This window comes from Aulonocara sp. 'chitande type north' Nkhata Bay, linkage group LG14 (genome assembly GCF_057382095.1).
Source record: "Aulonocara sp. 'chitande type north' Nkhata Bay isolate Kocher_YH1m ecotype deep benthic linkage group LG14, A_spYH_male_GT1.1, whole genome shotgun sequence".
Taxonomy (NCBI): Eukaryota; Metazoa; Chordata; class Actinopteri; order Cichliformes; family Cichlidae; genus Aulonocara; species Aulonocara sp. 'chitande type north' Nkhata Bay.
In genome coordinates, this window is record NC_141357.1 from 28,213,937 (window position 1) to 28,357,439 (window position 143,503).

Sequence of the window (143,503 nt, forward strand, 5' to 3'; positions counted from 1 at the left end):
CACATTTGAAAACATCAGCGACAGCATTCCTCAGTTGATTGATGGTGGTCTGTCGGAGATTTTTAAAGTAACACTTTGACTTCAGATATCTCCTGATACCCTAAACTAGTCTACCAAGAGCTTGAGAAAAAGACAGTAAACTGGGAAGCATTGTCATCTGACTTTCTCGGTCCTGTTAACTCACTTGACAGTTTTTAGTTGTCAAAAATAAAATTTTGCTGTTATCTTCCTCCATGCTAGGGTAGCTTCTCCTGCTAGCAGCTGGTAGCAATATGTGAAGAAATAAACACAGAACTGAATATATTAAATTTGCTCCAAAGATCCAGCCACTGTCACAGATAACAAGCCCACCTTTATGAATTAAGACTGGATGTACAATCACAATAATAGAAAAATACATGCATTGGTACCCCCATCCATCCACACAAATATGGAACTATTTCAGCTTCCTAACTACAGGATATTCAAAGGTTTCCTGGTAGTTACCAGTGGCTTGCACAGTGTGCTGACTTTGCTTTAATTTTGCTCTTGAGGGCAGGATTTCCAACATATGTGCAGCAGAGTATCATTCAGTCTTTTATGATTGGGTCTTGCCATGGTTGAGTAGAGCATGCAAATGAATTTCTAGTCTTCTCAGCAGGTAAACCATTTTTCAGACCAATTTATATTTGAATATATTTCAATATGGATTTTCATAAGCAGACAATGGGCACATTTGCTCTCAGCATGCCACTGGGCAGGCAACACCTTGTTCACTGATCTCTCTCATGTCTCCATTTCATTTCAAACAGAACTGTTGTTAAACTAACTTATAGTGAACTAATATTTATCACTTAAGTAAATGGCCTAAATGCTGATACACTGCCCTACTTTTAGATACAACTGACTGCTGTGAGGAAAAATCCTTTGATGCAGTTGCTCTGCAATTGTTAGAAAGGCAATTCAATGTGCAAAAATAATGCTATAATGGACAAAAGATGAAGTCATGGACCACATAAAGCTGCATGTTACATATTATCTAATCAGCATGGGTATAACAGAAACATACGCTACAAGTGTGCACACACCAGACACCTTATTAGGTATTCCTTGCTACACTGCGTTGAATACTCTTTTGCCTTCACAACTGCTTTAATTCTTTATGGCACAGATTCAACAAGGTGCTGGAAACATTCCTCTGAGATTTTGGTCCATGATGCAACTCTCCTTTTCCACCACATCCCAAAGGTGCTTTTTTGGACTCAGATCTGGTGACTGTTGATGCCATTTGAGCACACTGAACTCACTGTCATGTTCAAGAAACCAGTGTGAGATCATTTAAGTTTTGTGACACGGCACATTATCCTGCTGGCAGCAGCCATACAAAGACAGGTACACTGTGGCCATGACAGGATAGACATGGTCAGCAGCTATTCTAAGGTAGGTTATGGCTTTTAAATGATGGTCAGTCGGTACAAAAAGGGTCCAAATTTTGCCAACAAAATATCCCCTACACCTGTTACAGCACCACCTGCCTGAACCATGGATCCAAGACAGGATGGATGGATCTGTGGTGTTTATGCCAAAAATCTGAGGTTATCCTCCGAACACCACAGGAGAACTCAAGACTCATCAGACAAGGCAATGCTTTTCTGATCTTCTATTGTCCAGTATTGTTTAGTTCATGCAAACTGTAACCTCAGTTTCCCGTTCTTAGCTGACAGGAGTTGCAGCATATGTGGTCGTCTAAAGTTGTACCCTATTTGCTTCAAGGTTCAATATGTTGCACGTTCAGAAATTGACTTCTGCATACCTTGGTTTTAACAAGTAGTTATTTGAGTTACTGTTACCTGCTCAAAGCAGTGTGATCTATCTGATATCAAAAGTTATTTTCACCCACAGAACTGCCTTTCACTGGATATTTTCTCTTTTTCAGACTATTCTCTGTAAACCCTAGTAATCCCACCAGTTACTGAGATACTCAGTCTATCTATCACCAACAACCAGACCACGTTTAAAGTTACTTAAATCACCTTTCTTCCACATTCTGATGCTCAATTTGAATTTATCAAGCATCAGGTTATCTTGACCATGTCTACATGATCGAATGCACTGAACCGCTGTCATTTTATTGGCCGAGTGTAAATGCCAAGTGAGTGTAGAGGATGATTGTTCCCTCACTGACAAAAAAAAAATCAAAACCTTCTCTTTAGCTGAATGCTGTCAGGTCAACTCAAGTTACAAGTGGCAGCTGAGGAATTAGTTTAAATAATTTAAAATAGATCATAAAGTAATTACAGTCATTCAAATGTTCTTACTGAAGATGAGGCATGAGTTCCTCAAACTTGGAAACCACTTTTGGGAGACAAAGAGCAAAACCTCTTAATCTTGAATACCAGGAAACAGGGGGCTAAGTTATTAATGTGTAAAGCCAACTTCTTAAATCAGCAGACATACTGACCTATGTCTGACCCAAAAATTTCTACAGTACAGTGCACTTTTGGACTCCTAGACTTTTTAAATACAGGCTGTCAACTCCCAAGTCTGCCAACATCATCATTTTGAAAACTAGACAGGCTCACATTTCTAATAGAGGATAAAATGCAGATTTCAACTTGTCACTTCATATTTACTGCTATCTTTTACGTGATCTTGCACAGTCTGGATGTGGTGTTTGTAAAAGCTGTAGGGTAAATTGCAGTTTCCTCCTGATACTCTGATATTAAAGTCAATGCCTTGAGATAGAGTTGATATTTTCTACATTCCTGATACAGCCTCAACTCAACAATAGCTTTCCTACAACATACAATCTCCAGCACATGGCAAACCTTCAGGCACATGGCCACATCTTGCCATACATAAGATGTAGAAATGCAGTGAAAATTTAAGAAACTGTTTTTATTTCGGCCCGCTGTATAAGCCTGCTGATCCAAAATCTATGTTTAAACAGGTGACGATAACAAGGCAAGCTGTGACAGCAATTCTATACTACAATAGTAATATCAACAAAAAATGCACAGTTTTCATCGTTGTGCACATAACTGTGCAAACATAATAAATGTTTTGTGCAAGGAAAATTTGTTCCCACTGGTTATGTCTGACCACAGAAGCATGTAGCCCGCGCGCCCCTCCCTCCGCACACAGAACAAGAAAAGGCAGCTGGACTGGACACATGGCGTGCCAGATGTGCTATCATGCCAAGCAACAATATGATCAGATCTGCCTTCCTTTGCTTGCACACCTACTCCACGTGAAGCACTGCACCACCCATCTCCATCAGTCTTGGCCATTCGTAATAACAGTTGCCTATTTTAATTTTTAGTCCAAGTAATCACAAAATGTTGCAATCCTGGGCGTCACAAATAAATCAGCCGCTTTCTAATTCTTGCAAAGTAGGCTGTAATCTAAAATGGAAAACTACTATTAAACAACAAAGGTAGACAGCCTTGGATGCACTTAAGGCAAATGTGAGGGGAGCCATTATTTTCCATCGTACAGCCAGGAAAAAAGGAGCCACTTAAGGAACAACCTCATTTCGGAGTGGGTAAATGTATAGTCAGCAATTTTTTTTCTCTAAAATACTCTGAGAGAAACTTTAGTAGAAATGATGAACAGACCTCTATGAACATTTACCTTAAACATGAACTCTAGAGAAAGCTTTTTTGTAAAGTCTAATTGTTCCATCAGTTGGTGGACTAAAAACTCTTGTGAGCAGAGATCATAGGAGCAACAATCTACCTACAGAGAGAAAACACTCTTTGACCTTTGTTATGTATTTAAGTTTTATTTGATCAGGTATTAAAAATGTCCCCCTCATTGCCTTAATCGAAATCAAAATATCCGTACTCCTTAAATCACAAACAGTTAACAACCATGGGTCCATATGGCTATCTGGAATAGCTTAAGCAACATGAGCACATGGTTAAATAATGTAGCATATCCCTGCAAATACATCTTACTGAGGCTATTTCTTAACCTACATTTACACAGAGCTGGTTATACCAATTCAGAAATGTGGTGTTTCTATCGCAACATGGGAAGGAGAACCTGCAACATGATACAGTGAATTTCTGTGTCATGGATTTGATCTTGGTGTTATCAGTAAGTAACTGACCCATATTACTAATAATATTGACCCTGGGATAAAGTAATGGCAACCATTTAAACAATGACATCTGCATGAAAATTAACAAATTCAGTTGACCACCTGTCAAAAACAAAGAAAGACAAATAAATTATTTTTAATCAATTAATCAAGCATAACATTTAACCAGTAAAACTAATTTTCCAATCGGGAATTCAAGCAAATGATATTTAGATGATATATTTAGATGAAATAGGAATTTATTTGGCATCTTAATCAAAAAATAATATTGTGCTTAACTGTTTTTTCAGCTTTTTTTTGTAAGAAATTACATTTGAAAATTCACAGAAAACAACAATAATTATATTTTAGCATAGCAATCAGATTTTGATTAAAAGGCGTGTGCATAGACTGGTAGATTAACTTTAACAGAAACATAAAAAACTAATTTAGCAATTACCAATATTGTTTATTTAGTGTTAATTTACAGTAGCTGTGGGATAAGACTTACATTGGTTGGTAAAATTGTTAAGCACTGCGTATATAGCAGCCTTTGATTTGTATCTAATGTAATGTACTCACATGCTTTTTCCCATTTTACTGACCACTTAAAGATGGGAGATGATGAATTTATTTTCATTTTCATATTCCTTTTCCAGATGTTAACTTGTCATACTTTAGTAATACATGAACAACAGATATAGTTACATGTTTTGAGATAATATATAACATCCGTTTGTTTTAAGTGTTTTTCTTCTGCGTTGTCTGGAATATAACATGTTATGTTGATAATGCACAATGAAAGGTGCCGCACAGTTAAGTGGCAAGATTCATTATTGAAAAATCTCATAAACAGTTTAAAGCGGTTTTCTTATCAGTTTTTGACATTTTCCATTAAGCGGTTTTCAAAATTAACTTAACATTTGTATGTTTCTTAGTTTTAGACTAGTTGGTTAGTCTAGTTTTTTCTCCCTCTCATTTGGTCAACTAAGAAATGAATTGCCAGGAACATCCTTACTGTGCAGATGTTTTAGGCAGTGCTAGTAAGAAGGGTTAATGTTACCAACACCAGTTTCGGCTGAGGTTTGTTTTTCTTCTTGTCATTGAGAAACTGATACTGCGAACCTGAGCCACCCCTAGGCAGAGGTGGGAAGTAACAAAGTACAAATACTCCATTACAGTGCTTAAGTAGAAATTTCAGGTATTTAAGTATTAATTTTTCTGAAAACTTTTAACTTTTACTTACATTCTCAAAATGGGCTTGTTACTTTTGCTTTTAAGGCATTTGAGGGAAGTTATTATTTCGTCACTGTGGGCCATTTAACATCAAACCAATTAGACCGTAGACAGTAACACAGGAAAGGCAGTCCTGTTCGCCTATTAATCACCACGTGATGTCACATGAAAATATATGAAAGAGCCAAAACAGTGTGCCATAGTCAGAGGTTAAAGTGGGCCAGTGTTTTTATTTTATTTAATTTTTTTCCCCACAACATTGGAATGGCTGCAGGTCGTGGTTGCAATACTTCAGCATTTAGCTAGCCCTACACAAGATGAGCGAGCATATAGTGAGTAATATTTTTTAACTTATCGATTGTTTCTGCCTTTTTGCTACAAGCCACATTTTAACTACATTCCCACTGTGCTTTACTCTAAATACTTCACATCACTCCTCACATCCGTGGCCATTTCATCAGTTCAATTCAATTCACCTGTCTTCGACCTGTAGAAGGAAGCCAGAGGAGGCCCATTTAAGGACAGGGGAAACATGTAAACTCCACATGGAAAGGCCACAGCCAGTGTTTGAACTGTTGCTATGATGCCACAGCATTATCCACTTCACCATCATGCCACACTTTATACAGGATGATGTTTATTTGAAAACCAGAGGAACACTTACCAGTCGTATCTGCTTTTAGTTTGCATATCCTTGCGATGATATGTAAGAAATTTAGAAAAATCAATAGATCTGCCAGTTGGATTTAATCTCCCTGACCTCCCCTTCGCTTTTCTACATAAACGTCCCCTTACTTAGAAGAAAAAATATTGGAGACCATTTAAGAAAAAGTTCTAATAATCAAAAGCACTTGACAGTGTCGAGAAGAAGAATCCTCATGATCCTCTACTTGCCAATTTTAAGGGTTGGTAGAAAAGACTTGATATCTATTAATCTAACTGCTGTATTCACAGATGTTGCCTATAAATCCAGAGTAAGACACCAAAGGAGAGTGAACAATTTTTCATTTTTTCTAATCTGGCAAGGGGAAAAAACAGATTGAGTATGAAAACCTTCCAGCTGCTCAGCTATGAACAGGTTTACTGCTGTCTAAAAGCAGAAGATGCACTTGAGTCATAGGGGTCTTTTCCCATTTGCCTAATGGGAAGCTCGCAGGCAGAAAAAAATCACACCTTAATTTGGTAAACAACTCAATACTTCATAACTGTCAAGATCTTCCCACCTGGTAGTAACAGTGCTGTTTTGTGCTTGTAAATTCAAAATTTCTTTAAAAAGAAAAAAACTTATCAAACTTGGCATTCAATGCATGCAGGATTTGGCTCTCCATGCATTTTAAACACATATTTTTTATTATTTTTGGGGGATGTTTTTTGCTGTAAAATGAATTTTTTAAAAGTCAGCACAACTAAACTGAACCCAGCGGATCACCTTTGTGTATGAGATGTAAAGTGACAGCCAAATTTCCCTTTAAAATGTGTTAATGCTTGGGAAATTCTTAATTTGTTTTTTTTTTTTTTTTTTTTTTTTTTTTTTTTTTTTTTAAATGACATCAGAAACAGCAGTATGCGACATTACGTGATGGCAGAGCTTCAGTTCATCCTTTGTCATTTTTTTTTTTTTTTTTTTTTTTTTTTTTTTTTAATAAATAGGACAGGGGGAATGAATGAGAGAGAGAGGGGGAGAGAAAGAAAGAAAACCCAAGGGGAGAAGAGACGGTGAGAAGGGGGGGGAAGAGAGACAAAAAAAAAAAAAAAAAAACTCCTGGGTCACCTGTATGGAGAAAAAACAAACAAACAAACAAACAAACAAACAGAGGAGACAGCAAACAACAAAGAGCAACATAATAATAGAGAAAACAAAGCACCATCACAATAAACTAGCTAGTCATAGATATCAGTATTTACTAAGTAATAAACGATATTGTGCAGCACGCAAGATAGACAGCGCACAGTGTGCTTTGAGGCAGCAGCCAAGAAAGCTTTAGTCCGCGTCTGTGAATACCCATGTGTGCATACCTGTGTGGATCAGCATGCTTGCATTCCAAAGGTTTCTCCATGTAATGATCTGCTAGGGAGTGTGGGGGGGCCACAGCCCCATCCTCCAGGGTGTGAAGCGGGTATGGAGGAGATCAAAACTCCAGACATCCAGAGGCCCCCAGAACACAAGAGACCATGGAAGACCAACAGAGGGGCAGCCGCGCCACTGTTCCAGTAAGAGCTGAGGAGAGTCCCAGATGAGGGCTCACTCAGCAGCCGCGGAGCAGAAGCCAGGGGGGGTTGCAGTGACGCGCCCGTGAGCTCCGCCGGCCCCCAGCTGCGCCTGAGTGACCGAGCCCTAGGCCGAGAGGCCGGGGGCACCCCACCTCCAAAGGGGCCCGAGCGAGCCCCAGGCCCCAGGCCCCGACAAGCGGCCGCCAAGGAGTGAGCCGGTGTGTACCCGGACGCCCACCCCCAGACACAAAGAACCACCAACACACCGACACCTGAGGGAGTCCGCCACCGGCAGGGGAAGTGGTGGTGGGTGGAGATAGGCCTCCAAACCTTGGAGGGCCTGAGGTGTCCCCAGAGAGGTGGCGTCTGATACCCAACCTGACATATAGACACAGACATACAGGCACACACAGACACAAACATCCATTCCCACCCTCATGCTCTCATATGCACTCACTCCACACTCAACCAACGTGGAGACAGACATAAAGAGACGCTGTACACACAATCACACTCCCCAAGCGTACTCTACAAACCGGGTCTAGGTACCGGGTCTAGGTACCCTTGCCCCTGGAGGGGGGAATTGCACCCAGATTCTTAATTCTTAATTTGTTAAAGCATCTGATGTAAAAACCAAGACAAGTACTCTAAGCTCCTGAACAAAATGGGTCTATCATAAACCTACTAAAAGAGAGTATAGGGAAACAGCTTTTTTCTTCCCAATGAAAAGACCCAGTGCTTTGTTAAAAGGAGATCATAAAAGCTCAAAGGCACCATGGAGAATTTTAAAAAGCTTTAAGGACTATTTCCTTATCACTGCCAAGAATTTACAGAATTTAATACATTTGTTTTATTCTTACCTGAAATACAATATACCCTGCACTTGCCCACCCGTGGTTAGTATTATAATTTTACCTCATGGGGGGAAAAAAACTGAATGAATGAACTTTCTCTCTAAACAGAATTCAAAGAAGCCATTACAGCTGTGGTCACGCCTGCACTCAACCCCGGTGCTTTGAATTGAGTGTAGTAGAGAACACAAAAACCAAGTAGAGGCAGTAAAAACCTCTAAAGATTTGCTCTGTCAATAAACAAAGAGCGTATTTGGTCTTCTAAACACTGCACTGAAATCCACACTAGAACTTTTTTATCAGCTGAAAATATTGAGTGATGCCTGTCTAGAAAAATGTACGAAGAAACACACCCAGTTATTACAACTTCACTGTCCTAAATTATGTGTTTGACTCTTTACTACACAATTCCAAACCTCATTTAGCTTTTATTACTACATTGGCTTGTGTCAGCGAATTATCAGTTTTTTTGGTTAAAACATGCCTAACAGAGTCTGACAAGAAATGATCATAATGAATAAATTAACTGAATTCTGTCAACTCAGAAGCAACAAAAGAATGAAAATGTTGCTGTAATGCTTAAAGAAATGAAAACAAAACAAAAAACACCTGGCAGAACATCTCACAGCTAATCAGGTTAATTAGCAACATGATTGGATGTAAAAAGAGAAGAGACGGAGAGGGAAGTAAAGATAGGGAGCGGTTCATCGTTCTGTGAAAATGCAAATTGGGTTTTTCTTAATGAAAAATAGAATTTTAGAATTTCAACATCTACTGCACATCTTATCATTACTCATAATTATATAACAACTGACAAGTCCAGTGTGCTTTGAGTCTACCATCCAGTCTGCTTTTACAAACATTTGTGGAAGAAGGGGTCTTATTAACCGCCGTTATTACAAAATGGAAGCATTTAGGAACCACAGCAATCAGTGTGAGACAATGTACAGTTACAGTGCACAGTCACTTAGTGCTGAGGTGCATAGTTCATAAAGGTTGCTGACTCAGTAACTGCAGAGTTCCAAAACTCCTCTTACATTAACATCAGCACAGAAGCTGCGCACCAGGAGCTTCATGGCATGAGTTTCCTGCAGATCTTCTGTGTTCCTGGCCCAGTACTTATATTCTATTGTCCTTATATTTCACATCATGCTATGCCCACTGAAAAAAATTATAACTGAAAGTATTCTTAGCTACATGCAGTATTCATGTCATTGTATTTGTGGAAAAACATCTGTTTAATTGTCCTTTTCCTACATGAAGTTATGTTGCTGTTTTTGGTAGGAAGTAAAAATGAGATGTTAAAGTAAATGAAAACCCAGTCTCAGTATTATGATAGGACCATCAGGTATCCATCTACAAGATTTACTGAGCAAAGCAGTTCCTGTTCATCTGCAGTGTTTTTCACTATAGTCAAACTGAAATTCATTGAGTTGGCAAATTCAGCTCTCGAATCTGTTTACTCATCACGTGGCATTTTGAACTGCGTTTTTTACAGGTCTGATTAAATGAGCTTGAGAATATATTAACTGGAACACAGAGGAACTCAGAGGTGTTAAAAAACCTCTGAGTTGCATGTGATACAAAAAAACATCAATCACCAAAATGAAAAACAACTCAAACTGTTATGTCAGCTGTTAGGATACAGTTTGGTCAAAACTGCAGTAAATAACTTTTTTGTTAACTTTCCAGCTCCCCTACAGTGGTTCAAACTCATTTCCTTACAAGTGTCACTCATTTTGACGAGGCCTCCACTGGAACTGAAGAAGCAGATAGGCAATAGAAGCATAATTTAAAAGAGCTGCTATATTTGAGATAGTCATGTCTGCTGTATGGCACCAGGGAAGCCATTAAAAGGGGTCTAATGACTTTATTATTCAGTATTTATTTATTTTTTGTAAAAATTGCTTTATGGAGAAAAGACATTTTTACATATTGGAATGAAAGTTGAGCTTTTCTGTGATAAGAGCTTAATTTTACACATTTTTGGCAGGCGTACACAGCTCAGTACACGCATAAGGCAGGTGTTTTATCAACTAAAACGGATCCCAAACAATAATCAGGCAAAGTGAACTCAAGCCGCTGTTCAGCAATCAATAACCACAACTATAATACTGAGCAACAAACTAGAACAAGTGGCTGCAGATGCTGCAGACAGCACAGTAGCACGCTGCACAGTTATTAGAGGAGAGCATCATACGGCCAAGCTAACTTTCACTCCAGCTCAGCAATGCAATATACATTATCGGAAAAAAATTACTTACTTTTGTCTGAGAATCCTGCACGCATATTACCAAAAGGAGCCCAGGCTGATCTAAGTGGGCTCCTGTTCATCTGATTTCATATAACCCACCTTCTTTAGAGTATCATTATTTTAAATTGTCCATTATTGTCCATAATGCTTTTCAGCATCGTGAGCACTTGCTTGTGCTTGTAATTTCTTTTCCTGAGAACTATAACTATATAGGTTTGACTCCTAAAGCCTGAAAATTGAATCCATTGGATGAGCAAACATGCAGGGACAAAGCTCGTGTGCGACATCTACCTGCTCCAAAGTTGGTTCTAATGCTCTTATCCTGCTTATAGCTTATTGTAACATGTGTTAAGTTTTTTTTTCCTTCAATAAAAAAAAAGGTTTAAAAAAAAATAACAAAATAAAATGTTGTTAATGCCTCTTTTTTTTTTTAGCTGCACTATTTATGCCTCTCCTGGCTTCTGCTTGAGATATTTCTGGCACTTAATGGCACAGAGCATTGAGCATCTGTTTTTCACAATGATAATTAGCAAGCTCCAATTCAAAATTTCAAAACCCCAGTAGGGGTTTGACAACAGTTAGGTTACCACTGCGTTGAACACATTTCCAGACATCTCAAACGGTCCCCTGTGGACTTTGTACAAAAACTCCCTGTGATGCATCTTATTTCTAACCAAAGAAAGATGGCAGCCGGAAGTGCCATATCAAGGCTCAGTGACCACATGTCTTGATCTGTCATTTATCAAAATCTGTCTCATTTTCGGGCCCATTTAGCAGTTAATGTGTCAAGTTCTTGTTTGATTAGCTTATGTGTCTAATTATTGGTCACAAGTCATATTTGCTACATGATTACAGTGAACAAATTCTAACTGTAAAGCCAGGCACAGTTCATCCTCTGCTCTTATAAATGCAACAGACAGAAGTGATGCATGTGGGTGAAATGGAAATATTTTTGAAGCCTTTTTCTTCTCCTTTATAATATGTGGCTGATATGTAGGCTAGATCTCTTGTGATAAATAAAACCATATTGCAGCTACAGGCAGAAGGTCACATAGTACTCAATTAAGCAAGAAAGTAGATGAACTGAATGAATACATTAACAAAGAGTAATGATCCCTGAACTGTACATAGCTGCTTTTCTTATTCTACACTGAAAAAAATATGTTGTTGGATTTACTTAATTCAATGGTGGACATTTGTTGCACACAGATGTTTTGCTTCGGCAGCAACTTAAACAATTGAGTTAAATTAACACAATTTATTCATGTTCAATAAACCTGTGCAATTTGTGTTGATAAAATGTGACTTAAACATGTTTTGATGAAGTAATTTGAGCTCTTGGAATATTTTAATCCTTCACAATTTTCTCACGTTATCCCAACACGATTCAATAACTTTTACCCAATACTACTTGGTCACTTAAATACTACATGTTATCTTCAAATTACATTTTGCTATTATATTCTAGTATCAAATACACAATTTTCAAATGGAGGCCTTATAACAGATTGTATTGTTCTCTTCCAAGATGGTTGCTGGCATCCACCAGTAACCTTTCAAAACAAAATGTCTAATTTCACTGCATTGACAGTAGGTAAAGAATTAAACTGACATTACTCCTCCACTGAATCTATATAAATCAACAGTTAAATAATGTCAGTTCTTCCGTGTTCTCTGGAATCAATCACAGTAAAGAAATTAGACTGTTTCTTTTGAAAAATGTTGGGAAAGAACAAATCAAAACATTCTATTTAAGGCCTCTAACGTCAAGATTCAGTTAAACAAAAATTATAACTAAACAATTTGAGGTAATGTTAGTTTCCATTAACATTAAATTAGGTTACTGAATTGGCAAACACCTTCCTATTAACACTACCCATTTTACCCCAATAACTAAAGAAATTAGCACTTGCAGGTCAAAACCTTTATTCAAGAGACGCAAAAATAACATTGATACAGTGACTGTCAAAAATTACAGCACTGATCATACTGTGACATCTTGGTTCAAAACAGCACACTTAGAAATATTCAACGTTCTTTACTTCAACTGAATGAAATTGAAAATACCATTTCACACGACCCATATGGGATATTTAGACTGTATAACTGTTCACGCTACATCTCTTCACTAGTAAAAGAAAGAAAAAATACAAAGAGAAATTTAAAAATGCTGCCAAACAGACAAACAGAACTTGTACAGAGCAAAAGGAAAAACAAACAACAAAAAAAACGGCTTGTCCTCATGGCAGTTGCAGAGTATATAAAAATGAACCCTGCGATCCGTTCCTGGAATTGAGCTTCAAAAATGCAGCAGAACAAGTGTGAGATTTAAATGTCCTCTCACCTAGAGCTGGTCACCTCACATGCATAACAGTGAGCTTCGTTGCAGGAGCAGTTTTGTCTTAGTTGTGAGCTTTTCTTGAGAGCTGAGTTGCATCCAACTCCATTACCACCCTTTGAATCACCTCAAAAGTGTAGCAGAGTTGTGATGGGTAACTCATGTTGAAGGAATAAAAAAGGTCCAAACAGCATGGCTACTGCAAAGGTCACGTTATCCAGATCTTGAAGAACAACATCAGAAAAGTCATTGCCTGCCGCATCCTCTGGAGACAGATGTTCATTGTGGTTTTCTCAATCTGTGCAGTGGCCTCAGTCAAGTCCTGGTTAAACACAAAACATTTCTTTAAGATTCCTTTTTAAACTCATCTCTTTTGAATCTACCAGTTCTAATGTTAGAGTAATTTAAACCAATGCAAGCAACATAGTAAATAGCTATAGCCAAAGAGTGGCCTGCCATGCTGCCATTCATGGTCTAACAGAGTTTCTAAGAGAGGGTGAAAAACATAATAATTTCAAATGCTTTACATTAGTTTTTGTTAGAAAGACACCGGCCCATCAGAAATCCAGGTTATGTCACTCAGAAGATGTTAGAATTTAGACTTTCAGCCCCACAATTTGGTTAGCTGTTGGTCAGTTGGTCTTTTTTTTTTTTTTTTCAAACAAAAGCTAATGTAAATATTGGGGGGATTTTTCTTTGTTCACTAGAATGACAAATTTAAAGTTTTTTCACACTGATGTGACCCCTAATACAGGGGTGGGGCCTCAAGGGCCGGCGGCCGAGTTCACTACCAGGCCTCATGTGAACTTCAAATTATTAAAGAGGACTACTGGTCCTAACCAGTCCAATGAGGATCAAGTGGATAACTAAATGCATTTTTAAATGTTGCAAAGCCACAATCTACTCATAAAACACTCACCATGAACTCCTGCACCAAGATGTTGCAATTGTCTTTCACACAGATGCGGAGCACTTTGATGAGGGACTCCGAGCATTAATGTCATCCTAAAGTATTATAACAAAGAAAACAGAGATTTGTGAACTTTTCAGTAGCACAGAAGAAAATGATCCCAGACAAAAACTCTTGACTTTTTAAACCAGTCAACATGCAACACCAGCATCTACAAAGCAATATCAAAAGTTCCTGTTTGACATCAACTTTATGGATATATAGTTTCCAGAACATTTATTTTTTAAAAAAGATAAATTTTTCTCAGTGGGCCAGTAAATGCATGACGAAAATTATGGCATCCTTTTAGTGGAATCAGTACTCACAGGTAATAGTTGACGGTTTCAATGGATGTAGCATAAAAATCTTTTACTGACCTAATGCAATACATATACACTTTGTAGTTAAAGAATTTTAAAGTTCTTACTGTCATAATGGCAGCTACATCCATTAGCTTTGTGCCCTGTTCCCCCGATCACTTTGCAAACACTTTCAGCAGACTGCCAGAGAGAAACTCAGCTCCGTCAGAAACCTTGACTGTATGCATGGTTGGGATGCACTGGAATGCTGCATTTTATCTGAAATGACATAAAATTATTTTGAAATAACAGCAGGCACTGTGCTTGGTTAATCAGTAATGTTTTGTTGAATAAAAACTGTGTTTCCAGATCTTATGGGATTAAAAAAATCCAAAGATGTTTGTTTCTGATTTGCAACCCAACAACCCACAAGTTACAACCTCATTTCAGTTCAAGTGTGCATTAATGCGAGTCCAGTAATCACCTTTCTGGCAATACATACAGGTATAAGATAAACCTATGGCAGATTTTGGATTTCTCAGTTGTATTAATAGGGTGAGTATGCATGCACCTAATAATTATAAAAAACCTATTATAATTAAGTTACAGAAACGAAAATAGAATATACTTTCTTACCATAACACCTTGAACCCACAATCCATCAGCTGACTCCTGGTGAAATGCAGAATAGAGGTCGTCTCTCAATGTGCAGCAAAAAAAACAAAAACAAAAAGAAAAGGACAGCAGGTGAGGGCAGGAGGGGTAGGGATGTAAGCTAGCATAATGCCGCTGATGATATTAGCTAAAGCTGTTCAATGTCCAAAATCTCACTAACACCACGGTGCAGTAAATACACAATGTAACTGAAGAGTCAGTTGGCAAATCTATTCACACAGAAAACCAAATTATGTTATGAGTGCCTCGTAATTAGGTTTAATGTGATATTACGGCTCTTGTGCCAAAGACAAATTCAAATGAAAAAGCGCCAATTCTTTGACAACAGATAAAACAGCAAATAAGCTAACGGCTCTTTTTTAGCATGTTACATGGCGACACTCTAGACGTTTAACTACATTTGGCTGAAATATGGTAAAAATTAATTCAAAAAATCAAGACATACCAAAAACGTAGAGTTGGCTGCTCGACTTGACTGAGATGGATGCCTTTTTTAAACCACGATCCAAAGCCCGCGAGATGAAATCACGCGTGGTTTCACGAGATTTAACGTTGCTATCTTATTGACTTACTTCACCTGAACATGATATGAACAATTTAATACACCCTTTCTGCATATCATGTAGTTTTTACACTATATAGTTACATTTAACTTTAAAACATGAGGCAATTGTGTTAAATACATGCAAGATGCTTACATAAATCCAAGAGATGGCCAGTCCCTTTTTTTCAGTGTAGTACTCTATGCAATGATATTAAGAGCAGAGCATGCCAGAACTCAAGGAAATTTGATTTAGTAATACTTTACCAATAGTATTGTAATACTTACAACAGATGTCTAACATACAGTGTATTTAGAGTTATGCTGGACATCAACCAAATGCAGGACAATTAAAGTCTCAATAGCCAATGAAGACATACAACAGGTGACACACCCCACTGCATTTAAAGCAGTAAAAATGGAAATATAAAAGTTATGGAATAGACAAAGGAGCACAGGGAACAGGACAGAGAAACAAGAGCCAAACGGACAAACAAAGTCAAAAGGTGGGGGAAGGGGTTGCAACAAGTAAAACCAAAACTAGAGGAACCATGACAGAGACAGTGACAAATAACTTATTCTTACAATGCATAATTAACATAAACTTACTTAGAAATGTTATATAAAATGAAGAAAGGTTCTTTAATAACTTTAGCACAGTAGTGTGGTGTTTATTAGTTTGAATGATTAGCATAAAGGCCATATACTTTAGGTTTCTGTCCTCCACAAATGTATTTTCCTGTAAATTAATCTTGTCCGTTCACTGACAGTACATTAACAGGCTGGATATCACTGGGTCCAAAAGGAGCCCGATGTGAGAAATGACTTTGAAAAAAATAAAATAACAACCAGCTACTGAGGTCTACACATTCCTTTTATCGCTTGAACTTTTTCTACTGGTCATTGCAGCCACTGTGCGACAGCATAATTAGTCACAGAGCAGGTGTTATGCAATGTAATGTATCATTTATGCAATTATAATTTTTTCTCTACGTTCTATCAATGATGCATGGGCCTTTTCACAGTGATTGTGAAGGCTTATTGTAATTAACCATCTTCTGAGAATAAACAATGCTTATCTATAATTATATTTGCCTTATCTTTGTGTCAATTACAGTTTGTACAAACACATTATGATACACATTACAACTATATTTTGATGCTAAATTAAATAATATGTTAATTTACAAGCTGTTGATTAAAACTTCGGAACATCCTTAGAACATGCCAGGGTGTTAGTTATGAGCTTCACAGGTTGGAGGCTGGGATGTAGACTGTCAGGTGTCACTTACCCTGCAATCTCATCAATCTGTGTAGTATCTCTCTGGGCTTAGTCGTGGAATGCCCTACACCCCTATTATTCCATCAACAATCTGACAGCGCAAAGGAGAATAAAAATGGCAAGAGACTGAGCAGTAAGAACACAAACAGCTCTAAATTAGAATATTGATGTTTTTCTGCAGCAAAGGCCTCACAAGAGTTCCAATACATGCATGAGAGAAGCAGGAGTGTATTTGGATTTTAAATAAGAAAATAATGTGCTGTCAAAGGTTTGCTTCCAGGGAAACAAACATCAAATGTACGCATGTCACTGTGTGACAATGTACCTCCTGAGGGGGAATTGCAAGACTTTTAAGAACTGACACTTTAATAACTCACAAATTACTTACTTGGTTTTGACAAGAATAGACAGGAATGTACTGATTCATGTTCAAGGTTGAGATTCAGCTGGATTCGTTTACTGACCAAAAATAACTCTCGCAACCGCGGTGTTTCTCAGTCACAGAAAGATATTCTTCCTCTCTGGGTGGATAAGGAGGATCATGTCTAGCTGTTTGCATCTTGCAAGAATTCCAAATCAGTTTGATACGCCCTCCCCTGAATTAATGGCGCAGATCACGCCGCATCTCATGGTAGTTGAGTTTTAAATCTATGGGTTTACATACTGCACGCTAAAACAAACACATCAAAAACAACCCCTGGAACCTAAGGTTGCTACAGGTTTTTAGCTGAATAAGCCAAGTCTGTGCCATATCAAGCTCTTTTTTGAGCTTTTGTTAGATTATGACAGGCAGATTATTTGGGAAAGTAATTGTCCCCAGGTGTTATGAACATCCCAAGCTTATTCTCCACCCTCGTGATTTTCAACTGTAGAGATTAGGCTCAGAGGAAAACGGGTCCAAACAGGCACAAACACACTAAGTATGTGTAGCCAATGAGCTTTCTGATTTGCTTGAGCATCCCATCCCTCTGGGCCTCATGATCCAGGGAAAGAAAAGTCCTCTTTTTACCCCAGGACCTGTAATACCTGCATGATGAGTGCCACCGTGCTGCCAGCTGAAAAAAAAAACTAACTCAATCCCTCTATCTCAATGCACCACACACAAATCACACGGTACTGAGGAGCCAGGGGGGAACACACTGAAGCTCTTTACAGCCACCTGCTGTGCTTGCAGTAATACAGCATTTTGAACTAACTGAAATTATCTTTGGTTTTTTTTTTTTTTCTTTAATAGCAATTATAAAATAAAATGGCAACTCTTTATTTTGCAGGTCTGTAATTTCCTAATAATCTCTACATAGAATTATTGCATTTATTGGGTAAATAAAGAGCTTGCTTAGCTGTATTTAATGACAATTAAATGGTATCGCATTGACAACTTACATATTCAAACAATGCATGCTGAATTGTATGCTTGCTTGTAAACAAATTTTAAAAATTTAGCATCTTTAGCTGATCTGCTCTGCTGGAAACTCATTGTAAATGCTGACTGAAAGGGTGCCAGCATAAGTAATAATTAGCACGCTGTTAAAAATTGCTTTCCAGGAATGCATATATGAATTTGGTTACAGTTCTTTATAGCTACGCAAATCTATGGGAATATGTTGCACAGACACAAAAAACCCATCTTATTATTGGATTATTTCTGCCATGAATACCTGATTGCAGAGTCTTGCATACTGGTGGAAGATGCACAAACCTCGAGCTGTTCAGGGACTCAAATTGCTGGTGTAGCCCACACTTGTGTATGCATGACAGGTCAAATGTCTTCCATCACTCATTTTATTGTTGAGTTTTTATGGTGACTTAATTAAGTACACAAAGGTCAAAGGCTCTGACTTTGCATTTTGAATGCAGACTTTAATGATGCATTGGAACTGCTGCTTAAATAATAGCAGCCTCATTATTGGATGAGTGCTTGTCATGGATGATTTACATTCTGCATGTCAAATGAGCCATCTCAGGGAGAAAACAACATCACAGTGGCTCAGAGGACGAACTAGGTCCCATCTCCATGGTTTCCCATTAACACTGGGATGGTTGGCTTTTGTGACTACCATTACTTAGTGCACACAACAATTAGCAGTGGGGGTGTCTCTTCTGTGTATTCATTAATACAAAATGCTGTTCACACATAGGAGTGAATAACTCCCCTGCAGGGGTAAGAATTTGGAATTACTCTCAAAATAAGTCATAAATATGTCACTGACCACATAAGTCTGACCTGCGTGAAAAGCTTCAGTCTTTCTGCGTTGCTTTGGTAATTGGAAGTTTAAACACGTAAATGTGTAAACACTTCATTTGCGAGATTTGCAGTGCTCATATGCAAACTCAGGACAGAATTATACATAAATGTGTTTATTTTAGTCAGGTAATATTAATAAAACAGATAGTACGGATTGTGTATGTTCAACTCAACACACATAAAGCAAGATTTTACAGTCTGATGAGAAGACAAGACATTTTTTGGTGATTTGTTTTTATGTTTAAACTTCAGTGTTTCTGAGCATCCAACACAGATGCATCACATAGCATTGTATTTTATTTATTACACTATAGCCTTTACGACCCTACTCTTCCCCAGCATGTAGATTTACACACTGTAAACTGTTCCCTTTTTGAGCACCTTAAGGGTTTTAGTTTAGGACTGATTTGTCTTTGCAGAGCTTTTAGAGCGTACTGATTTTTGTCTTGGTAACTGACTTCACGTCAGCCCAGAAAAAAGCTCAAATTCATTCCATCTCCCATCATTCTCCCTGTTAATTAAGATTCACCAGTGCTACTTCATTATGGTAATTTTGTCATTGAACTGCTGGAATGGAAGATTAGTGTGGAGACACCCTACCTCTTTCAAATACACCCAGCAGGAAGTATAGCAACAAGATCAATTTTCTCCCTTCACATCACAATTAGATGCATAGGGAAAAAATGTATAAAACAGATTCAACTTCCAGCCTTATGGAAATGCACAAAAGTCAGAGTTTGGGCAAAATAAGGTACATAAACCGCAGGGCTTTATAATTACATTCTGATCACAATGCGGCTGACAGGTTCATGCGAGCCACATGTAATCCTGACTAAACTAATGAAGACTGCCAGCACTGACTGCAGCAATTTAACTGTACGGGAAACCAACAGCTTAGGATTGAAGCTGAAAGGTTTAGAATCTGAGTATAAGACTTGCACACTTAAAATAAACTTGGGGAAAAAAATAAATAAATAAATATATATATATATATATATATATATATATATATATATATATATCTCACACTGTGCTAAAGAAAGGTATAAAAGAAAATGGAGTGTTTTACTTCACTCCCTGGAAGAAGGACATTTTCAAATTAGTTTCACCGCGTCCAGTGTCTCCACTAGAAGCACCGGGAGTTACACCCACCAGCGAAAGCATACTTGTACATAACTGCAGCAAAGACAGGACTGATACCACAGGATGTTAGTTAGTCTTTAATTGCAGTTAAAAGTAAAAATTAAACTCAAAACTAATGTGAGCACATTATCAAATCCAGTGAGTGACAAGCCTTTGCATCTTTAATAGGACCACGTAGCATATGCACCTAACTGTCATCCCTTATGATCAGCCCTGGGCTATGTAGGCAATTATGATTAATACCACAGACGTGCTGTACTTCAGCACCTCACTTACAAGAAAGAAACCTTGTCAGTGCGTGTTTCACCTTCTCAGCACGTGACTGATGAACAACTTGATTATAATCATCTCCTTTCACTCTAGGACTCTCCCCCCCCCCCCCCCATCGTTAGATAATTAAGCTGATTTAGTCACACTTGAAAACACAGATGATATGTGAGGATAGCCGTGAACAACACACATCTAAATAAGTCTGTTTAATTTGAGGATAAAGAACTGAATGTGCAAGAACAGTGAGATTACATATTGCCTCATCAGTGTTGTTTAGTACAATTTGTTAAGACCTGTACAGCAGGAATATAATAAATAAGTACAGTGTGGTGTAGGTTAATACAGCCAAACGGGGTGAAGAATAAGACTCACTTCTCAGTTCAGTTTAGTGAGACTTGCATTAAAAATGTATTTGGAAGTTTCTCTAAGTCAGTGTTTTGTTGTTTTTCATTCCCACCAGGTATCCATTCGCCGTACACGTACTCTTTGTTTATAGTGGTATTCTTTCAGGTGCTTTTTTAAAGCATTTGGAATGGGAAGCATATTAATGCCATCATAGGTGGTGCAGCTGCTAATGACCGCTCGACAGATGTGCTGCAAGCTGAAGGGCTGTGTGCGGTGGATGGGGTTGGACAGGAGGGGCTCGAAGAACATGCAGGAGTTGGGATCCTTGTAGTGCTCTAGCAGTCCTGTAACTGTGGGCGCGTGGAAGACACTGGGGTCATGAACATCGAAGCTAAAGTTGTGATTCCACTGTTCAATACGTGCATGTAGTGAGCGGCCATAGCGGCGGAAGCTAACTGAAAAGAGGTAGTCTTCCTGGGCAGAGTCCCGCAGTAGAAAGGTGCCTTCAGGCTTTCCCTCCAGCAATGTCTCTGCCTCGTAGCGGTCCATGACTCCCCAGTAACATGGGAGGTTTGTGATCTGCAGCAGGTCTGGAACTAAACAGTGAATGTAATCAATCTGAGTGTGAATGCGATAGCTATCGTGAGATTTGTGATGCTCAGTCTGAGGAAGAATTTCTCCAGAGGTCATGCTGGTCGCAGTTATGTCTGGGTCAACCAAAGCGTCGGAGACAGCGTCGCAGGTGTGGACGGAGGCTGATGCAGAGGCTGCAACTTCATCCAGAGTGTCCAAACAGCTCTGTAAGAGGAGTTGGTGTTGCTGCTGTCTTTGGAGAAGAAGCTGCTGTTGCTGATGGACGGAGGTTCTGTCAGTCTCAGCTAAGTCATTCATACCATGAGCCAGCTTTGGGCCGTGCTTGTAGAGAGGGTTAATTTGGGCTGTAACCTCAAATGTGTGGATCTCTGCATTGGGAGGTGGCTCAACCCCTTGTTCAATGCTGATGCGCCTGCGCTCTCGTAATCGGTCATCCACATCCTCCACTGCAACTGCCATGGTTGAAGTTGGGGCAGTGCACACTACTGTAGAATCTAGCAGGGGAGGCTGGGTAATGGGGGCCGTGTGTTGTTTAATGAGATACCATTTCTGAGCCAGCTCTGATCCTACAGGGAAAGGGCAGTCATCCAACATCAACTCACTGAGATGGATCTTGCGCCTCGAGGAGCCACAGGCACTTGATGATGAAAGAGCCTGCGGCAATGGAGCTGGTGCCGCTGCAGTGTGTGTCTTTATTGGGAAACACTGCCCCATTGCATCTTGGATTTTTTGCCTGAGAGTGCGACTGCTGCTTGACCCTCTCCCCTCACCTTCACTAGATGTGGGTAACTCTGCAGCAGAGCCAGTCGCTCCCAGAGTTGGTCTTGCTGTTACTCGTTCCTGTCCTAGTAATGAGGCAGCTACTTCAAAGCCCTGCCATCTCCAACTATCCCTCAGAGGGGAAGGGGAAGATTGGTCTCTGGTCTCCAGTTCACTCAACAGCTCACCATACTCAAAGCCATCACTGACAGGTCGCTCAGCCGCAGCGTCGTGGGAGGAAAGGCCTTTTTTCTTCCCCTTTCCACCTTTCCTTCCACCGCCTGCATCTCGTCTCTCCTCTGACCGGCTCTGTCTCACCTTGGGACGAGCCCCCCTCTCTCGATCTTTTCCTCGGTTCCCTGACTCCTTTGGTAATGACATGACGGAATATGTGGAGACAGTTTCACCAATCCAGGAAATTTCCAAGGAACAGCTAATTACAGTTATCTTTCAGCAAATGATTTCCATCCACATCCTGACATGTCACTCTCACCATCCATGTATAGTGGCCATACAGACTTTACAATGCCTGAAAAACAAAAAAGAAAACTCTGTTCAAAGCTCAGCTTCAACCTTATGGAATATTTATAGATAACATAATGTCAAAATTCTGGTGGCGCACACTTTGTTGCCAGTTTATTTCAAATGCTCATATAAAACTGATGCAATCCAACACAATAGCACTTCTCAGAATTTCACTGTGTTGAAATCTAAGGTTTATTTTTGTTTAAATTGTTTTAGAAAGGTGTTGACCCTAGAGCCGAGACTGACATTTTCATTATTGATTAATCTACAGTTCTTTTTTTTTCCTTTTCTTTTTTTTTTTTAACTCAGACTTGAATCTTAGGTAGAGAAAAGAGGAGGAAAAAAACTATACAGGCCAAATGTTGGTTTATGGTATTGTTAGACTGCACAAGAGAGTCTTTTTAACATTAAGAAATCTTGAGTTTCTATGACATCAGATGAGTACACAGAGTTGTCCGTACTGGGAGTAGAATACATATTACAAAACTTTATTACAAAAGAATATACAAATAACACATAACAACACATGATTTAGGAACTAAAGGAGAAGTACTAACAACAAATTTTGAAGAGCTAAACTGCTTTCTAAGTTTTGTGACCTCTGATTTTTCTGTAAAAATGTTATGTCCAGAGTGAATTTTAGCATATCACAGCTTTCAGCAGAACTGATATCAGAGATCATCTAAATAGAGCCAATGAATCGGTTGGCTGATAATGGACTGTTGTCGAACAAGTGCAGTCCCTTTGCAGAACATAGTGGAGAAAGAGATGCCTGAAGGTAAACTAGAAATTATGTTGTTATGCAGTTTGTACAGCAACACAAGGCAAAATCCATTGCATTGTTTCCAATAACAGAGTTGCGGCAATTCTTAAGACTTTGAGTGGTCAACAAGGTGAAAAATATCACACAAACCTAAAGTTATTTAATTATTTATTTGTTGCTCACAGCTTCGAGCAAAATTCAAAGTGGCTCCCTTTTTTGCTAGAAATCCAAAAGGTAATAATAATATACTTCTTTTTTTTTTTTTTTTAATTACAGGGCTTGCGATATTAAGATTGTTTTGACATCTGAAGTGGTGCAGAAAAAGTTCGTTTGTTGGCCACGGTTAGCAATGCTTTCCAGGGGCTTTGTGAATGTACTTCTGTGGCTGTCCCGCTATGTACAGCATAGACAAGATAAATTAAACAAAGAATGACAGATAAATCATTTTAATAATATTAGTGATTATTTCGGATTGTAATTCATGCTTTCATTTTTACACCCATGTTTAGATTTTCTTATGTTTAATTCAATTAGGCTCCAGCTGTTGCCCCCATGTCTTATGTCCTGTCTTGTTAGAGGAGCTGGCTTTTAGAAACATTTAGATATTAAACTTCACATGAAGGTTGACAAATGGTAAAAACACCCACTTTTTCTTCCCTGCGTTAGGCTTCCTTTTATTTGATTAGGTGTCTTGAAAAGCACTCTGTGACACAACTTCTGAAAATGTTTTATGAACAAAGCTTTATACCATTCTTAAACAGCAATAAACTTTTTTTTAACGTTAGTGTCTCGGCAACTTATAGAAATGTTAAAACTGTTTCAGTTTTAACAAACCGACCAGGGGCAGCAGTATTATCTGGGATCGAGCTCTGTCCTCACAAATCACACCACCCGCTATTATCGAGACACCGGGGATGATCGACTTAAAAGTAAAGATTTACGAACTTGTAACTCTACAACTGAGCCGACCTCAATCGTCGTTAAATATGTAAATTTACCAGCCAAATTAAGTACTTAATCATTTATGCAGCGTGAAATACACTAAGCAAGAACTAACAAGCTAACATTGTTAGCCGACAGCTGTTCAGTGTTGATACATGCTAAGCACAGCTAGCCATCCGCTAACTCTACTTTTCTGCGGTAGGAAGGTCTTTGCCTTGCCTACAGACATTTACATCGGGCTTATACGGCCACAACACACATGTTGAACATACCTAAGAAGTTGTAATCAAGTTCCCAGACCAAACAGACGTTGTTTCTTCTTATTTAAACTAAAGCCGTTATTAACAGCGAGATGACTAGTTCGCATTAGCTTGATGAACTGCGAGAACCGCGCAACCCGGAAGTAAAAACGTACTCTGCGGTATCAATGCGGCGACTCTTTCAACACAAGAGCATCTTAAAAGCGACTCACGAGTTTCCCGAAGCCTCATATAAAAAAAAATAAATAAAAAAAACCAGACACAAACACAGACCACAAGTTAATTTGCAAAAGAACTGAACCTCTTTATTTGGACTGTCAATGATCCGACGGATGTTGCATTTCAGACCATTCACATATGAGTGACAGTAAAAAAGTAGAGTGTAAGCATGTGATGCAAAAAGGTTCATAAAACATTAGAAAAAGTTGGGGGAGAGTTTTAGAATTAAATATAACTGGTACAAGATAGATATATGCAGCTGGTGGGCTACATTAATTCAATAATAAAGCCATGCTGGGACATGAACATGGTCTCAGGACCACTTGGTAGACGTCTCCATGCGACACAGGCTCTGTACCTCCGTAGTGGGTGCGTGGCATGTTAAAATACACCAGCCTGAAACTAATACATGCACTTCTCAACTAATATCACGCATCTTGGAATGTAAACATGGAGTAAACATATTCCTTGGCCAGTTATTAGTGTTCAGTTTACTCATAATCACATCATGATTATGTGGCTCAGAAAAGCATTGTCACCCCCCTGCTGCATCATCTTTATAAACACACACGCACACACACTCTTGTAGAAATCTGCCGCACTGTACCTCTGTGTCTATTTGAAGTAACAAGTAGGCTGTCCAAAGCAACAGAGGCCATGAGAAGGATAATCTGAGCCATCTGCAACAACATAGTTGGTATACAGGATAGTGAAGAGTTAAAAATAAAAGAAAGAAGTCTTAAAGCCACCATTGCTAACTCACTAAAGTCCTTTGCGGGCATGAGTGTGATGCTTTTAACAAGTCAGATAATCCCAAGAGCCTGCTCTGAAGAAATCTATGACTAGAATGCTTCTCATGACCATTATTAAAACAAAAGCTGAGGATGCTGGAGCGAGAATTTCAGGCACCACATAAACAGTTTATGAGAACATGACAGCTAAACAGTTTAATCACAAGGTTTGAGAAACAATTCTTTCTCACCACCACATGACCAAAAAACAAAAAAACAAACAAAAACAAAAAAAGAGCTGTTAAGTGCCTCACATAGTTATACCTTTGAAAACAAACAAACAAACAAACAAACAAACAAACAAACAAAAAACCCACTACTGCAACTCATATGGAGTCCATGGATTGGGGGGTAGAAGACTTGCTTTTGGGATCTACCCAGCCTGCTCAGGTGTGAGAAGGCTTCAGTTCTTTAATGTGTTAGATTGTGAGACAATGGATTATGCATGACATCACAGAACATGAATCTGGCATCATCCCAGAGAGATGTAAACAGTGACATTTAGGCGATATAAACATACAACATTAGTTGCAAGATTTCTGTTCTCCGGTGACACTGGGCACCATCAACCACCATGCCCTCTATCTACAACAGTGCGGTATTAGTGTGGCAAAACATGCGATTATAGAAAATAAGCATAAGTTATCAATATCAAGGGAGAGTAAAAAATACAATTGAAAAAAAGATATCTGTAAATAACCATCTTTACTAGACAGACCTCCTATTTTTGATGAAATAATAATTTGAATGGTTATCCCTGTCTTATGTTGCAACCAAAAGTGATCCAAAAGTTAAGACCATATTACACATACATGCACCTCCGGCTCTGCCACATTCACAGACAGAGGCTGTATAAGACAGTTTTTGATTCAACACTGATACCACATGATAATGTTAGGGTTCTGAGACTGAAACACATTGAGACACAAACAGAAAAAAGATGGACATCGTCAAGCACCTTGAAAAGTATGATTCATCAAATCATCACATTGGCCATTTGAGGAAGAGGGCACTGCGAGGGTGAGGCGCTGTGCTCCATAGCATTTATTATGAGATCAAGCTTCATTTTCCAAAGCCAATTATAAGGGGGCCAGAGGGTTGAGATGGGTTTCATTTAGTTTTCTCGCCTGGCATTAGACTGTAAATTGAAAACACTCTGCGCTCCTTGCTTTTATCAATTCAATATCAAATCAGCTCTCACAGTACAAACCTCACAGCCCTTACTCACCCCTCTGGGGATTCCTCGGCACAAAATGAGATTCATCATCATTTATGTAGTAGGGCATAAAATAACAGAGACAAATTGCAGCTGGTATAAATTCTTTAAACCGCTGTTCTTTTTTAAAAAATAGTATACCATTTCACTATAAATGTCTTTCTCAAATTGACAGTCACACAACCCTTCTCTTTGGCTTGGTAGAAGTTTAGAGGAGGAGAGTCACTTCTATTTTGACTACATGTTCAGGGGAAAAACAACCAAGAGAAAGGATAAACCTGTGGTTGAATTACAAGCTGTTCTTCAAGCCTTTTTGTCATCTCTCTCCTTCCTTTGACACAAAAACATGCTCGTTAGAGATGACAAAAAGAACCAAGGAAAGCTGACCAAGTTTCAACCAACAAAAGCCCCAGCTATCACAGGTTAAAGAATGATTACGGTGGCTAGAAAGCATACTGGTGTCTGTATATCAGCACCTGACTACAAGGGGAACCTCAGTAAGTGTGTAATTGAGCCAAATACCATTTAGTGCCTAATATCAAAGTTCATTTATTAAAAGTGCCTTAACTCTGGCTGGAAATCTTCAGAATCTACACATTATATGGTGCAGAGGCTGTTGCTGTCAGTGTGTTTTGGATAGAAAGCCTTATTCCAAGGCAGAAGGAAAAGAAGAGTAACTCATAGGGCGGAACCCCTTTATGAAAGCACCAATCTACTGTTTTTCTCTCACAACGGCAAACTGAGCCTCTGCAGATCATGCCACAGTCCTGCAGGTGACATGGAGCAGTTTGCACAGTTAACCTTTTTTTTCTCTGTCCTGCAATATAATAATCATCTGTATTCCATTTTTAATAAACTTAGTTGTATATAATAACGTACAAAAATATTAGAGAACATATACACAGTTTTTTTGTCATTTTGTAGTGACTGCTTTGCCTGGTTTTCTGAAGCATACGTTTATCTTTGTGCTGGGTGATGAGGAACTGAATAGGCCTCAAATGAAGTGTATTTTTCCTTTCTTCTTTTCATATTGTTGAAGTCCGGTCTGTTCCATCTGAGGGGTAGAACAGAGACACGTTAAGGTACATTACATTTATAATCACAATGTGATAAGCATGGCATCGCTGAAGGGGCATGTCACTGTCCTGCTGCTAAACTTACTGTTAGATACATATATTAGTAACATTAAGAAAATTAAAAACACTAAATCCTATGAAATTTAAATTGGCTTCTGTCTTGCAGTATCACTGATTTAACACATACTATCCAGTATACAGACAATCTGCAGATTTCTATTAAGATTTATGCTGCTTCTGGCCCTCAGGCCCTTTATGCATCCTTGTTTTAAGATATACAAAGCCAAAACAGAACATAACTTTAGCCGCATCAGTTAAAGGAATGAAAATATAAAATTTTCCAAAAGTCATGCATCTCATAAATTATTTACAACCACAATACTGGACAATTATACAGAGCTACTGATGTTGAAACACAGGTGCAACCTCCAGAGCTTAAAAATTAAGCCAACATAGAAGTGGCAGTGCAGTTCCTCTAATTGCTACTCGAGTTTCTCTTCCAAATAGAGCACTGCACAGACCCCCCCGTGTTAAAATGTCAAACAGAATTAATAACCATAAAACAATCTGGCTTTGATCCCACTCTAAATGGGGTGAATTCTTTTGTAACTCATCCACTTGAATAACTGAGTCAGGGGTGTGGCCACTCTGACAGACAGGTGTCCTGCCACAGGCAGCTGGAGCTGATCAAGTCTGCTAGGCCTCATCCACTACTGTTCATTGTGTCTATGCTGTTGGAGCCTTTTCAGTGGATTATCTGACTAATGTTATGGCTTCTTTTATTTCAGTTTTGGTGAGTGAAATTCTAGTTTTTATTAGTCTTACTTGGCACTAATTACCTCAAATGAGATGCACCCATACAGTTTATAGATGCAACATTCTAATCAAGCCTGCTAGCATTAGCGGATAAAGTAAAATTTGACCCTGTGAAGCATGTAAGGTAGCTTGTGGCTGAAAAAACAATAGTAAAAACTTCTCTGGGTATATCCATTTTTTTACACTGTCTTTTGTTTAAAGGGCTCTTTTTCTCCCATTTGACTAGTTCTTGGGTCAGCAACCTTCAATATCAAAAGATCTATTTAAGCTCTTCCTACCAAACAATAAAAGAAAAAAAGCTGCAGATTAAGAAGGATTACAGGATTACATCTTTTTTGTTTTATTTTGTTTTTTAAAGCTTGCAGGAGTGACAGTTAAGGGGATCGTGGGCTGTCCACCCCTGCTCTTCTGCTCTAACTGAAAGCTGTGTACACGTTTGCCAACCAGTGTCCCATTTAAAGTTGCTGACACTTACCCCCTAAGGCATGCTCTGTCATACTGAGGCACAGTGATTCCAGCGTAGGGTTGATCTCCAGGTCAGCACCTGGAACTTGGCATTCTGAGGAAATGAATAAAACTATTAGTCCACAGGAATGTTAGGAAATGACATACTGTCACTACACTAAATTTAGAAAACAAACAAACAAACAAAAAAAACATTTATATATAAAATCTGCATTAACGCAGATTAATCTGCCTGACTCACATTTAGATTACATTATTGAAACACAATGTGCAAAAACACAGTGTGCAAAAGAATCATCATCACAAGGTTGCTTATGCTCAGCTCACCTTGGTGCTGTAATCTAAAATTGAAGTGAGTAACACTAATAAAGGGAGTAGTTCTGTTTTCTAAACAAACAACATAAGGCATATCTACAGATAGTGTTTAATTCGGTTGAAACGACTATGAACATTACGAAAAATGGAGGTAACTGGCACAAGAATTTGTATAAATGGTGTAAAAGTCTAAGGTTTAACATCATTTTACTGTATTTTTAAAAGTGTTTAATGAAATGTAATTTATACTTACAAACAGTTGGGGGGGGGGGGTTTAACTCAAGAGTGAGATATAGGTCTGCCTTTGCAATCCTCTTTTCTTTCTTACATCAGTTAGCATTTCACTTACTTAAAAAAGCAGACTGTGACTGCAAAGCTTTAGATGTATTCTGATGTAAGTTCTGATGTAAATTTCAATCGGTTTCAAGAGAATAAAGACATGATCGATAGTACAACACTGGTCTGAGAAGCAGAAGTAAAACGGAGCTTGAAAGTTGAACTTCCACAAAGGCATTTAGGTGTTTGGCTGACAGTGATGTCTAGACAGCTTTATAAGGAATCCTCTGGGATACTCAAAGAACATATTATGCTACAATAGTTTTGTTTTGTCTCTGTACTGAGGAACAAAACTTCCAAAATAATAAAAAGGTTTATATCTGAGAGTCCTACATCATGCTGTATAATTCTGGCTGCTGTCACACACCCTTTTTACTTGCATATATGTTTTAACACCTTATTTTGCTTTGACTGGTTATAAGATAAGATAAGATAACCTTTATTAGTCCCACACGTGGGAAATTTGTTGTTGAAATTTCTATGCTAAAGCTAGAAATGAAAAATAAGGTGTATGATGTATGGATGCAGGCATGTTGTTACACTAAATGAAGTGTAGGAAGAGCGTGCAACAAAAACAACATGCTATAAGAGGAAAGTCAGAGGCAGATCACTGTAGATGCCACTATATTGAAAATACAGATTTAAGCATTGAATCACAAACATAACAAGGTCAGCAGTTCAGGAACGCTTCTGTTCATAAGCAGTAAGCTGCCTGAAGTGCAGTAAATTAGGAAACATGGTCTGTTGTGCAGGACCAAGCTTTAGTTTGCAATTAAATATTTCCAACATTTATTCAATCGATCGTTTAAAAAATGCAACACAATCTTAAAGCAGATTCAGATTTGGACTCAGTCAATTAGAAATGCTGTATTTTTCAGGTTTTTGTTTCTTGTGTAGTGTAGACACTGAAACTATAACCATACTGAGTTCATGTCTGTGGAACTATACATTTCTGGCTTTCACACACTCCTTTATGGAAATATCCGAAGCTGACTCTGCTAAAACACGACAGATCCATTACAGGTAAATTTGCAATGCTCACGTCTGGCATCTGGCACACAAAACAAGGCAACCAAAGGTTATGTATACTATACAAGGCGACAGATTGTTTTCTGCAACATGCTGCTAAGCCGTCTTGTTAGTTTGTCCTTGGCACAGAGGGAGAGACACTCTCCATTCTGGCATCTGACCAATTCATAGCTTTTTTTTTTTTTTGCTTTTTTTTTTTTTTTCACAGAGGTTGTGTAGCTTGTTCTACTTGCAAAACTCAGACTGAGATCCAGAACTTTCAAATATTCCAATAGCCATTTCCAGTTAGGCATTAAAAAAAAATACTTTCAGAACATGTAGGTAAAACTAGGTGTTATAAAGTGTAAACAGGAATCCCAAGATGTCAAGAAGGTTGTGTTTACATGTTGGCACAGAATGTGGTACATTAAACAAGCACTATGACAGTTTGTGGGTTAGTGCATATATATATATATATATACCTTGCTGCTGGAACATGAGCATGGTTTGTGGGGAAGTGTGGACAGGGAGCGAGTGGGTCCGCTGTACAGAGCTGCGACTCTGACTTGGCATGCTGTTACTGCCTCCAGGGTTGGCAAACCACAGGCTCTATATATTGGAAAACACAAGTTCTCCTTACACAAACATCACTTATCCAGGAAAACTGGCAAAGTTTCTTAAACCTTCAGCTAGGTTCTCAAATAAAAACACTCAAATTATATAAAACTATGAAACCAGTTTTACTGTCAAATCTGTACTGATTAAACCTCTTTTTGGGGGCAGTTTTTTTGCTTTCAGAACAAAGATGTATTATGACTGTTTTAACGTGCTTCATACTGACCAATACCTTCTCACAAAACTATTCAAATTTACCCTACACAGAGTTCATATTAATTGAACTTTGTTCCACTATTTTTTTCTGGGTCATTTCTACACCACTTAGCTCACCATTTGTCACCAGCGGGGTTTACAGTTTGAGAACAACTGGTTTTAAGTCATTAAATCTTTTAATATTTGATTTTTTCGTAGGCTATCTAATCTGTATAGAAGTTAAAATTAGTAATGCATGTTACAACTTGATGTCATAATATAATTATAACATTTAAAATACTGACTTGTCTACCCTGTCCTGTCAGCGCAGGACTAGTGAGAGTGTGCCGTGGAGAAGCTCCCCCAATACCAGCTGGGAGACACATGCGTCCAGCTGGAAGTCCACGAGGGGTCATCTGGAACTGCCTTTGGCCGCGACGCCCTACACCTCCACTTACAGAACCTGCTGTGGGGAGGGAGTTGGACCCATAGGTCCAGCTGGAGTAGCAAAACAAACACCAGAGAAACATGCCTTAGAAATTATAAGGATTGTTGAACTATTACAGCCATTTCTTAAGAAATGACAGCAGCAATTTCAATTAGGAAAAGAGGAAACTAAAAAGAAGGGAAAGAAAATCAAGCTAACAGATAACAGAGACGAATCCAGAATCACAATAAACTGATGTGACAGCTCTTCTGCTAAAGAGGAAGATCAAAGGTAAAAGAAGGCCAGCACTCTCACCCTTTCTGACGGTACCCAGGCATGTCCAGCATAGCTTTCCGAGGGAACAGGCGGAGCAGTTTGAGGACCTGCTGCTTCCAGGAGACCAGCCTTTTCTTGTGAGTTTCTGTGAAAGCCTGTCAAAACAAGACAGCAAAAAGGAGTGAAATAATGAACAAAGTATTAGCAGGATTTCTGGAAATGCATTTGGAATCTGTATTTATTTTTCAGTTCAAGAAAGAAGCAGGCAAGCTTTTTTAAAAAGATCTTTTTAAAGGCATTATATTTGTGTTTTAAGGTTGTCACAAGTTCCATTTACAACTGCATCCACACATATGAGCAAACAGAGAAAAAGCTTCATCTTCAGTTTCTTACCTCATGTATCAGACACTTCTCAATTAGCTGAAGGTAACAGCTGATATTTTCTTCATCTGGCCTTGACACCAGCAACTGGGTGCAAACTGAGGGGGGGAAAAAGCCACAGTACCCTTCAGTATGAGTGATACCTGCTGATCTCTGTTAATGGGGGTTGGTGAAAATGGATTATTCTAAGTATTTTTGTTTTATACAATATCCTGACCTGGGTATGAAATCTAAATTCATAGCTTTTATAAGAAAGTTGTAAGAGAGATTCCAATAAGGACTTGGCCACCAATCTAATTAGCAACCTTCATCTACTCCGTAAAACCTCTACTGTATTCTTACCTTTACCCATAACACGAGTGAACTGTCCAGCAATGTCACCATCTGAGATGGGTGCACCTGAGGAATCTCCATCACAGGGAGGTGGATTGTTGGATTGGAAGCCCTCTGGGGCCGGCTCTTTATCCGTTCCTGTTTTTGTAGAATCTGAAGGTGAGGTGGTGGTGTCTGAAGCAGTCTGTGCTGCAGTGGGTGGACTGTAGGCCTTAATAGGTGTGATGATGATCTGCTGCAGCTCCTGGAGGGCATTGCGTAGGTTTCCCCCTTCCAAAATATCCTGACAAGAGATGACGACATCATTGTCATATGATAGCTTAAGTTTTACGGGTGCTGTTGTGAGCGGAAAGATTGATTTCCAAGTTGGAAATCCAGATTGAGACTGTAGCCAAGCAAACGTTTGCTCCACTGAAATGTCTTACAGGAAGACACTGAATTCCTACCAGCCCTCCTCCATGTTTCTATGCCAACAAGCAGACTGGGAATTTCCCAATGGAGCTAAATCACATGACTGTCACCAAGTACATACTCAAGTGCAATTTTGATCAGTGCAATTGAAAATTCATCAAGACAAAGCACCACTGCTATTTTTTTTTTTAGCTTGAGAAAAATATTATCCGATTTGAATTACCTTTTCTAAAGACTTGAGCACACTCTGCCTCTCTCGCAGTTTTTGGATACTCAAGGCAATCTTATGTCGTGCTCCTTTAGTGACGTTCTAAAAAGGAGAGAGAGAAAATAGCAAGATGGCATAAGAAGCAGGAAAGTCATTTCTTGAGGGAACACTGGGCAATTTATACAGTTACTAAATAACAGACCTAATCACCATCTGTTTCATTAAAGCCAAGGGGCAGAGGCAAAATCGCACCATTTGTATGTGCGACTGGGTCGATATAACTGTAGGGTGCGTTGTTTAATTTCATGCCTCATTGAGAGCTGATGTATCATCAGGTTTGAGGACAATAATGTTCACAATTGATAAGGAGTGTAGAATAATCAAAGCCTGGCGCCAGCGTATGCAAAAAGGAGGCTTAAAAACCTGTGACTCCAGGTGCTGCTCTGTGAGAATCATCATCTCCTCATAGGTCATCTGGGAGAAAAGTGATGCATATTTATGAAGGCGGAGACTCTTCAACCATGCAGGAACATCTAGAACAAAAAGGGGGGGGAAAGTTACAAAAAAAGTCACATTATATTTTGGCTTAAAATCACCCCAGCTGTTGGCTGTGCATGGCTTTTACCAGAGCTTGGAGTGCTCTTGGACTGGTTAGGTAAAGAACTCTGACCTTTCATGCCACTACCATCCTCCTGGAAGGTGTTGCGAACAGAGCCTTGTTCTTCTGTCTGCTCACTGCCTGAAGAAGCTACGCTGCTCTGGGGCGAAAGGGGTGCGTGATCTGTCGGAATAAAGTTCTGCCGGCCCACTGCGTCATCCTGGCTAACCCACTCAGACCCACAAGCCTGGGAACTGGAAGAAATAATGGACATGGACTTCTTCTGAGGGCTGGGCTGCATCTGCCCACAAAGGCCTGGAAAGGGAAACATTTCAGATATGAGCAACAACAAAAAAAAAACTGTTTGTAAAACAGTCGATATGCTTATGACTGATAACTCATGCTTTTACTAAACCACTTCTTATGTTTTCCCAAAAGATGAAAAATGAGAGTTGAATGACAAATATTACCTGTATTATTGCTGTTAATAGGTGAGGACATCCCGCCTGGGAATGACATGTGTCCGTTCTGGCCTGCTGAAGGTGTGCTGGATGAAGGAGACTTGTCGTGCCAAACAAGGCCGGGGTCCAGAGACTCTGCAGAACTGGGCCACTCATCTGAGCCTTGGCGTGGGTGGTAGGGGCTGGATGGAGCACGTGGTGTATACCCACTGGAAAGGTGCTCCTCCAGGTGGTTCAGCCACATGGCGAGAGATGTGCGGTCATCCAGTGTGGTGGCAGGGTGGATGAGGGCATAAGATAGCAGCTGCCTGCTTTCTTCCACAAACAGGCTACTCTCAATAGTGTGACTCAAAACCTTCTGCAGCAGCTTCATGTACTCACATTTGGCCTCACTATTACGTGGTTGCAGCAGAGGCAGATGGGACAACAGCAAGGAGACCACTTTCTCTTTTGGTTCCTGGTGCCATTGGCTGACAATTGCTAACGACAAATAGATTTTTACATGTGATTAACATTTTATTATTTAATATATGCTGTCTTTCATTTTAGAAAAACAATTAATATGGCTGTAATGATAAAGTAATTAATAATAAATAACACTTAAGCTCTCAGCTACCTGCATTGTTGGCCTCAGCTTCAAGGATGTGGATGTCAGTGCAGTCTGCCAGCCAGTGTTCAAGGCAGATGTGTAGAAAGCGAGCCTGGGTGCGGGATGCCCTTTTCAGGAGGGACAGCAGCGCCACTGTCTGTTCACACTCATTCCAGCCTTTGAACCAATCTGTGAGGATACCTACCTGGTCTCGGAACATCATGGCGCGTCTCCTTGGTAAGGAGAAAAAGAATGTGCCAACAGGGAGCGGGCTACAGGAAAGGCTGCTCGCTCAGACACAGATGGGTTGAGTCCAGCCCCGCACAGCGGGGTTGTATTTTCAACAGTCTTGGGATTCCCCTCAGACTGGACCGAGGGACCCTCACATGGTTCAGATGCAGGAGAAACTTCAGCGAGGGATGTGGCGTGGATTTTTCACAGGATGTCTTTAGGCTGAAAGTGAGTGTCAATTGTAGTGGCTAATCACACAAACAGGAAAATATTTTTTTTCATTCCGGCGTGTTCTGGATCATCTGCACCCTATTACAAAACAAACACAGAAAGCAAACCACATTGCATACTTAAACTAGACATTCGGTGAACTGTCACATTAATTCTAAAATTGCATACAAGGAAAAACTTCTTAAATGTAACATCACTGCAAGGGAGCAGCCAGAAGTAGCTTATGTTAAAATAAGGCAGTTGAGTAATCTATTGCCTCAACCTTGCAAACAAGGTAACAGTAATGACTCTGTTAGATCATGCCAATGGATCATCAACCTCAGGGAGAGGAAAAAATAACTGACAATGAGGGTCTAATCTTATATCATGATCATTAATCAGAGATTATGGCACAAAGTGCAAATAAAACAGACTACCGCTATATTATAGGCATTATAAAGACCTCTCCCAGGTCTATGCTTCTTAAGTCACAGCATCATTATACAGGCGAGCCATTCACAAAAGGTGTGTCAACACAGTTATCAATAAGAGACTGGGTCAGTAAAACGTAGAGCAAAAAAAGTCCGCTATTCAAAGAACATAAGTGAATAATACCTCTTTTTAACAGAAACTAATACTGCTTTCTCTTACAGAGAAAATGAATCGCAGACATGTAATCACTAACGAGCAAGGGTAACTTCGGTTACATGTCAAAACTGCTAACTCCCAGCACTGCAAACGCTATCACCTGTAACAGTATGAGCTATAATGTTGATTTTATGAACAAAGCTGGGTGCTCGGCTGAAAGCTCCGGTTCTCACCTTGCTGCGAGGGTTTCTTAGACTAAAACAGACGAATATTACACCCGGCAGCTAAGCATTAAATAGCGGTTAGCTGAGTTAGCTCGGTTGGCCTAGTCTGTGATGAGGGATCGAGATTTGTATTGTTTTTCGTTGACGCTGTTGCTGCCCCTTTTCTCCGCCTCGTACTTTAGTCTTAGCGGTAAAAACGAGAATGTTAAAACGCTATTCTGATCGGCCAGAGGTTTTAGCCAGATAGCAAGATTAAGTTACTCAAGTGACGATTTAAACTGAAGAGACTCAAAAGATTTGTTGTTTACCTTTGTCAGTTGTCACTGGTTAGCGGGCTAGGCTAGTAGTAATGCATTGCTAGCTCGACGGTAGCGTTAGCTTCTTAGCTAGCAAGTTTTGCTAAAAGATGCAGCAACGTTAGCTTAGCTGAGAAGCGTAGCTTTCGGTCCCATGCGTAGTACTCCTTAAGGAGGTTCCTGTACAGTGGTGAGCCTCTGTGGCTTTAAGCATACTATGTTAAAGAATTTATGTACAAAAATGTTAGTTACAATACAGAAATAAGGAGTGTACGCCAGGAGAAATCTACTTCGATTTTAAGTTGACGTAAGACGTGGGCACAACGTCATACGTCTACACGACGCACGCAATATTAATGTCCGCCCACAATCTTATAAATATGAAGAAGACCCTGGCTGAGGTGGATTATCTATCTGATATATCTGATAGATATATACATTTTCTTACGTTTTCTCTGCGAGGGAAATGTTGCTTATCCCATAGCGTCCTGAACAGGTCTCTAGTTGATCACAGAGACAGACAACCTCACACCACACTCGCCCACACAGCCCACTCCCCACATTTGTACCAGTTATTAAAGACAGAAGAAAAAACTTGTGTTTTTATTAATTCAACGTAGTTTTATTCTATATTTAGCTTCTGGTCGTCCAAATCCCACTTGCTGTGGCTCTATGTCCCACCAGTGGGGCCACCACCAGAGTTTAAGAACCATTAAATTAACCTAACGTGCTTGTTCGATGAGCCTTTCTAAGCTCCTGTATTGCACTTATGTGTGTGGTTGCTGAAATCAGTTTTCTCATCAACATAAATGTCAATACCAAATGATTCCCAGCAGAACACTGCATTATTAACAAAATGACTAATGGTATTCTTTCACTTGCCACTGTTTCTAATGTCGTAGCTGAGTAGTGTATGCTATTCTGTCATCTTCTCTCACTGTACTTATACAGATGAAGCCAATGTGAATTTTATTGTTATATCACCTGTATGCAAAGAGACAAAATTGTGAAGCTCAGGTTCCACAGTGTGCACATATACATAGTGCAAAAAAGACCACACATTGTGCTTCGACATAGAGAACAGTCGAAATACAAAATACAAAAATGCCAAAAAGTAGGCAATATTCTGGCAAAATTAAACTAAACTATAAATGTAATATTCAAAGATAACATATGATCATGCTTGAATTGACCCACCATCCTGAGTGTATGGACAGTACTGTGTAAGATATAAATGGCAGGTGCTATACAGTTAAAAATGTGCAATAGACAAGAAACAGCAACTTAACCTGAATATAAAATACAGTAGATATAGACTCCATTATCACATCTGTCCAGTGTCATTTCACTGATGCCTCACAACAATGTAAAACTTTCTTTCATCTCTTTATCAGAATCATTTTCCATTCTATTTTTTTATGTGCTGTCATTGAACCGTTTTTAAAGAAAGCAAACTTTCATCCTTCTGTTCTTACATATTTATAAGTTGTTTTTTTTTATTTAAAGTTTTTTCCACAAGCTTTTAGCTTTTATTTTTCCTCCTCAGTTTAACCAGTGACTATCTTTTTAGCAGTCCACAGAGAAGACTTTGAGGTCTTTAAGACATGTCAGAGTTTCACGAGGTTCGACAGATCTTTAGATGATGATCCTTTAGATCATCTTAAAAAATGTTTTCAGTTCAATTAAGCTTTATTTATATAGTACCAAATTAGAATAATATAGGCCTTAGAACACCTTATATTACAAGGTAGAAAACCCCCTTCACTATTCTGGGAAAAACCCAACAATCATACAAACCCCTATGAGCAAGCATTTTGCATGGGAGGGAAAGAAACACTCCCTTTTAACTGGTAGAAACTAACCGAATCAGGCTCAGGGAGGAACAGCTATCTGCCACAAGTGGTTGGGAGGTGAGGGGAAAGAGAAAAGAAGAAAGAGAAGAGAAAAGCAAACCAGAGCATAAGGAGATAGGACAGAACATAGACTAAGGTAGAGAGAAGACAACATTTGAATGACATGCTGCAGTAATATATAAACACGTAATGAGGGAAAAGTGGTGGGTGAAGAAGAAGTGCTCAACACACCACAGTGTATCACAGGAAGTCCTGCAGCAGTAAACGGCATGGTTCAAGTTCAGTTGTACCCGCCCCAACTAATTTATGAGCTTTATCACAAAGGAAAGTTCTGAGTTTAATCTTAAAACTAGAGAGGGTGTATGTCTCCTAAATCCAAGTTGGTAGCTGATCCTGCAATAGAGGGGCTTTCTAACTAAAGGCTCTGTGCCACATTCTACTTTTAAATACCCTAGGAACCACAAGAAAGCCTACAGTCTGAAAAAGGTGAAGTGCTCTGTTATAATTGCTCTGTTAGAATATAGTTGGTATTTAGGAGAAGATGATTATGGGACATCCGGTCTTTATGTTTTTAAGACATGCCTGTAGTTTAACTAATTGGGTCTTCGGCCTACATGAATAAATATAATGACCTATCATCTTCATATTAATGAAAGTGTATGCGATCTTTTCTTTTTTGGCAATTCTTTCAGTGTGTGCGTGTATATGGTGCATATGGTATCTCTTATTTTTTTGTGTAACCCTTTGTTTCATGTACAGCATGTTTGTCAACTTTGTTGTTTTTAAATGTGCTTTATGAATAAATTTGGACTGCATTTGGAAGGAAAGGGTGTATAAAGTAAAACTAAGGGTCTTATCAAGGATTCTGCAGTTGATTGTTGCATTCTTATCTTTTAGAAAGAAGTTTGTTGGTCACCATAGACACAGTGGGCCAGAGACCTAGCTATTGCTGTGATATTGATGCTGAATATTAGAAGACGCTGCATTTTCTTCCACCTTATAGATCAGAATAAAAATTGTTATTGTTCAGTCCCCCAAACGGCATGAATAGCAATAAGAGTTCTCTTGGCTCTTTTTTTTTTTTTTACAAATATAAAGAGATACAGGAGTTCCAGTTTATTCAGGTTTGGGTTGTTCAGTTCTCCAGTCTTTCTTCCTTGAAATAAAAAAGCACCCCCAGAATAAAACCAGTATCCTCATACTCAGACGTGAAAGAAGTCCTCCACACGTGCATCCTAATACTGCAATTTATTCTCTTTGATATAAATGAAAAGTCACTCTTCCACCTTCAGCTAGTTTAGAACATAGCAGAAAGCCTTTTCAATGGTTTTAGTAGACTTTATCACATCACCATAATCATGGCATCTCTCCATGGGCTTCCTGTATATTTTAGAATTGATTTCAAATGTTACTAACCACTGTTAAATTAATGCTGGCCCTAGTTAAATAGCGGAAACGTTGACCATATTGCTCAGTTCATACACTTACATCCTAGGATGTGACCCTTCTGCCCTTTCAAAGTAGTGACTACATCTAAAGGTGGCTTTTGCCACTTGCAGACTCTGTAGCATCTTTTTAAAAATTCACTTTTTAAAACACAAGACTAAAAGATTTTATCTACTAAATTAAACTGCATATGGTAGCTTTTACTGTCTGGGTATTGTCTATCAGTTGTCTTGCTTATTGTTAACGTTCCTTTGCTGTTACAATTTCATTGGCATTTATTATTCATTACTTCCTTTCCATTATTTTATTAATACCAATTTTGAATCATGAAGAACACAATTGGTACTTATCAGTACAGATAAAAAGGGTCACTGCACCTAATTATTTTTATTTAAAACAAAATGGTCTAGGAAACAGCAAAGTGTGTTTGGCCAGAGGTGCAACATACCTACAATTTCCACCAGTAGAGAGCAGCATGGCAATAAATTTCTTTCCTATCAGATACACAATTAATTTACACTTCTAATTTGACAATATTCCTGGGCACCGGGGTAGGTTGCTGTGTAAGTGTAATGTAATTTATTCATAAAGAAAGGAAACTGATTTCTTTCAGGCTGCAGATTCTTGAATGCACGGCAGTCGTGCAGAGTGTGAGATCTGACTTAAGCCTTTTAGTTTCAGGCGTGGTGGGAAAAGGCCCTATAAGGCAACACAGAGCATGTGTAAGTGACCAGTGCCTTACAAATTCCAATATTGACCAAAAAATCCAGTATCAACTCTAATATTACAATGTGCTGTCACTTGTGATTTATAGGTTGCCCTTCCATAATGTAACCGGAATGTAAAACAGTAAGAATTTTTTTTAAATAAATTATTCTTCCCACACTTTTGGCTGCTTAAACATAATAGCTTTCTTATTTTTTATTATTATGACTTAAATTGTATAAATAAAATACTTCAACTCCTAAACAACATTCTGTTTTGCTATTGTTTAAGGATATGAAGACGTCTTCTACATCTGCAAGTTTCACTTTGATATTCACGTTCACATTATAAAGGGAAGTGAAAGTCGCAGATACTAAGTGACAGTAAAAGACAACACAAAATGATTAACCTGATCATCTTCAGGTTTAAATGGCCTAAAATTATTCAATTTCAACTCCAGCTTCTTCTGCTACGGTAAAATGTGTGAGTTTAGTGTGTAAATGTTTTCCATAATTTATCCCCTATGCAATAAAAGACTGAGATACGTTGCTCCGCTTCACCACTGCTGTCATGTTTTCCTGCTGAAAGGAGGAAGCATGACTGAGAGGCGATCTAGCATTGTGTCTGCCCTCCCCTGCCATCTTTAACAGTTTGAAAGTAACTGTCAGTCTATCGCAAACAGTTTAAGCAAGGCGGTGTTACCCTCAGGACTTAAAAGCAGAGAAGGATCCTTTGAGAATGGTAGGTGAAACTGATGCAATTTCTTGAAAGACTTAGCTTTTCAATTGAAGTTCACTGCATTCGATGAACCGTAATACTACGTATTTGTCTGTGCGCATAAAGATATTTGTTCTACTTAACCATTGCGACCATCCCCCTTGCTCTATAAAACAGGAAACTACAATCTTGCATATTGCTGCAACACATTTCCTGCCCTCAAAATGTCAAAGAGTGTCATGGATGTTTAATATACCCATGCAAGGTGGATAGAGCCCTTTACAGATCTAGTAGATGTCCTTCACCCCGTTTTTTTGTTTCTATTTTTGGTCTGTAGACCAGCCCACTTAACTATTTATCACAGTATTATCTGGAGATATTGAGCATTTAATAGAGTGACACAATTTAACTAATGTTTTCATGGCCTGTTTTTACAGTCAAGCTCTTTAGTTGTGTGTGAAGTGGATGAAAGTCTGAAAGATAAACTGAAAAAGTTTCGATTTCGAAAAGAGACCAGCAATGCTGCCATACTAAGTAAGTAACGTTTATCCGTTCCTTACACACGTACTTCACATTTGTAAAACCATTATCAAACATTTTCATCGCATATGAATAGCTGCAGACCAACTAATATAAAATAAAATCAAAGCACAAAAGATTTCTCTTTGAAATTTCTTAGTGAAAATAGACATGGCGAAACAGCTCGTTATTCTTGAGGAGGAATATGACGTAAGTCAATTTTTTCTTTCTCTCTTTATTTACTCTGTTTGTTTTGATTTAAAAAGTCTCTCGCACTCTGTCTTGTCTTCTAGGACATCTCAATGGATGACTTAAGAAATGAACTTCCAGAGCGGCAGCCCAGATATCCTTACATCATATCATGAAAAGCAAAATTATTAATTAAAAAAAAAATTTGTCTTTTTGCAAAATCAAGTGATCTTCTGTTGGCTGCTCCCCTTCTGGGTCACCGGAGTTGATCATCTGCCTCCATCTCATTCTATCCTATTATCCTCTTCTGTCACACCAACCCTCTGCATGTCCTTTTTCACAACAGCCATGAATCTCCTCTGCGGTCCTCTTTTCCTCCTGCCTGATTGCTCCATATCCCTTCTGCACACGTCCAGTCTCAGGGTTGCCGCTATAATTTTGTCTCAACCTGAGCTGTCCCTCTGATGTCTTCATCTCTAATCCTGTCAATCAAATTAAAGAATATTAACATATTCAGCTTTGCCACCTGTCTTTTTGCCAGTGTCACGGTCTCCAAACCGTACATCATAAGAGGTCTCATTGCCATCTTGTAAACCCTTATAAATCATCCCCGATACTTTTTCGCACCCACTCTACCCTGGCTGCACTCTTCTTCACCTCTCTTGTGCACTGGATTGGTTGACCCCAGGTATTTAAACTCATCCACCTTTGCTGCCACTACTTTTCCAGCATCACCTTTACATGTCTCCTTCTTATTCACACATATGTATTCTGTCTTGCTTTTACTGACTTTCATTCCTCTTCTCTCCAATTCATACCTACACCTCTTCAGACTCCTTTCTGCTTGCTCCTGTGCAGATTCTACTGATATGGTTATATACACAGAAAAGTTCCTTGACAGAAACGTACATTCATTGTCTACAGCTACAAATATGTCCATGATGATGGCAGAGTGTCTTACCCGCTGTGTTTCATATTCTCCAGTCCTGTGGGTAAGCAGTTACAGTAATCTAGATTCTTAAAGCATTGTAGCAACAATGGCAAAGTAAACTAATCTAAAATACACTTTTAAATGTTTTTATGGTGATGAAGGTTGAATTAGAATTCTAAAGATATGTTTGGGCGAGTATTAAAATTACCCCCCAAAAAATGTCACTTTCATTTTAATAGGGTGCAAGCCAGAGCAGCAGATGATGTATGCAGGAAGCAAGAATCGACTGGTCCAAACTGCAGAGCTCACAAAGGTAATTATCACAAAATTATGAGTTTATAATATACAGTGGTATGTTGAGTAAATACACTAGTATTTAATGTAACAATGTATAATATTTCTACTTTTTATTCAGAGAAATTGAAAATCTGTAAATTTGTAGATTTTAATTGAAAGTCTCAGATTTACTTTTCTCTGAAATCTACTCAGTTGTTTTTAGTTATGTAGTTGACAGACATACTTTTATGTTTACTGCCAATTTATTTAGCAGGTTATTCATATTTTAATGTAATGTTTTCTTATAAACATGCCTTTTCTTACATGTTAATTCTCCTGTGTATGAGCTATTGCTCATTTTATAATTTCTTTGCTTTACTCTCTAAGGTGTTTGAAACAAGAAACCCCGATGACTTGACAGAAGAATGGCTGAAGAGCCACCTGTCATTTTTTCGCTGAATGTACATCTTCTGCATCTCCAAAGGTTCCTTTACGAGGCTGTCAGTTTAATGTCCATCTGGTGTGTATGGAATTGTTAATAAACATTTTAACCCAAACAGCTTTGTCAGTTCTGCATTTAAATCAGTCATTTTAGGGTTGTTGTTTTTTTTCAGATGAACAAATACAATACTATAAGATCAGCTGTACTAATTACAGCACAGGTTAAATTCATGAAAATACTCAAGAGGTTCCCAAATCAGAAAAAGACGCAGAAAAAGAACAAACTCTGGTCAGAGGTTTGTTTTACAAAATGTCGTCTACAATTTATTACCTGCTTTGAGAGCCCACATGCTTTACACTATTCCCACTCCAAAGGCATTTCAAGAGTGGAAAACTTCTTTCATTTTTTCTTTAAACATGATCCTTTAATGACCATCTGGCAAACAACATAGAGGAATGGCGTACAAATAGCAACTAGAGTTAAATCTACAAATAAAAACTGGATTAAACAGAGTTGTATCCAGGTGAAAGGTTACCAGCATTTCATAAACAATTTGTAATCAGCAAGAAATTTCAGCCCCACATCAGGCCAATATTATACTCAATGACAGTGTAAGAGCGCCAATGTTTGGAGCTCAATATATAGATAAGACAGGTCACCGGCTCACTGGTCTTATTCACTGTCGCTGGCGTCACTGGAATCTGAGCCTCTGTCACTTCCACTCCCACTCTGAGCCCGAGTCTCTGAATGGTCGCTGCTGCGGTCGCTGCCTGCAGGAGAGGCGCTGCGACTCCGGCTGCCTCTTCTGTTCCCTCCTTCATCCTCACTGTCGCTGCCCTCCTCCCCGCTGCTCCTGGCTGAATTCTTTGGCTCATTGTCGTCGCTGTCGTCATCACTGCCAAAGATCTCTTCCTCATCTCGCATTTCTCTGGTCCTCTCCTCGCCGCTCTCGCTACCACTGCCGCTTGCCTTCCGCCTCCTCTTCCCTCTGTCTTCATCCTCGTCCTCATCTTCTCCCCTTTGTTCCTGTTCTTCATCGTCTCTCTCAGATTCACTGCCAGAGTTTTCTGCCTCGCTGCCACTGCCCTTCTTCTCATCACCTGGAGAAAATAGCAGTTTGCTGATTTAGCATAGTTACTGACAATCGCTCAAACTCATTTTACATTGAGGGCACATACGGACAAATGAGACTGCACTTTAAAGACATTTCACTACAGATTTAATCCCCAAAATATTAATTAGATTTAGATAATAAAGTGCAATAAGTGCTCAGGTTTAAAAAAAAAAAAAAAAAAAAAAAAGCACTATATAAGAATCGTTCCAGTTACCTAGATATAAGCTAAAGACGTGCAATTTCAACAGCACATGACAGTTTCCATACATCATAAATGTGTAAAATTACAGAAAATGCTCTGGTAGCTCACCGCCCAGACTGTCACGTATTTCTAAAACAAAGTTTGTTGCTTAATTCGACAAAAACAATCAAATCAAATCATCAGAGTCCTTCCCCAGACAATTCTGGGTAGAGGGTAGAAAAGTCAGTAAAAATTATATGTCAACAACTAACCAGAATCTTGAGTCTCTTTGTCCATATCTTCTTCCTCATCTTCTGGCTCATGGTTCTCCAACTGAGCTTTACGTGCCTCCTGAAAAATCACAGTGAAGGCAGTCAGTTATAAATACACAGTAACAGAGGAATGACAAAAATCAAAGTATACGGCCATTCCTAGAAAGAATTTGTAATCTAGTGTAGTCTGTCGAGTGACGTGGAAAACGCTGGAAGCAGGGGGCTAAATATATATAATAATGCAAACCATCATTGACCCCGTTAGTTTTTGGTTTTTTTGCTTAAAGCAATAAAAGACACCTCCCATACCGGCACTTCTTTTGTATAGCAACTACTTTGTTTATCAAATGTGTTGCAGCGGAACTACTTCTATTAGATCAATCATACAGTTCTAAACTTCTAAATAGTTTTCTTTGTCTTTAAAGACATTGTATCAATCCCAACCTTCTTCCAAGAAAAACAAAACAAACAAACAAAAAAAATTTTTCAGTAACAACAACATACGTTTCTAGCTTCATCAGCAAACTATAGGATGGAAAGCTAAACTCTTGATTGAAAGCTCTGAAAAACAATGAAATGCACTCACCTGAGCTTCAAGCTCCTTCTCATTCATGTCTCTGTGCTTACACACCAGCACAGCGTTTGTTGTAGACTGTGCTCCAGCCTTGGCTCTTCTCTTGCTCAAGCGCACCCTACAGGCCAGAATAACAGTTGTAAAAGGTCTTGGCCAGCCAGTTATTTGTCATGACGGTTTGTGCAACAACATCAATACCACCAATACCAAAACTTGTGCAACAAACCAACATGTACAATGTTGAAGTAGTTAAAAATATTTTCCATCCAAGTGTCAACATATACAAATCATTTCTAAGGTGTCACCTTGTCTCCAGCTCATTGTAGTAAACACCGTCTCCATCTCTGAAGATAAAGAAGTAGTTCTCTTCATAGCCTTTGCTGGCTTTGTTCTTAACGTTCCAGTTGTATTCCCTTGCTATCTTGTAATCATAGCTGAAACATACCATACAAAATTCCATTATACTTGTGTACAGTACACTTTCACCAAACACACTCAAAAAAAAATAAAATAAAGTAAAATAAATAACACCCAATTAATGTTTATTTAATGCAGTAAATTCCACAGATACATGTTTGTGATGCATTATTTTACTTACAGATCCTCAGGCATGTAATCAATCCCCTCTTCAAAGTCTCTCTTGCGCTTTCGGAGCGTTTCCTCATTGGGCAGGAAGTAGGCCACAAACTGATTTCCTTCTTCATCCATCATACCTCTATATTTCACAAACAACAAGTGACATTTAACAAAAACAAAAAAAACAAAACAACAACAACAAAAACAAAAATAAAAGCGGTTGAAGAGGAGAACAGAGAAAACACATCTGATCATACCTGATCATGGCCTGAGACATCATTTCCACAGCTGCTGGTCCAGACATGTCTTTAGGTGCAGGATCGGAGTCAAATATGACTTGAGCACATGGATTGATCCACATCTGGGGCAAAGAGAAAATGTATTTATTATTTTTAACTACCAGCGCAACAAAAGTGGATTTCTTTTGTTGTTGTTGCATGCATGTTTCAATCATTAAGGTTCCATGGGTTAATACAAATAAATTCAGTTAAGGACTTAGCTCACCTTAAAGTCAGGGAACACAGGTAGTACCTCCACAGGAGTAACTCTGGGTTTGCTGTAATGCTGTGTAATCTGGAGATCAAGAACAACTCCATTTTAGCTAGTTTGTAGCTTACCAACACAAACACGTATCAAAATAAAAGAAATCAGTTGACAAACAGAACAATTTATTTATTTATTTTTAAATTGCCGGAACAAGAGTCGCACATCCAATACAAGGTTTAAATTGAACTAATTTCTTTTACATATTATATCATTTTGTTGGTGTAAGGAGAGAAGGATTTGAGCTAGGGCTGCTCAATCAATCGAATTTTAATCTAAATTACGATCTGGGCTTTCAATGATCATTAAAAATGACTGAGCCGATTATTAGCACCTCCCTCGTGCTTTACTCTCGCGTTGCTCTGTGTGGCAAATCAAGCGCACCTCTCTGGGTTTCGAACACCCGTCACAACAAGAGGACCCGAGGGACGCTCGGAAAGCTCGAAAAGGTAAGCAGAAGTTATTTGGAGAGGAGAGGATAATGGCTGCTGAAGAAAGAATGCCGTTGGTTGAAAAGAGAGGTAAAACGACTTCAGTGGTGTGGAAACATTATGGGTTCGCGTAGTGTGTCAGCTTTGCTACGGTGTCGTAGCTGCACCACAGAGCAACACTACAAATTTATTCAATCATTTGAAGACCGCTCACAAAGTGACATACGATCAAACAATGAAGGAGCACAGAGAAAAACTCTCGACAACACCTGCTTCATCCTCACAGACCTGCATTCACAATACCCTGTACAACGCGACTAAATATCCCACCAGCTCCCAGAGATATAAGGAGATAACAAACGTGGTAATGTTTTTCCTCGCCAAAGACCACTGCTCAGTGATAATCAACACTTTTCAGTTATTTTTTGTATTGCAAAATTTGCACTGTTATCAGTATTTGCACACTATTTTATATTATTTTTTGACAATCTTTAAAGCCAATATTCAGTACATTGTTAAATAAATATCGTCAAATAATTGAGATCTCAATTTCAGTAAAAATAATCGTGATTATTATTTTAGCCATAATCAAGCAGCATATTAATATGCTCACTCACAGATTTCTGTGCATCCTCAAACGTCTTCTCAATCGCAGAAATCTGACTGTCTCGGTCCTTGTAGATCTCTTCTTCTGTAAACTGCTGTTTGACAGACACTCCAATCCTAAACGCAAAAACAAAAACGTCTCGATTACATGAACACCTAGAACATGCAGGAGCACTGTAACAAAAAAAATAATTTCCCCCAGGGATCAATAAAGTATTCTGATTCTGATGTGTGAAATGTAAAGGTGGAGTTCACTGATCCAACTTACTTGACTTCCACTTTCTCATTGGAAACACCGTATCGGTTAAACTCTGTGGAAATGTATTCCGTCTTCCTCATCCATGGGACAACTTTGGCATGCTGCTGCGACCTTATAGGGAAGGGGAAAATTGCTCAAAATAAAAAAATATTGCTGAATGCATAACACAAACCAGCCTATTTAGTAGTCATACCTCTTTGAACTGGATGGAGCCTGGATGTCCTCCTCCAACAGTTTTTCATCAGCGGGATCCAACAGAACTGAAAATGTGAAAGATTAACTTAGTCTGTGCAGACATTTAAATAATTCACAATGTAAATTAAGAACAGGATCAACCTTGATGGAGACTTACTGTTGGGGTCTATGCGGTATGTGTCTGGGTTGATAAGATCAATGGTGACCCCAAGGTCTGGTTCAGTCAGGAGTTCATGCTTGTGCTGCTTCTCAAGAGAAGTGGCTTTATACTGTACAAACCTGCCAATAAAGAAAACCACAGGTTATATATGGGTGTGTGTTTAAACATGTTTACTTGATGGGAAGTGAATACTTGTATTCACTCCATTCAGTGGAGTGAAAAATGAATACCTGTGCTGATCAAATGGATAAGTGATGAATTTAGGATCAAAGGGTATGTCAGGCAAGGTGTTGCAGTATTTCACTCTGCAGACAACTCCAGACCTGTCAAGAGCACCAAAGTAAAGAATACACCAATGGTAAGCCAGCAATCTTCACATACAGAAGCAGTTTCTGTACCTGACAGAAACTAAGTACATACAAATATGTTTTTAATCTACTGACCTCTCTGGGACGGTTCTGTGAGAGGATGGCCTGCTGGAAGAAAAAAAAAACAAAAAACAAAACAGCCATTGGTTAGTAGTAAAGAGTGCACAATCCCTTTACTACACAATTTAATTTTATATTAAGAATCCAAATGTCTTCAACTTGGAAAACAGAGAACCTCTCCTTTTGGGCAAAAATAGGGCATTCCTTATGTTGTCTATACATACTTTTCACTGTGGTCTGAAATGTACAGCTTAAACTAATTACAAGCTAACTCTCATTTTATTTGTTTTATTGTATTTTGCAAGATTACAAACGAACGACCAAAAATTCAAAACAAATATTGGCAATGGCAACACTGGAAGGGGTATTTGTGCGTTATCATGTTTAAAAGGAACAAAAGCTACCCTACACATATGACAAACTTAAAACCACTATTTTTTAGTACTTAATAACTAATCTTTCAGGCGCCTTTTTTCCGCCACATTGTTGTTAGCATTCTTGTAGCCAACATAAAGTCAGCTTTTGATTTGCCTGAACTTTACATTAGTGCTGCTAAAAATAATAATAATAATAATAAATTGTTGACCGGCACAAACTACTGACACTAAGCTTATGGAAATCCCTACGCTGATTTCTGTAAGCTTCTCGTAAATTAGCCGAACGTTAAGCTTGATTGTTTGTTTGCTAACACTTCCGACTAATGCTACACACATCACAAAAGCACCCTGGGACCCGCTGACCACTTGTTTCTGCATTAACCTTAATTCCGTGTCGTAAACTGACACAAAACGTACAGAAACCACTCAGGTACGCGAACTTGTAAAGGCACTGTTGAACGTACCTGTGGCCGTCTTCTCGTTGAGATTGTGTCTGAATCGTTGGAGCCATGTTTATGAAAAAACGCTTAAAATTAAAAACAAAACCGTTTGTTTGCACAAATACGTCCGAAGTCAACAAAAAACATTAACTCCTATCGAGTTCATGGCCTGAGTGCGTTTTCATCTTTTATTAGCAGGATGGGATGATGACCCGGTAGTGTATCCACATCTCCAGTTCTTAAGTGGACTTTCTTTATTGTGAGCGCCTCCTAGTGTTCTGGAATTTGAAGTACTTGAACAACCCGTTGTCCTTTTTTTTAAAATTTTATTTCACAGGAAAAGGGGACATTGGCGATTTTTGAAACAGAGTATTTGGTATGACAACCTTTATTCTTCAACACAACCTAAACTCTGTTAGGCAAGCTTTCCTATAAGTAGTTTTCAGAAATCTGCTTCAGGTTTCTAAGGACATTCAAAGCTCTTTGAATACTGACTGGCTTTTTTTCCTGTTCTTTGTTGAAATGATCCAGCACTGCTTGAATAGCATCAAGGTGTATGCTCTGGGGAAGCCAGTCCATGACTAATATTTATTTATTTTTTAAATCTATGTATGCTTTTACTGCAATGTGTTTGGGATCATTGACATGAAAAATTAAGCCTCTGCTGGATGGTATTGCATGGTGGATCAAAATCTGATACTGTAATGATGTCAGTAAGTCACACTACTGACTTAGACTCCATGTTTTACAGCTGATGTAGACATTGACTGTTGTGCCTTTTCTGACTTCCTCCATACATACAGTGATGATTTGGATAAATTAATATAGAAGACTTGTTGCCACTGATGTTTCATCCAGTTCTCCTGGAATTTGGCATACCTCAGCCTTTTCTCCCAGTTTACCTTGCTTAATAGATTCAAACAGGTGTAACAGAGACCCCTCCTATCACACCATTTCTGATGAGGTTGAAGTGAGCATCAACGGTAGATGGATCAACTGCAGCTCCTGTATCAGGTCTTTGCTGGATTCCAACTTCTTAAGCGCACACACACACACACACACACACACACACACACACACACACACAGCTCATCTGCTGTAGGTCTCCTACTTCTTGTCCTCACCTTGACCCAATACAAGCTTTCATTTAATAGATCTTTGGGAATCAACTTGTTGGTGCAAAAACAGAACAAAAAACCCAACACTAGTTTCTTCCAAACTTATCTTTGGCATTTTTTCCATATATTTGACTAAAGAAATACATTTTCCAATAAAATTGAAATACCCTCAAAAAAGCTCTTCAGAAAGCTTGTAGAACTATTGTTTAAGACCAGTTTAAAAGTGACAACATTTGGCTCTCTGGGAGAAAAATTTATTGAAACGAAGAAAACCCAAATATGCTGTTTCAGGGGAAACCATTTAATCAACAGACACCTAAAGATAACACAAAAATGGCTGGCAGACAAATAATCTCACAGGCTAGCTGAGACTAATATGTTTGAAAAGTGGACTTTTCCTTTTATGTACTGGATATATCTATATATTTAAAAAAAAAAAAAAAAAAAAGAGTTGCTTTATACACTTGCTACCATTCCCCCGATACATTTCTTGATCCCCTTTTACAAATGAATACATTTCCCTTGCCATCTTCTGACCTGGTATAAGATTTATTTTATAAGAGTGGTAATACAGTTGATCAAAATCAGATAAAGGCTGAAATTTGTAATACTAGATACCTCCTTCAAGCTCAAATAATGCTTTATGTACTGTAGGTGAAACGCTTAGTGTTAAGTGTATAAAAATATTTGATCAAATTATTAATTACCTATTCTACACTCATCACATGTGTTCCATCAAATCCAACATTCAAAAGTAGCTCATTGTTAAAAGCTGTAGCATCAAACATACAAACACCTGATAATTGACTGGAACAAATAATAAAAAGAAAAAAGAGATATTTTTTTTATTATTTTATATATATATATATATATATATATATATATATATATATATATATATATATATATATATATATATATATATATATATATATATATATATATATATAATAATCTGGTAACAGATTTACAGTCATCAGCTTTCTGAAACCATGAATATAAGCTGTAAAAAGCAACAAATGTAGTTGCATAGAATCACATGATCAAAACACTCAACATTTAAAAAGAAAAAAAAAAAAAGTTTAAAATGAAATGGTAGACCCAAGAAAAAAAAAAAAAAAAAAAAAAAGCATAGTCTCTTCTGAATCAACAGTTCCTTTACATTCATTCTGTTTCACCAAAATTTGAGAGTAAAAATCATAAATGTTGCACACACCCCTCTGCATCTCAGCTTGGCCCTTCACTCATGCTGTACCTCTCTACCATCTGTTATTGAAAGTGGACTGTGCACAAGGGTGCGCCAGGCAGGACAAAAAAAAAAAAAAAAAAAAGGCTCCTGCCTTTTTTTATATTCTTCAGCCACATTACTTCAACAGCTCTCCATTCAGAGTCTTTAGTGGACTTCTTGTTTTCTTTTCTTTTCTCCATCTCAGGTTTGCGTCTCTGTCTGGGCATCAGCGCTGTGGAAAGGGACAAGAGATCAGATTTGCATACAGGTATAAACAAACAGCTCATATTTTAAAAAACACCACACAAACAAACAAAAACCCACAACACACTGAATCAAGACATAATTCATACCGGCTTAACATGTAGATCATCTGTCCAGGATCATCTGCAAACATCCTGCAATGACAAGCGAATGGCTTTAAAATATTTTTCCCATCTACTAGTTCAAGGTCAAGGTCAAATTTATTTATATAGCAAATTTCAAACAGCCGATGCTGCACAAAGTGCTTAACAATATAAAAATGGTATTAAAAAGCAACAATGTAATACAATAATAACAATAAAAAAAAAAAAAAAACAATAATAGGACAGTAAAAGAATTAAAACAATAGCTAAACTAATTCAAATAAGACCAAAATGCTTGGGTCATAGTGTGTTAAAAGCCAGGGCATAGAAATGTGTCTTTAGTAAAGATTTAAATTGCTCAAGTGTTTGTGCTGATCTAATATTTAAGGGGAGACTATTCCAAAGTCTGGGACCTGCCACAGAGAAGGGTCTATCACCACGGGATTTGAGGTTAGTCCGTGGGATGGACAGCATTAGTTTTGAGCTAGACCTCGTGGTTTTTCCTGGAGCATAGGCAGAGAGGAGCTCAGACAGGTAAGGAGTTCAAAACAGGGCTTGAGGGTTAAGATCAAATTACAGCCATAGTTTAAAATTGTGACATCTTTACTTTCAATCCTTGTGAGTCTACAGTCTCTCTTTTTTCCACAAACTTTGTCCAAGTTAGTTCAAAGACATTTCAGTGAGCAAAACATGAGTCATGTGAAGTCAAACTTGTTTATAATTATGGGTGACAGTACAAATCAATCTGACTTAGTAACAACACACTGACACATACTTAACTGCCCTTGAAAAACTCAAATTTGAAAGAGCATTGAATTTGCTCAGCACAACTGTGCCATCTTGCACACATCTAACTGTTCCCAGATTGGTCTGTTATTGGTGTGTGTTGAATCAAAACATATGCAGCAGAAGAAACTGTATTTTATTTGCATAGAAAACTGAGGAATTTCTGAACAAGTGTTTGTTCCAAAGCAATGCATTCAACGTAGTCCTGATAGGTTAGTTGCTCTTGACACGAAGCTCTCATTGTCAGAGACAACTTTTTAAATAAATTAATAGCAGAAGTTGTCTATGGATCCTAGCTAATAAGGCGACAAGAGGATGGCGCAGCCTTAAACCAATTCAATGGGAAAAGCAGTAGAATAAATCAGGTACTTAGATGAAGAATGACTACATTTAATTCGGATATTGTGAGATATGTAGATACAACTTAATCACTCAAGAAATAAAAATATTAAAAAAAAAAAAAAAAAAGACACCATAGAACAATCTCTTACCCATCCCCCCAGTGGTAAAATGCACGGTCTTGGAAGAACATGGACAGGAACAACCACAGGCTTATCAACTCCAGCCAGAAGATAACAAACAGGAGCCATAGCGATGTGAGCAGGATTTCACACAACATCCTGGAGCTCTGTGAGGACGACACATGCGTCATAAATAAGTGATGTCTTCAGTTTTATGAAGGTAGTGGGCACCATGTTGTTGCCAAATAACAATCAAATTATGTCTGTAGCACATACAACATGCAGTCCAAAAGTCTTGAGCCTCTCCTCAAGGTATTAGATTTTGTACTCAGGCTTTTTGGTAACTTTTTAAAGTTGTCTTGAGCAGTAGTTCCTCAGCCTTTCTGAAGGTCTTTCCGTGTTTTCGTTTGGACAGTGGCTGCTTTTTCACGAGTTTTTAAATTCGGTCATTGTACCTGACCATTTTCATAGGAATGTTTCTCTGTTAACCACTTAAGGCTGACCAAGAAATAATTCAAGCACCCAAGTTACAGGATTAATTAGTGTTTTATCGACGCACAAGTGACACCTTGGCAAAGAAGTGATTTTAAACTGTATCTTTAGGCACTTTGTTATTAGTAGCAACTAAATACACAATTTACTTCCATTTCTGTAGTTGATTCTATGGAAAATGCTAAACAATACAATTTGAAGGTCTTTCAACTTTTTCCTCTGGAAACTGGTTGCTTTTCAACCAGTTTCTGTGAATGCATTGGGAGGGGGGAACAAAACAAAAACACAGAGTCATGATTGGCCTTTCCAGAGCTTAGGCCTCAACATTACTGAAGCAGGGGCACCTCCACAATTTTTTCATAAGGGTGGCCAAATGTGGGCCACTAAAATATTTGGGGTGGCACACCAAAAACAGATAAAGTTGAGGAACATACAAAGTGAGACAATACAAATGACACACACAAAAGTAAAAAGTGTATATGCAGGAATAAAGGACAATTTATTTTTTTCAACTCATTCTAAGGAGTCTTCCTACTTCGTGCTCACCTTTATTTTATTTATTTCATTACCAGCACAGTCTTGCCAGGGGGAAGAGGGAGGCCACGGGGGTCCAGAAAATAATAATAATATTGACCTTCAGGTTCATTAATATTGTATAGCCTGTGTGTTTTGCCCTATACATTTAATTTCCGTGCATGTTTCACGTTTAATTAATTGGTTGTGGAAAAGATTTGAGTCAATGTTTGAGAGTCATTGACAACAAGAACAGAAACTCATTAACTGATGTTAAATACCTGGTGCCGCTAATCTTTCATCTTTTAGAAAAGATACGTTTAAAAAAAAATCATTAATTATGAACAATGAAATGAAAGCTAGTTTTGCCAAACTCATCGACATTGACCGCACAAAACCTGTGCAGAGTCATATTTTATTTAATGTCCACAATTATCGTTCAGCGTGACAGACACAGTGAGAGTAGCTAGCTAATGTCAAGCTATAAACAGTCCCGCTAGCCATCTACCTAGACACTTTCGAGCATTGAGAGTGCATGGGTGCTTGAGCTAACCATTGGATTTGACTTTTACCTTAACGATAACGTTAGAGTAATGAGCTGTTTACGCGAGTTTCGGTGCAGAAATCGAGTTATGTTAGCTACAAGAGATGAAAAAACTAGAGCCACTGGCTTTTAGCTAACGTTTCATTTGCCGCACACACCCATACTGTTAACAAGAAAGCGGTATCTAAATAGGGGAATTCGTGTTTTAGGCCTCTTACCTTACTCAAGGAAAAGACTCCTGAGACAGCATTCCTTCTTCTCTAGGCTAAGGAAACATTTACCATAGTTTTGTTTACAATGCTCGTCACATTACGCGTCAAGCGCAGTTCCGCTTTCAGAACCAATTACAACATCGGTTCATTTAAGCCGTGGTCCGCGGACGCTGATAGGTCCTGTCCAAACAACATGACATTGTGTATCCATCCTGCCTTGTATCATATGTTGGTGCAGGTTGTGTAATGATGTCAGAAACGTTTTCTTGTCACACTTTGGAACAATGAGTATTATTGGTGACCATGTCCATCTCTTTATAGCAAGTGAATCCATTTTCTAATAGCTTCTGCTAGCAAGATAATGTTCCATATCAAAAATCTAGATCAATGACCATGACAAAGGGATTACTGTACTCATATGACCTCCAGCCAAACACGATCAGGGCACCTTTGCAATGTGACGGAACAGGAGACTTGCAATATGGATGTGTGTAGTCGACAAATCAGAGGCAACATTGTGATGCTATCAAGACCAAAATCTCTGAGGAATGTTTCCAGCACCTTGTTGAATCTTTGGTTCAATTAAGACAGTCAATAGGGTTCCAACCTGGGTACTTTTAAACAGTTTCTGTTCATGGACTCAGCCTTATTCATTTCCACTTAATCATGCCTTTTTTTTTTTAAATAAATGTGTTTAATGTGATCATTGAAGCAAAATACATTAAAAAAAATACACAACCACAAAGTAAGCCATACTAAAATTACTTTATTACAGCTGATTTCTGTTCAATATCCCTCTGCCCACACAATAGTAAATACAATACAAACAATATAGTAAATTTGATCCTATTTTTTTAAATTCTGCTCAATATTTGTACACAATTTAAATCCACTTTTTGTACTTTACCATATCTTATGTAGTATCTTCATAATCTCTCTGACATTCAATAACAAGTTCCACCATCTATACATTTTATTATAGGTTATAAGTTGTAGTGGTAATGTGGCAAACAATACTGACATCTTCAAAGAAATGCAATATCTTTTTCAGAATTTGCCTGTCACCCCATCATCTTTTCAAGCCTTTTTACTTTGGCCACTACACCAGAACCTTGTTGTTTTGTTTCATACATTACATGTGGTCAGCCCAATGATAGGTTACAACCATGGAGATGAAACAAATGCAGTGGTATCTGGGCTTGGCAACTAAGGTATGGCACAGTGTTGGACCATAAAAAGGATCGCTATTTTCTGTCGCTGATTCTCATTCAGTATCCTACATGCTTTCAGTCAGTAGGAGAAATATCTGAAAGTTAAAGTCAAACAAATAAAACAAAACAAAATCTAATCCAGGCTGGTGGAGAAGTCTTTCGACTGATAACAAAATCCAGGTTCCCTCACACAAAACTATGACACAAAAGTGAACAAAATGTGTCCGCATAAACAAAGTTGGCATCTATGTGAGGTCTGATCGACCTAACATTCAAACTCTTGGCCGTGGCCTATGAATATAGTAACAATCCAATAAAGATAAATACATTCTCATCTTCTTTACAACATGAATAACTCAAAAGAAAAAAATGATGACTACAACCTGTTTTGTTACAGTAGCTGGAACTAATCAGTTGGCATAACAGAAAAAAAAAAGTTTCGGGTTCAAACCATATGTAACTTGATACAATGCATACTTTCTAGGCAGAATATATACATAATGAAAGTTAAAATCCCACCTAGAAAGAAAAATATCCCAGCATTTTTGTGTGTCCTCAAATATGATAGGAATAGAGCAACAAACAACATTCAGAAAGAGCCAGCCAGAAAGGGCGGCTCTGAATCAGAGTGGAATGGAGACAAATGGTCGAATGTGTGCAGCGACAGAGAACTAACTCCGCAGTGGTAATACTCAGAGATGGTGACTAAACGAGTGGTATTTAAAGATGATAGTAAAGGCAATTTGTCAGTGTACACAAACCAAGCGTAACATTGAGATATGTCCACACAACTTAACACCTAAACTCTGAGCGTGAAAGGTTTACACATGTCACTGTAGTCTGTCAGTTTTTAGAAATCATTTTCTTAAAATGTGGGTTTACATTTAAAATTCCTGTAATTAAAAAAAAAAAAAAAAAAAAAAAAAAAAAACCCATACACACGCATACACACACATAAATTCCAGCTTTGTGAGGAGGAGCAGTCACTTTTGCCAACTCCAGAGAATTATCTTTAAAGTGTTTTATATTCTCAGTGTCAAAATGCCAAGTCTCACTTGAATGGAGAGGCTGTTAAAAGGTAAAATGGGAACATACTTCTCCAGCGATAGTTCATTAACTACAAACTGAAGAGAGAGAAAGAATGCAGACATGAATATAATTCAGAGGAGGAAAGGAAGTGTTTTTGCCACATGTATTTCGCACTTGGCTTGTGTTTTTTTTTTTTTTTTTTTTTTTTTTAAACTGTGCACTGACTAAGTTTTACATGCTACAACGTCAAAATGCAAGCATGTGCTCAATTCAGTCACCCAAGTTTTGGGGTTCAATGACTTGGTGTAACATTATTAACTTAGCACCTTTTAAATTATTAGTGTTGCTTACTTGGGCCCAGTGTTTTCATATTTAGTTGTGCCAAGCCTGCTGTTATGGTCATGACAATTAACTCTAACTTCCTGCCTGCCATAATAAACTCTCCAGTTTACTCGCTTCAGTTCATAGAAACTCTAGCCAAAACATACGCGCACACACACAAAAAAAAAGCACCATCCTCACATATTCTCTTCACTCTGAATTTAACATAAACACAACTGAGAGCAACAACAGCCATAGCTTCACTGACTGGCAATCTCCTTAGTTACAATTGTATTGGGTGTAGTTGTACTCTGTACTTGGGAAATTGCTCTAAAGAAAAAAAGAAAATGGATCACAGCACATCTAAGTCTGCCTCCTAAACTTAACAATATGCGTACCAATGATCACTCACCAGGTGTTTTGCGAAAAGAAGTCAACTATTAAATCTCACACACATTTAGTTGTATAAAGTGCTTTGAACAAGGCAGCAGTTTTAAAAGGCACTAATAAAAATAAACAGATGTCTATTAGGATTCTTTATGAAGGCCAATAAGTCACAATTCCTTCTGAGAACATGTACAGTGACATTCTCTGTAACGCAAGGGTTTCCCCCTCAAGTACCATGTGAAGGCATGAGAACTGGTTGCAGATATGCACCAGCAATGTTCTGTTTCTCGACATACATAGGACTTAAACTGTACTGAATATGAGAATCTGAGGAAAATGTCTGAAAACCTGCTAAAATAGGCTAAACAAAAGAAGCTAACACTGATAAGAAATGGAAGAAGGAAATTTAAACTATAAAGATCTGAGACTAATTTCAGTTATCATAGGTTAAAAAGGCACTGTAGGATAGTTGTAGCATGTGTGAAACAGTTAAGACTAGATTATTTGGCTCTGAATCTGTAATGTTTCGTTTTGGTAGAGGAAAGAAAACCAACTAAGATAAGAGGAATCGAAGTCATCATGACGACCATTACAGCAGGCTGGCATCACAAGCATCTTCACTCACTCTGCTGCGTTCGTAACCACCATCAAACAATTGCCCAGTGTATTACTGAATACGAATGGGGAGAGTGAAGAAGGGAGGTCCTGAATAAAATCAGTTCTGTGATTGTTTGATACATTTAAAAAAAAGGACAAAATTAACACATGTCAAAGGCTTTTAACAGTGTTTCATGTGCAAAATGAGAGCAATGGCTGTGAGTAGCACAAACTTATGTTTTTTTTGTTTCTTTATTTTATTCTTTTAAATCCTCCTTAGGAGAGAACTGTAACTAAACACAAATGAAAGTAACATATTGACACTCAAACTGCTTATGCAACATAAATTTTAAGGATCTGTATGTGTGCCGATAAACTGCCGTGAGGGCGGGCTGTGCTTTTTCCAGCCCTTTTGACCTGAGCAACATTTATTTCATCACACATCCACATCTGTACATGGGAGAAATGGTAAATGGTGGGGTAGTGTCTGAGAAAGACGGAGCAATAGAGCTCTGCCTTGATGTGTTTTTAGATTCCCCGCACTTGGATTCTTGATTCCATGGCTGATGAGGGATCTATGTGTAGGAGAGGTGGGACCCGTTAGATATTTGAGAGGTCACACTGGTGCTCCTGCTCATTCCCTGCTCACTGTGCCCTCCCGAGGGTGTCCTTCCCATCCCCTGGGGGCTGTTCTGAATACCACTAGTGCGTGCGCCCAGAACTCCAGCTGATGGGTGGCCCCATGGTGTCGAATCCCCTCCTCCCTGTATGCCCTGTCCCCAGCCATGTTGCATAGATGCCCCTCCTGGACTGGAGTGATATCGATGGTAACTGCCTTGGTGACTGAACCCTGCACCTGAGCTGCTGCTGCCCCAGTGTGCACCTTGAGAGCTTCCAGATGGGTGCTGCTGCTGATGTTGACACCAACTTACTTGAGCCCCGGGAAAGTTATTGCCCATGGCCTCTGGAGAGATGTTTGATAGCACCATGTTGCTAAAGCCTAGGCGCATACTCTCAGAGTCAAAAGCCTCAACTTCTCTGGCTTGGCGTTCCAGCACGCTCTGGATTCGCGCTGAGCATTCATTCTGCAAGGACTGCATTTCTTCCTCAATCTATAGCAGAAAAGGAGGGAAAAAAATGAAATTCATATTAAACTGTTCGCAATATTGTTATGGCTTACAAACATGGCAACTAAAGTAATGTTCAGGACTCTTAAAATCCCAGGACGCTCTCTACTATGCCATAGTTTCCCCCCCTTTTTTAACCTGCTTAAAGGTAAATAGTAAACATGTACACAGTGGACATTATTGCTTTCCCTTTCTCTCATTTTAATCATGTTGCAGCTCGTATGGCAGGACGAATTAACTCTTTATCATTATAACGATGAGAAGGCCACTGACCTCATGTAAATCCCATCAGCACTTCACCCACATTGCATGTAAAACAAACTGGATTAACTGAAGGTAGGAGCATTTTGCCCCTTTACATCCAAACTCTGAGACTCAATAGCTTAAGAAAATATAAATGTAAATCTTAACATGAACATAATTTATGGCGGAGAACCTTTGTTTCCAGCAGGGCCCTTCGGAGTGACACCCTCTGCTCCAGATCTTTCTTTTCACGCTCATGCTGGGCATCTGTCTGCATCTTGATCTTGCTCTGGTAGGCGTTGAGAAGCTCCAGCTCTTGCTGTAGCTGCATTCGTAGGGCTTGGTACTGAGCCTCCTGAGTCTCATCCAGACGAAGCTAAGACCAGCGAGAAGATCACATTCAGGGTCCAAGCAGTAAAACATATACTCAACTATTACTGATGTGGCCATATCCATTACAGGTAAGAGACTAACAGTCTTACAGTTTTACCAGACTCACCGCCTGAGTAGAAAGCATTTCATTGATAGAGTGGTCATACTGCTCGGCCAAAATGGCAAGTTTGCGGTGCTGCTCTTGCTTCAGCCGTTTAAGGACAGCTTTGTGCTCCGACTTTGGTGTCGTCTCCAGCAGATGGTTCCTCAGTGCTTTATACTGCCTAGTTTGGATCTTGCAAGTGTCCTGGAACTGCTTCTTGATCTGTAGCTCTTTGGACTAGATTGTAGAGAAAGGAGTAAATACTATATGCACTATACTTCCCAACTATTATCTACAGATAATAGCTAGCATGCTTAGAAGTGAGGAAGTACAACCAGAAAACAAAGCATTACATTAAAGTAATTCTGGGTTACGGTCTATTCAGTTTGTTGCTGTTTTTTTTCATTAAAACAGTAAAATATCAAGAGGTATAAAGCTGGGCACTCCTAATTCTGAGGCTGACATTTTATTCCTAAATCTGTGCATCTTTTTTTCCAGCTAGTCCTGACCCAAGCATGATGAAGTATAATTCAAATAGTGCCTAGACAAGCACTTTTACTAAAATCAGCGTCTGAATATTTAATATACACCCATGTTCAGAAACTTCTCCTGACCTTGAGACTTTTGGGTTGCTGGCGAACCTCCATAGCATGTTTGCGTCTAAGTTCTCTCTCCCTTCGCTTGTTGTACTCCTGCTGATTGGTAAGCTCCGTCTGGTGCTGTAGTCGGGTCAGCTCAGCCCTCGTCTTTTGGATGTTGTTTAGCTGGCGGAACTCCAACTCTTGCATGGACTCGTGGTGCCGGAGAAGCATAGCATGTTCCAAGTCCTTCTGGGTTTGACGCTTACTTAGCTCCTAATGATGTCCAAATGGAGATAAATAACATTTACAAGATAAGATTACTTCCAGAACAACAGACCATTTTTAGTTTGTGGATTACTTAATATTTGTAACATACTGTTCAACAGTATAGTGGTAGAGAAAGGTACAGACCTCTCGCAATAGATCCTTTTCGATTCTGTGGCGAGTAGTCAAAATCCTCCTTTTGAACCTGCGGCACTCTAGCTCCAGATACTGCCTCTGTCTGCGCTGTAAATTGGCCTCTTCTTCTGCTTGATAGTTTTGGAAGTTCTCCTTCTGTTTGGACAACCACTCCTGCTTTTCTTTCTTGGGAGTTGACTGGTTTTCATTCAATTCCTAAAGTAATAACAGACTGAAGGTCACTACCAGCACTTAATTTATACTGATTAATGTTTACCAACTGCTAGTTTAAAAAGAAAAAAGAAATCTGTATGTATTTCTGTGTCTGTAACACCAATCTGCCTGCCTCTTTAAGTTGCTCCTTGCGAAGTTTGTATTCCCGTTTCTGGTTTTCAAGAAAGCTGTTGAGCTCTTTTTTCTGTTGACTCTGGATGTGTTGCTGGAACTTCTTTTCATCATTGCTAAAGGTTTTTGCCTGATAAAGAAACAAATATAATCAGTTTTTTCTATGCACAATAACAGTGAGTGAATGATAACACTGACAACACACTTAATGAACACTTAGAAGCTGAAAGCATACATCTTTCTCCATTGACGCTTGGTGTTTCTTGATCAGTTTCTCCATCTCTTGGGCGAAGCTATTCCTCTGATTCTCCAGTTCCTTGTCCAGACGGAGTCTGTTCTCGTCCATTTCAGTCTTCAGCTTGTTTTCCAGAGCCATCAGCTGTTTTTGATGCTGTCGCCTCATGCGCTTGTAGCCTAATATCTGCTCTCTTAACTCAGAATCTTGCTCATGCTCCTTAATCTGGCGAGTGAGCTAGCAAACACAAGACAAAATACTTATCTTTAGACATGAAGTTTATAAGGCACACAAGTATTGTGAATAGATTTAATTGCAAGCTTGTTCAAAACACTTCTGATGATTACATGAAAAAATATATTGCTTGCCTTAAGGTAAACGCTTCTAATAATCACGAGGACACTGGGTGAAAATATTTTTGCCTTTTTACAATCACAGAAACACCCAGCAGGTATATGCATGGTTATCTGAGATATTAAACAGTTCGTTAGCAATGATGTACAAATGAAATGACAGCATCATTACCACTGAAGCTGTGCGTATTGTGGCAAAGTGTTCACGGTTTCTTCTTGGCCGTGGCGTGTGTGGAGGAGGGGACTGCTGCTCAGTTGGCTGGTTGTGAGTCTGTAAATCTTGGTTACACGTCTCTTCTCCCTAAAAGGTGCACAACAATACAGACATTGCAAGCTATTTAGAACCAATCTAAACAATACTCCAGTGAGAATAATACTAATAACACTTTACTCAATGAAAAGTGAAAGAAAGATGTCTTACTTGTTTGACATGTATGACAGAGCTGTTGGACATTACTGTGTGGTCCCCTTCGATGTCTGCCTCACTTTTGTCATCGCCTGCATCTGTTAAACTATTAACAGAGCTGCTCTGCGAACTGGCACTGATTGACATACTGGGGATGGATTGGTTGCTCCCTACACTGTTCACTGTACCGGTCCTACTCACACTTGGTTCTGGCTCCTAAAAGTAAAAGAAAGTAGAAAGTAACAAGATTACAACACATCTTGTGTCAGAGGACACAATACTATGAAAGGCAGAGAGGCAAGCAAGGAGGGGTTAACACAATTTCAAACAGACCTCCTCTTCATCTTGTGTTGTTGGGCCATTGTGGACTTCCTGAAACAAGATCTTCTTCATCTTGCGATACTGCAGATTGTCTAGCTCCCGTACTGCATCCTTTGTCCGGCTTATCAAGTCTATTAAAACCGATTCAGGTCGCTCACGCTGGACAAATGCATGCTGGACGAGCAACAGAAAAGCCATTTTGCGTTAAATTCATGAATTTGTCTATAAGGATTCATCACAATAACAAATCGGTCACAATCATTTTTGGTTGATTACCTTTAGAAGCTCCTCAGAGTTTGGCCTATCCTGGGGTAATTTCTGAAGGCAAGAATCTACAAAGTTTCGGAAATAATCCGTCCTACAGTTGGGAGATCATATATGAACAAAGTTTAGAATGTAGAAGAACAACATAAATAATAAATAGACATTATTCAATTTGAAAAACAAAATATGGATCCAATTCTAAACTCACCATTCACTCGACTGCAGTGTGGGGCTGTCATTCTGTGCTATATGGTATAAGGCACTCATTGCATTCATGTTAAAGAGTGGTGGCTTCCTCTCAGCTATGAACCAAGAAACAGGTTACATTAAGAAATGCATACAAGGAAAGTGAGGATGAAAGAAGAAAAAGCCACATCAGTAATTGAATGAACCTAATGGTGTGAGAAACACTGCTGCTGACTGTGAGCAGTTAACTGAAGTATAAAAGCAGATGTGTGAATTCTAACAATGCAACAGCAAAGGAGCTAGGACATACCTAATTCAATGCAGGTTATACCCATAGACCAAATATCCACCTTTCCATCATATTCACCTTCATCCATGGCTAAAATTACTTCTGGGGCCATCCTGAAAAAAATAACAAAAAACAAAGAAGGCATCACATTCACAATGCTAACTTCATATTCCAGTGGAAGGCAGGGATGTGAAGCTGCAAATGGGCACCTGACAGCTGTCGCTACGTGACGGATCTGAATCTCAACAAGTAAAAATTGAGTTGGCCTCAACTCTGTTCAGGCAATGCACTTTATCCATGACGCTGTGAAAATGTCGCTGGCCATGATTGGTCACTGGTAACTTGGCTGCTCGCAGTGTGAAAGTAGCAATAACATTAGTCTGGCAGCATTTCTTTCCATATTTAGTGAAAAGAATGGGGATTTAGAAGGTTTTTTCACATATAGATGTTAATTATGTTTAATATGTGACAATGTTCTTGTAAACAGATTGCCCATCTGTTAAGAAGGAGACAGGGTATATACAGACATATATAGATAAATTATTATAGTAAGATGTTTTGAATTTTACCAATATGGAGTCCCAACGAAGGAGTTCGCAGGACAGGCGATGGAAGCAGAGCCAAAATCTGCTAGTTTTACCTGCCCTGGCTCTGTCAGCAAGATGTTTCCTGCCTTGATATCTCTGTCAAACACATGAGAGGAAATGGTTATAGCAAGACGTAGAAGACACAGTGCATGAGGGCTAAAGCAATCTGTGCACAGCATGCTCCTAAAAAAAACTTGAAACACTCACCGGTGAATCATAGTTTGGGAGTGAAGATAAGCCAAACCTTGAAGAGCACCATGTGTAATTGCAGCTATTTCAACTTCCTGCAGAGGTTTCTTGTGAACTGAAGAAGATGTATAATAAGTGATGTAAATCAAGAAAAAAGGTGATGGGGATAAAAATGGCAAATACAGGAATGTAATTTCTTCCAAGGTTTTCCACTCACCTTCTAACAAATCGGAAGCAGAGCCAAGGCAATACTCCATTACCAGCTGTAAGGAAATCAGAAGTGCTTTGTGTGAATTTATATTTGGCCCTTAAATAATTAATAAATATTAGTCTTACATCAAGATCATCATCATTAACACAATGTTGTAGAACCTCACCCATGCAGTGTGCTCTCGTAGGTAGCATCCTTTGTACTCTATGGTGTTTGGGTGTTGTATTCGTTGCAGGAATTTCACTTCTTTGATTATGTCTTGCCATTTCTGGGACAACAGTAAAACAACAAAAGGACTGTTACAGCAAGAACAAGTTTATTCATGAATAAACAGTTTATTAACCTAATATAGAACATTTGAGGTCATCATACCTCACTGGATTGCTTCCCACTATATGACATCTTCTTGATGGCCACCACATCATTTGTCTGCACGTCCCGTGCCTGAATAAAAAACACATTACATAAAACTGATTGTCAAGATTTTTGTGATTTAAGCTACGGCGAGATAAATAAGGCAATAAAGGTCCTACTTCCATATAGCTTAATTAACTTTGCATTATGAAACTGTAAAGATTAAATTATATCTATGTGCTTTGAATCAACATTAAAAAGCCCCATTGTGATATCATGATACCTGAGCTAATCGGTATTAAGTCACATGCACAACAGCTACAAGCAGACATGTTGGGGCAACATGGGAACAACATTATGGTAATCAGTTCTCTCTAAGCTGACTAACATAAGCAAAGTTTAGGCGTAATATCTGTATTAAAACCTTCTAAATCCATTACACGCATCTAATTGATTTGTGGGTATGTCTGTATGCATGTGTTGTTAAATACTCACAAAATATACAGCACCAAAGCTGCCATGTCCAATTTCATGAAGATCCGTAAAGAGCTTTTCTGGGTCCTCCTTGAAGAAGAGTTCAGCAATTTCGGGGTCTTTGAGGTTCCCCGCCCGACTGTTATTGGGCATAATTAGGGGTTGGGGGCAATGCCGCTGCCGCCAGGAACTATCTGGGTCTGCGACAGCGACGTGAAAGCCCCCACTGATGACTCATCTGCAGGACAGTGGTTTCATATGTGTTCAGAACTGAAAGTACAAGAAAAAAAAACAAGAGTAAACACACTAGCAGAGATGTACACATGCATTGCTATTCTAAATTAGAAAGCTACAGCAACACTGTATGGACTGTGAAGCACAGCACACTACAAGAAAAGGAAAGCTGGATGTTATGAAGTAAGATTCACTTAAATGCTGAATTACTAATAATACTTCTTAACACTGATTATATCATATTAGAAGGCTATATAAGTGAGAAAGCTCTTAGTTGTTCGGATGAGCAACAGACATGCCTAATAATGTGGGCATGAGAAGGCTAAACAAAGCATGAACTTAACCATGATGTCAGAAATCCTGAGGTAGCAAGAGATAAGTCTCCTGTTTCCATAGTAACCACAGCAATGAAATCAGGCCAACAAAACTGGCCTCACACCTTCAGTGACTGGTGTGTACACAAAAAGATGTGAGGAGGATACAAAGACGTGCCTGAGAGCTGCCCATCTCCAGCCTGAACGTGGAAGAGAAATTGAGCACCTTCACAGTGTTAATGACTGAAGGAAAACTCAGTATTCCAGTGACGGGATGACTGGTTAAACCTGCAGGTACATGGAAAACATTCTCAAACGCAGCAAACAGCGTACATGCATCTTCCTAAAAGTGATCAAAGGGTTTGTTCAGCAAAAAAAAAAAGTTTATTCAAAGGTTATATTTATTAGTTTATTAAAAGTATTGTTTGAAACCACTTATTCAAAGTGGTGTCATACCACAGTAACGGCTTAGTTTTCCTTTGCCCTGACTTTGGAATATCCACAACAGAAACACTCATTAGAATTAAAATAAATTACTTGTTTGTGATTCACACCATGTGGGAAAATGACATCTGAAAAGCAGCGTGCCTTTTCATAAGTGGTGTCTTACTGGAAGCAGTCAAGTGTGCCGCCTTCTCGTGAATGTAAACAAATTAAACAAACAAACAAATAAATAGATCAAAATAACCAAAAAATAATCACAGTAGCGTGTGTGGATTAACATAATATATCAAAAGCTCAATATAATTTCACTGGGGTTATGGGGGTTAACATGGTTAGCTCTTCATTGTCAGCAAAGCCAATACCAAAATTATGAAAAAAAACCCCAACAACAGTCATTTTGTTAGTTCGTTTTTTTCAGTACATCACAATAACTGCTCCATCGTGTAGTAACACATTCACCTTATACGCAATAGATACCCGGTTTGAGACTGAGTGGAGACACTAAACTTAGTTTAAGGAGTCACAAGCTAGTATAAGCCTAGTGCCAAGCAAAGATAAATGGAGAGGTTGTGTCAGGAAGGGAATGTAGTGTAAAATCTGTGCCAAAACAAACATACCGATCCATCTGCTGTGGCGACCCTTAGGAAATAATGGAGCAGCCAAAAGTCACTGGCAGAGTATGTATTGACTCTTCTGGAAGTGATGGGGGCAAAAACGCCTACAAGTGTTCCAGTCTATCTTTACATGATGAAGGAGGAGGAGGAGGATGCCCATGAGCCCAGGAAAAACTACACATGGAAGATGGCTACGACTATAGCGGCCACTATAGCGCAGGCTCTACTCATTGATATAAAAGGCAGTATGAGTAGCGTGTGGAACTACTTTGTGTTATTATCCTGAAATACACTAACCTTTTCTTTTTGGAGACACCTGGCACTGCCATTGTGAAATCACTCATGCACCTAAATGTTTGCAGTGGCTAACTATCAATAAAATGTTAACATTTTAAATGTTTTAAACCACCATGACAGTGATTTAAAATGACTTTTGTGCGATTAAAGGTATTTTATGTCCAAGTACATCAAATTGGGTATTGAGACTCGTGCAATTCTACTGATATTGATATCAACTACTAAATTTCAGGTTATCATGATGTCTCTGCCTTTTAAAAATACAGAAATTAATAAAAGATTATTACTAAGCCCGCAACACCACGCTCAATACGTTAATTTCCATTATTACTTTGAAACAGCTTCACTAATACTAATGTAGACTGTAAAAGATCACCGAGAAAAGTTTACTGAGTCCATTCGGCTCAGATGATCAGTTGCAAACAGATGCAAGGCTGACGCTAGAGTCACAAGACTTCTTTCCCAGCCTGGGAGAAACAGCCCCCAGTTCCAAGCAGACATCTTTTGTCTCACAACAACACTGAACAACTCACTATACTACACAGTTGTAGCCACAGCTCTGAAATAAAGCCCCATTACCATGTGGGACTGTGGCTCTTTATTGCCATTGTTCTTCACTACATTGTTTCTCATGAATGAGCTTTGTTGTCATATCTCATGATAGCATTTTCAACTTGTGAACATGTGAGCACAAAAGAGAATGATGATAACTGATACTTTCATTAAACAAAAGAAGAAAACAACAAACACAAACAACAAGATCAACAACAATATAAATACCCTGGTGTTCCAACTTGCACAAATGCATGCACAAGAATGCAGCAGGACAGGACAACAGAACTGGAGGGCTGGAATTCTCAATGTATGCCCTCACTGCGCTGCATTTCTCAGCATTTCCTGTTCGTGCAGCTATAGGGAGGTAGGAATGGGCCTTGCTGAGCATTTTCACTAGTGATTATCTGTCTATCTTGGTATTGCAGCAATGGCACGCCTTCTTAAGTGCGCCGCAATTTAATAAAGTAAAACATTTTTTCTTTCCATGTCCTAGAAGTAACTTAAAAAAAATACAGGTAGTTTTCATTACTTTGAAGAATCCATTAAACAAATGTAAGCGTAATGGAGGTCATTTAAGACACCTCCGTTTGGCACGCCAATCTATGGCACAACATAGCACAGGGTTTACGTCTGTTTCACCCAAAAACAAACAGAAACGGCACTGTAACATTGTAGCCAGTGTATCTTTATGCCTTCAAGTATATTAAGTTAGTTGGTAACTAGGCACCAGTTACCCAAGAGGAATGAGGGCGATAGATCTGAAAACCTTTAAAATATCCAACGTTTGCCCAAACTAAGATTGGTGAGGCAAACAGCAGCGCAGCATTACCTGCTGCGTTTTTACCTGTCTCCTCCTCCTAGAGTTTCAAAACAACCGGAATTTCACAGATTATTTGGTTGGGATTCATTAAAAGTTAACACTTTCCCACAGCGGTTTTAAGCGTCGTGTTAAAAAAAAATCACATCAAAAAGACGGAAATATAAAAAGACAGCAGCTTGGGAGTGTGATGTCATCTACACACACCAAACTTAACGTTAGCCAAGTTACGTGTCATATGGCGAAACAGCCCAAGCATAATTGGCGTCGTGTTTACGACGTGAACAGCTGAACATAAACATGGATAATGTGGAATTAAGCGACCTGTAAGAACTCGCTTATCAGAAAAAGCTAAATTAGCTGGCTAACGTTTGTTATGTTTGCTAAGTTAGCTTAGCCAGTTAGCTGAAACTCACCCTCTTTTGACAGGCCAGGCTTCAGCGCTGTGGAGAATGTCGCTAATTCAAAACAGTTTGGGATTTGAAAAGTATCCCCTCAGTTTCATCGCCAGTGAGGCAACTTCGTGCGCCAAATCCTTGTGGTTCTTCACGCTGTCAGTCGATTATAACGCGCACATTTGTGAATTGTTACAGGTTAAAATCCCCACCCTTCAAGTAACTGGGGTGCCAGAGATCCCACTCCCAGACAGGTCCAAAGATGGCTGCCGAGCGATCCGCTGCCGCCTCCCTTCGTGGAAATGCGTCGGGGGAAATGTGAGGGAAGTTCAAACACCTCCAGAACCGCATTAAACAAGCCGCGATAATGTCCGCCTTATCGTTGGGGGAAAAAAACCTCGGGATTTAACCTCTCACACTGGCAGACTAACCGCAGCCGTTTAGACGTGTGTATGTGCCAGGCTGTCTGTGCTCCTCAGTGCAAACAGCAGTTCCGCCCTGCCTGTTGAATTTGCTGTAAACTCTCCCTGACCCATGTACATCCAGAGGCGGAGACACTGGAACATCATTAAAGAACACTGGACCTGCGATCACGTTCATATTTTTATCGAAGTTACTTTTAATAATTTCACTTTTGACATTTCTGGCATAAGATGTGAGTAGGGGGGGGGACTTTATAAATGTAATATGTATTTTAAATGAAAGGACTTGGTTATCGATGATGAGGAAATACAAGAACATTATAGAACTGAGACAGACTGTTAGAGAGCCCAAAGGTGGATAGTAGCTGTATTTCACAGTAGTACTGTATATTCATGAGGCAGTAAAACATCTTTGGCTTATTACACATTTGCCTAACAAGGGAACGCTGTTTCGATTCCGTGAGGAGACACAACTCTCTTGGGAGTTGCGTCAGGAAGGGCATCCGGCGTTAAACTCCGGCAACTCAAATATGCAAAGCAGCTACCCGCTGTGGCGACCCCTTGTGAGTAAGGGAAGCATTGTATGCAGTTTACTGTATATTAAATTTATCTATTTGTTCATCCATTCAGAAGTGGAATACTTCTTTCCTAATAGGGGCACCATTGTTAACTGTCTGTAAGCAACAACTCATTGCTCCACATCACCTTTTGTTGCTTTTGTTTTGTTTTCTTAAATAATAAGAACATGAAAACTAACAGAAAAATACAATAAATGAATGGATACACAAAGCCACCCAGGGGGAATGTTAACACAGACATGTAAGATAGGTTGTAGCAGTTTATCTATCACAAACGCAAGTTAACAGAAAACAAGTGATCTCAAGGTAATTTCGGTAGATTGTACAATGCAACAGAGGGTCTGTATCTAACAGCAATCACATAATCACACTGTGGCCATGAGCAGCCACATGACTACAGTGGGGAGGAAAAACTCCCTTTTAACAGGAAGAGACATTTGGCAGAACCAAGCTCAAGGAGGAGCAGCCACATGCTACAACTGGAGTTAATGACATGCATTTGACATGTAAATGTATTGGGTGTGACAAGAAGGAAATAGAGAAGGAATGCTCATTGTATCATAGGAAATCCCCTGCAAGCCTGAGGCTATAGCACAATAGCTAAGGGACATGATCCAGCCCAGCTTTCTTAAAAAGGAAAGATTCATATGCTCATTTCTAATCCTTGCCACTCCATCCTGCTCACTCTCGTTAAAAATCTTAATATCTTCAGCTCTGCCACTTCCAGCTTGGCCTCCTGTCTTTTTGTTAGTCCCACTCTCTCCAGACCATACATCATAGCAGATCTCAATACCATCTTGTAAACTTTCCCTCTTTTGCTGCCATCCTTCTGTCACAAATCACCCCTGACACTGCCTGCACTCACTTTTTCACCACTCTTTGTGGACCATCTGTTGCTTTTGGTGGTTGATCCCAGATAATTAAATTTATCCACCTTCATAACATCTATTTCTTGCACTTTCACTGTTACACCCGTCTCCCCCTCATTCCTCATTCCACATGTACTCTGTCTTGCTTCTACTTTTCACTCCACTTCTCTTCAGAGCATACCTCCACCTCTTAGGCTTTCTTTCTCTTCCTCACTACTCTCACAAGAGATCACAACATCATCTGTAAACACTGCAGTCCACAGAAACTCCTGCCTGACCTCATATATCAACCTGTCCATCACCACTGCACACAAGAAGGTGCTCAGAGCCTCTGTGCCTCCACCGAGGCACAGAGCAGCTCCTTTTGACCTCATTTACACCTCTTCATCAAGACTATCAAAGCAAGTTCAAATAATGCTTATCCAAGCTTTTATTTTGAAGAAAAGCTTTCCGGAAGACACGTCCCTATCGTGACGTTGCTGCAAGTGCGGAAGTAAATTAGCTGACATACCCACATGGTGGAAATGGCTGCTGATGGGGAAAAACAACAGGGCCACAGACCCGGCATATACAAACAAAAAAATAAAGGACACAAACATGGCAAGCACCGGACGAAAGGAGAAATTGAAAGGGAAAACAAAGGCAAGTCTCGTCCAGCTGCACAGCGTTAAACCTGGGGCTTACATGTGTGTTGTTAGCATGTAGCGGTTGCTTCTGCAAGTACACGTGTTGGGCTTTAAGTGCTCAATCCTTTCAGTACAGTATCTTATATCGTAGCACTTTTCTTTTAAAGGTATTTAGTGAAAGTCTGTATTCGCTTGCGAGCCTCGTTTGGTGTTTAACTGGAGATTGCCAATGAGCTTCAGCTATTTAAACGTGGTCCGGGGGTCTTCCAGATATCCAGTTACTGGAAAATCAGAGGACTTAACACTCTGTATTACACCGAGAAAGTTTATCATTAAAAACATTTTTGTTCTATTTAAATTCAAGCTCACATTCCGACTTGTACACGTTTTACACCTGATTTGAATGATCGTCAGATAGTAACACTACATGTCAAGCAGTACAGCAATGATAGTTTATGCTATAATTTAATGTTAATTTCATTTCATTCAGCGTAAAGCAGTACACAAACACATTTGGACACCTTGTAGCTTAAACAAATATATTCAGGCAAAAGTCTTATATCTGTAAACAAACCTAAATTTTGTGGATTAGTGAATTTGTCGGCATTTTACATTTATTGGAATGTCTGAGATACAAAGTAACGTGGACACTTTAATAAAAAATTATTTGAGCACACGTGATTAACATACAGCCAGATGACGCAATCGTGCCCTAAAGAGTACACACAATAACCCCCACTGCTCAATAAAAGCCAGGAATGTTGATTTAAATGACTGAAGTGTCTGCACTGCAGTTAAACTGGATTCCAACAGAGGGCGCTCCACTAATGTGTGAGAATAAATGTATTATGTATTATGGCTGATGGATAATCATCCAGCCGGCTTGTGCTGTTATTCAACATCATATATGCTGTCAGACCTTAGCAGTGATGTGTCATTCATCAATATATCAGGTATAAATAAACCCCAGTCTCAAACTGGAAAAATATATTCACATATAAGGCAGTGTGGTAGTTAAAAACAACAAAGGAATGTTCGTCTCATTGTTGTTCATTGATGCTTGTATGTATTGCAGTGGTATCAAAGTTGGTTAGTAAAAATAGTTTAACATAAACAGAACAACATAATGAAAAATTATTTCAGTTAATTGATATTTATGATTATTATGAGTATGGATTTGTTCATAATTTGTCTTCAATATGAAATTCATTATTATTCATTCACTGATGCACATGTGTACTAATACTAAATGGTAAATGTCAGTCATTGTACAGTCTGTATTGTAATATGTTTTATCAGTTACATCTGCAGTAATGCATAATTGACAGTAGGCAATTGGCTTTAAAAGCTAAACAAGAATTTAAGTGGACTGTTTAATGTAAGTAATCTTTTTATTGGATTATCAGAGTATAGCACTACAGTCTTGTCTGCAGACTTTAGCCAGCGGGGACAACAGCAATTTTCTGGGGGCTCCTGGTGAAACCAGCATATCAGTTTCAACTACAAGTGGGTTACAAATGAAAACCAGAAAACTCTTGGAAGAAAAATGACTGTTTCTTGTCTATAGAGTCTGCTTTATCTCTTGTTATATAAGGTTTGACACATAGCTGTAAAAAATAAAATATTCTAACAAAGTATAGTGCCATTTCTACTGAATTCATTGACTATGAAACAAATCAGTACTGTGCATATAAAATTTAGTCCAGTTGTCTAATGTGTGGTCTTTTGCTTACTTTATTTATATCAGCATGACCCTCTGGGGGCGGGGAAGCTTTGTCTGCTGCAACAGCTGCGCTGTTGTGACTTGAACTTCATTCTGCAGGTGTTTTTGATTGGTTGTCTTGCCAGCATATGTTTTAAAGCAGCAAAGATATTGTAAAAATCAAACGGCCGATGTTCACACACTGTTTTTGTATTTGCCGAGATTTACTGACATCTTAGACTTCAGCTGCTTTAACATTGTGCAGCAGAGTGGAGCATGATCCATATGTGTGTGTTAGAATAGAAGTTCTTTCTAAGCAGCAAGGTTGTGGGTTGTAGTAAGGCCTATATTAAAAGAATACTATACACATTGTATAAATTAATAAATAACTTGTGTTGCAATGTCTCACAGGCAGAGTGTCGGTGACAGTCCTTACCAAAAAACAGAGGAAGGAGCAAAAGAAGATGGACAGAAGGCACAAAGCCAACCAGCTGCGCAAGAATAAGAAAGACATGGTAATTTAAAATATCACATGATGGATCGCTGTTCTTAAATTCTTAATGTAACGAATCTGGAGTTGCTTGAGTTTCTTTCTCTCTTCCCAGGTCCTGACAGAAAAGCGACGTCTTGGCAGCAGGGATGGTCCTCCTCATTTGGTTGTTGTGGTGTCCCTACATGCTCAAGCCGATGCTGGAGCCATCACTAAGCTGCTTCGTGGAGAAGGCGCTGGGGGCATTGTACATCACGACCGGTCCATCAGTGGTGTCAGTGACAGTTTTGGGCTGATTCTGCCTCGTTTTAAACAGAGGTTCACCTTTCTAAGTCAGAGTACAGGTAAGCATTAGAAAAGAGATTTCCTTTGGGGAAAAAAAAGTGAGCCAGAAGCACAAGTAGTGTTGCTTCTGTGATATCTATTGATGTAATTTTAGTTTATCAAATGTAAAAGACATTACAATTTGAGAATTTTGTTCATAGAATAAGTAAACATCCCTGGTAATGCTGACACACTTGTGACATACTGTAGAATACCATAGAAGAATAAGAAGTTAAGTCAGATATGTTACTGTACTTTAGATACGATTTTTTTTATCTATTTATATTTTGTGTTGTAAAATTGATGTTGTGTTCAGTAAATGACATTCTAAAACAAATATTTTAAAAATGTACTCTGTTTTTTGTGTGTGTGTGTGTCTTTAACACTTCTGTAATCTCTTTTTATAGCTGACATGCACTCCCTACTGGATGTGACAAAGATTGCAGATAGCCTTGTATTTGTGTTGGATTCTACTGAAGGCTGGGACACCTATGGAGACTATTGTCTCTCTTGCGTCTTTGCTCAGGGTCTCCCCAGCTATGGTAATTATAAATCTTTCTTTCTTTTTTCTTTTTTAATTTAATTGACTTCGTTTCTGATGTGCCTCTACTAAGCCCTTGTCTCTCTCCCATATTCAACCTACATAGCACTGGTGTGTCAGGGTGTGTCTGAGCTCCCTGTGAAGAAGAGGGTTGAGTCCAGAAGAGCTTTGTCAAAGATCACAGAGGCCCGTTTTCCTGATGCTCGTCTCTTCCCGCTGGACTCCGAGCAAGATGCCACACTACTTCTCAGACACCTGGGGACTCAGAGACAGAGAAAGTTGGGTTTCCGCTCCAAACGGTCACATCTCATTGCTCAACATGTCACTTTTACACCCAACAACCCTGTTGATAGTACAAGTGGAGCCACTGGCCTGGGCACACTCTGTGTGTCCGGGTATGTCCGTGGCCGCCCTCTGCGGGTTGACAGACTGGTACACATCAGTGGTCATGGTGATTTTCAGCTCAGCCAGATTGATGCCCCAGTAGACCCTCTTCCTCTGAACTTAACAGTGTCCAGACCACTGAAGCCGAGCAAAGGAGGAGATGTTGACATGCAGGTAGTTGTTGCTGCTTTTTTTTAATACTTTAACTTTGCAAATGTACATGCAGACCTGATAGCGTACACTTTATTAAACAATAAATTATATAAATGACTTCATTTATTGCTCTACTGCATCACCAAAATTAAAATTTTTGGGGGAGTTTTACCTAGCTTTGGACTTTTTTGATAAGTTGTATTATGGATATTTGTTTCTCACTTGTGGACTCAGGCATGCATTTTCCACACTATACAAAGCATAGCTCCAAACTTGAAGCATGGAAACCTGTTTAAGTTAGGTAATCCATTACAACTGTCAGCATCTGTTTTTATCAATGTAATATTACTGTTGCATAACAATTGGAATGTACCCCTGCTAAAACTCTGTGCATTTTCCCCACGCTGTTTTTAACCATTAAAACTAATTCAAAGTGAATATAATGAATGGTGGTCAGTTGGTTTAAATGCGAAGTGAAACTTTAACACCTTTAACTGTTTTGGAGTGTTAGTTGATATGGGTCACATTTACCTGCTCATTTGCATTTCCCACAGGAAAATGAGGCCCCTGTGAGGGTGCTCATGAAAGCGGACCCATCCAACAGGGAGAGTCTGCAGGCAGAGGCTGAGGTGGATCCCATGGACGGAGAGCAGACATGGCCAACAGAATCAGAACTGCTGGAAGCTGAAGGTGAAGAAACAGAATTTATCGATAATGCTCTCAGAAAATGATGATGACTAAGATACAAAATGACAGATCTTGTGTTAGAACAGTCACACTTGATTTGAAGTTACAACTATATCACTTTATACTTTCAAGTAGTGGGAAACTGTCTGACTGATGTAAATATATGTAACTTAATTGACAGTTTTAATAGACACAACAAACCAGTTAAACAAAGACTTTGCTGTAATGTTATTGATGTACAGTAAAAATTTGGATGGTTACACATAGCTGAAGCAATTCAGTCATTTCTAGTAAATAGAAATGAGTAATGTGCTTTTCTTGATGCAAGAGTATACAGTTTATCGTGCCAGGAAAACACAGGATTCAAAGTTGTTTTTTGATGTTTCTCTCTTTAGAAGCCAGGAAGAAAAAACGTGTAATGAAGGTCCCTAAAGGAACATCAGACTATCAGGCCACGTGGATTGTTGATGAAGGTGAGGAGGAGAATGGCGACATGGATGAAGAAAGTAGTGACAACGATGATGATGATGATGACATGATGGATGAAGCCATGGATAAAGAGGATGGGGAGATTGACTCTCAGGTACACATTTAAAGTAATTTTGACATAAGTCTTTAATGACACAGTGAAGCAGAAGATAAATAAAATGTAAATATCAGTTTAAATTTTCCTTTTTTAAAACTTTTCACAAAAAAGACGGGTATAAAGTTTATAATGATATGACAGCCTAGCCTTGTAAAATGCGATACACTGAAAAGTGGGCATTAATTGAAATGGACATAAATAGTATATATATTTTTTTTAAATAAAGCTCAGGTCAGGATATAATCTAAGCAGAGATGCTCAGACATCTCTTTGTTTAGCCAGCTCGTCTGTCTAGCTAGGTCTTGAGGTCTACTGGTTTGTTAACGAGGCGTTCCCAAGCCAGCCAAGATGTCTGTCCAGCTTGTCCTCAGTCTACCTTGGTCTCTTCCTGGGTTGGACATTCAACTCACCTAGGAAGCATGCAGGAGATATCCTAGGCTCATGCCCTCACCATGTCAGCTAGCTCTTTTCAATGGAGGGGAGAAGCAGCACGACTGTGAGTGACTCTGCTTTTCACCCTACCTTTAAGGCTGAGACCCCCTTTGGAGGAAACTAATTTCCCGTGCCTGTATCCCTGTTCTTACTGTTTCAGTAACTACAGCTTTGCCTTCCTGCTTAGCTCTCTTCGTAACAGCAGTCTGTTTCAGTGCAGATACTGCACTAATCCTCTTTCAACCTCTTGCTCAATTCTTCCCTGACTTGTGAGCAAGATTTAAAGATACTTACTCTCAATGGGGCAGGTTCCTAACTTGGGGTGGACACGCCATGATTGAAGAAGTGCTCTGTTTCAAGCCATGAGGCCTGAGTAGGCTCAGACTAAAAAAACAACAACACACGAGTCTGCCTACCTGTGGGCGCACCACCAAAAATTAAAGCTGGATAATTTACCACTGTGGTAAGAATAATAAAGCGTGCTTACATGCTAAAATTGAATAATTCAGAGAAGCCCTTAGTCCGTAGTATCATATTTAATAAAACGTTTAACAGCATTTTACTGCAAAACAAGGTACAGTAAGTTACCAATTACTTAGATAACAACGCTTTCCATGGAAAATACCAGAGACTCACTACAGGATTCAGATGACTTGATTACGACAGGTTTTTCATTCTAGTATGGATGATGTAGAGGGTTTGTGTGTCAGTGATTGTACAAATGTTGTTATATTTGGAATTTTTCTTTCATTTCTCATTTAGTAGTTTGACCAGAAGTTCAGCCAGAACATACCTTTTATGGTTATTTTGTTGCGCGGGGTCGTGTTGTCATAGCAACAGTGTACCGGTAGCTAAGGTCAGGCGGTGCAGTCCTGTGGAGGATGATGAGGATGGTAATTTGTGAAGAAGCAATAAAGTGTTGGCGGTTCCGGGGCTGAAGCGGTGCATACGTGACCCACAGGCAGTGCACCTCACTGCTGAGAGGCACTGTTTATTTTCTCAGTGTCTGACTCTGGCGTGTAGTGCCAGGCTGCTCACCACAACAATAGTGTTTGGAGCAGGAATCCCAAGAGAAGCCTCCTGTCTTCCTGTCTTGTGAACAGAACTTCCTGTCTGGACGAAGGGAGGGGTTGGCCATTTATTTATTTCCCACTCCGCTTGAAAAGAAGTCAGGGAAACTTTCCTTATGCAACAGGTTCATTACGATCTGTGATTGTTATTAGCATGCATTTGATGTCAAGGTTAGCGCACAGGCATACGTATCTAGACGAAGGTAACAATAGTGGAAAGGGTACTTCAAATGATAATGATTATTATTACTATTGCAGCAAGGATGTTGGAAAGGTTGTGTATCAGCCGCATGCTGAGAGCTTTCCGCTCTTGCGTCTGGCTTCTCCTGTAATTTGCCAGCCAAGGGAGCACAGCAAAGCATGTCTTCTTTGATGATTCATTTCCTTATCCAAATATGTTGCCCTTGGATGCTCAATTTCTAGATATTGTTTTAAGAGTGGATGTCTTGCACTGGAGAGTGTCTTTACGTAACACACTGAATTCAAATGTATGCAAAGCAGGGATTCCCATAGTTTGAATTCGGGCAATTGCTTATCCCATTCACACATACAAGGCCCCTCAGTGCTGTTTGTTTATTGTGGCGGAGTTGTTGGTTATGTTACATAAATATTTTCTATAATTAGGATCGTTTTGATGTCATTTGTTTTCCTGCCATTTGTGTCTGGTTATTGTTAATACTGGCAGCAACTAACAAAGTAAGTGTTTGGTAACAGTAGGACAACAATATTGTACATTACATTACAGCAAGAGAACATTATCCAGGAGTAAGGCTGGGCGATTTTGTTTTTTGGCTATATCATGATATATGATATATACCACGATATGTTTAACTAGCCTCCAAAAACAAATGTTATATTCAACCATATATATCATTCATACAGTCACTGTCTGTGGTCAACACAGACCTTTTTTTTTGTCGTATGGGATCACTTTGGCAAACGAAGACGCCAGTGTCATCTGCGTCATGGCTGGTTTATTTAGAGTTTTCTGTGGTGTGTGGGGAGATGTTGACATGCGGACTTTAAAACATTCTTCATTTTGCAATGGATGATTTCTCAGGTGGTGGAATAAATTTGTGGTGCTGCGACCTTTTGTGGCAATGGTTTTATGCCATGTTTTGCAAATTATGGCATTTTGTTTGACATGCTCCTTTTGAAAACCAAACCACTGCCAGTAAATGTTTCTCTTTGGAACTAGCTTGTCCGACTCGTCTTCAGTTACAGTCTCATTCATTTCCTCGTCTGAAACTCCGGCTGTCACCATATTTTTTTCTTATAAGGTAGAATATAAACACGCATGCTCAGCGCAGTGTGCCGTGCAGAAAACCTTCTGCTTTGGAGGGAGGATTAGTCATGCAGTCGCTCCAAAAAAACCTCTGAAAAGCTTAATATTGCCAGGGCAGTTCATACTCAATGGTTCCGATAGACCCATTTTAACCATCGTACGTGGAAAAACTTTTGATACATGAAGTATATTCAATATATCGCCCATGCCTACCCAGGACACTTGTTTAACTCAGTATATTAGGATTAGAAGCTCAGGGTTTTAAAAAGAGGGAGCCAGACTCACAGCTGGTAAAAGGTTATTTAAACATGTTTTCAGTGGTCTTGTAATTTGAAAATATAGTTTGTTTGTTATCTGAGTTATATCTACTATATAATGCTGAAATTTGGCCTTGGCACAGAAAATTCCATATAAAATTTTGTTTGGGTGGCAAAAATGTCAGAGACAGATGTCTTAAAGTCAAGGCCAACCAAACTAAAACTACTGTGAGGCTAGCCGTATTCCCCTTGTGGCCCATGACCTTCCTTCCTTCCTTGAATTAACCAATAGTGTTATCTCTGTCACTGCATTTGCTGTTAGTAAATGCCAAAGCATCAAAGCTTCTTCACTGATCACTAAAAATGAGTACAATGATTGTTGTGTTTATGGTCAGAGAGCAGCTTGCATTCTTTGTTCAAACCTCTTGTACTAAATTTGTCCTGTGTCCTCTCTGCCCAGGACCCAGGTTCATGCTGTGATTCAGAAGAGGAGGAGGAGGAAGAGGTGTGCTCCACAGAGCGAGCGGGTGCAGATCAGCGCTATGATGAACATATGGATGAAGCTGCCGAAGAAGAAGGCCTAAAACGCTACCGTGACGCTCGAGCCAATGAAATGTTCCCCGATGAGGTGGACACGCCCCTCGACACTCCAGCTAGAATGAGGTCAGTAGCGTTTCTTTTATGCTTTTTGTTTCTTTTACATTTCCTTTTGGGATGGAATATTTATTGTTTCCTGTTTGTTTGGGTTACCGTCCTGTTCTCGCAGGTTCCAGCGTTACAGGGGGTTAAAAAGTTTCCGCTCGTCACCTTGGGACCCCATGGAAAACTTGCCCCTCGACTATTCGCGTATATTCCAGTTCCAGAGCTTTGAACGCACTCGCCGCCGCATATTGGCTGAGGCTGCAGCTGAGGAGGATGGAGCCATGGTAAAGTAGACAACAGTAGTTGTCTTCAGCTGTAAATGCTCTCATGTTTAACCATGATTTTTGGCTTCACTCACTCTGCTGTCCTCCACGTTTCAGGATGGCTGGTATGTGACCCTGCACATCATTGATGTGCCTTTTTCTGTGATGGAGAGTGTCCAGTCAGGCAAACCTCTGGTTCTCGTGTCTCTCTTGCCCCATGAACAGAAGGTATTCACATCTGAAAATGTTTCCTTTTCGTAAGAAAAGCTGCACCAGCTACACAGAATAATTTTTGCTGACCTCATGTTTTTTTCTTCTGTGCATAGATGTCAGTCATGCATGTTTTGGTGCAGAGACACCCCAGTAACACAGAACCGATCAAATCTAAAGAGGAGCTTGTGTTCCATTGTGGATTTCGGAGATTCCGAGCCTCTCCCATCTTCTCTCAACACACATCAGGTAGAAAACCTGCTGAATTCATCCAGTACATTCATCAGAACAAACGGCAGTAGTGATCCTACATAAACAAACTTAAATCAAACGCATTGCCAGAGATGTATCAATTCAGGGCTAAGGGCTTGTAACGTCCAACTTCCTGCATTCTTGACTGACCGGTAACTGACTGATCAGTCTAACTAACATATCGTTTATTGTTTGGCTATAGCTATCAAGAAGAGATAAAGCTTGCCAAACTAAGTCACAAACCGCCATAATGTTTGTAACAACAAACCAAATCAAACAGTTAAATCGCCCTCACCGAGCTGAACATGGGCATTTTAAATAAGCTAACAAAGTAACGTGGTTAAAGCGAAAACTATCCAGAGTTTAGAGCTAGCCGCAAGCTAGCAGCCTCGGTATGAGCAAAAGATCCAACCAGTTATGACGAAAATTATGGAGATGAGAGAAAAGGATATCCTGTTATCTGGTGAGTTTATAAACACTTGAAAATTATACAAGAACCTGACATTTGCTTTGTTATATAAATATGTTGTACCTGCTTCTGTTTGCCAAGGTAAAATATGTCAGATAAAGGTGGATGTACAGCAGGTCGTTTTGCCTCTTTGCAAAAGCAGAGCACTTTATTTTCACTTGTTTCACTGAGAGAAGTTCCTGTAACTTACTGCAGTTGAGGGCAAAAATCGGTTAAAAAATACAACAACAAAAAAAATCAGATATCATAACCAGCCAACATGCAGACTAAATGCAGTGTTTTAACATCTGGTTCATATTACAAGTAAATCTTGTAATATTGAAACACACCTGGTGCTAATCTAGTATCTATTATTCCATGAATTTAGTTATGATGGGTCACCTGGAACTCGGTGGGTTCATTGTACCACTTGATTTTTTTTTATTTTTTATGATGTTGAGACGGTGTCCTTAAACAGAACCACCTCTATGCATTTGCATTACGGGAGTGCTATTACTGTAATATTTGTTGTTATAATGCTATGCTGTGTTCTTTTGAAAAAAAATGTATAAAAAGGTATCATCCAGTAAAAAACATAAACGTAACCTTTTTATTATTAAAATAACCTTTTCATTATTATTATCATTATTATTATTATTATTATTGACATTTTAATTAAGATGTGTCGATCTTAAGCTGAAAAAGTCAGAAACTGAAAAATGTCTTTCCACCATGTAAGGTCGACTTTCGGTTCTTTACAAAACAAGAACTGTTAATCAAGTTACTTTATTAGTATAATGATCTTAAAAGCTACTTCTGGAAACAAGATATCTGTTGGATATATTATTATTATTATTAATAATAAAATCTTTTTTTTTCCCCTCCACCTTTTTTTCTAGCTGACAAGCATAAGATGGAGCGCTTCCTCAGACCAGATGCCCCCATTGTAGTGTCACTGTATGCCCCCATCACCTTCCCCCCTTCAGGAGTCCTGCTTTTTAAGCAAAGGAATGATGGTGAGATGGAAAGTCCTGTTTACGTCAACACGAGTAAATTGAATTAGTGGCCTGGCTGCCCTCAAGTTAAACTTTAGACCATTCATCCTGTTGGTGGTTTTGATTAATTATCCACTTAAGCAAATTCTGTACTGGCCTTTGAGCACGTGTTCTTCTTACTGTGTCTTTCTAGGCATCCAGGACCTTGTGGCTACAGGCAGTCTGCTCAGTTGTGACCCTCAGCGTGTTGTGCTGAAGAGGATTGTTCTGAGTGGACACCCATTCAAAATTAACAGGCGCTCTGCTGTTGTTCGTTACATGTTCTTTAACAGGGGTGAGAGGACGTTCTCATACTGTTATTACTGTCACTGCAGACATAATTCCTAATTTTTTCATTAAAATTTTCTTGACTTTCTTTTACAGATGATATCATGTGGTTCAAGCCAGTGGAGCTGCGAACAAAATGGGGTCGGAGAGGTCACATCAAGGAGGCCTTAGGTGAGAAAATTTAAGAATAAAACCCTGTGTCTGTGTCTCTGTGCCTTATTTGCTGTGGATTCTCACTGCCATTTCTTATTTTTCAGGAACACACGGTCACATGAAATGCGTGTTTGACAATCAGCTACGCTCTCAAGACACTGTGCTGATGAATTTGTACAAGAGAGTGTATCCTCGGTGGACGTATGACCCCTATGTGCCCGCGCCTTTAACTTGGGTGAAGAGAGAAGGCACTGTGGAAATGGAAGACTTGGATATGGAATAGTGGAGGGACAGAATGACAAGCCATGTAATAACAGAAACATCCAAGTGGTTTCAGGACACTTTAAAAGAGTGGAATGCGTATTAAATAAATCTATTTTGATCCAAAGTTAAGCTTTCTTGTTCCATTTTGCATCCAAGCCTCAAACATGCTGCAGAGTTTGTTTTGACCACTAGATGGCAGGAATGGATAAGTATTAATAAAGCTTCCTACGTGTTTGTAGAGCATCTCACTTTTTCTTTTTTCCTAAATGGGTAAAAAAGATTTGAGTCACTGCCTCTAAACAAATAGTTGAGTTGCACTGAGTGCTTTATGATTAAACAAATCTGAGAGCTGGTACCACGACGACTGGGTGAGTTCAGTAATTTAACATTAGGCATGTATCGAGCTCATTACATGGGCAACTCTTTGAAGTCATGCATGTGTGGCTTAATGCCTACGCACATTAAAATGTAGAAAGCTAGGACGAAATTATGTATTGATAATGACCGAGATACGTGAGGAACTTTAATCATGGAAAGAGAACTCCCAAGTCGCACTTTTAAGGAAACGTTCTTTTCTGTAATCGCTTAATGAAATGCTGTTTGGAAAAATCACAGCTTTGAGCATTATTTATGTTATCTTTTATCATACACATGCCTCAGTATAGTTTACTTAAAAAATATAGGCTGAAGAACTAATAAATGACTTGAATTTTAGCACAGAGTGAAACAACAATGGTGCAAAATAGAAGACGAATTGCCACCATTACATGAGTGAGAAGCCAAAAGGTTGATTGATCTCCACAAAATTCACTCTTGCTACACTTTCCTGTACATGATAATTCCCTGATGTAATTTACGAATCGAGTGCATGACATTGTATGAGCACTCAAAAATAAAAGCACTGATAAGACTGTGCCTCCTACCAGCAATGTTTAGCCCCCCCCCCCCACACACACACACTCTGGCAGTTTGGCTCTTCATGGTGGTCTTGCCCTGACCTGTAGCCTTCTTTTCAGTTCTAGTCAACACACATACACACAGATCATAACCCCTGTTAATTTGAAACTAAAGCTGAAATGCTCTACACTTTTGCGTCCTCCCCTGCGCCGTACTTTCTTTCTTCGGAGAACGCTGATTTATGAATTGCAATATTTATCGTAAAAACTGAGCCCCTGCATGCCTGCAGCAACATGATTCATCCGTGGACTCTGTTGGGATTGCACCATAAAGGCATGCCAGTGTGTCTGGGAAACCTGAAGGTGAAGTCTTTTGGATGAAGTGGAGAACATGATCCAAGAAAAGAAGATGGAGGGAGGCAAAAAAGTTCACCCTGAGCATTTTTGTTTGAGAACAGTGGAAAAAAAATTACATAAATTGAAAAAAAGACAATGCAAGAAAGACAAATGTCCCTACTATTTTTGGAGCCAGGGAAGGTGGGAGCACTGGACAGTTTTGAGGTAACACTTCATATATTTAGTACCTCACTATGGATTCCTACAGGGGCACGGCAACAGTGATGTGTTGAACACATCTTGTTCAGGCTGAGAGGCAGAGAGTATGCTCTGCCGCTAAAGGGGAGGGGGACTTCAATACCCCGATGATGGAGAACGCTCTTACACTAACACATACAAAAATGGAACTGTATTTAGATGCGTGCACTACATTTTTCCCTGACACTATCAATTTGAAACAGATAAACATTTAGCTGTTTGGGGACCAACTGCGACGTGGTAAGACTGAATCCAGCCCATAAGTGAAGTGTGTGTTTGGCAAAGGCCACCCTCTGAAGACTTGAATGCTGGTGACTTAGTGCTGTTTGGATCAGGAATGTCTTGTGGTTCCCAGTTCACTGCCACCACACTCAGTTGGCTCTCACAGAAGATATAATGGGTGAGAGATTTTTCCGTTGGATGTGGATAAAGAAACGGAAGGAGAGAAAAGGGGCAGCGAGGGAGTGAGAGATAAGGGAAGAACTAGTTGATGTTCTGCCTGAATAAAGCCAGAAGTGGTGGGAGGAAGCAGTCAAAGGAATGTTAAAAAAAAAAAAGGGGGGGATGCATAGAATTTGGAAATTAAAATAAAACATTAGTGGGTGAGAGAGCCAGTGAGAGAGAGAGTGAAATGGAGGAGTGTGAGAGTCTGAGGCGGTGTGGGCGAGGGAGTAAGGAGAGCGAGAGTGGCTGGCGTTTATGGATTGCAGATGTGGCGCTATGGGGTTTTGGCAGGGGCCATGCGCGCCTGAATCCTGCACCGGCTGGGTGGCACCGGGGTGAGAGCGAGGTCACCGCACCGCAGCACACAGCCCATAAAACACTGACTAGTGGGGGGAACGAGAGAAAGAGAAGGTAGGCCTCAAACGCACACTAAGCCGGGACTGCGTTGCGGAGTGGGTGAGCAGATTACATTTGGGGTGCAATCACACACAAGCAGACCCAAGCAAGAGTCAGGCTTGGGTCAAGTCATATGTTAATAAAGCTCGGAGCTGATGAGCTTATCTCAGATACAAAAGATGAGCTTTCTGTAAATAAACTCTATCTGCCCCACCCATCAACTATGACAAGTCACACCATCTCTTCTGTTGACAGAAAACTTTCCACTTCTGCACTTAATGCTAAATTTAGTTTATACAGTACAAAGGAGCAGCAAGCTAGCCAAGTGTAGACCAAAAGTGTTCAACTCGTGGTTTTTCTCATAGGCTCATCCTGTAAAGTTTGCCATTTCTCATGCCATCCTCAGGCCAACCTCACTGGATCTGGTCCAAGCAAAAATGCTTATTAAAAAAATGAGAAACTGTACTTGTTTTATTTTATTTCTTTGCCAAACTCATTGGAGTTACAGTTCTGAGAATGAACAGTATGACTGCAATAATTTGCCTCAAGTAGGCCTATTTAAGTTTTAATGGAGCAGAGAGTGTTGCTGACACACTCTGCGCACAGATATATTTGATTAGTAACCTTAGGTTTATCATACGTGTACAGTAATTGGCAAGCATCTTTAGATGACCTGTGTATACATATGGCACTATGTACACTCTGAGCAGCACACAGTACATATGGTTTACTGCAAATTAAACTTTACTTACAGCAAAATTTTAAAAGTGGGATATGAGGCAGTCATTAGCTGCCTTTGCGTGTTTACAGGGGAAAAATGTTCTGTAATCAAGTAGATATTGGCAAAAATTATTTTGGCACAAATTTCTAAGGCACTCTTTAGAAACAATGCTGCCTACGTGCTATGGAGCTTATTTGCTTGAGTAATAGTGAGATTTAGTATAAAGTTATTGTTATTATGTGTATTATCGCTCGCACATCTGAATATTTAAATTTGACTAATTATTTTATTTTTGCTTAAATATTTTCCATCCATCGATTTTCCTAACCCCTTGTCCAAATGCAGCTTGCAGAGAAGCTGAAGCATATCACAGGTGTTCTAATTTTTATAAAGTATTAAGCACAAAAAATAAATAAATTGAAGCTCACTTACCGTACATATGAAATATAAATGAGTTTTCACGCATGCTTTTGTTGATCAAAAACACAATGCAGATGCCTAAAAACGATTAAAAAAACATTCCAGTAAAATGTTAATATGTTTTCAAAAAACAAAAAAAGATTATCCGGCTTTTAAGTAATATTAATATTGTGCCAACTCAGAGCTGAGTATGTTTTTGATGCATTGTAAAACCAAATGACAGCACCAGTATTAAATTAAAAAACACACTTTATCAAATGTTTTGGAAAAATTATGCTTTTTGTAACATTTTCATAAACGTTTGATGAACATCTCACATGCTCCCCTGTTTTTGTAGGTGCTGCCTGACAATACTTGCATATTAGGTCAGCTCTGTTTTTCTCTTTCTTTTGTGTTATCCTTCCTTCCCTCTGTTGTTCCCCTTTTTCTCCCTCTTAGCCTGGTCCTGACTCCCTGGTTCCTGGGGCTTGGCCAAGGCTCGTGTCCTCGGAGGAGCCAGAGAGGAGATGGAGAGGGGGCAGCAAGGGGGTGCTGAGACTGACTCCAAAACCACAGCTGCAGCAGCAGCCCCTCCTCTCCTCTCCTCTCCTCTCCTCTCCTCTCCTCTCCTCTCCTCTCCTCTCCTCTCCTCTCCTCTCCTCTCCTCTCCTCTCCTCTCCTCTCCTCTCCTTTCCTTTCCGTTCCGTTCCGTTCCTTTCCTTTCCCACCCTCTCGCCTGGCACACTCCCCAGCTCTTCCATTAATCAGAAGGGAAAGGGTATTTTAGTGCATGTGTGTTTGTGTGTGAAAGACAAAGATGCTGACTGTGTGAGTGTCTAACTGAGTGTTTATGTGCATCTATGTGTGTGTGTTGATAGAGAGCTGGATGGGTCCGGAGTGATGGTATGGAGACCAGGATCTCACAACAAAGCCGGAGAGTTCACCCAGAGAACAAAAGGAGGAGGAAGGGGGTTGACAGACATAAAGCCTGGTGAGCAGATTGGGACTGCCAGCGACGAAAAGGAAGAGGTAGACAGATGATCTGCAGAAGTTTTAAGGATAACAGGATGAGTCCAAAGCATCTAAATATGGTCCAAACCTAGTTTGCAACAATCTGAAATCCCTCTGATCCAGATTGTTTGGGGCATTTTTTAACAAAAGCGCTGCAGCAACACCTGCACACCAATTTATAATAGGCTCACAAGGCCAACAATCCATGACCTCGGATGTTAACAAATGTCATCAATATTCCCTTTAAGGTGCACACTGCCTCTCTACTTGCCTTCCTTCACCCTCTGATTATCCAGGTGGGAGTGAAATCTTTAAAAAAAGAAAAGAATAAATTCCAACCTGCTCTGCTTTCACCCCCCAACGGGCCTCCAAGAGTGCTTTTCTGCTGATATCACTGCACAGAGACCTGGCAAGCCAATCTCTCCCCAGCTCTATCATTCCCTTCTCCCTGCTTCCTGCCCTGATGATGTCACACACCATATGGTTTTCGGCAGTATCAAGCCGGAAAAGAGATTTAGTCAGTGGAGGGGAGAAGGAGAAAAAAGGAGGAGGGCTGGAGCTGTGCACAGGTTGGACACAGAAAACAAAAGGTTTGCTCTTCCCCCTGTGTGCACTGTGAGTAGAAGGTAGAGAGAGAAAGCGAGAGAGGAGGGGTGGCGGAGTGGGAGGGAAGGGGAATGTTTGCATTGTGTGAGGCTAATGAGGAGAGACCAGGGAGCAGAGACCATGCATCGGACAGCCATGTGCTGCACAGGCGCCCGTTGGATTGGCCTACACACATGTGCGCACACACAGATACACAGATTTTAACATAGTTACTGATACCCACACTGCAGTTCAGGAGGAGGCCAGATATGTGTTGCACTACTTACTCAGTTTCAGTATCAGTCGAAAAAATATGTTCCCATTTCAATCTCCCTTTAACACCAGATCACATAACTGTCTGGCAGTCATACGCGGGCAGAAAAGTACAACCTAAAAGCAGTTAATCTGCTTTAAAGAGCATTTTAGCATCTTTCAGCTCATGATGTGGATTTTTCTTTTTTGCCACAACTTTACTGTCCTGAAGGCAAATGTTCATTAAAAAAAGAGAGAAAAAAACCAACTGCATGCCTGCTCAGCCTCAAACTGTAGAAAAAGTTGGCAACTATCTGGTGATAATAGAGCATTTAACTGCTAAAGTGCTAGATACATATGCATCTCTGAGGAGGCGGTGGAAACCCAACCGCAGCTAAACGGAGAGTGAGCACTGGATGGATGCCATATCAGTGTCAGTATTATGTTTGTTTCACATGATTTTTCTCGATTCTTCAAGTGTAAGAAAATGGAAATTTGAATTATAATTACATAAACAACAGGATAAACTCCCTCAGCTGAGGGAGAGTCACAGAGCTCAGGTTAAAGCTCAGAAGTAGACCTTAAATGAACATTTTGAAATTGTGCTTTTACCTCTATGGTAGCCCAAAGAATGTCTCCTTGCACCTTTAAAACACAATTTCACTGCAATATCTAATATGTACAATCAAAAAAGATTTCAACATGTAAGCTGCCTTGCTTCCATTATTAACGTTTAAATGAAGTCTGTTTACCATACAGAATTAATACTATTTATTTAATGCTCTTATCTCAATGATTGCAAGAATAGGTGAAAAATCCAGTTTCCTAAAATGCTAAATAAATTTTGTTTATTATTATTATTATTATTTTAAGTGGCTCCAATATTTTTGTATATTTTAATTTAATTTATATTAATTGACTGGATACATTAACAAACTGTGAAGGTCAAATAGTCGAAAATGTTTAGAGAATAAAATATGCTATGGTGTGAGTGTTCTCAACCCAGAAACTATCTTGCATTTATTCATCCCCCCACACCACTCTTGCCTTTCAAGTATTTCTTATCTGGCACTAATCATGGCAAGATAATTGTGCATCACCATCAGATGGGCAACCCAGAATAGAGGCCAAACGCACACAACAACTCTGCTTATTCAGATGACATGCCTTGCACGCCTATGTACTAAAGCTGTCGTGCAACTGCTCATTACAATGAATTAAGAGAGGTCTGTGTGTAAATGTTGAGCCTACCATTCAATTTTTGGTGGTGAAGGGAATCTGAAGCTGGAGGGGTGTGCGTCTGGTATGGTGAGGCGGCCACAGCCAGCATCTGGAGATATGTGTGGCCATGTCCACTGGAAGGAAGGAAGGAAAGAAAGTAAGGACGGATGGAGAGATGATTGATGAGAATGAAAGACAGAAAAGAGAGCGCGCAAAAGATCTGATGTTAGTAGTTGAGAAAAGTGTGGAAGATTACACTCAGATAGTCTGTTTCAAAGTGTTAAAATTACTTTAAGACTGTCCTGTCTATTGTCCAGACCTGCTTTGTCTGTGCTGGCAGACAGAAATGGAGCAATAATAAGGTAATTGCAATATTCGTCACTCAAAGTCTTAATTGAAACAAGGTGGACTGGGCCTTAGAGACACGATGACCCTGCAACATATCTGATCGAAGATGTCTGAAGAAGTTGGCTGCAGTCGTTCAGACTATTCACCGCCTCACTGTGTTTCCATATCCACCAATCTTCGGTGAGATATGTCACATGTACAACTTGCAATGCTCACACTTGGAGAAACTGTGGGAAAGGTGTGTGATTTAGAGAGTGACAGCAAAATGTTAAGGGATTTAGCTGTTCAGCCTGCCTTATCTCCAGCTCTGGTTCCTGACCAAGTGTTGGTCTTTGGGAAAGTAGTCAGGCACAGGCTTTGGGATGTGCTCCCTGGGCTGTGTCTGGGCCTTTGCGCTTGCAACTTTAATTGAATCATTGCTTACAACCAGCAATTTGGAGGCCTTTTCAGTTCATTAAAAGTTCAGCCATTCAGGTTTGCTGTGCTCCAGATTACGGCATGTTAAATTGTGTTTTGACAGGCTGAAGTTTAATGTCCAGCACAAGCCTCAGGAGGCTGATTGATTAAAGAGATAACGCCTGTCTGGGAAGACAATAGTTGTACCTAGAGACACACAAAACAACTGAAATTAAGAAACTTTTATGTAGTTTTATATTTGGGAAAAATGGTTTATTTATGGCATATTTGCTTTTATTGGACAGTCAGCAACAAAGAGGCATAAAACATAGAGGGAAAGACAGAGGATGACAAGCAACACAAGTCCCTAGCTACAAATGAAATCGTGACCGCGCTGTCATGTGATGACTCTTTCCTCAGAGACTGAGCACATGCCACTGTTGTTCATATCAAAACCACTGTATTTGCCTTTAATCTCATCTGTCCAAGCTGTTCTGGGGTGCTCACTATTAAACAGCGTATCAATATGTTTGCAAGCAACAAACAAGATCATGCTCTCTTCCTTAAGTGTTGTTATAGCGCTCTCAGAAACATGTGATATTAAAAAAATGATATTAATTGGTTATGATGCATCCGTAAACTGGTCAGACCCTGGGCTTTGAAGACAGACTTCCAGTTTGGCTTGAATAAAGCCTGTCAAAAGTTGATTGAATGCATATTGTTGGAACTATTCAAGTTCTTGTATCATTTATTGGTTATGAAACTACTACATTTACATATTTACTGCATATTTATAGTTACTCTTCCCACCCTCCACCCTCCCCTGTCCTTAAAAGACTAGTTTTGAGTATTGCACGTAGTGAATGATAGGCTGCTTAATACTGCTAAGATTAAAAGGTTGTGTCTCTTTTTATATCAATTTTGCAAAACCGGAGACTTTTCCTTAACAGGCAGCATCACAGTTTGCTGATTGTTAAACGGCTGTTATTCACTCTTAGATTTTACCTATTCTAGCCTTGTGATTAGAGCATTTTAAAAAATAGTTTACATTTGAAGGCATCAATTAGATTGTTGTTCTTTATTCATTGTTCTTTACAGATGTGTCATAACTCCTTAATAAAAAAAATCATATAGCAACTGAAATTTTCTAGGCAAATGTAAAGCCTGCATATGTCTAATCTGTCATCTTAAATGCTTTCTGCCAACAAATAATTGGAATTAATAAAAATCAGAGACAGTTATCGTGTAAATATTGAGACTATTAGGATTTAAATGGGTAAAAATGCTGCCAGCCCTATACTCCTTTTTAAATCTACATATAGCCTACCTGACAAAATGACGTCACAACAACGTTTCCTTTGGTGGAAACTATTTTGGACTATGAATTGAAACTCTGTCATATCCTTGATAGAAGATATTTATCTCCACCTACAGAAAACTCTGTCTCTCTCTGTCTGTGAGGTTATCATCAGTTCATCAAGGGAACATGGAAGTCAGAGACAATACCTTCCCCAACTTCACCAGGCACTAAGTTTTGAAGCAGAGCATTTCAGTGAAAGACCAGCACCTTGAGGTTGGATAATTTAAAGAGGAAGAGGCCCTGTGTGCTTTATGACATTGTCAGATGCTGCTGCTGTGATCAAAACAAACATGAATCGGCCTCAGTTTGGTAAGTGTTTCACCGAATCACATCGGCTGTCTCTCTCAATATGATGGCAAAATAATTTGTTTCATCAATTTCAGTCTGCGGTCTTAAAAAAACAAGAAGCTTTTGGATGGTTATAGAAAGGCTTGAGGCCTGAATAACATAATCCGTCCAAATGCAGTTAAAGGTGATGATTCCTGCTTGTTATAGTTTGCAAGCAGAATCAAAATGTACTTTTTCAAAGGTACTGAAACTAATTAGGAGCCATAAAAACACAGCATTTTTGTGCACATGTTTTGTTTGATTTGTAATAACAGCTCAGAGTGCAACTGATACAAAGGGAGTCTAAGGCTTTTTATTAGTCTACTGCTAATGTTCACTAATGCTCAGCTCAACTACTCTGCGTGAAAAGATACTAAGGTACAGCGTTTACTTAAACGTTTACTGCTACTTTACGCTTCTCCTGAGAGACATACTGTACTTGTAGTCAGCTACATTTGGCAACTGCAGTCGCTTCTTAAATTAAGCATTAGTACACCACACATATAAATACTCTGTTATGCAGCATATAAAGCACTTAAAATCGACTTAAATACGAGTCATTACATCATTAAAGACCTTTTAACGTGTTAATGACTCAACAAGATAATCATACAATGTAATATAGTTGTTAGAAGTAAAAGTACCTAAAGCTTTTTGTTGTAATTTTTAACTGGAAGCTGCTGGGGGGTGTTTGTACTTCTGAATGATTCTTACATAACAACGCATTTTATCGTGAAAATGAACAATGACTATGGCACTCTCCCTGTGCTTACCCTTAATATGCAGCCGTCTCTCGTTGACATTCTGGCGAACGACGTGGCTGATCTTATCTTATCAATATAACTGGTTTATAAGTTACTGTACGCTTGTCATATGGCGTTCACAAATTAGAGGCCAGCGCTTACCGACTTTTTCATCCCCCCAACATCACTGCAACCCGCGTCCCACTCTCGATAAGGCCTTTGGGACTCACTGCCATTGGGTGTCGCTGTGCGCGTAAAGTCTCAGCCGGCAGGTTTGGTCCGAACGGACCTCAACACAGTCTGAAGTGTCAGACAGTCTTGTTAACACGTGAGAAATTCAGTGTGTGGAAGAAGGTGAAAGAGGGGGAGACCGGGAGAGAGGGGGCTGCAAATTTACGCGGAAGAGAAGTTTTTGAGAGAAAGCTGGACACTGAGGGAACTGCGGAGATCTTATTGAGGGAATGCCGAAAAGGGGAGAAGACATACGGCCAGAGCACCAGACATGAGTCCGAGGTAAGATTGAGAAACGGGTAGAAAGGCGGGGATGGCACACAGGCAGACGTGTCAGAATGAGCAGTTTTATTGAATTACAGAGATGAGTTGATCCAATTACTGTATGCTTCCCCAGGTCTTTTCCTTTTGAGCAGATTGATGTAACCCGTACTGACAGAGACGGTAACATCTGGATTATAGCACCACCGCTCATTTGATATGCAATATTTCAGACTTAGGTTTTCTGTTGATATTTGGCAAACAACATGCAAGTTATTCAACTAAACTGGAAACGGGGTGAAAAAACGTTGTGCTGGCACAGAATAGGAAACTGTAATAGATATTAGATAAAGTTTCACGTAATTAATTTAAATACTTTATAGAGAAGCTGTAAAGGACTTCTTCAGAAAAGGGAAATACAATTTCTGTTTATCTAAAAACTGTCATCATGGCACTACCTGCGAGGGCGCACAACTTTGACTTCATTACTTATCTTAAAAATATGACATCAGAGGAAGAGCTTGATTATTTTTAAGTAGCCAAGAAAAGGCCCTCGTGTCATCGAGTTGCTAGTTTCCCTTTGTATCCCAAACTCGTACTGGTGTTTGGTTCAGTCACCAATCCGGGTCATGATCGAGGGCTTTAACTGCGCAACAGGTGTTTTACCTGAGCGGGTGAGGGAGAGCGCACGCGCGCGCGAGAGAGAATTTTAAGGTGCCCAAAGTTTATCTAACCTGCTTTAACTTTCCCTGTAACGGAGGCTAATTGTTTTCTTTAAGGCTCGTATTGTGGCAGGTTTTTGTCAGGGGAAGTCTGGAGAAAAGGACACGGACACTTTTATTTTAACCGTTTTTTTGATTTATTCAATGAAACGGCTTCAATTATACAATATCAACACATTTATTCCCTTAGTGATTTGTGATTGAACTTGATTGAATTTTGAGCTGAGTTTTGAAGAAAAAAATAAAAATAAAATCAGCGTCGTTATGGAAGAAGTCTGACTGCTTTAAGCTCCTGACATGTTATTGATTCGCTGTCCAAGCTATTTCCGTCATTACGCTTCTGTCTAAAATTAAGGTGGGCTACCTAAGGATCATAGGTATAACACACACATATGTATACAATTGCTGCCTGTCTCTTTAAGACGATGTGTTGAGAAGTTCAAGTCGGGGTCACATGAAGTTCCTGCCCTCGATTTTACCTTTTAGTTTTATTATAGACTGACATCACACGGGGCGCTAAAACACTTAGGGCGCATAGAGGGTCCATTATCATCCCTGTGCGCGTTATTGCTCCAACTCAAAAATAGCTAAGGAAATTACTTGAAAAAAAGGGAGGAAAATGATGCTGTACTAAGCACGTATTTTTTTTTTTATAGGAGGGGACGAGAAAGAGGGGAGAGGAGGGACAGAGAGACAGAGAGACAGAGGGAGAGGGAGGAAAGTGGGTGGGAGGACGGACCTAAGGAGTGAAAAGAAATTCATATCAATTAATAATCATAAAAAAAAGAGCTGGCAGACGAGCTCGGAAAACTGGCATGGTTTTTTGGAGGCTGGCAGTTCAAAGCTGAAACGTCAGATATGACTCCTAGAGACTGCTGAGATGATCATTAAGGGAGACTTAGATCGGATGGCAGAAGACATCGGGCATGCAGGTAAGAGCTGATATGTACAGAGGCAAGAAGAGGGGAAGGATGACATTTCTATTAATAATGACTGAACTCTGTGCGTGCTTTCAGAAGGAAACTTCCTGGAGTCGATGAGATATTAGTGGAACTTGTTTTACAACATATGGCGTCTTTCTCTGTTTTTTAAATCCTGTTTTAATTCGGACACGGAACATTGCACATGTTCTTTATAGCGCATTTAATTCGCATTGGTTGAAACATAGAATTGTTTAATACCTTGTTCCTTACGTTATAAAAAATTGTCACGTAAAGAGGAAGCTGGTAATTTGTATATTTCTTCAAGATCACGCCGATGTAACCGGCGGTTTTCAAATAAAAATAATCTGACACGCTTCGAGTACAAAACAAGAAAAAAAATCCCTCTGTAAAATGAGATTTTAACGTGTTTTATATTGACTGATAGTGTATTTGAAAAAAACTTTAAAAACGTTAAAAACTCAGAATTAAAAATATAAATACATTTTTAAAAAGCTGTATTTAGTAAAATAAATGTCTTATAAATTTGTCAGGGATGCTGCAACAAAATCCTTAAGCAAAGTCCTCACTGGGGATCTGTCTTTATGTGTAACAACAGCAGTGCGGAGCTTAGGTGAGGACACAAGCGCAGGAGAGCGTTATATGAATTTTTTTTTTTTTTGTGGGGGGTGATTTGCAGTGTATAAATTTCTGGTTTCCTTTGTACAAGTGGAGACTTTACACAGCTGCCCGGAAAGAGATGCTCTCTCAATGCTGCTGACAGGTCTGAAAAGGGAAAAAAGAGTTGCTATAAGAAACAGCTGTGTGATACACCTCGTAGCGCAATGAGGTGAAATCGGCCTGTTTCTGGAGATGATTTCATTTCTTTTTCTTCTTCTTCTTCTTTGGCGGAGATAAGGAGAAGCAGAGGGTAGATGAGGCGCTGCAGCGCAGAGGAGATGCATTCACTCGTGACTCGGTTTACTGCTCAGTGTGTGAAGGGCAAATTAAAACGTTAGAAACCGAGAGGTCGGGTCCTCTCGGCGACTCACGAAGGCGGGACACGACTTTTTGTTTTGCGACATGTAGTATTCCGATGTGTATGTACATGTATATTTTAACAGTGAAATCAAAGCCAACACCGAAGTTAAGAATTTACTCCTTAATAATCGCACAGGAAAACAATAATAATAACTGCATCCAAGCAAGCTGCAGAAATTATTATCATACATATTGTCTTTGATAATTGCTTAGGGGAAAAAAGGAAATTAAAAAAAGGAACGACTTGCTTTGAAAACTTTAGTATATCATTTAAAAAACAAGCAAACAGGTTACCTCCGTAATACTAGCATAGAAGTTTGGATTATTATAATGTCATGGTTAATATGACCATCTCGTTATCTCATTGTTAACTCAGTTACAATCTACATGAAGAAGATGTCACCCTCATGTCTTTATCAGTAGTCTATTTCTAAATTTGTGATGATTTTTAGGATTATAGAAATATAGAAATCAAACAGGAAAATGATTAACTGCCCATCCTGTTTACTGATGTGACGAAAAAAAACCCAAACTGTCAAATATAATCACTAATCATCACTGCAAACACCCAGTCTATTCATTTTTTTTCCAAACTTCAAACTCTAAAACAGTTAGCCTCCATTGAGTCACAAAAATGACAAAATAAATTAGGTGGGCTGAAGTTGTAAAAAAGTACGGTAAAAGTCTTTGCGAAAAATTTACACTGACTTTGTATTTATTCTAAAATAAACAAGGCTATAGGAATATGGGTCCCAAATTGAAAAGAAAGAAAATAAAACATCAGCACAACGTTTTAAGCAGATGTGTGGCGTGTTTATATGACTGAGGCTGTATGCAGAGGTAGGAAGTTTAGTCTTGCTTCACCCCAAACCACAAAAGTGACAAAACAGACAAAACTTAGAAACAATGACTATTAATCTAATGCAAAAAGGTGAATGTCATTGCCATAAACTACATAACAATCATAAGAGATTTTCTAGCCTGTTCAGGGGTCTTTTAGAAGAAAGCTATCAATCTACGAGGGAGCTGTAAGCTTCCCTCAGGAAACTGCACTGTATGTGCAGTCTTGAAGAATAACATTACAGCGCATGTTTAACATAACAAAACAAGCAGTTTTTGTGGCTTATTATAGGCTTAAAATGTGTTTTCAAGTTCACGGCATGTAGCAGGTTCTCTTTAAGATGTGTTCTCTGACTAAATATTGCAATCATCGATAGCTTCCTAACAGGATGCAGCCAGCTTACACATGGCCTCAAGATCAAGCGTTTTGTATTACATCTTTTACTGTAATGTTTCACTTTTTGTCAGGGGCTATAGTAAGTCGAGAGTTTATTTAAAGGGCAAGTTGTAGCCTGTCAAACAACTCAAAGAGCAAAAGCATAGAGGTCTTTGTTGTCTTGATAGTAAACTCACAAACACTGTGCCTGTTGTTATCACAAAACATTACTAAAAAAATTGTTAGGCTGTATCCACAGGACATTGCAGGTGCACATAGATGTTGTAATATGTCAATTAAGAAAAAGATTTTTATGTACTGTGAAGAAGTATTTAATCAGAAGTCAGGATATAAAGAAGGCTTAGTTTTCTGCCAGGCTTTCTGATGAAATTCTAATGCTTAAATGTGCACTACAAACCACATACAGGAGAGAATGTACACAGTCTGTTAACATACGGTTCAGAGTAACAAGTAATCAGCTCAGTGCGATGAAGACTGCAACAGCTCAGCAAGTTATGGAAATTACTCGGTCAATTCTTCATATTTACTTAGATCTTAAACTCGTTTGATGTCATGAAAATTTCTAGTAAATTATGTCCGCTGAAAGCCGAAAAGAAGAGAAGCCGGCGGTGGATGCACTTCACATGTCAGCTGGAAACAGGATGGAGTGTGAGCCCACGTACTACCCTTACTAGAACTGTCTTTTTAAAAGATATACTTCCGATCATACAATAGTTCAGCTGTACGTGTGGAAATGACGACATGACCTTTTAAAAAAATTCAAAATGAATTATTTTTTTAAAATGGCATTTGTTGTTAAAAACAGAAATTTCCTTTGATATTTATCGCATGATGCTTATCAGATGATCACTTGCTGGACTTGACTGTGACTTGTCATTTTCCATTTTGTGAGTGATGACATTTCTGTCTGATTTCGCAGCTCTAATGCTGAACAAACAAAAAGATTTTTGGAGGAAAAAATTGACACATTTTGCTCGGGAATTGTCATAATTCCTCAGTAACTCATTTGTCAGGTTTTTTTTTTTAAACTCATACTTCTCCCTTCTTATGCTGAGTGTGTACACTTAATGAAATAAACAAGAAGTGAATGAGCTGGTGTCAGGAAGACAGCGATCAGATGGATGACACGATATTTATTTAGCTGCTTGTTTCCCATCAGTGAGACTGAGCCTTTAGGGACAGTTTGAGACGTTTAATCTTGTAAGTAAACTAGGCTCAGATGCCACTGATTGAACAATACGTGGGATTTCATTCGTGCAGCCAATATAGTTTGTTTTAAGATTGGTGGAACAATTACTGTCGGGATTTGAGCGTGTACATGTGCATGTTTGTGCGCGTGTGTGTAGGCGCACACTGGATCTTTGAAACCTACCTCAACGTAGCGTATTGAAACACCTAATGTTGATTTACATCCCGTGCGCTCAGTGTTCCTTATATGACTGGGCAAGAAGGGGAGCTGAAATCTCGATCTTTTTTTGGATGTGTCCTTCCCCCACAGGTTTATACCTGCTCTTCGTCATATTAGCAAAACATTTGTCCCTAAGCTTTGTTTAAAACTGTGTGCAGCACTTCTGGAATACTTTATCAGGAAGCCAGCAATTACAAAATATATATTTGTGGCTCTCTCTCTTGAGCTCTTTCTCTTTTTTTGCTTGCTGCAGAGGAAGTGAATGCAAAGACTTGAATTTCTTATAATGAGAAAACCACTGCAACTGCTCACCTTTTGCAAAAGTTCACTTCTACCGAGTGGCCTTTCCGTGCACTTTCCACACATAAGTTTTGCACTTTACTGTCAAAGCTGGTCAATCTGCTTAAATAGCTGTTACGCAAATAATAAGCGAATCATAAAAGCGTAACTGTGAGCTTCCATTAAGACGTATTTAAGTATTGTTTATGTTTTAAAAGAAAATCTGACAGCGGTTAATTCATCTTAATAAGTGCATCCATATGCGAGGTCTTTTTTTTAATGGTTTACATTACTAGCCCGTTTGCTGTTAAAGCTTTTGGCACTCAAACTTCTGAAAATATACTCTGATTTAATGTAATGTGTTTATTGTAACTTTTGATAGATTGTGATTATGAGATGCATCAATAATACTTTTAGTGGTGCAGAAAATTGCACATTAATTGGCTTATTGTGACTTGAAATGATGACTGCTGCATGACGTTTTACAGATATCTGTTGTTGCAGGTGGTGGACTGAAAACAATGCTGGATGCCATGGAAGTTCCAAGTCATGCTAGGGATCTCCTCCTGCAACTCAACAGCCAACGCACCAAGGGCTTCCTGTGTGATGTTATCATCGTGGTGCAGAACGCCCTCTTCAGAGCTCACAAGAACATTCTGGCTGCCAGCAGCCTCTACTTGAAGTCTTTGGTGGTCCATGACAATCTCATCAACCTCGATCACGAGATGGTGAGTCCAGGGGTCTTCAGGGTAATTCTGGACTACATCTACACAGGCCGCCTTAGTGATGGAGACCCCACTTCTCCAAATGAACCAAATCTAGGGGCTGTCTTGGCAGCAGCCAGCTACCTTCAACTGCTTGACTTAGTGGCTTTGTGCAAAAAGAAGCTAAGAAGAAATGGCAAGTACCCTCCCCGCCCAAGTCCAGCATTTCTACCCTACTCAAAGATGGGGCCAAATAGCATGGGTTTAGGGAGTGGTGGCAGGTATAGGGTTTCTACTCCTGTCATTCAATCCTGTCCTCCAGGCGGAATTTTGAACAGCCACGGACCCCGGGCACTACCACCAGAGGAGCTTGTTCCACATCGACTAGCTGTTCATACAGGAGAGTTGTATGCTCCCACCTCCACCCAGGGCTCTCAGGTGTTCCCCTCTCTGCAGTCACCTCTGCCTTCTCAGCTTGGGCGTGCAGCCCTATCCGACAGGAACTGCTCACCCAGCTTCGGCCTTGATCTCTCTAAGAAAAGCCCCACCTCTCAGTCTCAGCTCACACCTTCTCAGACCCATCTGGGGAACACTCATAATGACGAGGAGCGAGATGGGACTCTGAGTGACCGCACAAGTCCTATCCATGGGATGAATGGCAGAGCTTTCCCCTCAGAAAAAATGGAATCAACTGACCAGGGAGGCTCCCTCACTCCGCCACCTTTTCCACCTCTCAACCAACCGATAGCCCCGCACCTTCCCCACCTGCATCGCTCAGGTTCCCAGGGGACAGACCGCTACCCATGCCCCCCAAGTCCGGACACCCCCACGGAAGGCGGAGAGGCAGGCAGAGAAATGGGCAACATCTACCGCTGGGTAAAACACGAACCGCTGTCATACACAGCTGAAGATGAAGATGAGGATGAAGATGAAGAGGAAGGGGGTGAAAATGGAGATCAGCATCATAACCATCACAAGACTGGGGAGGAGAGTGAAGGAGCAGATGACAAGAGCGGGTCAGGCACAGAAGAGACAGGCAGCAGTGAGGGTCGCCCATCCCCGACTGGACCAATGGGGAGGTTCCACATGCCGTACGAGCCGGAGAGCTTCGGGGACAATCTGTATGTGTGCATTCCCTGTGACAAAGGCTTCCCAAGCTCAGAGCAGCTCAATGCACATGTGGAGACACACACGGAAGAGGAGCTGTACGGCAACTCAGGCGGGGACATAGGAAACGGCAATAACAGCAGCAGCAAAAACATGAGCAGTAACACAAATGGTTATGGAAGCCTCAACAGCAGCAACACTCTGAACAGTTTGTCACACCTGGAGACCAAGTCGAGCCAGCTGAATCCAGCGAGCATCGGGGAGATGATTCGACCCTACCGCTGTTCCACCTGTGACAAGTCTTACAAAGATCCAGCCACTTTGCGCCAACATGAGAAGACCCACTGGCTGACACGGCCTTACCCCTGCAGTATTTGTGGCAAGAAATTTACACAGCGCGGTACCATGACCCGCCACATGCGTAGCCACCTGGGCCTCAAACCTTTTGCCTGTGACTCCTGTGGCATGCGCTTCACCCGGCAGTACCGCCTCACTGAGCACATGCGCATTCACTCTGGTGAGAAGCCCTATGAATGTCAGGTGTGTGGGGGAAAGTTCGCTCAGCAGCGCAATCTCATCAGCCACATGAAGATGCACAGCAGTGGAGGGACTGCAGGGAGCCTGACCACAGATGGGAAACTGAAGCTGGACTTTGCAGAGGGCATTTATCCTCTGAGTAAATACACAGCAGAGCATCTTGGACTCAAACAAGAGAAGGCTAGTGAGCTTCTCATCCAAGCGCAGCAGCAACTGGTGGCTGATGCAAAGGTCATGGAGAGCCTGTATCCACTCTCCAAACTGGCCTCTGAACACCTGGGCCTCACCCACGACAAGATGGACATCCTGGGCCAATCACTGCCCCCACAGGCCCTCTCTGACGCCCGAACCATCGACCGCTACTCACCAAGTTAAGACATGTGATATCACCGATAAGTCTGTGTGCACACACAATTTGCAGTATCCTTATTCCATTCACCTCAACTCAATATCTCTGCACCTCAGACTCAGGCCATAAACAATTGGTCTGCTAATGCACACCAAAATGTGTAGACTGTAAGTGCCTTTCTATGCATCTAATGTATCCTAAAGACCTCCTTCATAAAGGAGCTTTGTGCTATTACGTGACCAAGGGACACTCACTTTAAAAAAAAAGTACAGTATTTATGTACAGTGTATGCAAAGAAACTTTTTTTCCTATGATTACAGCCATTGAGCCAAAGTGAAAAATTGAAAACCAAAATGAAAATTGTTTTATTTATTTTTTATTATGGTGGAATCCAAAGAAAACAAAAACTATCCCTGACCCTAAACCTGTGTACTATTCAACTTTGTAAAAAAAAAAAAAAAGAAAGAAAGAAAAAGCACATAAGGACAAATTTCAGGGTTTGTCCAGAACTTTTATAATATGAATAAGGCCACTCACCTGGACTTTAAAGGAATGGGAGTACATTTCGTCTGTTTTTTTCTATTATTTCATTTTTTAATTTCCTGTTTTTGGGGTACTGGACAATTTATGTATCTCGCTCTCCAGCTTCTCACCATCTTGGGAAATGACTGAATGATAAGAGCATTTTGATAGTCACCAGGGCAATATATTCCCCAATCACCATTTATTTTAAAGTAACACCACTCACCACTCTGCATATTTGTGTGGATAAAGGGCTTGTACTATATGACAGCAGTTGAATCCACCTTATGCCCAGCTTTCAACCACTTATGAGCCGAAACTTCCTGTGCAGTTCGACAACCACCCCTTTGCGCTCAGTTGTTATTGAGATGCAGCAAGCACAGCCCTGTGATCTCATAACTGGGACATGATTGCACATACCCAACTGATGACACACTAATCCCCGTTCACGGCCAGTGGAGCTTCATCTTATGGTGTACATGAAGCATGGGTGTTGCCGCTGACATTGTGCAATTATTACAATTATGGATACAGTTGAGCATAGAGGCAGGGGTAAGGATGGGCTTAATGACACAGAAATCTGTCATTTACTGTCATCAGCAGTTAAACCATTCATTGATGATTAATCGTGAAGCAGCAGTAGTCAGAGGCTTTGTTGGATGCTTCTCTGTTCCACCGTCCGGCCTCTCATTTGACCTCCCTTCCCTGTAGTCTGTTGTCTGGGAGCCCCGCTACTGTTGACAGGCCAAAGTGAGTGCTCTACTCAGCCCTTTGCCTTAGAAGCACTCCAAACACCGGATGCATATACGCTCCCCCTTCACACACAGCAAGCTGCTAATCTGTCAGTGATATGAACATAAGAAGGGGTTTGTGGGTCTTCCTTGGAAGCCAGCGGGTGAGTAGCACTCCCAGCTGCTGTGCTTCAGTAATCCCTGTGAAATCTCACTTTCTCCTGGACAATTCACACTGCTCGCTGGCGTGATGTCCCATTTCATGCCTGCCATTGTACCCCTCTGATCCACTTATTAACATTAGATCCCAGCCTAGCAAATGTGTCCTGGCCTTGCCTCTCGGCCCTGCTGGTATTAAATGCGGAAACAATGAATGACTGATTTGTGTGTTGGCTGAGCAGCCTGAAAACAAAAGAGCACTTAAAGATTGTGGGTTGAAGGCACATTTTTGTTTGTAAATCTTTATTCCAAAAAAAAAAGAAGTTGCATTTTTTTTCTTCTTTTTTTGGGTCTTTGTCCACTTTTACTAGTCCTCAATTCAGATTAGAAATGTTTGACCACTATAGTGCCGATGCCAACCTCAGAGGGTGAATGTGAAGATTAAAGCCATAAATACACTGTGATAGACGTAGTGAATCATAAAGGCTAAAAAAAAAAAATCATACAGTGTGCCTTACTTACTTTTCCTTTTTCTTTTTAAATGTAACGATAATTTAAGGGCTTATTTTCTGTAGCATATGATCATATCAAACATGTTGTTTCTTGTCACTTTTCTTCATTTTAATTTGAACTGAAAGCAGCGCACGTGAAATTGGTGCTTACCTCAGGACTGAACCCAGCGTGGAGATGCTAATCTTTTGTAAACTATAGATCAACAGTATCAACACACATACATGCACACACTCACCCACACTCACCTTAGTATTTTTTTTTTTTATTAACAGGATCGTTGTCCTGTGTTAAACCTGTGGTTAATTCTTTGTTTATCCATTTGTTGTTACAGTTTTGTTGTGGAGAGATAAGGTGGTATTAACATTTTTGTTATAGTACGTGGTATACATTTTTTCTATTTTGTCTTCTTCAATGACATTTATGTCTGACCAGTTCCATTGTTGTAACATAAGGCAAAGCCATTTATGCTTGTACCTTAAGTGCTTGTCGATATCTGAACCACAGTTTAGTAAGTATGAAGGCAGCGAGATCAATATATTACAGTAAAGTTGAGCTGACAAGCTTTGTGTTGTGAAATATCTCCCTCTCTCTCTGTGTCTCTCTCCCTCTCTTGCTCTCTCTGTGAAAGACATGATGCATCATCTGTACTTCCTTAAACAGACACGCAGTGGCTTTGCTGGTTGACTATGAAAGCTAGCCTCGTAATGTTTGGCCCCCTTTTCCTCAGAGGTTAGTGAACTTTTGACAAGAGTCAGACGGAGGTCGCTCATGCACACAAGCACACAGGAAGCCAGCTTGTTTTGTTTGGTGCTCTGCAAAAAAAGAAAAAAAGGAAAAGAATATAGCAGAAAAAATAAAAATAAAACCAGTAGAGGCTTCATCTACAAACGTGTGTGTATGTGTTCAAAACCTAAAAAACAGGCAGAGGCAGTCGTGAGAATTTCCACACTCCCCTTCACTAGTTAAAATAACATACCGCTTCCACTGTCACACCAAATCTGTATAAGAGGGAAGACCAAGATAATGCCCGAGCATTTCTGTAGGAAGCGCACTGTTTGAAATCTGCTTAATTTCATTTAAGTGCGAATGTTACTGGAGGGGAGCGTTTCACGTCTTTAGAAAGGGGAAGCAGTTGCTTGTCTGTTTGTGTGTCCCTGTGCTATTTAAGCGCATGAAGGCCTGGTAATGCATGTCCTGGGAATAGGGTTGGTGTGAAGGAGAAGAGCTGAGGAGCAGGAAGTGAACTTTTGGCTGGTGTGTTGTGCTGAGCAGGATGTGCCGTGTGTTTCTACTCAGAAGCAGATAGAAAGACGGAGAACGGGGAGGGAGAGGAGCAGGGAGAGCACAGCAGGGTGGATGCGAGCCATTGTCCTAATATGAAAGCCTGTCCACACTTCTGAAACTCTCCATTCAGAAAACAAGCAGTCTGTATCTTCTCTTTTCCTTCCCCTTGTTGCTTTTTGGGAATAAATCTCTGCTCAGTATCACAGTGATGTTGCATTGAAGGCTTTCAAGGGCTGCATGGTGAGACATTTAGATGCTTTGTTAGAATTTGAGGATATTGTAGACTCAATACTTTTGGCATCCTCGTGGTTTTTTAAAATAAATTTCCCCTCTATTTGCTATATATCCATATTTTGAACATTTTATTTAAATTTGAGGCAAGACTAAATAATAGGAAGACCCCAGTGAGTGTATTGTAGAGCCTAATTGAAAAACTTGGCAGTGTTTCCTTTGCTCTGTGGTTGTTTCACTTAGTCTAATTAGAAGAGCCTTGTTTCAATTTACTGATGTAGCCACCCACCCCATGGGTTTTATGCCCTTTGCCTTTGTTAATGTTATTTATATGACAAGTAAGCCCAGCAAAACTCTTATTGCCACCACAGTGGTTTTGATGAAGATGTTTGGAGCGTAACATAATTAGGCATCTAAAGAGTTTATTAGTTAAATGAATTTTTAGAATCAAATGAGTGAATGCAAATATAAATGAATGCACTAACAAAAGCCACAAAAAATTAGGTGTGGGTTGTTTTTGTACTTTACTTGTCATGTCATTTCCCCTTTTTTAATTTCTTTCTTTTTTTATGGCAACCATCCCAGTCCTGTAACTTTTTGTAACACTAACATTATAGAAGTTAAAAGGGTTCTGGATGATCTGCAGTAGCATCTCGTGGACCAAAAAAGGATTTGGCTTTAACGTTAAAAAATGCAAAGCATGCCTTTAAGCTTTCTTCCAGTCGCAGGAGGCCAAGGTCACCTCTGTGCCGCCTGTCGGCATCACAGTCTGAAATCATACCACTGTTTGACATTTATTATATTTTGCAAGGTGTGCCACAAAAGACTGAAGCTTTCGATAGACATCGCAGATGCACAAAACTAAACTCAGCAACAAACGTTGAGGTTTGCATCGGTGAGCTTAGCTTGTAACCATCTTTACCTTGTTAGGAAAGTCATTATCAGTGTGGGTAATCGTGAGAACGTGAGCACAAGTTACTATTGTCCTGTGTACAGTACATATTTTTCTATTTATGAGCACTTATGTTTAAATATAAGCTAGAGTCAGATATTGATATTCAAGCCTAAGCTTGTCCTTTAAATGGGAAAACTGACTCTGAAGTCAGTCAGTTCAAACGTGCCTTCGGTATAAAAAGTATGAAGTTATCCTGCAATAAATTGTACGACTGTAGCATGGGGAGGTTTCTGATGTGGCTACTTAATGCACCTGCCCATCTACATGTCTGAATGCCTTTCCCACAGTGTAGCAGGGTGAAGTACAAGGGAGATACCTGACACTTTCGAGGCTCTTTATTACAAGCAGCTGCTTTTGATTTATTTCTCTGAACTGCACTTTTCTGGAAAAATCATTGTATTGTGATTTTTTATTGCTCTTATGATCCCCTAGAAGTCCCACAATTGCCTTTCCTCTGGCACTTTGCTTCCTTTTCTTCCTCCCTCCAGTGCAGAGCTCGGCCACACTCGTTCACCGCCCTCGTACCCTCAAAGCACAGCTTCCCTCTTCACCTCTCTCTGTGCCTTCTCTCTTCTTACACTTAACACAAACCGCTGACCCACAGCACCCGCTGCCTCCCCTCCTCTCCCATGATCCACTTACTTCCAGCTGTTTTTCATGCTGAAGAAGACAGTTGTCTAAATGTTTATGTGAAGAGCTACTTTCTTTTTCTTTAAGCCCTGATCAATTTCCAAAATGAACTTTGTGGCATGTGTTAAAATACAACAAATGACGGACCCAAAAAAACCCTGTATTTGACATCATTATTGTGTTGTGATCTTCAAGCCAAGGAATGGCTTACAAAGGAGAGATTAAAGACATCTTATTGTTGTAGAGGAAATGCAGAATAATGTGAGAGGAAATGTTCAGGGAAAATATGCTCAGAAAGATGCCAGTAAAGTAAACATGTATGAAATTGCACAATTGAGTCGGGCCTCAGCTGCACCAGCCAAGTCATGCGCTGAGATGGAGAGAACAAACAGAGAGAGGGTTGAGAGGAAAAGAAGCAGAAACAGAGAGAAAAATAGCTTGTGCTTGATAGTCTTAACCTTCAGTAAATAACAAAGGAAAGCTGGCAGCGTTGTGTGTGTCTGCTCACCACTCTTTTTCCACCCGCTTCCAATTTAATCTTATGAGGACATGTTTATTTTTCTTTCTTTTTTTTTTATCACTGCAGGTCAATTTCAGGTTTTTAATTTTAACGTTCATGTCAGTGTGACATTGGAAATGACACCCTCTTTCCAGGCCTAGCAATTATCACCAAATCAGCACATGACCTACAGTAGGCTCTTTGTAGCGAAATAGTGAAGGGGCTTCTGTCTGTCCATATCCTCCTGCATCTGTTTTGTTTGGATCTCTTTTTCTCTCTCTACCTTGAACACATACAAAGTCCACTGAGTGGACCTTGGCTTTAATTGCTTAGTTTACAGTGCACAACTTCTGCTCCAGAAGTTTAAATCTGAAGACAAACAGAGAGCTAGGACAAAACAAGCAGGAATTTGGTGCAGTGAAAGTCAGCCAGGGGAGAATATTCGATTGTATATCTCTCTAACACACTCCTGCTCACGCACACATAAACACACAGCTGGATGGCAGACTGCTGCTCCAGATTAGGTCAGATTTAATTAGCTTGCTCTGCTCCGTTTGGAGTGTCGCTTCTTGTAGAAAAACCCATTTTTAAAGAAAGGCGATTCCACTGACGGCTTTCACCCGTCACACGCTGAAACCTGTGCCAAAATGTTACAGAGCCTCAGGGTCCTCACACACACTTACGTACACAAAGGCACAAGCATCTATTTTGGTTTTGGAAAATCGGTAAGGAGAAGTGTAGAAATGATGGATTATGATCTAATGAAGACCACTTTGACATTTTGAGGTGGTTGTGCCCGACTGTGGTTCAGGGACAAATATGTTATGCAGGAACACAGGCTGCCACGTAGACAATTGTAGCTGTGAATAAATGGAAAAATGCATGGCAGAATACATGCATCACAAATTTACAATGGAAATTAGATTTTTTTTTTTTTTTTTTTTTTAGTAGACGACAGGATCATATTTCAGCAGGCATGAACCAGGCGTGCCAGAAGCATCAGCAGCGTCCGGTGTTTTTGTTACATGGTTTTACCTTTTATACCAAAATGACAAGTAAAAGCAATACACTTAAACCAAAACAGTATTTTCTCTTTGTGCATTCTGCGTATTTCAGTGTCTATATTGATCTTACTTTGCTTTAGTGAAATGAATGTATTTATTGCATGTCAAAAGTTTTATAGGTAATTTCTTTTGTGTAAATTCTTATTGTGGGTTTTTATCATTTTATTTGATTATGGTGTCTCGATAAAATGTTGATAAGGCTTTTATTTTTTTTAAAAGCCAATGTGAAAAATGTCTTTTCTTGTTTGTTTGTTACTATACTCGAAATCAACTTGGCAATAAAATGAATTGCATAACGGATTTACACGGACGTTTGTCAAGTTATTTAATTAATTTGCACATCCAAATCAAATAGTCCAGTAAATGATCACATTTATATTTTTATTAATTTAATTACCCTTGATTACTGCAGTGCAAAATCTCTCATAACAAAACTTGTTGTAGACCACTGCAATGATTTGTGTTTTTGGAAAATTTATTTTGCATGAAATGAGTTTTACATTAAAAGAAAGAATGGGACATAAGACCACAGCGGAGACCATTTCACAGCAATGATGACCGCAAAAACGAACGACTTCTGTTCATTTTCCTACAACACGCTGGCCTTCAGGTCTGTATTCTCCCACATGGAGACATGTGAGTGCCTCATTTAAGACAGAGAATTTCAAATGAATCTCATACATCACACACAGTCCACATGCAACAATGAACAGATCCATTACTCTGTCAGCAGGAGCAAAGCCAGCCAGGCAGGCACACACACACACACACACACACACACACACACACACACACACACACACACACACACACACACACACACACACACACACACACACATCCTTTTCCACTGTGTGAAAATCACCTTATTATCACCAGCACATAAGAAATCATAGTGCCTTCCAGATGTTTTATATAATTCAAGCAACTTGCCACAAATTACTTCTTGACATTAAACAAATTAGCATTTCTTCTCTCAGGTGCATTAAATCAACATTCATGAGCTGGAGGTGCTTCCTGAGAGATCATATTCACCAGGTGTAATGACAGACATCATCCGCTCTATGCTGCTTGAACAGTGGGTGAAAACAAAAGGAACAGCATGACATTTATCACAAGTCTCGCACAATTCTGCTACACAAACGTGGAACAGGAACATTTTTCTCTCATGGTAATCCCCTCACATTACAATCCACGTACTGTTTAATCAGTTACGGTCATTGTATGCATGTTTAGCAAAAATATTAACAGAATGTCTAACTTAACAGCTTCCCCCTCCCCAGACATTTCCCAATTATTAGCTGTTAATATGCATTGAAACTCCTCAGTGAATTATTTAGATGTGTCATCAAATGGCCCTGTTACATGTAGGTCGTATGAGGCACAAACTTTCAGAACAGAAGACAGGTCATAAAGACTGCCGGCAGTTTAACCAGATTATCTAAACCGCTTTATTCGAGTGTAATTGTGTAAATAGAACAACCCTGCATACAAAAAAAACAAAACAAAAAACTACACGGTGTGATGGCTTGTTGCCTTAGATACTAGTAAGACAGGAAATATTTTCCAGGAAGTTCAACCTGTGTGATAAATTAGGACTTTTCAAAAACCTATCTTTGGCCAAAAATGTATGCATAGCAGGTTATACCTTTATGCAGAATAATTCTATAACTTATTTTAATGAATAGTATATATTTAGCAGTGTTTGCATGCACGTTGGCTAATGAAGCAGCTGTGATAATGAGGAACGGCAGAATTTGAGCTTGGTTCAGTCTGGCCCTGTGCTAGCGTGCTTGATAAATAAGTGTGATAGCCTCATTCAAAGCAATGATAGAGTTTGTGCTTTCAGCCTAAAATTGAAACATAGTTATGTTGGCAAAAATTCCTCTGTGTGGACACACATAGTCAGAAAGCTATATGTGTCCATGAGAAAGAAGATAGGTGCACTAGGTCTAAAGTTGAAGGGCAGTTGGTACCCACTGCTCACTCTGAGAAACCAGGATATTCATGGCAGGTGGCCTACAGCCACTCTGGTCTCTTGCCACTCTTCCATTCAGAGACACTGCATATTAAATGGCAAAGGTCTGTGGTGTTTGGTTTCCCTCAGTGGGTGACAGAAACTGGGTGCCAGGCTCTGGAAACTCCACCATCCCTTTGAGCTTTCAGTGCCCTCTGTCAGAGAAACTACCAGAAGCTCAGGGGCTGTAAACTCTACGCTAGTCTGTGTAGAGTTTACACCTTCTCCTTAAGTTTGCTTTGGTTTACAAAACATAGTCAATGAAATTTTCGCAGACGTTAATAAAAAATGTGAGAGATTGTCAGTCCTTCTGTGTCATCTAAGTGATGGAAATGTTACGGATGTTTGCCCTCCTTGGGGGGGAAATGTACACTGGAAGAAGTGCTAGACCTTTTTCACCCTGATCTGGGATAATTGTGGAAAAACATAAATAGATAAGGTGGATGATCAGTAGGTTTCCAGTGGAAGTTTGCGTAACCTTCTCACAAACATTCTTCAGTAGGTGAGACATGAGAAGGGCAAAGGTATTGACTGCTGAGTCATTTAAACAGTCAGGGACTGTCTGCTGTGGGCACATTAAGGGACTTAATCATAACTGTAGTTGTGCTCCAGAGAGTAAGTATCTATACCATTACAGAGAAATGACTTATGTTTAAATTAGGTGCATACACTTCTGCAGCTTCTCTTAAATTCCAGGAATTTGCTTGGGGACTCCTAATACGGTTTCCAACATTATGACACATTTTTGCATCTAAAGTTTGCTCTGGAGCTGTCAAAAGGTCAACATAAGTTTCAGTCCCGCTTTTATAGCAATATGCAATCACTCAGAAATCAAAAAACTGAAATGAGATAGGATTATTTCTTGCTTCACTGACATCTGCTTTTTTCCTCTTTCAAATTAAATTTTCATTCAATAGCTCCTGTCCTTTGAGCCCACAATCAGACAGGCATTCTCTTTTGTCAGTCACACCTCAGTGGAGCCAGCAATCAAACCAAAGCAAGATAGTTCAGTTGGTTGTTGTCCATATAATAAGTAATGAGTTTAAGATTGACATCTTTCTCTGATTTTCTTTTGTGTGTGTTCAAATAAAGAATGTACCAGCAATATAAAGTACCTATTAGCTGTAAAGTGATTCTGGCAAACTTGAAACAAACCAGAGAACTAGCAAATGGGTTTAAATATTTATTTATCGTGTATATACTATGCCCTTTCTATAAGTGTAGCACAGAATTTTTTTAAAGACCTATGATATTTGTTTTACTCAGAACAGGATGGCCAGATACTGATTATGAAAGTCCTGCCAGTAACTCCCCGTGACATCTATATGCAGAGGGCTTCAAATATGAATGGCAGAGAAAACAAGTGAGACATTTATGTGCTTGAGTAGGATGGTATGAAAACAGTGCTTAATGTTTATCAGGAGCGGAGCTTAAGCTTTTGTTTAGTATGTTCTTTACATGTTTAGTTACTAAAGTTTGCACAATAGTTATGTCTGACTCTTACTTGACCTCAGAAATGTGTCCACAGTTTTTGAATTCACTCTCAGGTTAAAAAGGCTATTTAACTGCTTCGCATTTTATAATTTTATTGTGGTTAGTTGATGCTTTTAGTTTATCACTGGGAATGCTGTGTTTGTGTTGGTAATTGTACTTTTGCAGTAGCTTATAACTTTTAAACCACTGCTGAAGTGGCATTTATTATCACCATATATACACGTCTGACTTAGGAAGCTTTAGTCTGCTGTAATAACTAAAACAAATGCTCCCCCGGTCTCTTTTTGCGCTGCTGCCTTTCTCATTATTACATGAAGTGGATGAAGGAATTGTAAGGCAGTACATTGTTTTCCCATATTACATAAAAAAGAAAACCATTCGTTCAAGGGCTAGGAATTTCAAACTCTGAAATATGCTCCAATTAGGTTTGTGAGAAAAATACGACAACATCGGGAAAAAGGAAAAAAAGGAGACAAACAGATCACTTAAATAGCCCCCATCATGACCTTGATATGAAGTGTCTCACGTCATATTTTATTGTCTCTCTCCTCCTCATCCTCTTTTTCACTTCTTTCTTTGTCCGTCTATCCCACCCTTGCTACATTTCACCGCTTAAGACTCCCACTGAATGGAAAACAGCTGGGTCGGGGACTGCCCAGAGCACATTATGCCCAATTCTTCAATGAATTCCCATCTACCTCTCCCCGCTCCCTCTCTGTCCAGTGCGCTCCCCTGCTCCCTGTCCTCATTTAAGGTGGGGCTGTGCAGCTGAAACAAAAGAAAAACAGCCTGCATGAGAACATGTTTCTCACCCACATATGGTACACTTTCTCCCTCTCCTCCTTTCTGTGAATTTGTTTCCCAACCCTACTCCCTGGTGATATTCTGCTGTTATGGCTGGTTCTGCTTTTGACAAGCTGAAAAGCACCAAGATATAATGCAGCTGAGCTGAATGGCCAAGTATGAATACAGAGTAATGTGTCAGAATTATTAGTTTGCCCCGATACCCATAGTTCACCTGCTGTGGTAGACGATGAATCGTGTGAAGACAAACACTCATAAAACTCTGCTATGATTTCCCAAGAACAATAATATGTTTTAGGTTACACCAAACCGCACTGTAGACTAGTGGGATGCTCGGATGAAATGCATGTTAGCGCGTGTTGTTTCAAAGTATCAAAGTTTGCTTTGAAAAAATTTAACTGTGGCCATTGGTCTTTTGAACCACCATCCCTAAAAACCAATTTAGCATCTCTGATGCTATCGGTGTTACTAGTAATACTTCCAGTACTCACACTATAACCAATAAACCTCAGGGACATATTGTTAATGATAGCCAGCTGATAACTGTGTCTGTCTGCTGTCGACAAAACATAATTCAGGATGGCAATTCAGTCTCAGGACAGGGTAACACAAAAAGTACATAGGAAGTTGTTAATGTGAGCTTGTTATGATAGTATGGATGGGTGACAAATTAAAGGAAAAACTTTGACCACTACTGTTGTGACAAGAAAAACAGTGCCAAGGACAACTCTTGACTGTGTTGGTCATCTGAGGGATTTGTTTAACTGCGGAGGGCATTTTGAACCCAGCTGAGAGAGAAGTGTCAAAGTGCAAAATTGTTCTAGTTAACCTCTTCATCCTATGATGAAATCCTGAAATCTTTCAACATGTGAACCATTGTGTTACAGCAATCTCCACCACCGTCATCAAAACACCAAATGAGGCAATGTGTTTTGGAAGAACAACGTTTGTTCCTGCAAAACGCTAAAGTGCACTGAAGGTGTTCTGGTGACAGGATGTGACCTGATGCCTTAGTGAGACACTTGATGTCCATTTTCTTTTAAAAATTTGTCACACAACTTGGTGTTATCTGCTTGCACATTTAGTTGAGTCCAATTTATTTATGTAGCACATTTAGAAACAACAGCTCTTGACCAAAGTGACGTATGTCTAAAATAATCACAAAAGATAAAAACATAGCAGAAAACAACAAAATGAGGAAAGCTGAGTAAAACAACACAAATAAAAGAACTCATTCTAAGCCAAAGAATAAAAAATGACTACTATAGTTCCTATTGCCTTTTTAGCCCTGATAGAAATATCTGGCTCTTCAGTTGCTAAATGCTCCATTAAGCTGACCAGCTAGTCAGTTACTATCCTTTTGATCTTTATTGCTGTGCTGTGACAGCAAAGAGAATGCTTTTAAACTTTCTTTATTAAAAGTAAATAAATATTTGCTGTGTTTAAAAGGCCAGATTTTTAAAGTTGAATCATGATAATAATCATAATCTTAGGAAATAAAGGGAAATTTGAAGTGTCGTCACTCTGTCCCTACTGTCACTTCTACGGTGGCAGTAGTTAAAAACTTGGTCTCTCTCTAAGGTGTTTACATCACAAGATGAAATCAATTTTCTAGAGAACTGAAGACAGTGTTCGAAGCAGTGCAAGGTCAAGAGAAGTACAAGAAGGAAGTATTGCTTCAGCTGCCGTGGAGGCCTGGGTGACAAATTGGGTGTATATTGTGGGCAACGTGTGTATTTGTGTGTCTATGCCAGTGCAATTTCCTGCCTGCAGATTGACTAACATGTGGGCACCTGCCTTGACAAATCCACCCATCCTGTTTCTTTCAGCTCACAATGCATTGCTCTTTGCTGCTGTACATACATGCAGCGAGCACAAACTACACACACACACACACACACACACACACACACACACACACACACACACACACACACACACACACACACACACACACAAAAAGATGTTTAAACCATACATAAAATTTGTGCATCTGGACCTCATATCATCTATTAGCGGATCTTGAGAATGAGATCAGTGTTTCTGAAACTTTGTGTTTCATACCAGCCCACTGAAAATATAAACTGGTACAAGAGGCTCATGCATTAGTCATTCACAGATGCTGGAAGCTACAGCGAGAAGCACACACATTAAACTAAACAGGAACTTTACATCATAAATTTTGTACATCTAGCACTGAGCGGTCCATCGGGTAGACAAGCCAGGACAAAGTTGTCTGGCCTTGGGGGAGAGAGGCTGACGGCCAGCCTGGCTGGGTGATACACATATACATGCATATAAATAAAGGCAACCCAAACACTGAAGGCAATAATGAGATCCTTATCTATTAAGGAAAAGGCAGAAAGAGCCTTTATAATGTAGGCCTGAAGGGAAACAAATTTAACAAACTAATGAGCTGGCATGCAAACAACTGCAGTTCAAGGTGAACTAGAAAGCGTGAGTGTTGCTGTAAGAGGCACATATAGGTTCTACGTGTTTGCCTGTACAGGCTTTGACCTTTGATTTATTGAGAATTACTTCATGTGAAAGCGTTGGCAGTAAGATGTGCTCTGTGTATCACACAAAGTGTGAAGGTGAGAATACCGGATCTGTTGCTGGAACTATGACGCTATTGTGTATGGTGACACGCTCTGGGGCCCAGCATGTGTGTGTTTGTGTGTGTGAGTGTGTGTTTGTGTGTGTGAGTATTTCCTTGTGTCACAGAACAGAGAAATTCACTGACCTGTTAAGAACAGAGTGTCCATTACCTTCTCAGCATGGAGTTACACACTTAAAAGCAGTCCATTACTATTCCATTCAGTTTGACAAGGGTAATAAATTATCAAGTGCCTCATCACTTTCACTTTGTGTATGTGTGTGTGTGGTGTGTGTGTGCGCGCGCTTGAGTAAATGGGCGTAGATGGCAGAAAGGTGAGAAGATAGCAGAAGTGTTATTTCAGTTTGGCTCTGTGTGTATCTGCTCATTTATGTGTGAACATCTTATCTCCAAGTGTCACACTGATTTCCAGTTAACAAAAAGGTCTAAGGGGAATACTGCAGCTCTCGAAGGAGCTCAGTTGGGCTTGCTATTAATTGCAACTTTGCTGGTTTAATCTTTTGCTCTTCCTGCCCATATGTTGGTAATAGCCTCAAGGAAGACACAAACCCCAAATTGTTTTCTGTGTGGGTGAAAAATGTAAGTTACTCTGGAAAAAGCATCTGCCAAATGAATGGAATGTAAATAACTTATTTAAAAAAAAGCAGACCAGAAAAACATATCACTTCTCCACGCTGGGGTCATTGCATCCAGTAAAATGTATAAAAAGTACATTAAGGTAAGAGTGAGAGTATGTGTAAATGCACATGTGGCACGGAGGGGTTACTCGTCTGTCTGAGAAATGCAGAGGATGACATGTGTGTGTCATCCAGCTGTAGATTAGAACCCCATTAGCCTCAGTGGCTGGTCTGCTGTTTAGACTGAGTATAAACACAGAGGGAGGGATGGCTCGACGTCTTGTTTCTCCATCCTCAATCTCCCGATAACACTTGCAAACACACAACAACATGTCTGGGCAACCAGACTTTCTTTATTCACATAGTGAGTGTGTGTGGACTAAGAGGTCTCCAGTGAGACTGCTCTGTGGACTGCTCTCATGCCCTCCACTGGCATCATCCTCCTCACTTCCTGTACCAGCTGCAGCTCGTCTCCCCGCCTCGTTCTCCCTGTTGCTCTCTTCAGGGCAATCTGAATTTTCTTTCATTCCCATGATCACATAAAAAAGTGTTTGTCAGCTGAGTCATGAGCACAATGCTCCTATCAGTTGTTGGTGGTTTAAAGTGGAAAAAAAAGTCACCGAATAGAATTAAAAATAACTGCATTTCTTGTAAGACACCTAAATATAGGAGTTATAGTAAATACTCAAAACATGTTGTTGTTGTCCAGTGAGGCTCTATTGATTTAAATTAGTCATGCATTAAAAAAAACAAACATAAAGTGATAAAGCAAGGTTGGCCCGTGAGCCAAAAGAATATTTACAGACTCTACAAGCCTCTGGAGCTCTACAGATGGGAATAAACACATTTCTTCTAAACAATATTGCTTAATTTGGTGTGTTGTTGAGCTCCCATAGGATTTTAGCTGGTCTGAGTTCTGGTCATTGCAATTCACAAAGTTTTCATTCTTATCAAATTACTGAGGGAGGTCTTGTTCCATCTGTTAAATCATCTACATTTTTAAAAAACTTTTTTTCACTCTTTTTCTTTCTTTCTTTTTTTTTGAGAAAAATGCATATTTGCGCTCTTGCCGACAGTTAGATGAGGAAGTCATTTGTGGGTCTGTGCAGTATCTGAGGCTGTACAGCTGGCAGCTGGTTTGCTGAGCTTAGAATAAAGAGACTGGAAACTGGGGGAAACACCCACCTCAACACATTTAAAGGTTTAAAAAAAAACCTGTGCCCTCAATGATTAACAGGATATGTTTTGTTGGCTTAATCCATACTGAAAACAACATTTTACAAACTACAGGTTGCGGTTTCAAGCTGGATCAAGTGTGAGCCACTTCTTGACCTGATGATTCAATTTTTATATTTCAGCTTTGCACGCAAAACAAAACATGGTCAGTTGTAAACTTTCACATTCTAGTCTTATTCTAAGGTCAGCAAACCAGCTGCCATCTTTGAGGAGCTGCTAGTTTTTTTTGTCTTATCTTTGCAAATCTGCTAAAGTAACCATGGCTAATCTAAAGTAATGAAAAAGTAATTGCATACAAGTAAATGAGTGCAAAGTCTCTTCAAGAAATGTTTACCTTTGCATCATCCATCTGTCCTTGAAAAGGCAGAAGTGAAGGTGCCAAATATAATTTGGTGCTGACCACATATCTATGTCTGTGTTGAGGTGTCTGGATGTATTCACTATGTCTCAGTGCTCATGGACACCACACCAAGTGAGTGCACATCTTCAGCCAGTTCTGCCCTAGTTTACTGGCAGCGGCCCCACTGTCTGTGCAAAAAGTCACGTCGCGAGGAGAGAGAGAGAAGCGGGGTAGGAAGGAGGAGGGGGTGTAAGGGGCACAAGGAGCAGGACACAGGAAGTGGGGAAAGATGAAGAGTCGGGAGACAATGTGATGCACAGGGGTGCTGAACTGGAGGGGAGGAGAAGGAGGAAAAGCAAGCAGAGGAGAAAGAGGAGGGAGAGCACAGGGTGTGTGCATCTGGCACAGGGAGGCAGGGGAAGATAGCGTGGGCCAGGCTGGCCGGACGTGTGTGTTTGTGTTTGATTGAAGAGGGATGTGAGACAGAGACCCCTCACTGGCTCAGTTTTACTGGAATGCTGCCATGGAGAGATGGACACTGACTCACATGCTTTAGACGCAAACACACACACACACACACACACACACACACACACACACACAACCACGTGCGCACACATTTGTACAGTGAGAGCAGAACAAGGATACTGGAGTTACTGGAGAGTATGGGATGAGGGAAAGCAAGGCCAAAGAGTTCTGAGGAGCATCTTTCTTAAAAAACCCAAGCAGCTGGTTTCCGTGGGCACAGTCATTAGGAAACTTATGCAGTAAAAGCTTACAAAAGTTTATTTTATTAGCTTTATACTGGGAGATATACTTTCCATAGATATCAACTATTTCAGAATTTGAGAAGAGCAATGTAAAATGATGTCTGTAATGCAACATAGTTCATGTTGCATTGTGCACATTTTGCCTTTAATTAAATTAGATCTGATGCAGTAGAAATACACAAAGCTGGTACAAATAATAATAGAAGCATTCATAGCAGAAATGTCAGTGGGAGTTGGCATATGGTTGGCTTGGAAGTTATCCTATTAATATTCTGAACTACTGAGGACCAGTTGACCATGACCCCAGTACTTGTCATGTTACTGAGCAGTTAATGCAGTACTTTTGTTAACCTCTTTGAATTGAAGCTGAATGTCAGCATTTCTTGTTTCTCATCTTGACTGTTTGACTTGAAATCCACTGTAGTGATGTACAGAGCTAAAATGATGTAGATGACTGCTTGCCTTTTAAGACATTCTGTCATTGCAAATTCCTGCATATTCCTAGATTTTCTTAACATTTTGAACTCGTTTTTAGACATTATTCGAAACAAAATTATAATTATTGCTACTATCATTACTGCTCATTACTATTTTTCAGTATTATAACTTGAATTGCATACTGAGATAATTTTGTACAGTAGTGAAAATGCCCTGCAACAGACTGGCGACCTGTCCAGGGTGTACCCTGCCTCTCGCCCTATGACAGCTGGGATAGGCTCCAGCGCCCCCCGTGACCCTGAAAAGGATAAGCGGAAGCGAATGGATGGATGGATGGATGGATAGTGAAAATCAAGGACAAGGTGAGCATGGCTACAGGACAAGGACAGAGATCTAAGATAACATTTGCACAGCCATACAATGGTAAGGAAAAACACTGCTTTTAAATTTGAGCTTTCCTTTTTTCTCTCTGCAACAAGTTTTTTGCCTAACTTGGTCACATTCATGTCAGACAAGAGATACGAGGTGTAGGTTTCCATGCTCCACATAGATAGCTGATGAAGTAGCAGGGAAAAAGTTCAAAGGAAGTCCTTTAGCTATGTTTAGTAACAGTAGCTAGCCCCTGATATGATAAACATTACAATGAGATATTAATTAAGTAATGTTATCTTTACTGAAATAAGACAATCCTGCCAGGGACTGCATTGTCTTCATGTGCCCTGGGTCAAACTCCGGGGCTGCTTGTAAGTCTCAGTCTGTCCAGGGAAACAGCTGGCCTGGCTCTGTCCAAGACAGTTCAACAACAATGGTAACATGCTCCATTTACGAAAACAGAAAAAAGGTTTCTTATTCATACTAAACTCTGAAAATGTCATCTTGTGTGGTCATTCCAATATTTCTTAGCTCGAAACAGACTTTTAGGCATTCAGGGAAATTTCTGGAAAGACAGCTAACCCAAAAACACCAAACTGTGTCTTTTCACTTTATTTTTTTTTAAATTAAGCAAACAATATCTATAAATTAATTAATAAACAATGTTTAAGCAAATGTTAGGAAGATTTGATTATTTAGACAGGTCATTTTTCTCTCTGGAGTTTATATTTTGTCCATTTTTTTATTATGTGGATTTCCTCTGGTGAAATTGGGGTTCAGCAGTCTATGGACGTGCACGCTAGGTTTGGTATTGGATTGGATATGGATAAAGTACATAATATATATAATGCATGGGCAAATGTGGCTTGTAGTCTAAAGTGCTTTGAGTGGTCAGTAAGAATAGAAAAACTGGAGGAGGAGAGCGGAGAAGAGAGGGAAAGAGAAAGGACCAAGAGGGAGGATAAACTAATGAGCTGCCAGCAAGGCTTCCTTACAAATAGTGGATGATAACAAATGTCTTTTTTTTTTACCAAGATACTCCAGAAAAAAAAACTCTCAAGGTTGCACTCATTCTCCAAAACAGGATGAACCTTAGATCACGCCACCAACTCCTGTTTGTAGGCTGCTGTAGACTATGCCCTTACAGAGTGGCAGCAGGATAAGACACAGATAGGCACTCCAAGCTGAAACTCAATACCTTTTTCATTTTCAGAGCGGTGCTTACATAACCTGATGAGTTAATAGGTCAATCAGAGTTGGACGGGACTTATGTAAACGTGTCTGCTGACAGGCAGAGAAATCCAGTCCAAAAATTTCATACTCTTGGTTCCAGTGACATATTTTGTGCTTCCGTTAGAGCTTACTGTCTGAGAATTTCTTCGCCCCTTAGAGTCACTTCCTGTCCGCCAAGGCATAGTGTCCCTATCGCCACGGAAACAACACTGCAAAGTGACTACAGGAGTTGCTAAACAGTGTACTCTTCCTTATGGGACTCCAGAGGCCAGATGGACTCCAAGTGGACACACACCTAAGTAGGGAGAGGCAGCATGTCCAATAATGGCACGCAGTGTTTGTGTGTGTGTGCATGTGTGTGTGTGTGTGTGTGTTTGGTGAGGGGGAGGATGGAGGAGGGACATTAGGGGGTCCATTGTTTCAAACTGGAAGGCAGAAGTGTTGGGAGGGGAGAGGGAAAGTCAAGGAGAGGCTAAATTTAGAGCACCTCCGCTCAAGTATTCCAAATATTCTTACGTATATTTGGTTGCTCACGTATACAGGTTGTTACTTCATCTGTTTCCAAGAATTACATCATTATGCCAGACCAGGATTAGTGATTTTAAAACTTCTGCTCGATTTATTCAGACTTTACCCCACTTTACACAGTACTTATCAGTTTTTAGATACAAAAAGAGACGTTTACTCAAAAACTGAAATCTCTGGTAATAATTATTGTTTGGATAAGAACCTCAGGTTAAGAAGACATTACAGTACATACAGGGTTAAGTCTTAATGTGCATGTTTTCAGTCATTTCCTGGCTAGCTGTAAAGCCTTGACCTCCTGGTGTGGACTGGGCCACACACACACAGACCCAGACAAGCACACACACATCCATGTCTAGGACTGACCTATACACTTCCTGTCAGGCAGGGACACCCCTTTTGAGAGAGAGCGTGATATGTCTCCACTACATCCCCCGCAGAATCCTCTTATGCAGTTTTGTCCACCTCATTGTTCTTTTCACACTTGAATATGGTCACAAGGGACCATGGCTGAAAAGATGGCAGCCGTCTACAGGTGTTAGCTATAACACAAGTGTCAGAAAGTTTAAAAATAATATATGTCATCTCATTAAGTTCCTGTGAGAATAACCTTTTCAGTGTAAAAAAATAACTCTGATGGATAATCATATAAATAACTAAAACTAATAGCAATAAGTAAGTTAATAAATGATTTTAAACACGAAAATAAACAAAACGCAACCAAAGATATATTGAAATGTACCCTATTTGCTCATACAGCAAATTCCAAATAAAATGTAATGTCTCCTTTCTTACAAAAATATTCAAGCAAAATGGTGGTTTTATGGACTTTTGAAACTGTGAACCTGAACATCCCATGTCTGAGTGTTTGTCTTATTGGGGCAAAGTTCAAGGGGGGGTTGACAGTGTTACATGAACTGTCTGTTTCCAACATATTTATCCATGTTCCTGTAGAAAGAGGTACCTTATGGTCTTTCAGAAATTATGGGGGAATCTGAAATAATAAAGCAAAATAGGAGTGATCATACATGGTACACATAAGGAACCAATGTAAAAGGGTGGCTTGACACCCCACATAGCAAGCAGGTCTGGGCCGGATCTGGTATCAAGCTGGCACTGCTAGTTGACTTCTGGCATGATAAGATGTATGGCATCCAGATGTGGGCCAGACCTGGCATAGATGGCACTGTCTATGGGATGGCATGCCACATCTGGCCCGATTGTGGTTTGGGTTATGTGGCCCAGGCTCATAGAAAACAGGTCTGGCCCGGATCTGGCATCAAGCTGTCACTTCTGAGTGACTGGTGTCATGGCAGGGTGTATGTCAACCAGATGTGGGCCAGGTCTGGCAATGATGCCACTGTTTATGTTCCTATTTTCCTATTTTAGTTAAAAGACCCAAATGCCATGTTGCAATACTATACTGCCAACGTAGCCAAAGTTCCAAATGCATATTTGACAGGTTTGTGAGTGTACACTTTATCCAAAACCTATAGGCAATTTACTCATCTTTGCCACTGGGTGCTTGTAGCTCAGGCGGTAGAGCAGGTCACCTACTGATGAATGAATGTAGTTACGAAGTACTCAGTCCAGAGAAAGTGTGTGATTGGGTGAATGTGGCATGTTGTATAGAGCACTTTGAGTAATCCAAGAGAGTAGAAATGCATTTAATTTAGTCACTGTGGCTGTTATGTTTTGATGTCTAGGATACTGTGTGAAAGTAGATGTTTTTCTCCATAAATAAGTGCTATAAAACCTAAAAAAATACACTGTCGTGGCTATCTGAAATATTAATTAAGCACTAATCGTGCATTTACTGATATGAGACAGCCTCTGTGTAGCTTTTAAATAGATTTATAGTTCAAACTTTGGAATAAATAGTTAGATGAGAGACGAGGAGAGAAGGGTTAATTATTTACAACAGATTCTGTCCTTCCATCTTCTTCCTCTTTTCTCTGAAATGGTGATCTATTATGTTTTTGTGTGTGTCTCTGCTATGCATGCGTGTGTTTGTCTTTGTGTGCATCTGGTTTACCAATCTCAGCTCCATTGTCATATCCTTGACCTGGTGAGGGGCACATCGAGGCCGGTGAAGCTACGTGTTTAATGTGCTTCCTTCCATTGCTGAGCTCTGATGTCACCCCGTAAGGGGATTCAGTCGAAGTGGAAACTAGTGGGCACTGTCTGTCATAACAAAGATGGGGAGAGCATGGAGAGGGACATATCTCATGTTGAGTTAGGAGACAGTGTATGTTTAAGAGGTAGGGGTGCTTGGGGAACACAGTTTTAACAAGGTTTTAATGATATGCTACAAATGGCCCGTGATCCAGAACAGAACAGACTACACTGGATCTCAGAGACCCCGTCTGGGTTTTCATACACTGGTCAGCTGTTAAAATCAGCATTTCATGCTGTAGATTAGTTCTGCACCACCCAGTCTCTCTCATTTCTACCTCTATTACATGCATCTCCTCATCGTATTGCACTCAAAGCCACCTCATGCTGTGGTCTGTGATTACAGCCAAGTGTTTACAATCCTCCCATATTAACACTTGTGTTAAACAGCATGGGGTACCATCCTGGACTAGCTTTTTTCAGATGCACAGAATTGGGCTTAGAGTTGACACCATCAGCTTGATGGTACCTGCCAAAATCACGTATCTGCTTATGTGAGGCAGGACGAGCATGTCTAAATAAACTACCTCAGCCTATATTTATTTATTGCTTTAAACAGATGAAGCAGTGTTTTAAAGAGAAATGAAAACTGAGAAAATGGAGAAGTAGGACATTTTCAAAGTGGAGATGTAGAACCAATGAAATCCAGACTTTAGTGGAGGAGAACACTGTTTATGCTTTTAGATCATGAATTGGTTCAAATGTGCATCATAAATATTGTGTGGAAAGTTTGCTGCATTCTTTCTTAATGGGATGCTATTTTCTTTTTGCCGTTCCACTTCTAGATTTTATTGTTGCACCATGTATCCAGCACTACAGCTGCCAATGTCCAATTTCACAATACACAGGTAAATTAGAAATGGCACTGTGAGAAATTGCACAAGTCCGCATCTGCATAGCTGCGAGTGTGCTTATGTGTGCATGTATGAATGTGTGTGTGTGTGTGTGTGTGTGTGTGTGTGTGTGTGTGTGTGTGTGTGTGTGTGTGTGTGTGTGTGTCCTGGGTGTACATGTACATGTGTGTAATAAGAACCAAATGGTGGGGTGTGCGAGTGCATGGTTTCTCTCCCCCATCTCTAATCAGGCAGTCCCCAGGAGTACGGTGTGAGAGCGGACTCGGGGCTTAGAGTGCTGAGCTGCTTCATAAATCAGCTCTACCCATAGAGAGACCTTGATACATGCGGACTCCACTAACTCAGTGATGGAGCTGCAAAGTGTTATTCCTTTCTGGTGACTTTTTGAGGGGGTTTCAATCATGTTTCAGTCCTCGTGGTGATTAAAGCTGTGAAAAGAGGTGTGAAGCAGCAGAAATAATGAATTTGCCATTATTTGATGACCATGGTGTGGTCTGGGTAGGTGGTCTCTAATGACAAGGCCAGTCACTGTCTGAAGAGAGAGAATTTATGCTTGCTCTCTCACATTAGATTCCCAGCTACGGTACTGCAACTTTTATACGCATACACACACACACACACACACACACACACACACATATATATATATACTATTTTTCTCTTCTTTTCTTCATCTCTTTCTTCTCCACTCTCTTTTTCAATCCTCATTCCCCGCAGGAGATGGCCTCTCCCTGTCCTCCATCTCTTCTTCTGCTCTCTTTCTTTCTCTTTCACATCTGGTCAGGCAGCTGTGGCTGGCCAGGTTTCAGTGGGGCTGGGAAGGGAAGGTGTGGAGGGAAGAAGAGGAGTAGGAGAAGGGGAAGGGGAGGTGGTTTCAAGGAGGCTATCAATTGCAAAGCCCAGGGCACAGTAAAAGAAAAAAAAAGATTTGACACAAAAAGTGCACTGTGAAAAAAAAGAATTTAGTTTGAACTGAATTTCTTCTGTTTCTCTCAGTCTATCTATCACACTGTCTCCCTGTGCACTATTAAACTCTATTAAAGAGAGCAGCAGTGCAGAGAGAAGGGGTACGGGAGGCTGGGGGTTTGGGGAGAAGCAGGGGAAGAAGGGGGAGGATGGTGAGGGCAAAGATTTCAATATCTGATTTCCACATCTTAAATACATTAATTTATCTTACCCTGAGGCTCTTTTAAAGTCAAGAGAAAGGAAGGGAAGGGATGGGAGGAGGGAGAGGAAAAGGAGCGAGGGTACTTATGACATTTTCATTGTGGAATCTTGTTTCTATTGTTTCTATGGTCAACATATTGCCCAAAGATTCCACATGCCATCATGGCCACACAAGCTCCAAGCTGCTAAACGGTCACAGATGGTATTACACACTTTGTGCGCATGCAGATGACTTGATTTCTGTCAGGCTTAGATGCTTTTTTTCTGTAAAATGCCAATGTCAGCATGTGATTTACCGCTTATGAGTGTGTCATTGTGTTGCCACATTCCAGGATGTCGACTGTGCTACCTTTATGCCAACTAGCCTCTCTTTGTGGATCTCCGCCCTCAGTGCCAGTTCCCCCTGCACTCCAGCTGAAGTTCATGACCCCTCATAGTTCATGTTGGGACAGGCCCTTACTCAGGGAGAATGAACTCTTCGCTGCGGTCTCACGTGACTCTAGCATATGGTAAGTCACCCCGAGAGTGGAAAAACTCCACTTTTGCTTGGACTTCTTTCCAACTCATTTTATGGCCAGTTTCAGAGCGTGAGGAGCCAAACAAACAGAGAGGAATAAATGGTCAGGGAGAGGGATCTGAAACACAAAGACAGAGATGGGCCTTCTATACCGCATTCAACAAGAGGGAGTACGATGTGACTGAGCCATTAGGATTGACAGAGAGTTTGCAGGTGTGGGTGCATGTACTTGCCTTTGTGCGTTGGTGTATATCAGATTTTCTGAAGGTGTGCCTGCATGTGTCTCTGTTTGTATATAAGTGTGTGGTGCTAGGGTACTGGGGAAGGTGAACTTATGCTACTCTCGGTACAGGAAGCCCCTGATTAGCACTAATGAGAATTGCAGACCATATTAATGCAGCCACACACCTCTCCCTCCCTCCCTCCTCCTTTTCTCTCTCACTCTTGCCATCTGCACTCTCTACATTCTCTGCCAGACATCATAAACCCACGGCAGAGCACTGAGACACACCAGACCACTGAGGGGGGCAGGCAGGGGGCTGCCATGCACTCAGGTCCCTCTTGTACATTCAGCCTCACAATATCACATTCTTCAAGCAAACACATATGGTGAAACATGCTGTAGATAGTGCACGCACACGCACGCACGCACGCACGCACGCACGCACGCACGCACGCACGCACGCACGCACGCACGCACACACAGGAAATCTTCTACCATATGACAGAGTTCATATCACAAACATTTATACACCTAAACAAACACAGAAAGCACAGTGAAAAGTGAAACATTATACAGGTGCAAACATTCACAACTTTACCAAAACACACTTTCTTTCAGTTTCCAGAAAAATTAGTTTGCATAGAAAAGAATTTGAGGTTGGAGATCAAAGATAACGAGAGTTTGAGACTGGAGAGATTAAGGAAGAGAGGGAGAGAGAGAGAAGGAGGGTGGAAAAAAGGTCTGCTGGTGTGCAAGTCTTATTAAATGTTCCTGCAGATGGACAGACAGGGTGTTTTCATATTGAGACATGGATACCCTCTCCTCTATTCTCTTGACTCCCACCCACACATTAACATGTGTTTCACATTCAATGCGGAGATGTGCAAACCAACGGCCAACCACTCTGTGTGACTGGCAGCCCACTCTCTCACTCGCTCTCTCTCTCTGTGTAGTCATAGAAATGAACCCACAAAACAGGATCATGCCTTTGTGTTTGCATTTTGTATTACAAGAAAAGAGACCAACCGGCACACTTCTGTAACAAAAAGAGTGGACCAGTCTCAACTGATGAATATCGTGAATGTCCAGACATTAAAAAAAAAAAAAAAAAAAAAAAAAAATCCTGTTGGTAAATTATTCAGTCCTTTTAAATACAAACCTCCAATCTTCAGAAGTTTACAAGTAATCGGAAAAACTAACACAAATTTTAAATGGCAGTTTTGCTTTAAATACTTGGATGAAATTTCTTTGCAGTCAGTAACTGTCTGAACTGAAGTTTCCTTGAGATACTCTCCTTACCGCTTAATTCAGTTCACCTTCAGTTGCTACTTGTTTGTGGTTCTTTCTGCATTTAGTTCTGTCTTCAGTAACTGAAAAGCACACTGTGTTGGGCTGAGATCAGGTGACTGTGTTGGCCATTGAAGAACATTCAATTTCTTTGCCTTGAGAAACTCTTGGGTTGTTTTTGCAGTATGCTCTGGTCATTATCCATTTGTACAATGAAGTCCTGTCTGATCAGTTTTGGAGCATTTGGCTGAATCTGAGCAGAAAGTATCGCTTCGTATACTTCAGAATTCATCCTGCTACTTCTGTCAGCAGTCACATCATCAATAAACTTTAGCGACACAGTTCTGCTGGCGACCAAACATGGTGGAGGCAATGCCATAGCAATGCTTCCAGCACGTTTGACAGATGATGTGGTACATTTTAGATCATGAGGTGTTCCTTCTTCTTCATACTTTTCTCTTCACATCGTTTGGGTTCAAGTTGATGTTGATTGTATCTGTCCAAAGAATGTTTTTCTTTTATATCTGCCAAAGTCTAATCAGGTTTTCTTGTTCTCCAGTGTGACCAGTTGTGTGCAGACTTTGACAATGAAACGTCTACCTCCTTGAGAGTGTTCTCGTCTTGGCTAGATGTGAAAAAGTGTTTCTTAACCAATTAAATAATTTGTGATCATTCTATGTAGTTGTCTTCTCCAGTCTTTCAGGCTTTTTGGTCTTCTTGAGCTGACAGGTGCATTCCTTATGTGTAAGAATGTACCAGATTGTTGTTTTGGCCAATCCTAAAGTTTTTGCTTTTGTTATCTTTTTGATAGCTTTATTTTGGGCCTAATGACACTTCCTCCTACACTTGTACTGATATCTCTTTAGACCTCACATTGAGAATTGCGGTGAAAGACTATAAAACACGTCGAACACTTGGAATTGACTCCAGATTTTCTGTCTGCTTTACGTTTCATGGAATAATGAGGGAACAGACCTCACCAGGACATGAAACTACTTGTGAGTAAATTTTGCAATAAGCTCTAAGTCTCTGAAAACAGGTCGTTATGCATAAAAATGGGTGTAATTCCTAAATAGTTGAATTAGAATTTTAGTTGAACGTTTACACTTAAATCGCCTATTTAAAATAGGCAAAATTTACGAAAACAGTGTTGTTGTCCAAATGCTTATGGACCTGACAGTAACACTGTGACATAACCACTTTCTTGAGTGTAGTCTTAAATTGTGTCTGTGGCTGATTTCAATTGCTTTGTTTAATTCAGAACATTCAGTTCGGCAAACATCATGTTCTTTTTGGTTATTGTTGCCATGTACCTTGTAACCTGTAGAAAATATAATGCACGTCATCACTCTGTTACAACAAAACAATATTAAGCATTAGTCCAGACAGGCTGTGGCATTTGAGCTGCTTTAGTCAATTGCTCTGCCTCTGCAAGCTGCTTTGCAGCCCAGCTCGACTGTAGTTCCTCCTTTTTATGCTCTGTCTGATTTAATCAGTGTCAGATCTGTAGGGGTCTTACGTTGGCTTTTCCCCTCTTCTGGGTTTCAACATATGCACAGTCATTCTAAGTGAAATATCTAAAACTAGTCACACTTGCTGGTTATACAGTTTACTCACTTTAGTAAACTAGCTAATGTTTTATGTTATCTTAAAATATTTGTGTCTGTAAATTAGTTCACGAATTGTGTTGCCTTTTTTAAAAAGGTGACTGCAAAGTTACTGAAGTGAATTAATTTACACATGAAGTTGTATACTTGTTTAATGGCTAGAGACTGGCTATCTAGACTTGAAAATATTGGCTGTGCAAAAATCATTAACTACTTAAACTATATTTTTATTTTTTACACTGTCATTAAAGAAAAGGGCAATGGTTTCATGTGTGCCTACATGAATGTCAGCAGGGAGTTAGTGCTGTTTGAAGACATTCAATGGGGATGCAAGGTCAGAGTGAGCGGATGCAGAGCAGACACACACGTAAACATAAATACAGACACAAACTTAAAAGAGAGAGTGAGATAAAGGCGAGACAGCATGAGGAAACACATGGCATTATAGACAGGTGTAGGTCAGAAAGGAAAATAATGTGAACACAAACGTAATCACAGACACAAGAGGATTTGAAAAGGTGGCTGGCTGAAGACAAGAGAGATGAAGCTGGGGGATGAGTGGGTGGAACTTGTGGGAGGGGGTCTCTCTCTGTCAAATTTACTCAGCTGGAAGACCAAAAGATCCAAGACAGAGCCCTGATGTCACCTACTGTACCATACCCTCCCAATTCCCCTACTTCCTGTCCGTGCTGGAGTGATGTCACAGGCCAGCTGGAGATGTCACGTCCACACCCCCAGCTCCCCTCTGTCTGTCCCCTCTCTCCCCTTTCTCAATGCGGCTTCAATCACTGGTGTCCCACTGTGACCCAGGACAGTCAATGGAGCACGTACCAAACACAGACAAAAAGGCAACTATGCGGACACACCACATACTCATACGTATTCTTAATAAAACCCATAGCACTGTATAAACTGTTTATTGTTTTATGTAATTCATTTTTTCTCCACACACTTTACATTAAAGGGAAAAAAAGGGGGGGGGGGGGGGGGGTGTTTATAAGGAGCACAAGAAGAAAACTCTTCTTGGATCCAGTGACCTCACCACTTCTTAAAACTCTGTACCTCACTGCACAGAATATCCTAACCATCCACAACTGCTGATCTGATAATAATACGCTCTCACAATAACAAGAGTGGAGTAACTGAAAACCTAAGAGAGTTAACCTGTGCTTGCTTATATCAGTCATCACTGCTTACAACTCCATTTGGATCATAAGCTACTCATTTATAAGCCTTTTTAGGAAAAAATAGCCAGATTTCTGGTCAAGAGTTAGTCTATTAACAGTATTCAATACAGTCTTAAAAACAGTGTGACTACTGGGAGGAAGTAAATGACAGATTTACGGCCCAGTGTGACCATAAAGAGGTCTCGAACACGTTCAACCTCTTTGGGCCACCTCAAACTAATAAAATTGCTGTGAATTGCTGATACAGAGGAACAGAGAGGCGAGCATCAGTTTCTTTCTTTTTTCAACATATAAAACTGTCATGTTTTTTGTAACCTAACTTGGATATCATGTGTCATTCCTGTAATACATTTGACTCAGAGTGGAGAGTTATTAAAACTGACAAGCTTTTTAAACTCATTAGTGAGGTGTGGTGGTGAGTGGCTGACACTTCTTCCTCAGGGTTGGTGTTTGACCTGGAGATGTTTACTTTTTCTGTCACACTCGCTAAAAAGGAAAGGTCTGCAATAATGTTAAAGATCGATGAGTGGAAGTCAAGTATGTGAATGACAACATTTGCATAGCTATTTAACATCGTGATTAAAATTTGTGCTGCGAACTGATGCAACACCTCACTATGACGAATAATTACAAGGTCAAGTTCAAGTTCAATACAAGGTCAATTTTAAACCATTCTGTCACAATAACACTAAAATGACAATGACAGTCTTGTCCTTTACTGCCACTTCCAAAGGCATTCAAAGTACCATTAGAGGGACATTTTCATTCTGCTCATTTTTTGTGAAACGCAGAACTCTGCTTCAATTAGCTGTTGTTTATGTGGGTGTGTACTTCTACGGTATAAGAGTAAACACTGCAAGGACATAAATCTTTCTAAACAGTCACGTTATGGGGACCCATTTGTGTTTTGGGAACAAAAAACTTTCTCAATCACTCAATAAATTTTAGCATGAAGTCTTGGTCTGGGTCTGGAGCAGGGAAATTATTAGAAGGCAAGCGTCCAGGAAATGAATGCAAGTCAATGCAATGTCCTCCGAAGTGATGGAAGCAAAACATGACTCTGTGTGTGTGCCTATGAGAGTCAGAGATAGTCCATGACCCCCACCCACTAACACACACACACACACACACGTATGCACACACAATGTGTTACGTGCAGGCCAACAAGACCCCCCCAGTAGAAACTGAACACCATAATCTTCCTCTCTCCTGCTCTGAACCCACCCTGTCCCCTGCTGGCCACTGTCCTTAACCAAACACACAACACAAACATGCACACAAGGATGCACTCATTCACTCACACACACACACACACACACACACACACACTACACAAACACTCTCTGAAGTTTAATATCGGATTAAATGATGCACATGTGTGTGACATACAAACACACGCACACGCCCCGCGTGCTGGTTCTTCTGAAAACACATACATCCTTTCACTTTCTTTGATAGATGAGGAAATGCTCACACAAACAAATATACAAAACCTCCATCCCAAACCCCATTACATTTGTGTGCTTTTCCTAGAGCTTCAGTTGAGGCTTTCACGACCTGACGTATCCAGCAGGTCCGCCTCCTCTTCTATTCTCTCTTTCTCTCTCCCAGATCGGGCCCTACCTGATTGTCTGCTTGTTTTCCCTGGTGGCTCCCAGCTTCCGTTCCCAGGCAGGGAGGTGGAGGTGGGAGCACAGCCTACGACATATTTTCCACCCCTGAAGGCCGAGGGCCAGCAGTGGTTCCTTCTGTCCATTGGCTGTACAGGAAGAACTTCGACCTGCTTTTGCCTAACCGCTCCAAACTACTTCTATGGCTTAGGCCTGGGGAAAAGGGGGGATGAGTTGGGATAAGTGAGGAAAGAAAGTAAATAGACATATGTGTATTCAGTGGCTTTTCATCTTTGAACAGGGAAAACAGAGGTTTTGGAAAACAATGTATGTAAGACTGCAAAGGATCTTTCTGTTGTCATGACTTTCACTTATTTTCACTTATGAGCACTTATTTCAAATGTTAGCAAAAACAGTCAAACAGTAAAGGTGGACAGACACACCAGAGACATTGCATGGTGGAATGATTGTACAGCATACATCTTTAATAATTTGGCACTATTCGTTATCTATTGCTATGTGGTAGGCAGAGTGGGGACCTAAATGCAGGACTTGGAAACAGAGCTCAACTTAAAGGCAACGTTATGGCTGGAATGCCTCAGGAAAACCAAATAAAAAAGAAGGGCTGAGTGAGAACTGCAAAAGAACTAGTGGCAAAAAGACAGAACGGGGGCACACACAGCTAGAGGTAGATCACAACCAAGAATGGAGAGACCCAGACAATATATACACACTCCAAGTAATGAGGGAAGAGGAAAAAGGTGGGAGCACAGCTAACACCAAGCGCAGAATAATGAAACAGGGGAAGTAGAACTGAACCCAAGCACACAAGACACACGACTGACAGGACAAACACAGACTGAGACCGAGACTAAGACAAATGAACTTGACACAGGGACCAGAGATAAATAGACACAGAGACAAGACAAACTTCCACAGACGATGCACAGAGACAAGGGGCCGCCAAAATAGGACAGGAAGTAACAGAACAGGTGACAGGCTAGCATACATGAACTAGACATGGACACAGAAACATGGATTTGACATGGAGATAGAAAGGTAAAAAAACACGCAGACCAGACGACAAGACAGCTATGGGAACAAAGGGAGTCCAGAATTGAAGGGGACTGATTGAAGGATAAATGAATACCAGGGCCTGAATAGACAAGAACCAAAACCCAGAATACAATGAAAGCCCATCAAAAAATACTGAGAGGATTTAAAACTCAAATTACTCTAGACCCAGGCAACATGTCAAAATCACCAAAAACATGAAAGAATACAAAACCAGAAAGTCCATAACTGAAGATGCTGGGTTACAAGCGCAGGACCATAAATGTTTTCTTACCTCTTCTTTATTCCAACCAGCTCTGAAGCATAATGCTACCACAACCATGCTTCACAGTTGGTGCAATGTTCTTCAGTTTGAAAACCCCACCTTTACTCCTCCAAACATTCCTCTTGTCACTGTGGTCAAACGGATAAACTGTTGTGTCACCTGAAAACTTCAAAGTTATTACTACTTAATTATAAAAGTAATAACCACTTAAAGTCCAAGTATTATCGTGGTGCCAACAGTGGTAACAGTTGAGCAATATTACACTAAAATTTAAGTAATTGGCTACTAAAAGCCTCAAAACTAGGGTTAATAATATGGAAGTACAGATCAGTAATAAAGTAGTAATAAGGTAACAATTACTACTTGTTACCTTATTACTACTAATTTCTAAGTTATTACCACGCAGTTACCTTTTGTAGTTTCTGTGTAATAAACAGGAAACAGAGCTGCGAAATGCAAAGCAGCCTGTTTTTATTTAAAAACATATTAATAACCTATTAAAGCAAAGTTTAAAAGGCCATGATTATTACTAAGAAACACCTGTGGCAGTTTCTGTGTAATAAGAAAGAATTTAATACCACGATAGCTAATTAAAGCATCAAGAAGTCTTGAATGAACTGGAACCACTTATGCAAAATGGCAATAATTAAGTTTAAAAGAATAATAAATATGAATACATGAAATCTGCATAGGAGTGTAAAGGACCCTCTTTCACAGCATAATTTATACCTAGATGACAGTACATAATAGGGTAAAAATATTCCAGGTAGGAAAGACAGAGGAGCAGAGTTTTTTAAATGTCCAGTGCACAAAAATAAGATGCCATCCATGTTCTCCTGCTTGTACAATTCAGGGTTGTACAAGTCCTGTTCATCTCTTTCCTTTTCTGCCCAAAATAACATTGGAACACATTGGAATATTTAATGTCTATCACTAGAAATATACCACTAAAATATTCACCGTGGGTGGATAGCTATATTCTGAGTACACCACACCTCCAACTGCCTCACCTAAACTGGAAACTGGAATGCTTAATTTTTGGTGAATACTCCAAATATCATTAGAAACATTTCTTATCTGATAGTATAACTAACCACAGCTAGTTCTATATCTATATATTAAACGATAACGATCAGCTTATTATAAGACAATCCCTACTTTTATGCAACCTTGGTTTTTATAACTACTGTTAGTATTATTAGCTAAGCTAATGTTAGCTGCTAGCCTAATGTCAGCTACTCTCTCAGTGGTGTAAGTTGAAAGTATGTGGTATCAGTTAATAATGACAAGAGACTCGGTCCTAAATATAACTTGGGTGATTGTCAAGTTAAAAGCCATTGTAGACCTTGAGCACCACTTATATTTATATTGATATGTTTATAATATTATCGTATTTATGATTGTCTGTACAATATGATTGCCTGTGAGGGCTCTCAGTCTTCCAGGTGATCGTAGTCTAAGGAGCTTTAAAAAACTTCTTTAAGTCACCCCCTCACATCCTGGGCCATTTGACCTCAGTAGATCACATGATAGGGTGGGGCTAGGTTTCACAATGGGTTCACCCGAAACCTTGGGTGATTGTGACCCACACCCATTTTCACACCTTGGCTCGTGTGATTAGGTAGAGGATCAATAGGGGGTCCATGACCCTCTTGGGGACACTCTCATAGGGCTTAAAATCAATTACTCTTAGAACTGAAGAAAGTTCTCAAATGAGAGGTGAAACGTCTTCAAGGAAAGTTAAAGAAGTAAGTTAAAGAAGTCCAGATGCTTTTCTTTCCAAGCTCCTTACATTTAGTATGATTGTATAGAAGTTTAAGCAAAAACAGATCTTAGGTTAATTAGTCTATGATTTCAGAAAACACTTCCTTGATGTCTTTATGCATGCTCAATAATCCAGGTAAGAAAATCCCAAAAAGTTGATTCTGCTACTCATGGCCATTGATCAGTGGTTGTTGATCAATGGTCATGGCAATTTGCATATTAATGATCAAGAAACTGACCTAATAGCCTCATAGTGACCTCATAGTTTGTCAGTGGTGCTAGTTTCAGGCATTGTGCAAATGTTCTGTTTGTAAAGTTGGGAAAAGTGATGAAACACTGAAAATGCTATCTCCAAGTGAACACAATAAACTTTTTGGGACTTCCTTGATGATTTGATGATTTCATTTGTTAATTTTAAGTCGTACTAAACTCAAGATGATGTTTGTTTTATATAAATTGTGTTCCCCATTAGACTCAAATGAGAAGACGAAGCACTGCTCACTTTAGGATGGGCCTATTTTGACACTGATATTGACAAGTTGCTACCCTATACATTGCTCTTCTTACTTGCCCTGACACAATGCTCATGGTGTGGTAAGATAAACAGTTGTTTCGTCTTGTCTGTTAATGGTGCACCTGCAGTTTTTCATTCCCCACTTTTCCCATTGGGGCTTCCTGCATCTATAGAAACACTTCTTAGAGTCAACATGACCTCTGTGATTATTACAAATGACTCTCATTATGTAGTAATACTGTAATTACATGACCCAAAGTGCTGCCCTGCTGTGGTGCGCTGTAACTTTTATCACTGTAAGTGACAGCACTTGCACACCACATCAGTGAGTAAAACTTGTTACTCATTTATAAAGGGATTCATTTTCCCCAGTTGTTTGCCTCTGGGCTTTTTCGTGATTGAGCTTGTTTTTTTTTCGGCGCTTGGGGCTGAGCCATTCTGTCACTGTTGAGCGTTTGATGTAGTCAGACATGGAGGTGAACCCAAAGAATGACTGTGAGAGTCTCATGTTAGATTAGTTCTGTTTTATATGAAATGAGTGCTACGGTAATCCACCCAGATCACATAATGGTAATTTGGTACCCATTTCCTTGTTCAACAAGCTTTTATGTAGGCCCAGTAATCATCTGCAGAGAGCTTGAACTGCCCGTTATACCACTAAAGCTCAAAACCAGCTGTACAGGCCAATAAAAAGACAAGTAAGGATGTGTTATTAGACATTAAGATTTCTCTGCAATGCACTGGGTGAGCGCAACACTGAAAAAGCAGATTTCTTCCAAATTTGACTGTTGGTTCACCCCAGCACTTGGATCTGTTTTAGTGGAGACTTCAGAGGAACATTTACCTTTCCTTGCAGACATGGCTTGAAAGCAAAAATGGTTTTGGTAAAACATGCACCAGTAATAACCCACTTTAGTGGTGAATAATTTCAGCTGGCATGAAAATAACAATTCTGAGTAGCGAATAAAGAATATACTGACAAACTGCAGCTTCATTATTTTTGCCATTTGGTAATTATTGGCAGATAAATAAAACATGAATTTCATGATGAGAGGGAAAAGTTGATTGTCAGAAGGTTAGTGCTGTGAGTTCTGATAAACAGCTATTACGGTTAGCCAAATAAGATATCATCGTCACATGACATAGAACTGCTGATAGAAGCATGACTGAGGTGAAGCTTCCGCTCTACACGACTTCCTCACTGATACAATATGTGCCCACAGAGTTAACATGATCAGTGCGGTGGATTAGATGACTCTGTTCTGTTTCTAATAAGGTAGCACTGCTTTTATACATCATTTAAGGTTTAAGCATTTTTGGATCATTTAAACGCCATTCTAACAAAGGATACTTTGGTGCAAAATAAACATTTGGACCACACATATATGCTCTAAAAAGACTTTGTAAAGAAAAACAGAAATACAGCAAAACAAAATGGGATGGGAGAAATACTGTAATGCAACTGAAGTAAAGTAAACAGACCTTTGGAAAGTTAAACAAAAACAACTTAAAGCTGAAGTAAAACCAACATGTGAAACCCGCAGTCTTACTGGCTTGAACTAAGTGTGGGAAATACCACAAAATTTGGTTTCAAATCAGTGCCAAGTTATACCAAGACCAGAACTCCACATCAAATACTTTTCCAGATACCATTACCTTTTTTCAAAGACTTGATTGTATGCTGATTGAATAACTAAACATTTCATCTTATAATCTCAGTTGAGAACTCAAGTACTTGCAGTATTTAAATGGGAAATACTTTTACATGACTCACTAAGGTAACTGTTCCAGAGGAACCACAACACCTGATTATGTGGGTATGCAAGGCCCTTACTCTATAATCAAGCACCTTGTTTTCTAAGTAAACTAAGTGTTAAGTAGGTGTTGTACATGAAATTGGGGAGACAACATTTCTCTCTAATTGTGTATAGGTAAGTACTTTATACGTAAAAAATACAGTACAGTTAAAACACAGGTAGACAGAGACACATACACAACAGCATTAAAATGGCTAAAATACAACTTAATTTTTTGCTGTTGGTTACTGTAACATGTAGAAATACACTTAAAAAAAACCCTGAGGATCCACATTAGATTAATTTTGTATTCTACTGCTCAATTTCAGCTGACACTTTATCTTTCTATTGCAATGACCTGGATTACTAAAAGTCCAAAAATCTGCTGAACAAACTGGGGCTTTTGAAGCATTTTCCTTGAACTGGAGAGTGGGTTGTATTCACTCTTCAACTCAAGGGGTTTTCCAAAGTCCTGCTGCCCTTCTTGTCTGGTGTAGCTCTGTCCTCCTTAAATTCCCATATACAGTCCTCCAAACATTATTGATATAACACTGGATTTTGCCTTTTAAATGCCACCAGGCCACGATTTAAAACTCATACTCTGAACTGAACAGTACAGAAAAAAGACTGAAAGTCTGGTCATCTTTCTGTCCAGTTGAGACTCTGTTGCTTTGTTTCACTTCAGCTGTTTAAATATGCTATACCCAGTTTAGCAACAAACACAAAACAGAAAACTGTCAAGTCGCTGCCCACATCCTGATACATCTCTCCAGATGCCACTTCTAACCCTGACTACAGCAAGCCTCAAACCTCAGTTCATGCCCTGCAAATGCTCAAACACACAAACAAAATGAACAGATATTAGATATTACTGTTGCAACACTCATCCTCACAGTGGGCCTGTGCCCCTGATAACTACTTATATAGACATAGAGTGAAGCTGAAGATATGTCTGGCATGTAATCATTGCTAGTTAGTGAGCAGGATGCAGTTCTTGTCAGAGATGGATGCCAAAATAAGTATGTTTAAACAAATATAAGGCAATTACTGGTGAATGTGACAAGCTAACAGTTTTAACATTCAATTCACACTTCATGTCATGCATAGTATAAAACTTCAAGAAGATCAGATTAACTTCACTGCAATAATCAATGTAAAAATCTGCACAAGCATGATATGTTCCAATGAGCTATTCATTTACTCTTGTTGTGGGAGGCTCAGCATGATTTAAATAATGAGCAGCTCTTTTTCATTTTCTGTGTTTCTGCGTGTATTTTTGGAACTGTGTGCAGGATCAGTTTACTGTAAACTCAGAACTGCTTCAGGACACGGGTGGCTCCCCATTAGGAAAGAAAAACCAAGAAACAAATGAGCTAAAAGCAAATGAAAACAAAAAAAAATTCTTGTGATAACCTGTTAGAAAATACCTCCAGGAGGAATTATCATTAGTATGCACTGCAGATCTCCAAAAAATGGATGTCTAATGAACTCCTTGTGCTTTATGTTGTTGTTAATCCAACCAGCAACACTGACTACCGCAGCTGTGTGTGAGACATGTTAGCACACATCGTGCACAGCTGCCCAAATACAGGCCTTATTCAAATGCAAAACAGTGTGTTTAACTCATAGGGTCTCTGATATGCATGCTAAATATATACCAGTGTCTTACCGCTGTGCCTGATGAACACATCTGGTGGTTTACTCAGTCACTTATCATCTGAAAGGTCTGTAGGCAGCTCTGTGTAGTGAAGTGTGCATTGTCACTGGTGCATGGTCATTCTTTGCCCTCTGTTTCTGTTACTCATTTACATACAAGTAGTTGCTGCTTAAATTGCTAATACTGTAAATATAAGGAAGTATTTCAAATGTAGACTGATAATGAGGTCCACTTTGTATACAGGGTTGGTTAAATGGCCCTTTGAAAGAACCATGTCTAAATGTAAAATTGGGGAGATTGAGGAGACACAGTTCAGTCTGGCCTCCTCCCCTTTACTATTATTGGAGGGCACGAGTAAGTGGACTAATCCTGATTGAATTACATAGTAAACTCACTTGCTGGGTATCCAGAATGAAGACAGTGTCCTCTCTATACCCTCTACTCAGAACAGGAAGCTGCCAGCCTTTCTGAGATTAGGCCTGTTTCCTCTCTCCACAGTGCACTCCCAGCGACCTCGTGGCCCTGTGACCCTGTAACCTTCCTCTCGCTACGTATGGCATACACACCATCTACACAGGAGTGTGCCAGCTGGCATGTGACACACATGCACGCACCACGCTAAATCACTCCTCAGAAAATGACACTTGAGTGCAAGTCAAAAACAATATGGCCTTTCCTGGCACTGCGGTGGAATGCTGAAGTGTTCAGCAGACACAACGCAGTCACATACTGTCAATACTGTATCTGCATACAGCTCTACTCAAGTATGCCCCTCTCATGCGTCCCCCCTCCCTCTCCGACAAATTTGTGGCAGTAATTTTTCCCTGTTGGTGAGTTTTACGAGCTGTAATTTGAAACACCTGTAGCCACAGAGGGACCAGTCGAGAATGTCTGTGACCCAACTTTGGCCTAGCAAGACATACGCTCAAGTTCGTTTTTTTTGTCATACTAAAGGCATGACTATATGACTGGAAATGTCTGTTGTTGAACTGGTGGGCAGTTGACTATACTAATACTCAAAGCAGTGAGTAGTTTGTCTCATTTACACAGGCACTTTTTTGCATCATTCACACTCTGATAAACACTTAGGGAGCAACTCAGGATTCAGTATCTAGCAGACTGGCAAGGAGATGAAACCTATATGGATGATCACCTGACGTCCTCTAGCGCTACCTTGACATTGATATTTTTGGTTATCCACCAAGCTGTTTCTTTCACTCTGAAGATTAGAGTGATGAGATGAGTGCTAATGTTGCTGATAAAGTAAAAAAAGTTTATTTCATTACACTGTTTGGGGTTGGAAACTACACATTATCAAACCGAAAACAGTGAGCCCAGATCAACTGATACATCTGTAGAAAAAAATGATTTAGAAGATAATGCATGTTCAGCATGCAGTAACTACCCACTTAAAAGGGAGAAAAGTGTGAAACTCATAACTGATGACATAGATGTGGGATGGCTTTTAAAGAAACCTATGTTTCATGATTTTATCATGAGCATATCAGCTAAGCAAGGCACAGGATGCTGCACCTAAAAATGGCAATGACCGTAAATGGTGCATCATCGTCAAATGACTGTGACTATGTCACATTTAGCACTTTCCAAACACCGATTGGTGTTAAATGGAAGTGAGATTTCTTTCATCTGACTCGGTGTTTGTGTGTGTACAGACGTGTTCTATTGAGGCCACATGTAACACCCAGGCACTAAGCTTGCTATGAAAACAAGAGGTCATTAGTCAGAGCACACGGCTGTAACCTGCATCATTCTGAGGTTTCAGGTCAGCTGCTTTCTATTACTTCAAGGAGGTGGCTTGGTGTAAACTTGAAGCTTGTTACAAGTTTAGATAGAAACATTGATACTGTTGATGGCCTTTTGGTTTAAATCACTTAAGAGAAAACCTCAGACGAGAGGTAGTGTATGTGTGTTTGAACACCAAACACACTTAGCAGACTAACTCTTTCACCCAGCCACCACTGCAGTATTTACTGCCACGAAAGCTACTTAAATCTCTCACTGTAAAATAATGGCACATGGTACTATTATTTTTAGTCAGCCATGCAGTAGGCTTATGCATGTGGTTTCTGGACACATCATCTTTAATTATCAGTAAGGAGCCATGAGCGAAGTGAACACAGACTCCTATTTAATTTGGCTAATTAAAGCACGACTGTCAATTGACTCGAATATAGCAAGGGTATAATTGTCCTAAGACAGCTGTCACCGCAGTGCTACCACAAGCGATACACAAAACAGGCCCGGACTGCAGCACAGTTTGCATTATGACTGTGCTAAGACGTAGGCAGAGGTGTGTGTCTGTTTTGCATGTTCTGTGTTTCATTTTTGTGCTCCGAATTTCAGTCAGTTGCTTTTTCTGAAAATGCTTCCACATTCCACCAGTCTGCACATCTAAGTGAAAGTCAGTCATCTTAATATATCTGACTGCATCAACATGTTACCCCGACATGTCACAGAGAATATTGAATACCATTAAAGAGAGAAGGTGGGAAGAAAAGTGAAATCTTCGTTAAATGATAAAAAAATTTAATATAGTAAAAATTATTTTAAACAATGACAAGCATCTGTGTTCATTAACTGTGTTCTTTCAGGAGGTGTACACAGCCAAGCTAATATATTAGCATGTTTACTGAAGGTGCTCCTTGGTGTTACTGAAGGGGTGTTTCTCTTTTTCTTTGGTGACATATCTAAAGTTGCAGTAACAAAAAAACTGATAGCACATGCAAATGTTTTTGGAGTCACTTCTTGATGAATGATTGGCACGTGCTTCTTCATAAAAAGTGCACAAACTCTCAGCTGCTCTTGATTGGAAGCTTGTCTCTCCTGGATTTCAACATAACAACTTGTTTGCAATCTTTTATTGCAAAAACAACCCAGTGAAACGTCATTCTGAAAACATCTGAGGGTTTCATTTTTGTGCTCATGTTATATCATTAATTAGTAATGACATTACTTTCTGACCTTTTTTTGGTAACATTAGTCTTTCACAACAGCAATCTGTGTTGTTGAGATTACACGCATGCATACACACACACACACACACACACACACACACACACACACACACACACACACACACACACACACACACAAATCTTTTATCTCTCACACCTGGTCTCAACTTTTGGTCTGTGGTTTCTTTGGCCCTCAGTAGCTGAGGTCCTGGATAACGTTAATCAAAGACTTGTTTTGATCTGCGTCCAGTTTATTGCATGAGGAACATGTCCAATTAATGAAGATTCAGCTGTAGGGCAATGCACCTATTTGAAATGGAAATGAGCACAGCTTCCTCCTCTCTTCAGAAATAGCAGAAGGTGCAATGGTAAATCCCCTACTAATTTGTCAATGTGAATCAATTCCAAATGAATAAATTTTTTTTTTGAGAACAAGGTATTTGTAATGTTCCAATGGTTTGAAAGGGGCTGCAAAAGGGTGTTACAGTGAGTTCTGAGCATAAATGTGGGCTCTGTAGAAACACTTAAAGCTTTTGATAAACATTCTTATCAAGAGGTGAGATGTTTAATATGATCTTCTCAGACAGAGCAGAAAGCCAAAGCCTAAGGCGTGTGTCTATTACTTTAATGGTGGTTGTCCCCACATTGCCTCTCTTTCTCTTCATCTGCAGCACTGAGGGCCTGTTTTATAAGCTCCACTACTGGAGCTGACAGTAATGTGTGCCCACCCATGTAGACAATTCTCTGTGTATTGATGTGCTTTGACTCTGTGAATATATCTTTCTGCTTATGAGTGTGTCTCTGCATTAATGTGTGTGTGTGCCAGCCAGCAGGCTGGAGCAATACTCAAAATATCTTGGCTGATTTACAGTGTCCTCAGGCTTTGAGAGATCCCTTTTATGACTAAAGACAGAACGGGGTCTGCGCAGGGACAGCCAAGCTTAATGACCTCGCTGGTGCCAGCTCAAGCGGAGAAATGTGTGCAGCATACAAAACAAAACATTAGTCATATCTAAATGACTTAATGTAAATACACGATGAATTATTTAAAAGTGAAGTAACACATCAATTCACACAATAGATACAATCTGAACTATTTCACTGAGGAACACCTGTTGCCACACATAGCCCCGTACATACATAACCACAAGTTTTTGGCTTTCTCAGCTTTGGTTATTACAAAGAATTTATACATAAATGGAAATAAGGACCTTTTATCCTCTCTGCAAATGACAGCTATATTATGGAGTTGCACCTTAAAACACCTTAACACTTACAGAAAATCTCTCTCGGTTATTTTTTTTTTAGCTCA

At 39.7% G+C, this 143,503-nt stretch overlaps 7 protein-coding genes and 2 long non-coding RNA genes across 19 annotated transcripts; 3 read left to right on the top strand and 6 right to left on the bottom strand.

Annotated features, from left to right (window-relative positions):
• Positions 1-12,524: 12,524 nt before the first annotated feature.
• LOC147314826 (uncharacterized) lies at positions 12,525-15,748 on the bottom strand. 4 transcript variants are annotated; one of them, XR_015124713.1, is made up of 5 exons: positions 15,322-15,748; positions 14,838-14,901; positions 14,330-14,480; positions 13,873-13,958; positions 12,525-13,275 (listed from the first exon to the last, which is right to left on the bottom strand). It is a non-coding gene; the product is annotated as an uncharacterized LOC147314826 (long non-coding RNA). The 4 variants fall into 4 exon arrangements; XR_015124711.1 differs by having other exon boundaries at positions 14,838-14,873; positions 15,322-15,745; XR_015124712.1 differs by having other exon boundaries at positions 14,838-15,453; positions 15,575-15,630.
• A 4,403-nt stretch (positions 15,749-20,151) lies between these two features.
• Positions 20,152-24,711, bottom strand: socs9 (suppressor of cytokine signaling 9). The gene is made up of 2 exons (XM_086261907.1): positions 24,558-24,711; positions 20,152-22,584 (listed from the first exon to the last, which is right to left on the bottom strand). The coding sequence occupies exon 2, from the start codon at positions 22,434-22,436 to the stop codon at positions 20,805-20,807; it is 1,632 nt and encodes a 543-aa protein (XP_086118033.1). The 5' UTR covers positions 22,437-22,584; positions 24,558-24,711; the 3' UTR covers positions 20,152-20,804.
• Positions 24,712-24,841: 130 nt separating this feature from the next.
• On the bottom strand, positions 24,842-37,301 carry samd4b (sterile alpha motif domain containing 4B). Of its 3 annotated transcripts, none has more exons than XM_086261906.1 (13): positions 37,279-37,301; positions 35,309-35,821; positions 34,702-35,172; positions 34,304-34,546; positions 34,057-34,166; positions 33,649-33,735; positions 33,024-33,297; positions 32,694-32,779; positions 32,340-32,455; positions 31,903-32,095; positions 31,270-31,396; positions 29,139-29,222; positions 24,842-27,825 (listed from the first exon to the last, which is right to left on the bottom strand). In XM_086261906.1, the coding sequence occupies exons 2-13, from the start codon at positions 35,502-35,504 to the stop codon at positions 27,797-27,799; spliced, it is 2,016 nt and encodes a 671-aa protein (XP_086118032.1). In that variant the 5' UTR covers positions 35,505-35,821; positions 37,279-37,301; the 3' UTR covers positions 24,842-27,796. The 3 variants fall into 3 exon arrangements, with proteins under 3 accessions (XP_086118032.1, XP_086118030.1, XP_086118031.1); XM_086261904.1 differs by lacking the exon at positions 37,279-37,301 and adding an exon at positions 36,843-37,143; XM_086261905.1 differs by lacking the exon at positions 37,279-37,301 and adding an exon at positions 36,544-36,836.
• Positions 37,302-41,467: 4,166 nt separating this feature from the next.
• Positions 41,468-44,017, top strand: gmfg (glia maturation factor, gamma). Of its 2 annotated transcripts, none has more exons than XM_086261893.1 (7): positions 41,468-41,575; positions 41,989-42,085; positions 42,231-42,280; positions 42,364-42,413; positions 43,169-43,251; positions 43,430-43,503; positions 43,854-44,017. In XM_086261893.1, the coding sequence occupies exons 1-7, from the start codon at positions 41,573-41,575 to the stop codon at positions 43,923-43,925; spliced, it is 429 nt and encodes a 142-aa protein (XP_086118019.1). In that variant the 5' UTR covers positions 41,468-41,572; the 3' UTR covers positions 43,926-44,017. The 2 variants fall into 2 exon arrangements, with proteins under 2 accessions (XP_086118019.1, XP_086118021.1); XM_086261895.1 differs by lacking the exon at positions 41,468-41,575 and adding an exon at positions 41,798-41,880.
• Positions 44,018-44,310: 293 nt separating this feature from the next.
• paf1 (PAF1 homolog, Paf1/RNA polymerase II complex component) lies at positions 44,311-50,302 on the bottom strand. 2 transcript variants are annotated; one of them, XM_086261892.1, is made up of 14 exons: positions 50,089-50,302; positions 49,263-49,292; positions 49,050-49,142; positions 48,817-48,938; positions 48,658-48,724; positions 48,474-48,575; positions 48,217-48,322; positions 47,130-47,198; positions 46,883-46,986; positions 46,648-46,764; positions 46,355-46,483; positions 46,062-46,167; positions 45,476-45,554; positions 44,311-45,008 (listed from the first exon to the last, which is right to left on the bottom strand). In XM_086261892.1, exons 1-14 carry the CDS (start codon positions 50,133-50,135, stop codon positions 44,581-44,583), a joined length of 1,599 nt encoding a protein of 532 aa, XP_086118018.1. In that variant the 5' UTR covers positions 50,136-50,302; the 3' UTR covers positions 44,311-44,580. The 2 variants fall into 2 exon arrangements, with proteins under 2 accessions (XP_086118018.1, XP_086118017.1); XM_086261891.1 differs by having other exon boundaries at positions 49,263-49,295; positions 50,089-50,301.
• A 1,790-nt stretch (positions 50,303-52,092) lies between these two features.
• LOC147314831 (uncharacterized) lies at positions 52,093-55,927 on the bottom strand. Its single transcript, XR_015124530.1, has 4 exons — positions 55,772-55,927; positions 54,035-54,171; positions 52,764-52,808; positions 52,093-52,642 (listed from the first exon to the last, which is right to left on the bottom strand). It is a non-coding gene; the product is annotated as an uncharacterized LOC147314831 (long non-coding RNA).
• A 2,257-nt stretch (positions 55,928-58,184) lies between these two features.
• taok1a (TAO kinase 1a) lies at positions 58,185-70,516 on the bottom strand. Its single transcript, XM_086261896.1, has 20 exons — positions 70,041-70,516; positions 66,371-66,619; positions 65,894-65,965; positions 65,688-65,789; positions 65,528-65,573; positions 65,329-65,425; positions 65,104-65,217; positions 64,556-64,647; positions 64,268-64,361; positions 64,072-64,153; positions 63,808-63,969; positions 63,490-63,690; positions 63,241-63,369; positions 62,716-62,952; positions 62,482-62,610; positions 62,148-62,351; positions 61,770-62,009; positions 61,180-61,392; positions 60,874-61,056; positions 58,185-60,422 (listed from the first exon to the last, which is right to left on the bottom strand). Exons 2-20 carry the CDS (start codon positions 66,500-66,502, stop codon positions 59,886-59,888), a joined length of 3,066 nt encoding a protein of 1,021 aa, XP_086118022.1. The 5' UTR covers positions 66,503-66,619; positions 70,041-70,516; the 3' UTR covers positions 58,185-59,885.
• A 1,850-nt stretch (positions 70,517-72,366) lies between these two features.
• On the top strand, positions 72,367-84,108 carry tsr1 (TSR1 ribosome maturation factor). Its single transcript, XM_086261897.1, has 15 exons — positions 72,367-72,534; positions 74,632-74,731; positions 74,822-75,050; positions 75,438-75,572; positions 75,678-76,129; positions 76,663-76,798; positions 77,191-77,378; positions 80,886-81,088; positions 81,192-81,351; positions 81,448-81,558; positions 81,657-81,789; positions 83,140-83,256; positions 83,429-83,569; positions 83,659-83,733; positions 83,820-84,108. The coding sequence occupies exons 1-15, from the start codon at positions 72,404-72,406 to the stop codon at positions 83,996-83,998; spliced, it is 2,490 nt and encodes an 829-aa protein (XP_086118023.1). The 5' UTR covers positions 72,367-72,403; the 3' UTR covers positions 83,999-84,108.
• A 9,887-nt stretch (positions 84,109-93,995) lies between these two features.
• On the top strand, positions 93,996-109,356 carry hic1 (hypermethylated in cancer 1). Of its 4 annotated transcripts, none has more exons than XM_086261900.1 (2): positions 93,996-94,185; positions 100,276-109,356. In XM_086261900.1, exon 2 carries the CDS (start codon positions 100,293-100,295, stop codon positions 102,492-102,494), a length of 2,202 nt encoding a protein of 733 aa, XP_086118026.1. In that variant the 5' UTR covers positions 93,996-94,185; positions 100,276-100,292; the 3' UTR covers positions 102,495-109,356. The 4 variants fall into 4 exon arrangements, with proteins under 4 accessions (XP_086118026.1, XP_086118027.1, XP_086118025.1 ...); XM_086261901.1 differs by having other exon boundaries at positions 94,151-94,185; positions 100,260-109,356; XM_086261899.1 differs by lacking the exon at positions 93,996-94,185 and adding an exon at positions 95,627-95,818 and having other exon boundaries at positions 100,260-109,356.
• The last annotated feature ends 34,147 nt before the right edge of the window (positions 109,357-143,503 follow it).

What these genes read in the sequence shown, in the direction of transcription:
- samd4b (XM_086261906.1), bottom strand. Translation starts at nt 35,504, where the DNA reads ATGATGTTCCGAGACCAGGTAGGTATCCTCACAGATTGGTTCAAAGGC. An exon ending in CACTCGTGTTATGGGTAAAG is followed by an intron (nt 32,780 to 33,023) that starts GTAAGAATACAG and finishes TCCCCCCCTCAG; the next exon opens with TTTGCACCCAGTTGCTGGTG. An exon ending in TGACAGGACAGGGTAGACAA is followed by an intron (nt 31,397 to 31,902) that starts GTCAGTATTTTA and finishes TCCAATATATAG; the next exon opens with AGCCTGTGGTTTGCCAACCC.
- paf1 (XM_086261891.1), bottom strand. Translation starts at nt 50,135, where the DNA reads ATGGCTCCAACGATTCAGACACAATCTCAACGAGAAGACGGCCACAG. An exon ending in CAACGAGAAGACGGCCACAG is followed by an intron (nt 49,296 to 50,088) that starts GTACGTTCAACA and finishes TTTTTCTTCCAG; the next exon opens with CAGGCCATCCTCTCACAGAA. An exon ending in ATACCGCATAGACCCCAACA is followed by an intron (nt 48,725 to 48,816) that starts GTAAGTCTCCAT and finishes TCACATTTTCAG; the next exon opens with TTCTGTTGGATCCCGCTGAT.
- taok1a (XM_086261896.1), bottom strand. Translation starts at nt 66,502, where the DNA reads ATGCCCAATAACAGTCGGGCGGGGAACCTCAAAGACCCCGAAATTGCT. An exon ending in TACGAGAGCACACTGCATGG is followed by an intron (nt 65,574 to 65,687) that starts GTGAGGTTCTAC and finishes ATTTCCTTACAG; the next exon opens with CTGGTAATGGAGTATTGCCT. An exon ending in ACACTGCAGTCGAGTGAATG is followed by an intron (nt 64,154 to 64,267) that starts GTGAGTTTAGAA and finishes TCCCAACTGTAG; the next exon opens with GACGGATTATTTCCGAAACT.
- gmfg (XM_086261893.1), top strand. An exon ending in CTTCCAGAGCGGCAGCCCAG is followed by an intron (nt 42,414 to 43,168) that starts ATATCCTTACAT and finishes ACAGAAACGTAC; the next exon opens with ATTCATTGTCTACAGCTACA. An exon ending in CATATTCTCCAGTCCTGTGG is followed by an intron (nt 43,252 to 43,429) that starts GTAAGCAGTTAC and finishes TCATTTTAATAG; the next exon opens with GGTGCAAGCCAGAGCAGCAG.
- hic1 (XM_086261898.1), top strand. Translation starts at nt 95,767, where the DNA reads ATGATCATTAAGGGAGACTTAGATCGGATGGCAGAAGACATCGGGCAT. An exon ending in AGAAGACATCGGGCATGCAG is followed by an intron (nt 95,819 to 100,275) that starts GTAAGAGCTGAT and finishes CTGTTGTTGCAG; the next exon opens with GTGGTGGACTGAAAACAATG.
- socs9 (XM_086261907.1), bottom strand. Translation starts at nt 22,436, where the DNA reads ATGTCATTACCAAAGGAGTCAGGGAACCGAGGAAAAGATCGAGAGAGG.
- tsr1 (XM_086261897.1), top strand. Translation starts at nt 72,404, where the DNA reads ATGGTGGAAATGGCTGCTGATGGGGAAAAACAACAGGGCCACAGACCC. An exon ending in AGAACTGCTGGAAGCTGAAG is followed by an intron (nt 76,799 to 77,190) that starts GTGAAGAAACAG and finishes TTCTCTCTTTAG; the next exon opens with AAGCCAGGAAGAAAAAACGT. An exon ending in ATGGGGAGATTGACTCTCAG is followed by an intron (nt 77,379 to 80,885) that starts GTACACATTTAA and finishes CTCTCTGCCCAG; the next exon opens with GACCCAGGTTCATGCTGTGA.